Genomic DNA, 116,941 nt, shown 5'->3' with positions numbered 1-116,941 from the left:
TTTCTCCTATTCCTCTAATGTGAAAAAGTCTTGTTCCTAGCTCATTTTCTTCCTTGGACTCAGGTACCCATACATTATTTGCCATAACAAGCAACCCTCTTTTCTCTCACCCAAACCTCCTGCTCAGCTTTACTCTCCATTGTACCATACCTGTCCTATCCTCTGGCCTTGGTGCTTCGCAGCTGGGAAGCTGAGAGGCTTTTCAGACTGGAACATACTGCCCCAATATCCTCAGACTTAGAGCAGGCAGATTGCTACCTGCCGTGTTCTAGAAAGTGCGAGATCTATCTGTGTTCTTATCGTGGATGATATAAGTATGTATTTTTCTCTTTTTATTTGGGCTATACAGATATAACTAGCAGTGTTTCTCTACCTTATACAGGTCTGGCAGAAAATTGAGGATGTAGATTGGAGGCCACAGACCTATTTGGAATTGGAAGGTTTGCCTTGTATATTGATATTTAGTGGGATGGATCCACAAGGGGAGTCTTTGCCACGGTAAGAAGATCCACTGTTTTCTCAGCAGCAGTTTTTTATCCATTGCTTACCAAATGGCTGAATATTAACTGTGTAATTACTTGTGCGAGAAGAAAACAGATTTCAGTGTCAAGGTTTTCCATTTTTTTGGCAGTTTTTATATCATAAATACAAACCACATATTATTGATAATAATCTTCTGTTTATAGCAAGATGTGAGTAGCTTTGAAAATCTTATGAGAGTTGTTTCAGTTTAGAGGAGAGAATAGGTATGTTAAAAACAGAAGTATAGCTGCTGTAGGCACCTTAGGGTAGCTGAGAAATCTGTGTGATGTTGGCATATGTGCTCCAGGATGTGTGGAGATATCAGTGCCTTCTCGAATGGCAGCAGGAAGTTAGACAGGATGCCCGGAACACTGAGTGCTTTTGTATGTTCAACTGAACCCCATTCTGTGTGTTAGGTTTAGAATCCAAATGATTATTCTTTTTCCTATGCTGATGCTAACGTTGAGTGCACTAGATTAAGCTGCATAACTAGATTAAGAAAAAGTGTATGCACCACAGTGGTAAACTTAGGACACAGTATTTTGTGCTTAATATCTCATCTGTAGTTGAAGCAGATAATGAAAAAATTCTCCTTTGGCTGTGTTTGTAAAAGAAATAAGGGGGTAGATTACAGTGAGCTTTCATACTAGCACCTCTTGTTTCTCTCCAGATCACTGAGATACTGTGACCTACGTTTAATAAATTCATCTTCTTTGGTAAGGACAACCTTGGAGCAAGAACTTGGTTTGGCAGCATACTTTGTGAGCTCAGAAATTCACACAGAGAAAGCAGTTGTGAACGATGTGTTAGAAAGTGACCCGGAGAAACTAAGCAGCACTGATAATGAAGATGAAGAAATAGCAACAGAAGGTATTATTATTAGTGATAATAAAAGAAGCTGTAAAATGATTGAGCTGTATTAGAAAAAGCAGAATTGTGTGGGTGAGGGTTTCTGGAATTAGTCTTACTGAGTGAACTCTGCTCCTTAATTTTGTTTCATCTCATTGAATCTGTGTTTTCTAGCATGCCGTGCCCTGGAATGCTGCTACTGAACCTCTTCCAGTTTTACTGCTGCATCTGTTCTCTCTCTCTCTGTTTTCTGGCTCCCTTCTCTTTCCTCCCTGTGTCACTCCTTTACCTGTATGTTCTGGCAGCCACAAAGAGGGGCTCGTGTGGGTACATCTAGTGACATCCACTGTTCAGAGTACCTTCTGCACTTGCCCTCAGCAGCAGGAAAGGGTGTGATTTGCCATCTGAGAAGCAGTGACCCCCTCCTCACCCTCACAGCAGTGGCAACTCTGCCTAAACGGTCCCTGACTGATGCTACCAAACCTGTGCTTACATACTGTCAGTGATGAAGATTCCTTCCAAGGGAACTGTATATAGTACAGCTGAGTAGTTTCTGGCTTGTAAGGAATTAAATAGTATGGATATATATCTGAACATAGTAACTTCTAAGTTCTTGAAAATGTCCATGAATTCAAATTGACAGTGTAGAGTTGGTGAATTTATCATTTCTTAAGAGAGCAATTAAGAACATATAAATGTATAAACAAACAGTAATTTATCCAGGAACAGTTGGGGTTGTTTTTTTTGACTGATAATTGATGGTCATTAGCAGTTGTCATTATGTTCTTTACTTTTCTTCACTGTCTATTGTGCCTGTAACTGTGGAAAACAAAGGATTTTTATCCCTGTAGGTTATGTAAATCTCAAACAACTTACCTTCATTTTCTTTCCTATACTATGAAGGAGAAGAGAGCCGATTACTGTTCACCTGTGAAGTTCTTACTCATTGATAATAAGGATAGCAGAACAAGCCAAACAAAAATATTTTCTTTAATCAAATATGTACTCTTCATAGAGAAATGAAGCACCAGCAGTCATACTCAGACTGTCTACAATAGATGCCTACTTTAGATGTGATGAGTACTTCTTGTGATGAATACTTCTGTCCATTTTGAAGTATGCTATCCAGTTGAAGTATGCTGAGATTTTATGTGATCTGAGTCAAATGGACACTAAAGTTTTTAGGTGTCTAAATTGTAAGGCTGCTCTCCTACTCTGTGAAGTATAGTATAATCATCTAGATCCCAATTCAAAACCTGTGAGATAGATTTACAGTCCAAGTTTTCTTCTGGCAGTGCTTATGTCTGTTTATCACAGTAAAACTGTACAGAAACAAGCATTTTAACATAGAAGTTTGAACTGGGAACCTCAAGTGAATAGCCTTGATGGCCATCTAAATACGGATTTTCATCACCAAAAGCTGAGATATAATCTGGCCATAAAGCTGTATGGGGTAGGAGGCAGTTTCATAACACGCTGACAAAATAGGGCTTGTCTGTTGGTTTCCCTGACACTGGATTAGTGAGGAAAGTAAGACATGGGTAGGAAGAGAAATCATGGTTGACATATCATGGTTGAGACAGGCCTAGAAATTCCCAGCTCCTTGCTGCAGCATTGATTTTTGTGAAGCTGTTGCAGCTCAGCATAGGTAAATGATATCATAGGCTGATCCAATATTGCATGGTAGGAACAGATACTCTCCATACTGAAAACAGTATCAGGATGAGGACAAACCCTACACAAACCCTTTTGTACTCTTCCTTACTTTGACAGCGTACCCGTGACTTCTTACAGGCTTACTTTAATTTTTTTCCCTTACTACCATTCGTGAAACAGGTTCTACTTCAGAAAAGAGAAGTCCTATGAAAAGAGAAAGATCGCGTTCTCACGACTCTGCATCTTCATCTCTCTCTTCAAAAGCTTCCAGTAAGACCATAAGATCATCTCTATTAATTTAAATTTAGGACATAAAAGAGACCTTTTATTCAGTTTATTAGATAAATAAAAGGGATAATTCACTAAGGTTTTGATAAGACCTATTTTAATCAGATCACTTAAGAGAACTAAAAAAAATAAGGACCAGACTTCTAAAATATAAGAAGTAGGATGTTTTCTTTTTTGAAAAATAATCATATAATGGTGTACCTAAATCAGGCACTTCTTTAATATTTGACAGTGAGTTGTAAATCCTCAGTTACTACTCTGATAACTGGATGTGTTCAGTGAAGCTATGACAGTTTATGAAGAGGAAACATACTTCACATTTAAATTTTTTTTTTTTTGACTCTGAGGGACAATAAACATGCTCCTTCTCATTGGTATTTTTACCTCTTTGTTTTTGCTGTAGAATGTTCACTCATTAATTTTGCACTGTTTAAAAGCTCTTTTGGAGATGGATTATTTTTTGCACCATCAATTTCATTATAATCTGCAAACTTTTGTAGAAAGCATGAGGCAATGTTGAGAACTACTACAGTTCTTTTGTCTGATGACCTCATTTCCTTACTTTTGATGGAGATAATATTAATTGAATTATTTGTTAAATAAAAGTGGGCAATATAAATTGTACCATAACTTCCTAGAAGTTGCAATGTTATGCAGCTTTTTAAAACATGTGGGGTTTTGTCAGTGACAGTAAATTCTTTTCGATCTCATTGTAGCTTTCAACATGGTGACATGCATATTTGGCCCTTGATTTCTTTTCTACAGGCACAGTGGTGTTACAAAAGGAACAAAAGCTTGAAAACTTTGTATAAGCTCCATCACTTTAATTTTTAAAATGTTAAAGTTGGGCTACTCATAATTTCCACAGTGTCCATGTAGTCTGCCTGTGGCTCTGTGGCCTCAGATTGTCTGTGATTAAAGAAATCTTCTTTCATTTTTTTTTCCTATGCTCTCGGATGCTGGTATTCTGGGGGATGTCACAGCGATGTTACTTGCAACCATTTATAGTGCTGGTGACACTTTCATATTTATTGCTAATGTCCTTTACTGACTACTTTAGATTAATGTGCAGCTAGAGTGTATCTTTTGCTTGAGATCAAGAGAAACTACAGACTTTTATTAGCTCAAAATGTGGGGCTTTTTGAGAACCAAGACTCTTGTTTTCACCATAAGAGGAAAGGTGGTTTTATCTATGTTCAACTTTAGACCGATATTTCTAATACCTTGTGTAGACTGATCCCACAACCAGTTCTCAATCTGCTCTCAAGACTGTGAAGTATCTGCATGTCCTTAGCATTAAAGATGCACAGAACCACTTTGAACATGTTAAACTTTCAAGTCTTTGTAGTTAAAAACCATGAGGTAAAAATATACCACTTTTAAAAAATCAGCAGTTATCTGTCGGCTGTATCTACATCACATATTCATGACCAGCATTCGTGAGTTCAGTATGTTCTCTCAGCTGACCAATAGCTGTATGAATGCAGTAATGTATTATGTCATACCAGGGACTTGAGAGCTGCCAAGTTTTATTAGATCAGACTAAGTGCTGCAGTGACATAGAGATGAGTGTCAGAGCAGAGCTGACTGTTTTCAGATGTCTGTGTAGACATTTCTGTAGTCTAATGGGGTAATAGCCTGGGAATACTTAATTTCTTCAATTCGTTTAAACAGTGGTTTCCGTAATTTTGTATTTGTCTTGAGTGATGAAACTATCTGGTGAACACCTTAGGGAGGGAATGTATGAGGGAGACAGAGGCCAGGACAATCACTAGCGTCTTTCCTATGCACTTTAAAAGCCACTTTCTGCATTGAGATGAATACTCCAAACTAGTCCCATTATGGCTTCCTGTAAGAGAAAGGTAAAAGCAAGAAGAGGAACAGGATTGCAATGTTTGAGGGATGCTCTTATCTAGATGATTCTTTGTTGTGTTTTGTTTAACTGTGGTGTTGACTAGCAGAGATAACTGCACTGTGTTGAAATATAAATTTTCTTTTAGTCACAGCATTCTGCACTGAGTCATCTCCTCCTCAAGTCCTAAGCAACAGCACTGAAGAAACTACAAATAACTATGAAAGGCAGAAGCAGAAAGTAGACAAGGGGGCACAAACAACAATCAGCAAACACTTGCCACCGGTAACTGAACAACTGGATATGAAACAAAACATAAAAAGTGCCCAAGTCTCCATCACCTCATCATCCTCCTCACCTTTCTCCTCCTCTTCTTCCTCTTCTGCACCTACTCATAACTCCTTCATCCTACAGACCTCTCAATGCTCCATGACCAAAGCATCAAAACAGCCTCCCATAGTTTTCCTGCCCAAACTGGTTTATGACATTATTACATCTACAGACAGCAGTGGCCTTCCCAAATCCTCTTCCCTCTTGCCTTACCATTCTGTTATGTGGGCAAGTTCTTTCCGTCCTCTTATGAGTAAGATGATGACTTGCACAGAGCAGTCTCTGTACTACCGCCAATGGACGGTTCCCAAGCCAATCCATATGGACTACAACAATAGAAATGAGGGCAGAATGGACACCTTTCACCCAAGGAGGCTGCTGCTGAGTGGGCCACCACAGGTGTGTAGAAAGAACAAGGTATTATCATTGATTTATTTTGTTTAATTTTATCATAATCTCAGAAAAAAATTATTATTACTCATACTTGAAGGAGCGGTTTTGGTAGAGAGCAAATTGTTTACATTGTATTTCCTAATCCATTCTAATTAAATAATCTTTCTTTCTTTACTGTTAACCTGAGTTCAAAGGCAGAGAAGCTGTAGCAATGTTAATTTTCAGTCAGTCTCCATTATAATGTTTTAAAAGACAGTTTGCTCAAGAGATAGATTTCATGTTTGTTAAAGTTGAATATGCATTTACATTTTAAATAAAGATTAAAGATCTTCACAAAACCACTTTCTTATGATTGATCTGAAGACAGCTGGGAGTTTGTAATTAAGTTATTTTCTCTGCTTCCTTTGCACAAGAAAGAGAAATAGAAGCTATTGTAAGTAATAAATGCAAGAAGGCCAGTTCAACATTAGCAGAGCCATATTTACAAGATGAGTAGCTGACCCAGGAGTCTTTAAATTACTTTGAAAAGATACATGGAAATGGGTGTAGTTCTAAGAAGTTCATTCTCTTCTAAATTCTCTAAGAATGTTCAGCACTAATCTCTGAGCAAAGTAACTCCTAGTTAAGTGCATATGTTACATGTTAAAGGTAATATTGTGTCTCCCATGTTTTGCTGAAGTATGAAGCATTAAGATAGGAAGAGGCACCTGGTCTCCTGAGAGCAGATTTGTTTCCTCTTAACCTCAGAAGACAAATGGGATGAATGCAAACCAAGACAAAGACTCATGTTTCCAGTTATTGTAACATCAACCCAAGAATTAATCTAAAGATAGTTAGTGATTTAACTTGCCACATGATCCACTCTTATAGGCCCATCCATGGCAAAAGGAAACTGCATATTACTGTTTGTTAAATGATTGTATTCCATTGTATACCTAAATTGATGGTGCAGCAGAGTAGAAAGAGCATAAATGAGCTTTTCATATTGGGAATTTCTCCAGATGTTACTGTAATTCATAAAGGATTCCAGAAAATATTCTGGTGATCAGTCTTTCACTGTCCATTCCTTTGATCTAAATAGTTCATGTTTACCAAAGATTGGGGTATTATGTGATGAATAAACTGAATTTCATACTCAGCTGTAGCATAAAAATGAATACATTCTGGAGAGAGAAGTTCATTTTCATGTCAAAAAACCCCCCACAGGCTGTGACAACTTCTGTTAAAATTTTATATGCATACACATCAAACCGCATAAAGATGTTATTCCCAAAGCCACCCTAAATGTCCAGATTAACCAATAAGTAATTCAGAGGCTTATGAGACCACACTACACACCTGTGAAAAGGTTTTGATGTTTCACACACTGAGTACTTGCAATTTAACTAATTATAATTGAACAAGTGCCTTGTTTATTCACCATCTCCCTTCCAGGGTGTGATATTCACCACTTTTCACTATCAAATCTTTTTTTTTTTTTCTCAAGTATGGAATAGGACTCCTGTTGACCCTCTGTACAGCAGTGAATTTCAGCCTTGATAACAATTCTTTTACTTGAAACTCCATCTCTTTTTCATCTGTCTCCACAATACAGGTTATTTCCTAGTGTTGCATTGGGTCCTACAGTTGGATCAGTTCTTAGAGGATGTTTTTCATATGTTTATTCATTTTATATTCCTTAGTTCTTTCTGAAGAAGATATCTGTTTCACAGAGAACAAATTCATACACATGAAAATAGGAGTATCATGTCTTCTTCCTAAACATAGAAATGTAGGGGTATATATTAACTTAATGGATTTTTCCATTTATTATTCTGTGGAAATTTCTAATTTATTTCCATTTTCATGGAAAAAACCAGAAACTTTGCTACCTTTACTATTTTAAAGTACTAAAACCTCCCATAAACCAACCAAACAGCTGTAAAAGTATGTGGATTTTTTGTTGGTTTAAGGTATACAATACTGTGTTTCTTCTAGGGAATGCTTACAATAAAATATGCAGGAATTAGAATTACCCTTGTCTTTTGGGGAAGAAATAAGTTTTCTTCCTGAAATAGGTTTTACTCATTACTTTTGATAACATTAACATTTTACACGGACTTAACATGTAGTGCATGAAGAAGTGTAGGCAAAAATGAAAACAGTTATTAGACAACACCTGAGTGTTAGTAACATCTCAGCCAAAGTATAAGATTGCCATATTGTCATATCTATGGCTTGACGTCTAGTCCCCAGTGCACCCAAGCAAATGCCTACGTGGATCCTAAATTCACTAAAATATCTTTCTTAGAACATTCATCTTAAATTTCCCCAAACTGCAAATTGAGGTTTTGTACCTTTGTTTTTTAACTGAATGTTACAACTTAGAATTAGCATTTTCCTCAAGCATGGAAGCTGCTGGTGAGCACAGCTCAGTCCTGTGGCACCACATCCAGGGAATGAATAAGTGTGTCTTAAGACACTTCCTGAAGAAGAAAACTGCTGCCCATATTATTTGGTTTTACTCTACTTTTATTAAAATCTTACTAGAGTAGGCATATATACCACTCAGCTTATGTAAGGAAAATATTAGGGGAATATTTATTATCAGCTGTGTTTTGGAAGAATGTAGCACGTGGAAACTAGGAGAAGAGCCATCACCATTTGACCAACTGTCTGTGGATCATCAGCATGTTTTCTGCGAATCACCACTGATTCACAGACCACAGTTTGAAAACCACTGCCATGAACTGTCTCACCTGGAAATTAAAATAGAGAAGCCTTACGGAATTATTTCCCCTTTTTGCTGTATTTCTCCGAATGTGAAGACTGAAATCAGGTGATACTTTATACCAACATGTAAGAATAGTAAAGTACTTCTACTGGTCCTGGTATCAAGTGTATGGAACGAGTTAAAAATAAGAAAACTCATTGCTATTAGACCTGCTACAAGAGCACTTTTGGGTGTCACTTCCATGACCGTGTATGGAGGGATACATATAATTTATCTGACAGACTATTTCTCTCTCAGGTTCTTAGACAGTTTGTTTTCACCTTATCTTTGATATCTATGGCAAGCAGAGTTCAGTGGTCAAAATCCCTGGAGAGCTTTCCCCTCCTCTTTGATACTTTCAGCAAAGGAGGTGGAACAACACAGTTTGCACATGCCATGTCCTTCAGGAGTGGAAGTGGCCTGCACAAGCTCTCCCAGAGATCCATGTCCCACTTTGCTCCTCAGGATAGTGTATTTCCGCAGCAGTCAGTGCTCTGGTAAATCATATGAAAATTAAAAGGTTGAGGTAATTCTTTAATTATCTTGTAATTTGAGGAGGTTTTATTCAACATTTTAAGAGCTTGAATGGATTTTTTAAACGTTCATTGCCTATGTAGAAACTGTAACATTGGGAGAGAAAGTTATTGTCTGTGGGCCTGTAATTAGACCTATTATATACAATGCATTTTCCAAACTAGGCTCCTGCATAGGGAGAACAAAACTGTCCAACAGTAAACATTTAATGTATGCCAAGGAATATACAAATACAGGGATCTGCAACCACTGAATAGTAATATTCATTTTCACTGCAGCTGCCATTTCCAGATATGTGGAAAAGTAACATGTAGAAAAATGAAAGTTTACTTTCGTATTTTCTAATTTATTTATTTACAGATAGGGAAAACAGGTGCCTATCTGCAGTTCCTCAGTATTTTGTCCCGAATGCTGATCAGACTGACAGAAGTGGATGTTTATGATGAAGAAGAAATCAATATTAGTAAGTTCCTGATATAAAAATATTCTGTAGACAATAGAACATTGTTACGCTAAATTGAAAAGTAGTTGTCTGTATATTCTATCCCCTTCAGCTTTGCAGTTACTTTACATTATTGAATTATTGTAAGAAAAATTTTCTGTGATCTTCAACTGACACTTAAGAATATTTTATTATTTTACTAATCATTTAGAGTTTAGTCTTCCTCTCAGTAAGAAAACAACATACTTCTGTTTTGCTTGAGAAATGATCAACAGAATTTATGTATATTAAATGATATCCAGCCACTGAGATAGAATTGAAATGAACTTTTGTGGTAAAGTATATAAAAAGAATCAGTGAAATTCTGGCAGATTTATACCATGAGGAGTAATGCTATAGATTGTAAGTATGTAAGACTACATGAGGGAATAAAGTTTCTGCTCTCTAATAGCTAATTTTAGTCCAAACTTCCTTTATTTGCAGTGTAGTACTCCCCTGTGTTTCCAGATGTATTTCTGTAACTAAGGGCTGGATTACACAGAAAAATACGGGTGATATTTTATGGACTGTGTGTAATTCTGCACTAAATGTTTGCCCACAGTCAGCTGTGTAGAATCTTAAGTAGGCGTTATCAGCCTGTGATCTACCTCCATCAGAAGGTGTTCTGTGATTTTACTGAAGATGTTCAGTGATTTTACTGTGGGAATGTGCCTCAGCTCTTGTCTCTGAGGGCTTCTTGGGGCAGTACCCAGGAGTCTTCCTCCACAGTGAGCTGTGAAAGAGAAAGAGGCAGCTATCCCCCAAGGTTTATGGGAAAACCTGTGGAAAAAGTGGACCACCTGCTAGTGGAGAGGTTTGTGCAAGCAATGCTTTGTATTTTTGGTAGGATTTTAGAGAAAACTTGCAATCAGGACATGAAGATAAATTTTAAAAGGCAGAGTTGCATTGAGGTATGAGGTACATTTTTGCAAAGGTGCTCCTCTTGGTGCATAATAGTATTGCTTCAGCAGAATAATGAAAGAAAAAATGAAGCGGGAATAATAGACAAAGCAAAACCATCTATAGCAATATAAAGAGCTTTAAAATTTTATGAATTCTTACTTTTCAATAATATGATAGACATAAAAGAAGAATCTGATCAATACTACCATCAGCCTGGAGATATGTGGCCAGATTTGGAGACATTTAAGAAGATGCCTTTTGACTACACTATCCATGATCCGAAATACGAAGATGCAAGTCTGATTTGTTCAAAGCTTCAGACTATAAACAACGAAGGTTAGAGTTTTAAAAATCTAGATTGGTATACATATATGTATTTATTTACTTTTAATATGAGAATCCTGTTAAACTTTCAAGCAGAGTTAAAATGTTAGAATTTCACTTGACTAAGTAATAGTGAAAAAAGATTACAAGTTTGCCAGATGAAGTACCAGAGTATAAACCTTATACATGTTTTATGGAATATTATATGGGTAGTCTTTAATTTAAAAAGCTCTAATTCCATGTACATTTGTGTATTTGAATGGTTTTATATAGTAGCCTTGTCCTGCTTTGTAGCAATGAAGTGACTTACATGAGAAAAGTTAGTTATTCACTTAAAAGTGTTTATAGGTTTATTTTTTTAGGTTTTGGTCTAGTTTTGGAAAGCAGGAGATGCATATGTCCAGATATAGAGTATAGAGGTGTGAATTAGTCCTCTGAATTATCCAGCTGGACATACACAAGCCCATAGGACTAGGTAGGATGTATGCTGAGGGAGATGCCAGCATTGTTGTGAGGCTAGTGTCTATTATTTTGAAAAGGTAATGGCAATTGGTGGAGGTTCCTGATAGTTGGAAAAAGGAAAATGCCATGCCCTTCCTCCACAGGACAGGGGGAGGACTGAAGCAATTACAGCCTACTCAGCCTACCCTCAGTCCTCAAAACAATTATAGAACAAAATCTGTAAGCCATGTCCAGACCTATGAAGGAGAGCAAAGTGACTGGGATCAGCTGGAATGGATCATCAGATGCAAATTGTGATTGGTAAACATGACTGTATTTTATGATGAGGTGACTGGCACTATGGACAGCAGTGGCTTTATCTTGACTTCAGCAAGGCTTTTGTCACTGTCTTCTATGATATCCATACAGGCAAAACTGGACAGAGGTGATTTGGATAGATGGATTTTAAAGTGAGTAGGAAATTAGCTGGACCACTGAATTTAAAATGTGAGGAGTGTCACCAGTCTGACTGACAGCTGGATACTCGTGGCAATACTCAGAGACCAATAGGGAGACAAATGCTGTTTAAGATTGTCATTAATAACCTGGTCAGAGGGACAGAATGCAATGTCAGCAAGTTCATGGATGGTACCAAGTTGGGGCAGGAGTCAATTTGCAGGAAGGTAACACTGCTATTCAGAAAGACCTTGGCAGGCTGGAGAAGTGGAACCTTCAGGAGTAAACCTCAGGAACAGGAACCTCATATAGTTCAACAAACATGCCCCTTGCACTTGGGATAGAATAATAATTTTTTTCAGCTGCACAAGCTTAAGGCCAACTCTGTAGAGACCAGCTTTGATAAAGGTGATTTGATGGTCCTGACAGACAACAATTTGAACATGAGTCACCACTTCGTGATTGGGTTAATGGCTTAGTAATAATCTAGTAAGCAGGTCAAGGGGAGTGATTATTCTTCTGTGCATGGCACCTCTAAGACCACATCTGGGTATTCTGTCAAGTTTTTTGCTTGCCTGTGTGAGAAAGACATTGACATACAGAAGTGAGGCTAGTGGATAGCCACCAAGATGTGAAGAAAATTGCAGAAAATTGGGTTGATTTGGTCTGGAGAAGTCTAGCAGGGCCATCTGAATGCTGTCTTCAACTTCCTAATGGGAACTTAAAAACACACACTATTACAGATACACAGCATAAGGAGAAGAGACAACAAATACAAATTGCAACATGAGAAATTACAAGTAGATAGTATGAAAAATATTTCCAGAATAAAAGTGGTCAAGCCATGGAACAGGTTGCCCAGAAAGATTATGGAAATTCCACTCTTAGTGATTTTCAAAACTTGACATGACAAGGAACAGCCTTGAACAACCTGATTTGATGCTGAAAATCTCAGTGAAAGGTGATGTAACAAAGTCCTTTTCAGCAGAAATTACACCTCATCTTCCTTCAGTCTCTCACAAAGGGGATCCTTTTAAAAGATATGGAAGTGAACTAAAGAGCAACATCACTAAATTGCCAAGTTCATGTCACATAATGTACAGTGATTTCTGTCACAGAATGGCAAATGTCATAAGGCTCTTTTTTACTATTTATTACTTTTGTAAGCATTCAACCAGTAATAGCAACAGCAACAATGATAATTTTAATAATCTGGCTTTGCTTACACATCAGCCTTATGTAAAATCTGTACAGAATTATCATAATCATGAATTCACAGATACGTTTGTAGTTCCCTTTGCTGTACATAACAGTTTATAAACATACTATTCTCAGAATGAATTCATAGTTTGTTTTGTACATGTTTAGTATGGCCATTTTTCCTAGAAGCTGACTACAATGACAGAAACAGTTTGTCACATTCTAGCCTTGAATATATGTTAAAGTTGTTTCTTTTTTTTTATTAGACAGATCAATGAGCAGGAGACAGGAGGATATGTACACATGCCGTCAAACAACTAGGATGAGATTGTCCAAGTATGCAGCATACAACACCTACCATCACTGTGAACAGTGTCATCAGTATATGGGTTTCAATCCCAGGTACCAGGTAAAGATTTCCAGAAGTTACTCTGCAGATCAGAAACTGAAGCAGACACAACGCATACACAATTTGTGTACATTCACTGTATTAAAATTCGCTTGGAAATTGTACGTGGGTGTTAAAAACAGCTGATTTACAGAGTTTTTTAGTTCTTGAGGTTTGCCTGCCTTGACCAGACTGCAGGTTTGGGGACATCAGAGGACTGATTCCTGCCTCATTTACACTAGTTTATTCAGTGCTGTAATCTATATATATATATATACTTACCAGTTAAAAGTACTTTCCCAGCAATCTTTTCCCACTGGGACTTGCTTGTATTTTCACCTGGGTAACTGTAACAGGTGCTACTTTCTGATACAGGAGTAGTGCAGCATAGAATAGTCTATAGGTGATATAGAACTTGTTATTACTCAGAGTAACCCTCTAATTTCCTGCCTCTTAGAGTGTGAGGAGGAAGGTGTCAGCAATGCAAATACTGGTTTTTATGTGTCAGTATTTCTGAAAACCAAAGAGTGGCCTGTAAGTATTGGTACCATCTGCAAGACAAAGCTGAAAGAATGGTTTCAAAAGAGGGAACACTTTACTGTGGGGTTTTTTTCAATGTAAGCTCTAGCCTGGGTGATATTGCTTAACACCTATGAATAATGAAGTAAAATCTAACACCATATTGTGATTGTAATCTGTTTAGCAATGTTATAAACGTATATAACTACACTGAGACCTTGTAGTTTGACTCTAACTGGAATTATCCCATTTTTCCCATCTTTAGCTTTATGAGTCTACTCTGCATGCATTTGCATTTTCCTATTCTATGCTGGGAGAAGAGATCCAGCTGCATTTTATCATTCCAAAATCAAAGGAGCATCATTTTGTCTTTAGCCAACCAGGAAGACAACTGGAAAGCATGAGGCTACCACTAGTCACAGATAAGGTAGATGGATAATTATATTTATCATCATATATGGGAGAGAGATACCACCAATTCTTAAATTTGTTGAATTAGTATTCTTTATACTACTACTCCTGCTGTCAAGAGATAGTGAAGATGTCCTTATACTAAGCTTGTACCTTCTCCCAGAAAGGGACACATGAAACAAAACTGTCTAGCCACCATGTTTCTTTATAAATAGCTTATCTGTGACTAAAGGTCTTTCATTATGGGTTTAAGATGTTAAAGTGAGAATGGTTTCAGCAATGAACCTGAGAGACATTATTTTGTTTATTGTACCATTACTAAGAGGAAGCATTTTTTTTCTGTGGAGAAAGGCAGTGGAATATCCTGTCTTATTCTGCATAACTGCTCAGGTACTTTCACATAAAAATAAGGCTTTCAAAGAATCTTTGTCGTGGCTTCAAGACTGTATAAAGAATCACATGTCACACTTGTAAAGAAAACACTTTGTAAGGTCATCCATCGGACAGGCCACACAAACTCTGATGCTGACCTTTACAGGGACTCCTGATATCCATGTCTAAGGTGAAGTTGTGCCATGCTCAGGCCACACTGTTTGGAGTATTGAAGCAATTTGTGGAACAGTAGTGATCAGTAGCACATCTATCCTGGAGAAAATAAGCTACTTCCAATAAACAGTAATAAATCAATACCACCTTCCAGTTCAAGTTTTAAATGGAAGAACCCACACAGCAACACAGCATCAACTGTGCAATGTGAGGATGAAACCTCCTGCTCTTCTTCAGCCAGTAACCTTGTGCTTGGCTACACAGTCAGAACTGTGCACTGGGTCCTCATGGATTCTTTTCCTGCTTCTACCACTGACCTGCTTTGAGGCTTTGCCAAAATAATTTATTCTTCCTTTGCTTCTTTTTCTGTTCACTTGCCCCCAAATAGTGTCTGCAATCTTGCTGCAAGATTGAAAAATGCTGGGGGATATATACCTATATTATTAAATCATTATAAAATGTTTTTCTTGATCTACTTTTCATGAACTCCACTGGCATCAAATCCACCATTTTGTTGTTTGGCAGTTTTAAATCTGGAGTGCTTAATTGTGAGGACTTTAGCGAGTCTCTGTAAAGAGGCACACTTTCATTCTGGGTCTTTAATGACCTTGGTAGGAACCAGGCTAAAAACAGTTTCCCAGACTGGAACAGTCCTGGATATCTGTAGAAACAGGGCTTTTACTGTACTACCAAGCTTGGAAACACCCAGTGAGTTTCAATGCCTTCAAGTTTAGGAGCTGACCAGTCAGAAGAGTTTTGGAATAAGGTGTTTCTTACTGTCTTATGTCATATGGAGCTAAATCCTTTTCCAGATCTAGCCTCCAGGTCCCTGTGCACTTGGCAGGTCAAGGTTAGCAGTCCTGTCCACTCTACCACACTCTCACCAGTTGAATAAGCTAAGTGATTGAGTTTTCTTTTTTCCAAGCTCTTATAAAAGTTGTTTATTTTCCTATCAAGGTAATTTAAAATGCGTGAGTTTGTACAGTGACAGAGAATCTGATTTATTCTCCTGAAGAATCTGTTTCTCTTTCTCTTTTCTCTCTCCAGGTTAATAGAGAAACTCACACTTCTTTTTGCTTACAGAGTGAAGATTACATAAAAAGCCCTACTTTTACTCCCACCACTGGTCGTCATGAACATGGACTTTTCAATTTATATCATGCAATGGATGGAGCCAGTCATTTGCATGTTTTAGTTGTTAAGGAATACGAAATGGCCATATATAAGAAGTATTGGCCCAACCACATCATGCTTGTTCTTCCAAGCATTTTCAACAGTGCAGGAGTAGGTAAGCATAACAAAAAGTTCTAAGAAATGTGGACACGCGACCTGAACCCTTGAGGTGTTGTTAATCAACAGTGAAATGTAGATATACACCTTGTAACGAGCATGTCTGATCTGGAGATCTGGATTCCCTTTGGAGACAGTGGGTCACAGCTGAAGATGCAATTCACTTAATCCAGGTCACCTAAAGCAAGCTTGATGAATTGCACCCTAGAAATCTTACTCTTTTCTGTGGACTTTAAAAGAAGTTGAGGGTGTTAACTCAGATGGAGTAACTGACTGTTTCCTTGAGGAAATAAGTTATGTACTGTTTCCATGGGCAGTGATGCACTGATTAGGTACATCCTTTAGGTAGGTTCTGCTAATATAACATCTGTGAAATATTCAGCCTTTTTCTCGTGCTGCTGGAACAACTTATACACAACAGTAGTGACAAAAATTGAAAGTAGATTATTAGGGAAAATTCTCCGTGTCATTTAGCTGGTCAGTCAGCATCTCTAGCTGTTTGCACTAAGAGATGCTAGTGGACCCAAATATCTGTGAGGTAAAAAGAATTAGTCACTAAACCCTTAAGACACTAGCAAAAAAGTCAGAGTTCATTTTCCATGTGTCTCACTGTGGTCCTGTAAGTCACTTTCTTGGCAAATGACAAAGTAAGTTGATTCTGGGGAGTGTTGGGGTGTTAAAATCTTCAGAGTGGTTTATACCCTTGTCTGCAGAAATGCTCACTTCAAAAGGCTTTCAAATTAAATGCTAACAATTTCTGCCCCTATTTTTAATCTGATGGTTATGTCCTTGGTTTCAGGTGCTGCACACTTCCTGATAAAAGAGTTATCTTATCATAACCTGGAGCTCGAACGAAATAGGCAGGAGGAGCTGGGCATAAAACCCCAGGATATTTGGCCTTTCATTGTCATTTCAGATGACTCCTGTGTTATGTGGAATGCAGTGGAAGTTGATTGTTCAGGAGACAGGAAGAGGTAAATAGAGTAATACATGCTTTTTTAGCTGATCTTTTTTAACATTTCACTGCATGTGATTTTGAAATTATGTTTGATATACTACAACTTTTACCCTGTACAAGTAGAGAATTATATCTGCCTAATAAGAGTAGATATCCTAAATATCTGCCTTTTCATTGTACATAATGTAGTGCTTTTTATTTAGCCTGCTTTTCATTTCTGTCCCTTGAAGATTTACGTGCCCTGCAGCCGTTATTGTTTTGATTGACACTGGTTCAAGCTACAGTTACTTGGAATGCAGATTTCAGACTCTATAAGCAATCCCTGATACACTGGACAAGCACGGACATTCACATGTACATTTTTCACCAGATTTTTCTAAGGAAGCTAGAAGACAATTCTGTGCAAATTGTGTGACTGATTTCCTGTGGCTCTTTCATCATTCCCAGTCTGTGTGGCTCCTTTATGAGTTCCCCAAATCCCCAAACTAGTATTTTTGTTTTCATTACTTGGGAACATTGTTTGTACTAGGTATTTTTATCTGTTCTCAGAATGGTGCTATGCAGGATTTACAGCAAACCTTCAGAGAGAATGAAACTCAGTGAAAACTGAGATTTATGGACTCTAGGAGTGGACTAGAAGGATCTCAATACTTTGTGCTTAAGTTACGTCACAAAGTCAGCAACCCTCCCAGATTCATTAGAATATTATCTAGGTAACTAGATAATTATTACCTAGAATATTATCTAGGTAACTAGGTGAATATTTTGAAAGATCTAGACTAAGTTTCAGATCTGTCGTACCAGTCCCCACCACATAAGCACCAGTTAATTTTAAGTTTTAAATAGAGAGACAAAAAAATGCAGTAAACTAAGACAACACTGGAGTTATCTACTGGATATCATAACAACTTTTGACTGTTAATAATTGCTCTTCAGCTGAATGAGGTTCTGAATGTTCTCTATATATTTTAAAATTAACACATTTTCATAATTATTGTAGCGACTATACGTGGACTGAAAGGAATGTTTCCTTGAAGCAAATTCTACAACATATTGAAGCAACTCCCAATGTTACTCATTATGCCTTAATTGGGATGAGAAAATGGTCCAGTAAAACAAGCAGTGCTGAGATCAAGGAACCGTTCTCCTGCTGCCATGTGCATGATTTCATTATGCTGAATGTGGATCTGACACAGAATGTACAGTATAACCAGAACAGGTAAGTGAATCTGCAGCACCTTTTGAATAGAGATAATGAACCAAGTAAAAGAATTTTTACAAAAGCTCTTGGTTTTTTAGGGAGGTTGTGAATGACATGCAGACAGATTTTGTTGTCTTGCTAGTGATCCTTCCCAGGTTGCCAGAAGTTGAAAAAAAGACAATAATTTCCATAGTTCCAAATAAAACAGTCATATTTGAATTACAGGGTAGATATACTCAGCAGTGTGCCCTGAAGTATTGGTTGACTCCAAGTGATCTTTTGGTGAACACTTTACTTCCTCTCCTGCCCACTTATGTGCACTCCCTTCCAAATAAAACAGGGATGTATGGCTGAATGGTGCATAACCAAGTCTTGTTCTAACATATAGCTGGGCTTTTTACCCTGAGTAGCACAACACTGGAGTGCACCACATATGTGCTCATCAGAAAAATCAGAAGAAAAGCATAAATAAATCTTGTTGACATTGGTGGTTGTTTCTCACATTCAGCTGTCTCAGAAATCTCACTTTTTCATTTATTGTGCCACATAAGACATATCTGATTATAATTTTGTCACACACAGCATCACCACAGTTACCAGAACAGTATTCACTAGGTACATCATCTCACAGAATTTTACTGATCTGTGTGAAATAGACTGTGGTTTTGGCCCCACTTTTGGGGGACAAGAATTTATTACAACAGAATGAAGTATATATCACTAGAATGGAATTCACTTGTCTAAAGATGGTCTTTAGGCAACTCAGAATATGCAGATGATGTCCATATGGGGCTGGCAGGTCTGACATGAAAGCTACATGTGTTTTTCTGTAAGCTAAGTGGGACACCTCAGATAATCTAAAATGGCTCTACACATCTAGACTTAGGTAACTGAACATCAGTCACTGTGCTTCTCAGAAGAACTCTTCTAACTCAGGAAGATACCTTTTGAAGTCCAAGTTTGTTGGGACTGCAGGGAAGCATTCTGCTTTCATTATTCTGTGGATAAACAGATGATCTGTATTTCTATTGTCACCAGCCTGACACTTTAAAACAGCATTTTAAACTTGCTCCTATGTGTCTCCTAGTACAGAACTATGCTCCCAGGCTGCCTAACCATATTGCCTTATGAAGCATTATGAAGGGCTAGGGGAGACAATGACAATAAAGCAAAGTGATATGAGTAGAGGCAGCAATGTTAAAATGTCAGGAATGCCAGATCACACCACCCATTTCCTGCCTGTTTCTTTAAACCACCTGTGGCTCATCCTAATCCTCTGTGTGGGTGCTGTTGAGCCTGAAGTATCGTATGACGTTCCAAGCTTGGGCTGGCAAGGAAAAAGGTATATTTTAAAACACAGAGACACTGACAGTCAGGGATACAAAATAGCCATGTAGGTAGATACTGCTAAGATCAAAGACAATTTTTTAAAACCCTATAATTAAATGCCATGTTTCTCACTGATATCAACTATTGCACTAATTGCTCAGCTCTCTTAAATTAATGCCCTGGATGTCAATCCAATGGTTCTGCACATCATCCTGTTTCCTTTCAAAATGGAGAACCACGTCTGAATTTTCCAAAGACAAGAGTATTTGAATTTAGTAAAAATTTTAGGAGTTTACCTTTTATTCTCTTCCATCATAATCTTTGAATGGGTCAGATTTAGATCATGGATGTTTGGCCTCATTCTGCTTAATTTATTCCTATGTCTCAACAGTTCTCTTGTATTAAGAAAAGACTCCTTGTCTTCAAATAGTTTTCATCTCTAACATAAAATGGCATTATTTCTGTAGAGGCACATTGAAAAAATTACCAGATATTCGTATTCTGATGGCAAAATGAGTAGTCAGATACTTATGTGTGTTTGACAACGCAAATGTAGGGCCTCGTCCATTTCCTTGGAAGTTGAAGAAATTAATTTCCTTGACCTTATTTGGGGTAGTAACCTATGTAGCAATTTTCTATGACTGCATTATTGTAGTAAAAGGCAAAGAAAATATTTTAACTCCTAGGTATTTTCCTGACAATTTACTGCCTTTCCACTTTATGTTTGTGGTTCTTTTCCCTCAATAAGTGCTTCCCTCCCTCATTCTGATCTTCTTGAACTCATTCTAGCCTAGTTTATTTTTACAAAGCTGAAGCCTCTTTCCCTGACTGGTAGGCACTGGTGGAGGGTCAGTATGTTTGACACCTGTCCCTTCCATGGTGCTGATCAGACCTTGAGTGCTTGTATTTGTCAGTGTGTTACAAGAAGCATTCCTCTGACCTGCTATGATTTTATTCTTTCCAGATTTACATGTGATGATGTTGACTTCAACTTGCGTGTCCACAGTGCTGGCCTTCTCATCTGTCGGTTCAATCACTTCAATGTGATGAAAAAGCAAATTGCAGTAGGAGGACAGCGATCCTTCCACATAAAGTCCAAGGTGGGAACTAAGACCTCTGATTCATTGTTGTTAAAATTCTGTTTTCCTTTTTTGTACCTTTTATTCAGGAGACCTGAGGTATTTTGGTGCATTTATTGTTGCCAGTAATGGGGTATGTCTGCCATGTAGGGCTTTTTTTAGTTATTTATTTATGAAATCCCCAATATTCTTGTCAAAAATGCACCTGTCCGTAATAATTTTCCTTTAAAAATTATTAAAAACACCCAAGTGTCTCATTACAGTCCAAGTAACCATTCACTGTGTGTTTTTTATCTACAGCTATTGAATTGCTCATCTTCATGTGACTTCATATGTAGGAGTACTTTGAGTTCAAAGAAGAAACCTCAAAGACTACAAATACAAATACAATTCTATGACTGTCTGAAACTTTTCTGATGGCAGACATTTTTGGCTGAATGATTTTGCTTGTTATATAGATTTTAGATTTTTAGGGTAGAGATATGTTTTATACAAACCAAAATTCAGAAAAGTACAACTTGACTGACCAAGATTGATCTGTACCAGAAATATTTTTTCCTCATAGGTATCTGACACTCCAGTTTCAATCTCCCCTGCTCAGTACATTTGTGCTCCTGACAGCAAGCACACCTTCTTGGCAGCACCTGCTCAGTTGCTCCTTGAAAAGTACCTCCAGTATCACAGCCATCGCTTCTTCCCTCTCTCATTGAAGAATTACAGCCATCCAGTGCTATCTGTGGACTGTTACCTTAACTTAGGACCACAGGTACTGAACAAAATAATCTTCAAGCAGCTCTAGAAATTTATAGGGTATGTTTTGGATGGGTTTGCTGATGCATTCCTTAATAAGAGTTATACAGCCTTTGAAGAATTAGGTATTAGATTCCTATAATGTTAAAATCAAATTCTTAGTCCCATAGAGATATTGTCAGAGGCTTTAATGAAAGTACATAGAGAACAATTCCAGATTTCTCCTAAATAGTAATATGGTCTGTGGATTATATTAGATTTTGAATTATTACAGAGCACGTTTTCCTTAAGAAGTATTTTCTCAATCTGCTATAATTTGTCTCTTTCTACAGCAAATTTTTTCCATAAGAGAGGTTTACAAATACTAGCTAACCCTTAGAAAGCACTTTAAACAATGTTTTAGTTCACTTTTGAGTCATAAGATGAGCAGAGAAGCAAATACCAAAAAACCAGTCAGAATGGCAGAAGCTGACATTAGATCTCAGGAGCTGTTCACTCCCTCTGATGAGTTTGAATATAAAGCCAAGGTCATACTTCAACTCAAATGTAGGTTGAATAGAAGTGTGATACTAAGATGGTGTTGTTCATGAGAGAGAAACTGTTTTTACCTCTTCATCTGACTTGAAAACTAAATGAAGCTCAGTTTTGGTGGGTTTACTAAACTTCTTTACCAAAGTAGCTGTGTAATGAGCTTCCCATATATGCAGCTCCCAGAACATCTTGAACTATATCTTTTCATTTTCTTTCTGGCTAAGCTCTTACAGCCCTATGTTCCCACCATATTTAGGAAAACAAACTATGGAAGGGTGTTGTACTGTTACTGTCTTCCTCCATTGCATACTTTCAGGTCTAACCCATTCGGCACATGAAATGAGTTCAGTCTGGTTCTGGAATTGTTACCTGAGCTGGAATATGATACAATAGGATTGAAGGAATATGGAATAGACATAGTGGGGCAGAGTCTCAGTTGCTGTGGTTCAACCTTCCTCCACTGAATAAGGCTGATTTATGCCAAATGAGGATCTGCCCCATCTATGTAGTACAGTGGCACTTTGGAAGCAAAGTCCTGTGTGGAAGGTTCCTTAATTCAAATTTTTAAATCCTGAAACAGTGCTATAAATATTCCCAGTTCTTAGTGGATGTTGAGAGTAGCCATAAAAACAAACTACACAAGACGAAACCTTGTGCATTCATGTATATGCCCAACTCTACTGACTTGAGTAATCCCATTGGAATGAAAATTGGAATTTATAAAGGTTCTTTTCATGTCTGACTGCACAGTTAGTGTATTTACTCATATAAATAAAATTTGCTGGGCAGGTCACAGCATTATGGTTGTGGGGAGCTAGAGTTACTGCAGCTTTCAAACTATCACATATAAACCTTGTGATAATAATAGTAATAAATAGTAGCAACTAATATATATTTATGAATAGTGCTTTATATATATTTGTAATAAGTAGAGGGATGTTTTGGAAGGAACCATACATCTCACAATATTTGGAGTTGGAAAGCAAGTCTGAATTTGAATCAGCTGAAAATACTGGAAGCTTGATATCAAGTCTTAGCTTTATATAGAAACTTGAAAAATGTTGATTTTTTTTTCCAACCTCTCCCAATCAGATTGCAGTTTGCTATGTGAGTTCTCGGCCTCATTCTCTGAACATCAGTTCCTCTGGTTTGACATTCAGTGGTCTCCTGCTGTACCTCTGTGACTCCTTTGTTGTAGCTAGCTTTTTGAAGAAGTTTCATTTTCTTAAAGGTGAGCTGCAATAACTTTATTGCAAAGAATTAGATGACAGGATCTCTGGGAACCCGGGGAAAGTCCATTTTATATGAAAATATCTATACATATATATGTATATGCATGTATTCATATTTGTGTTTATATGTCCCACCCAACTTTGATGCTGGATCATGCTGGCTCTGCACTGTAATAAGCTGGTATATAACAGTGCTATAAATTCTGCAGATTTCTAAGTGGGGAGGAATATTGGATCCATATCATTGTGTCTAGTGTACATACACAACTCCTTACTTTATGTTTGAAAACTGAGTATTGAAGGTTTTTGCAGGAACCATTTACCTATTATGTTCTTCCAGATTTTATAATTTGTGATAGAAAATGGGTGATGGACAATCCTCTGTCAAAATCTATTTACTATTTTTGGAAATAGATGCTGGCTCATTTAAAATTTATTCCCAATAACCAGTTTCTTCATGTAATTCTAATGATGGTGTATAGCAGTGGAGACAACTAACTTCCACTTGGATTTCAGGCAGTCACATTGCAGACTTCTTTTGTATCATTCTGCTACTATCGTAGGCATTTAGTGCTCTGGGGATTTGTTTCACTCACAGCTATAACTGTCACTGGAAGAAAAACACTGTGGTTAGTGCCTCTTGAAACAGGCAGAGTTGTTATGAACTGCTGTGTTCTCTGTTGCAGGTGACACAGGGGCTATCAGTCAGTCTTATTTTGCATAAACCAGGCAATTTTTATAGCATGTATTTGCTTTGGGATTTCTCCGTCTCCCCTGGCAGTTTACTTGATTTTCGAACCTGCCACATAAGCACTAGAAACCACATGACTGTCAGTCCTGTTTCTTTTTAATTACATTCATAGCTTTTTTTTTTTTTTGTCTTGGGCATTTACACTTATCTCACTGTCTCTCATTCAGATTACCAAATGCTGTTGAGGTAATTATTTCCTCTTACTTGAAAATTTTTCTCAGAATCCAGGAAGCCACACAAGCAAGTTAAAATGGTATCAGCATGTCAGTCAGGGTAGTTGATATTGGTTAAAATTGATATTATTATAAAATAGGATCTTTTTTACTTGGACATTGCCTATGTCCATAGCCATACAGGTTCTTTGTTGCCAGTACATTAGCTTATCAATCTGAAAAACACTAAAAGTTAATGATTAGTTTTAAGGACATATTTAGACCAATTCTGACCAGCAAAGCACAAAGAGCTTAGTCAGTTATCACAGCGATTGACTTGTGTGTTTTGCTGAGGGTTTCACTCAACAAAGGTAATGATCAGGAGGACTAAAACAGGAATGGATGTAGGGCTTTATCTTGTTTGCTGCCAGGACACATCACCACCTCCTTAGACCTAACTGTTCTACCCTTCCTTACCCTAAAGGGTAGGGGAAGTACTATTAGTCCTGTTTACTAGGTGGATACTAGGTACCTCAGGTTACACAAGAAGATCCTGACAAATAGGGAGCTGAACATGGCTCTCCTCAGTCCTACCAGAGCAGCTTAATTTTCTCCCAAGCCTATTTGTAACTCCTGATGTGAAAGTGGTGGAGTTCTACATGCCAAAGGGTGGTGGGAGCTGGGTGATCTGAGAATGAAGGGGATACTCATGTGAGTTTCTTTTTAACTGTTTGCTTAGGTGCCACCCTGTGTGTGATTTGCCAGGACCGCAATTCTCTCCGCCAGACTGTTGTCCGGCTGGAGCTGGAAGATGAATGGCAGTTCCGACTGCGGGATGAATTCCAGACTGCCAATGCAAAAGAGGACAGACCACTCTTCTTCCTGACTGGACGACATATTTAATTGAAAAGAGACACATTTCCTGAATGATACAAGAGACTAACTGCCACCATCTCATGAAATTACTTTTGAGAAGCTCTGCTTTCTGAACAGAAAGAGGGTTGTTTTCCATGGTTTATTAGAATGATATATAATCAGACAATTTAAGCTTATATTTCCAATCTTTAAGTGACTTTTCTAATTTAATTGTCTGATGGAAGTCATTCCCAGTTTCTGAGAGAGACACAGAGATTTACTACTCCACATGGTGGAAATCATTTTGGATCAGAAGTGAGGTCAATGAGTGCACTTCTTCTGTGACAAAAAAGACCAATGCAAGTTCATAAGGAAAAGTTTTAGGAAACTTTTTGTATGTTCCAGAAATAGGAAATGTAAATTTAGGAGCAGATTTTTGTTTACAAATCTTATTTATCTAACAGTTGGCACAGGGCAACAGGAGTTGTTACAGTTTTGTAGTATATTCTACTGATTGATCCAGGTAGGATTTTTATATGAAGATTTGTAAAGTATATTTCTTTAATAGTAGGAACTCAGTTGGAGCTTTATTTTTTGGAATAGTTGCCACACTGGATAGTTTTACCATGCAGGACTCTTGGAATAGAAGCATAATAATATGTCTGGTTTTATTAGCATAAGGAAGAGAGTTAAGAAGGTAGATGTTAAAATGAGATCTGAACATTTAAACCTGAAACTGTTATTAACTTGAGTAACTGAAGACATCAAATGATAAGACTGATCTGCAAGTGATTTATTACATCTAGAACAGTGGTGGTTTGTGACTGAATTGTTGAACTGACTGCAGATTTCAAGCTGGGCCCAGTGCACTCAGGAAAGCAGATGAGACGGTTCTAAAACACTCCCAATACACTTTCTGGGGATATTTTCTTGCCAAGGTGCCTCAAAGGAGTGAGAAAATGGAGATTACATTGCTGAGAAATTCATGTGAAAATCTAAAAAGATGTTCTAGAATGGCACCAGGCATCACAATATTTCATATGCTCTGAATGTGAAATCAGCGATCACCGTCTTTGTCTAGTTTTTGGAAATACTGTCTAAGTTGCAAACTTTCTGTTTGTCTGTATAGAATCAGTGTTAACTTCACTCAGTTGAGGTGTAGGAAGGATGAGCATGGACATTGCTAGTTAATATTTGGGCTGGCCTTTCTTGCTGGATACACCAGTGGGTGGATCATTGATTTTATAATGATGAAATGCTATCAGGTTGCTGAGCCCGTTAAAATACTGTCCTTGAAACACAGACATCAGTATGATTATGCCAAAGAGGTCATTTAGGTTCATTTGCAGAGAAAATGTAAGTTGTGTAAGTTTGAGAGACGTGGATTGCTACCTACAAGGTAACTGCTAGCAATCAGTGTGTTTCTATATATCATTGTCCTTGCTTCAGAGTGAGAATTCACTTTAAGTTTTGGGAAGGTAGGTAAGCATTGTCCTATGTAAATAGTATTACCTGTTAAGTTTTCACCAGTTGATTAGTTAATTTAAACTTTTTTAAAGAAGTGTGGCATTTATGTCTAATCCATCCTTTATAAATAAAGTTCATGCTGCATGGACATCTGTCTCGGTGATTTACAGGACCAACAAGTACACTTTTGTAGTGGGAAAAAACAAAGTAAAAGGATTGGTTAAAAGGAGTTAATATAATTAAGCAATGACCTGAAATGATCAAGAGAAAATACAGTACTGCTTAATGGTCTACAGCATACCACAGCCTCAAATATATAAGAGTTTTTGCAAGAACTCAGATCTAAAGACAGTGGGTTGAAATCTCCTTTCCTGTAACCAAATATTTAAACAACTTATACCAAGTATCTGTTAACTTTTCCTGTGTTTTAGATCTGAGATTTGCTTTGCCAATTTTTAGACATCCATTTTCTCCAAGAACCTAAAAGGCCTAAAGTATATAATAAAAAAATAAATAAATCACATCCTTTCTTAACATTCTCTTTTGCTGCAAAGTCTTCAAAACTTTGACAAAATACAGCTGCTAGTTGGCTAAGGCAATCATGCTCCTGAGTGCTGTTTCACTGATAACCTTTTGCTCCATGAGTTGCCTACATACTGTATCCTGCCTACAGGAAAGGAGTCTCAGGACCTGGTCCCATGAGATCTAATGTCTATGGTGTGACCAAGTGCAATCATTCTCCACCATGGAGTATATACATAGGAAATTGTGTATGGTGAAACGTGCGTGCACAGCCCATTGTCTGGTGAAGCACATCCTGTTACAAGACTAGATATGCATTTAATATGTGACCAAAATGCAGGTGCTTCCCATCATACAGATAGCTGTGCACCCCCACGGTAGAAAAACACAGCATTTGGTTCACAAGATGCCAAAAAAGTAATGGTGGATGAATCAAGGAGAGCCACACTCCAGAGCTCCATCCAAAAGTTTCTTCATCCTTGACCTTGTTTACAAACTAAACCCCCCTAGAATGTAAGCTTTCATGGAGAGGAACAACATAGGGTGAGTGTCTCTGGGACTTTGAGGTGATAGAGTAATAGAGATAAATAATAATGAAATAAAAGCAAATCTGCTTGGATGGGACTGGCATCCTCTGCTACAACTCTTGGTGTTGTAGTTGTTTACCATAGGTGCATGTGTAGGGCTAGGAACCCAAGTCCCAGCTCTGCACTTCTCTTGTCTTGCTTTTTGTGGGATGGAATTACTGTCTTTCAGTCCCAGTCGCCTTTGTGAGAAAAATTGGCTCATGCCCCTTATGAACACAAATCTTAAACTAAAAGGTGTCGTCTGCACACTTTTAAGACTTTTTATAGCCTCTACCTTCTCCTCTAGTGCCTCCCATGCTTGCTGATTTAGTCATCCACTATTATCACCTGCAGATAGTATTATTAGCATGTTCTCTATTGCATGTCAGAGAGTGAAGCAGTTCATGATTCAGCTTCCGCAAAACACAGATTCCAAATATAGAGAAAGTTACTGGGAAGGTGACATTATTTTCCTTGCTACCATCCTCTCTTCTCTATCAAAGCACTCTTCACAAGTACTTAAGCACTAATGTCTGGTGTCTAATCATTACGGATGATTTGAACACTAGCAAGTGCTTCCCGTTGTGGTGGTACAGAATGTACAGATCTCAGCTCCCACTCTGCATCCAGAAGCAGTTGCTAAATATTGCTTGAGAGGGGACTGCTTTTCAAAGACTGTATCTGTGACACTGTGATGAAACGTGTCTCTCACACAAAAAGAAATAGTAATAGACAACCAATCCAAAGAAAGGATCAGATGAGAGCTTTACAGGGTGGAAAACAGTGCTACAAAGTGTTTGCAGGAAATCAAGGACTGTGGGCAGGGACTGTGTGCAGTGTGAGAGAATCTGGATTTCTGTGGCAGTTGAAATTCATGTGGGTGGCGTGAGCACCCAGCTCAACAAGTCCCAGCCATGTGCCACAGGCTGCTCGACTGGTCCCAGCTTGGTGGGGATTGCAAGACATCACTCCTTCCTAAGGTCCATTCCCCAGCCGCTGCCACAGTGCCTGTAGCAGAATTGACTGTGCCAGAGCTGTTTCTCAGGGTGGTAATGCATTGCAACTGTCATAAAGCCCAACCTCTGCTTGCATCCCTCTGCCATGCATCACTTGGCCAGCGAGCACAGCCCACCACAGCCCCATGGCACAGCCTCTCACCACATTCACCCACATACAGCTGCCACGCTGCCTTTCAACTCTCCCACCAGAGTCCTCTGCTGCCACATCATCCCCCAGCTCTCAAGAACCAGTCTTAATATTTCATCAGCTATCACTGAAATATGGTGGATATGCTGGCACAAAATAAAATCCATATTCTTCCAATTTTTCTACTTCCTTAAGGGTAAAACTTTACAATGAACAGTGAAACTAGTCCCACACACCCTGTGCCTGCTGACTGTCTTCTGTCCCTTATACCTGCTCCAGTCTGCACCTGAAGAAATACTCAGTGTTTCTTGTAGTTTTCAAATGCTTTTATAGCATTTTCAGTCCATTTTCAGTTTTGACAGCTCCCCAAATTACCATTGATGATTGTGGAAGTCACAGCTCCGGGAGTTTTGAAGCAATAGTCCAAATGCTGGCATTGCCCGTTGCTGACGTATTTGGCAAGGTGGTGATGGGGTGTTGGATATAACAGCAAGGTTCCTGTGCAGTGAGAAAAAGGTGTTGGGAATCAATTGCCATGATTTTAAGAGAGATTTCATAAAGCTGCTTCATGCATAAATGTGGTTTTGATTAAAATCTTAAAGAAAAATGATAATTTTTTATTTAGATTTATACAGTAATATAAACGGAAGAAAATCTCTCCACACCTCGTACATGACTGATATGTTGATTATGCATTTAAACCCTGAGCATACTAAGAATTATTATTCTGGCAATGTGTGCTGTGGTGCTGTAGAAAATGTTGAGTGGTGCTGTTAACAGCAACTTAACAATTTTCTTTATACTCAGAGACAACAGGATTGATAGGAAAGTGAGTTTTTACTTGTTATTACATATGGGGACCAGTAGCAGTTTGGAGAACAGATACTGCCTCACAGATTAGTGGGGCACGTGTATGGCATGGAGTTGATTCCATATCATAAGATACCGTTGCATGTATGTGTTTTTGCAAACACACAGAACCTTTGTTTTTTGTTGACGGTGTGATTTCTTTCTACTAGAACCTAAATTATTCTTGTAAATAATGTTTATTTATCAGCCATAAATCTGGAAGATCTCTCCCAGACAAGTTGGCACCTGTGCTGGGGCACGCTGGCAGCCCTGTGCCCCTGTTTGATGGTTCATGTTTGATCTGAATAGCAGCATCTTGAACCTTACCTCTGCAGGAGATGCAAACCAGGAAAGTTATGACTATGCAGCTGCGTTAGGTAGATTTTATTTTTGCTTTCTTAATTTAGCCCCATTTCAGATACGTGATGCTATGAATTGCCATGGGTGTTTAGTTCCATACACTTTGTCCATGGCAACTGCAGTAATGTGAAAAAACTGGAGAAAGTAAAACTATTTTAGGAGAGTGACACTGTCCCAGTACAGTAGAGTTGCGATTGTATTTAAAAATATCTTAAATTAATCTTTGCATTGAACAATTATTCTATTAAAAACAAGATAACATAATCTCATCAGTTCACAAAATAAAGTTCATGTGAAGGTTACTATGAGCTAATATTACTATATTTAAATATTCTGGAATGATTACAAGCATTTTTTTTCCTTCTCATGATACAGCACTTGCAAGTGTGGTTTATAAAAAGAAGCTGGCTCCTGTTTACCCTGTGTCATCATGTAGTGAAATCATAAGACGTGGTTTAAAACCGACATCAAAACTTGTGTTTACAGTGCATAATTATCCAGTGAAACTTGTTGCTACAGGATCTCACAGAGGCTATGAGCTGAGCAGGTATCTGAAAACCAATATGAAGCCTATGTGCAGTGCGAGTCTGAGAACATCTGTCAATTTTGTGTCAGCCTGTGTTCCCCATTTGTCTTGTCTGGTTGAAAACCAAACTGGGAAAGTAGCAACAAAGTTGTGAAGTCCTTAGAGTGGGGAAATGAGAAGGGAGGGAAGGAAAAAGCAGATGCTGGGATTGTGAGAACTGGGAAGAAGGCAAAGAAACAATGGCCTAGTTCAGTGGTCATGACAGCAGGAGGTGGGATGGGAAGCACATAGTGGGGGCGGCAACCTTGGGAAAAGTCTGGGAACCATTGTCCTAATATATGAAAATTATAGAGCAAGTTCCTTTTACATCTCGTTATTATTCAGTTTCTGGATATATTCATCAGAAGTGTTTGGTGATGGTCGCCCTTGGACATGGGATACCAAATGCATTGGTCTAGGAGCGGCCATTGGATGCATCTGTGTTACACAGAAGAAATGCTTGCACTTGTTAGTGCTTTCTGGAGAAAGCAGAAAGATCCTGAGGTTGGACAGTCCAGAAAATGACAAAGGCCTCAGAAATACAGTGTGCTGAGAAAGATGCACACCCACTTCTTGAAGAATTTTATAAATAAACAATATGAAGCATATTACAATTATTTAAATGCTATTTCTAATAGATTTTTATACTTACCCATCACAGCTTGAAAGTAAATTTATCAGAAGAAATGGGTGGGACAGTGGAAAATTACTCCAGCAAACAGCAGTTCCTATCTTTTAAATTTAGTGAATAGACCTTTCAGCAGAGGCAGGAATGCCATTGAAATTCATTAGGTGTGGCATTCCCTGTTTATCTGAAATAAGAAGAATTGTGTTGAATTTCCTTCCCTGAAATTGTTCCAGAAAGAAAATGTGATCTGTCAGATAGCTAATAAATGGGTTTCTGTGCTTACAGTCTTAACATTCGGTGTACAACAGAAATGAGTAACTTGAGCATCTTGGTAACTTAAGTGCTGTGCTATTTTCTCTTGGAAGATTTATCCTACAACTTGGCTCTTGGGCCACTTCAGATTCAGAGTTTCTAATGTGAAATGTGAAAGCATCTAAGTAAGCACTCTTTTTTCTGAAAATCTCTTCCATGTGTCTTCCACGTCACTGTTCTGTGATCCTAAGACACTCATCGGGTGGAAAGTCCGTCAGAGACTGGTACCAGTGGGCCAGAGTGGCAGAGTTTCAGGGGCAGGAGCAGGTCAGAGCCAGCAGCATGACAGCGTGACAGTGCCTGAGGGATGCTGAGGGCAGCCCAGCAGACTCCCATAGGCCCAATGAGTAACTGGAGTGAGTTGCGAGAGTGTTGCCTGCACCTAATGCTTGTCCTGTGATACAAACTGATATTTCCTTTGCCATGTCAGACATTCACAGTAGTTTAGCAGCTGTGTTAGTTTTGGTTGATACACAGGAATAAAACTCATGCCCAATACTCCCAAAGCTTGAAGGCAACTCCACACAGCAGTGAACTTCCCTGTCAGCTGATTGTCACAGCTCTTCTTGAGACCCCAGAATAAATTGTTTTAGGAAACTGTTTCAGACTTTAAAAAGCCCTGCATTTTGTATTTCGGGATAAGGAGGATGACAGAAGCAAGTCCAGCTGATGCTGATGTTGCAGTTGAAAATGACCCACTATCAAATCATGGCCTGTGTGACTGTGATACCCTGATCCTCAAGCTGATGATGCCTGGTGGGCTGCCCAGCTGTCAGAGGGGGCTGTCACTTTCTAGTCCTCTCCGTCTTTACATGCTGCCCAGCTTAGTGACACAGCAGCAAGAGACCATGCAGTAGCAACCAGCTGTTTATCTACTCAATGCCATTTTTTCCAAAGTTTTCTTTTTCTATCAGTTGGTTATTTTCCTACTTACTGAATTTACACATAGCTTAAGGTTAATTATGAAGAACAGCTGGGCATATTTGTTCATTTGATAAGCATTATCAGCTCCTAGCTAACACTAGGACTCTCCTGCAGTGGGGTGCTATAAATAGCTCATTTCATTATATAATTCAGTGGAAAGATTTAGAAGCCTTTGACCAAAGTCATACATGTAACAGAAGGTTCAGGGGTTTTGATGGTAGTTTTATTTCACCAGCTACTGCAGCCGGATGCCTTATAAGCAGAGGAATAATAAATAATAAAATTCAAGCCACAGGTTGTGAATTTGAAAGCATATCATAGCTGTGAATTAGTGGTCAGTTTGGGCACAAAACCTCGGGCCTGATGATGGTGACAAAGCTGGTATCCCTGCCAGCTGCCAGACGTGATTTCAAGATGCTGGACTCAGTTGTCCCCTCAAACAGCCAGAAGTCTCACAGGCATCAGGACAAGTTTATCTGAAGTTACATAGCATGTGATCTATGATAATTGGATTCTACATGCTGGTACCAATCTAGACACAAAGAGAAAAACAAAAAGAAAAAATGGCAAAGAAAATGGTCCTCTTTCAAATGTTATTGCACAGAAGAACAGAAAAGCTGTGCTGCTTTCACACACATACAGTTATTATTGTGGAGCTGTTCAACTATGCAGAAAGGCAGAATTGGATTTTTGCATTAAGAACCTGTCTTGAAAACAAAATCAAACTATTAAAATCCATACAAAATATAATTAATGATGGGAATAAAATGTTGTCAGTAAAAATTCCTTATATTCTGTTTCTGGAGTTTATAACTTGGCAAACTGTCTGCCCACAAAATCTCATATGCAAGTAAGGGTACTGACTGTTTGGAGGAGAATTTGTGTTTGTCAGGCTCTAATTTTTCACTGAACCTTTTGACTGAACTAGGACACTTGAGGAGTCAGTTGCAAGGAAAGTGTGCTCTGGTTTACTGAGCTCAGGTTTCTTGCTCTGACTGTGCTTCCAAGAACTTCGGCAGGTAAAATTAGCAAGCAAACACGATCACAGGGAAATTATGTTCTCTACAGCTTTGTTGTCTACAGCTAAAACTTGAAGGCAGCTTTTTGTATGTGGCAGCAACCAAGAGTGGTTTTAGTGGCGTATGCGGAGAACGGGGAAAAATTATCAGCTCAGGATGTCATCTGAGGAGGAAGACCAGCCAGAGACCCCCATTGGCTCCCCTTGGTCTTGGGTAAGAGCTTATGCCCTAAGGCTGCATAAATTATGCTTAAAGCTTTAGAAAAAAAAGTAACAACCTGGGCTGTGTGACCCTCCATAGTAGTGAGTATCAGCAGCTGTTTTACTCTTCTGTTGAAGTTTGTGTTTCATGAGTGGTTAGATTATTTGTTCCTGTTCAGTGTGGACATCTTAAAAAGAATTGAATGGGGAAAAGCTTCTTTTGCTTCTGCTGTATATGTCAGGTGCTACAAGAAAACCTGGCTGATTCTGTACTCCTGGCCATGTAAGCAGCAATGTTGAAAGGTAACTTTAAGGTATAATGGAAGCGAAAGGATGTAAACAGTAGTGTAAATGTTTGCTCTGGAGGTCTACATTAAGAAAAGAGCCCATGAGATTGTATTACAAATATAGAAATGTCTTGCCATTTTTTTTTCAGTAAGACTGAAGCTGCCTTAATGAAATACAATCTACACTGATGGTCCTCTAACAGTGGCTGCATGGTCCTGTGTTTTAAGATCTGGGCTTATGCCTAATGCTGCTAAAGAGGATGTGAGTCAGTACAGTTTTCTGGCAGAAAGATAGAGGATGAATTCACTCTGAAATGACTTTTAGTAGAAATAGGAACAGCTCTACTGCATGGTCTGAAAATCCTCTAAGTTTCAGGAAAAGGTGGGGGGATACAACCAAGGCTTTCAATTACTTAAAAAAAAAAATTAAAGTGATTAAAACCCAGTTATATGCTTTGAAATTAGTATTTATGGTTTCATATATATGGTTTTCTTATCTTTTGATAGACATACACATCTATGATTTTTCTGGGAATGACAATGTTTGAAATGGTTTCTAAATGTTAGGCATGAATGTGTGTGATAGCATGGAACTGATATGTCCTGAGGGTACCCAAGGAATTATCTGAGACAGTTGCTTTTTGAAGGTAGAAAGCATAGAATAAATTGGTTTATCTGCTAATAGAAACATGTATTTAAAGTAGTGTCATCCTTGGAGGAACATGCAGGGATGGTGAAAATAAGCACCAGTTGTTCTCACTATCAGGACAGAGATTTCCTGGTGACCAACAGTATTTGTGTGTTGGTAGATGTCTATTTAGGATGGAAAGGAAGATAATTTATAGGTCTTGATTTCTTAATTAAACATAACTGAAAACTTTCTATTTCCACTGAAAATGCCCTACAGACTTAGCAGAATGGAGACTGGGTGGGGAGAGATGTGTACTGATTGGTTCATGGATGACTGGAGAGCTAAGGAACATCTCGACTACATTAAACATAAACCAAATTGAGTAGAAACAAAGAAGGCAGGGATTTTATGTTTGCCTTAAAACTTCAAATGCAAGTGAATTTCTGGCCATCAGTTTTAGTAAAAATTAATATGTCCCACATAATATTTAACTATTGCATTTGCACGATGTGTACTTTACCTTAAATTTCCTTCTGAAATTTCTTTCATGTAAAGTCTCTAATTGCCAAGGGGAGTCATGGATCCCACTGCTCCTTGGAACAAATGTGTAAGTTTCATTACAAGCTAAATAAACAGTGTTATTCAGCATATAAAGGATATTGGATTTCTGATAGAAATAGATGTGCTAAAGATAATTCAAAGCTGTTGCTATTGGCCTTTAGGAGTTGCTGACTCTGGGCTTCCCCTAAGGACATCAGAAAAGAAGGTCTGTTTGCCTCCATAGATTTACTAAAGCGTTTCTGCATGTCACTCCCTGTAGAGTACAGAGAAAATTGTGGTCCTTGGAGAGGAAGACAGACTATATATATCTGTTAATATTAAAAGCTAATAATAGAGAGCTCTTCGATGAAAAGATGCCTGAGGTATGCAAAGATAAATATATGAGCCCCAGGCTTTGAAATGTAGCAGGTGATTAAAAACTTACATGCTTCCAGAAGCAAAGATTTCTTTTTGTAAGCATCTAGACCTCAAACATCCTCTGATTTACCAGGATATTGTAAGAGGAGCACACAAATATAATTTCATACAGACATTTTCTTTCCTTAAAGATATGAATGAGATTGTACATTTTTGTTCTTTCCAGAGTAGGAATAAATAAAAAGTAACAAATAAATTACACATGGATGGCCATATGCTGGGCACAGAAACCTGATTTCCCATTTATGACTGGGACAGGCACACATGGGCCATGTGGTGGCAACTGAGCTTGTGTCACAGACTGCTGGTGGCAGTCAGATTTGAGGGCTGTGGAGCTTCTCTTTCAACTAAATATTGCCCAAAATGGCCACTGGTGGGTCATGTGTGAGGATGCTTCTTCCCTCTGCTCTCTTCCCTCCTGGGGCAAAGAGCAATCATATTCAGCAGGGTGATCAGATCATCTCAGATGGAGACATGATGCTTGGCCTGACTTGCCCCCTGGCATCCCTGGGCATTGCTGCCCTCCTGCTGTGTCCCCCAGCAGCCACAGCAGCTGAGCCATGGGGGGATTTGCTGAGTTAGACTTTGTGGTGGGCATTGAAAACCACTAACATATTTAGCAAAGAAACACCCCCCACCCTGCCAAAACCCATATTGGAGAAAAGACAATATTGAGAATATTATTAAAACATCCCCAAGCTCTCCACATGGTGGCGTTTCTTTCAATTTGACCTCTTAAAGTTGTTTTTTTTTTTACCTGATAACTAACAAAATACTATGGGTTGTGTAGCTTACATAACAGGTACTGTCAATGCTGTTCATATTTAATTACAGGGACATATTTAATTATCTAGGAGGGACATTAAAAGTACTCACACATCCTCATTATCACAAAATTTTAAAGCAGGACTGAGCCTGTCAAAGCATAGCAGACATCAAGAACAACTGTGCAAATTCCTGAATCAAATACAAACTTCCCATATGGCCCTAGGCAAAATTCAGGTTTCATTTGCTAGTGTTTCCACTTATTGCAGGTAGCTCTGCTCTGAGATTCCAGCTTGACACCTTCATATTCAGAGGAATTTCTACAACTTTCACCTGCACCACAGGGACTGAACATCTGTGAAAATACCCCCTGAGCCGCTTGCACTGGGTACCCAAATTAAACAGGCACACTTGAAAATTGTAACCTTCATTTTCCCCCTACCTGCAACATTTTAATTTAACCTGAATTTTATGTTGCGTTTTGAGGTCTTCTGGGAGAAGCTTTCCAGAAATGCAATGCCTTGCTGCAGTTGCCATCTGCTGCCAGTGCTGGCGCTGCAGTTGATGCTGCCAAGGGAGAGGGAGTGGTTGGCTTGGCAGGGCACTTCTCAGTTTCTGTCAATCTTTGCCCAGTCCCAGACCAAACCACTGGTCATTGATAAAACGCTGTAATTTCTCCAGGGTCACAGGCAGTCTTGGATTTACCAGGTTCCACTGGGGTTAACAATGTAATTAGCATCAATTTCTCTGGAAAGCTAAGAGTGTCTGGGCGTCTTTCACTGTGAGACTTTTACTACATTAAACAGCTTTCCTGTGTAAATCAGAAAGAGTGGGCCAGGGCCAGAGGCTGGTCTCCCCCCACCAACCCTGTTGGAGCTCAGAGCAGAGACCAGAGCCCATTTGCCTGGTGGCTGCAGTCCTGCACTTTACAGCAAGGATGCCCCCAGCAACTCTGAGAGTAGGGCTGTTCCCAGCTGTTCCAGCAGATGGAAATGGTCTGGACTCTGGAACTGCTCTGTCCTGTGGACCTTTGCTAGTGAAGGAACTCTCATACAGGGCCTGATTCCCCCCTCTCTTTCTGACCTGTGGCTGATCTGTACCACGTCAGGCACAGGGATTCAACTACTGCCCTATGCACAGGGTCCTCCGTGTGAGCTCTTCTTTTTTGTTTTGGTAGGTATTTTACAGCCATGTCCTGAGGAGACTTCAGATTTTTCAGAGGCAGGAGCATCTTTCCCCCATAGTGGTCTTACCCTGCCTTGCCTGGCAGGTCAGCAGCTGTAGCCAGGGGAGCAGATGCTGCCTAGTTGCAGCTCCTTGCTCCCATTTTGGAAGGCTGACACTTCAGAGACAGGAGGATATATTTTTGCAAGGTCTCAAAGGTATTCAGTGCAGATCTGCTTTCTTCCAGCATCAAGCACATGTGCTGCCTTCCCACCTAGTAAAGAACAAACAGCAAATTGAACCCAGACCCTTCCCCAGGGTTCACCCCAGGGTTCACAGAGCACCTCTCTGGGGAGCTGGTTGCAGGCTGAGTCCTTTCGCATTTTATTTAGGGCAAATTGCTGGAGGTCAGCAATCCTTCTGTATCTGGAGATCATGTCTCAGAAAGCCTGCTGTATCTTAATATAGATCTGAAAGTTCAGCTTGGTCCATGGGGATAAAAGTCTGTGAGGGCAATAAGTGGTTGGCAAATAGTGTCACGGGTGTCAGCTGCTTCACCTCCCATTTCCTGTTGCCTGCACTGCCTTTGCATGATAATCTTTCTTTGCATGATGAGTAATGCTTTAATAACATTTATCTTAAGCTGCCATAAATGCAAATAAAGTGTTAACCTCTCTGCTTCCTACTCTCCTACTCCTTAACAGTGGTCTGTGACAATTCAATCTCAGAGTAGGAGTCTGAACCACGACAAGGCCAAACCCAAGAACTGGTCAGCCCAGGGGTGAGCTTCAGCAGCTCCAGCCAAGTGGCTCAGCAAAACTTATCCTGAGATCTGAGCTGCAAGTGCAAAACACTCCAAAAAGAGTGGAGAATATAAGAAAAACCCAATACAAACAGGCAGAAAGAACAAACACATCTCTAAGAACCAGGGCTGTCTCAAAATCTGCGATTTTTGAAATCAGTGATACATATTTGTTTCCTGCTGCCTACCTTTAGATATATCCATTTAAAATTTATCAGGCTCTTACTAGTCATGGCAAAGGTTAAAACCCTTTTTCATTTAAAGTCCTCTGTCTCTGGGAGATAAGCATAAGCTTCCTGAAAAGCAGCGTAAGTCTGGCACTTCCACTACAGCTTCCCAAAGAGCTTCTGCTCCAAATAAACGAGCAGATAAGGGCTGGGCTGTCATCAGCTGGGCATTTCCCAGTGCCATCACCCAGGGAGCCAGGAGGCCATGAGTGCCATAATGGGGTGCACACAAAAAGGGACCATCTTGTTGGCACCTCAGAATGTGTCCCCACTGTTTTTAATGGGCACAAGCTGGGGAGATCATTGGAGAAGAGCCTTCATGGCACAACGGTTCAGGAAAGCAGAACTGTCTTCTACTTTGCTCAAAATGATACATAGGGGGTGTAGACTGTGTTAAGGAAACAGGACCAAATGATCTTGTGGAACTCATTGCTTTTACACAGCTAGAAATAATTAAGAAATTGCAAATGGAGCTGCATATGGAGAGGGCTAGAGACAGGCTTGGAAGTGAGCCTGGGAGCAGAAAGCAAAGCTGTACTTGCCTGTGGAGTAAAGGAGCAATGAGAAGAGAAGGATGTGTTTTGCTGCAAAGCCTTGTGTATGGCCATCCTGTCAGGGCATGCTGCCTCACAGCTCAAGCCCCCACGCTCCCGGTTCAAATGCACTGTGTGTTAGAACCGAGGTACGTGGAATCACAGTTCATGAAGTGAGGAGGGAAAGTGACCTCAAGACCATCCTCAGAATTGATTTTCTCTCTTTTGGTACCAGTAGCCTCACTCACAGGAAAATCAGCCACTATTTTTATGAGAATTTACCAGTATAATGTCATAGAAATGGATGTAGAGAGAAAAAGAAGTTCCTGAAACTGCTCCTCCTTTAGCCTGTGGTCTATGTTGTTCTAAATGGAGCTTGTAGCTTCTACTGCGCTTTCACCACCATCCTCAAGTTCTCTACACCTGTGCTGCTGTCTATCAGTGCCGTATTGGGGTGGTTTCCCCGCAAAGCTGACAGCAAAGGAGAGCCTTCACTCAGCTTTGCAAAGCCTCTTTTGTTCTGTCCTATGGGGGCCCGAGAGTCCCCTCATAGGCATGAATTTTGTGGGTTTCACTGTGAGTTTTGTTCGGGTTCAGCTTCCTGAGGCACTGCTGTGGTGCTCAAGGGCAGGAGGCAAAGGCCTTTTTATCCCTCACTCGTACCATTTAGAAGCTACAGCTCTTTAAATCTTCAGCAAGTGGCAAGTGGTGGTTTTTATCTTCACAGTCCCTCAGGAAGTTCATCATCAAAACCACAGACCACAGCATAAAAGGGCAATCATTTACTCAAACACAGCAGGTACAATATTACAGGCACTGTTACCAGGCAGTGGAGACATGCCCATTCACAATACATGCTCCATCCTTCCTTCTAAAAGGCCAAGAAGAAAATACCTGATGGAGGTATTTATGTGTTTTCTGCATTGTCTTGCCCTTTTTTCCTTTTTTCCCTTCTGTCTCCTGAATTTCACAAAAGTCTTGGTCTGATCTTGGAGTAATTCTGTTTTTGTGGCATTAATCCTGAAATGCTCTGCTATAATGGATGAGGAAATTGTCCTTTGCCCAACAGAGATGGGGAACACAAGAGGCCAAGAAATTGCATATCTGCTCCCAAGCAAGGGAGGCCAGGAAGCAGCCCCCTTTCATGAAGGCCTGAAACAACAAGAAAAAAACTTCAGAAAGCGAGACTGAACATTGGCAGCTGGTCTGAAAGAATCTTTTTTATTCAGACACACTCTCCCTCTGAAGTCAATTGAATCAATCATCTCAGGAAGATCTTTCAGAGGAGTAAGATTTTGCAGGATTAGTCTAGAAATTAATCCAGTACATAGTGTGTTGCTACTTTTCTTTGCTCTTTCTTTAGTCCTTCAGTGATAAAAGCCAGAAACTTGGAGCCTTTGAACTAAGTGGAAGATAACTGATCCACAAATCAGGTGAATAGTTTTAGCATATTCTTCTTTTAAATGCAGAGCCAGTAATGTGTCTGCATCACCACACAGACATTCTAACCCGATCTTATAGTTGTTTTTTCAAAATTCATTGATTCGTTAATATAATTGTGTTTCAGGCTAGAAATTTGCTAGAACACTCTGAAGCCCTTCTGGGCTACAAAATATATAAAAATGAAATAAGTATTTTCCAATGAATTTTCATGAACAGGTTGCAATCCCCAGTTGTGCTCCCTCCTGCGTTTGCAGAAGTTGTATAGCTGCCAAAAGGCTCTTAAAGTGAGGGATTTTTTGATCAAAAGTGCCCTCCAGTGGTCCCACACAATATTTATGGCTGGTGCCTGGTATTTATCTTCCTCTTCTTAGAAATGAGGCCATGAGATATTTAAAGCTTGAAGGAAGTACAGCCAATTAAATTGGATGTACCCTTTAAAAAAAGGTTGGATAATCTGAATGTATCCTTACATCCAGATATTTTATACGCTTGCTAACCAGTATGAAAGTTTCTTCTAAATCAATGTTTTACATCTCAGGAGTGTTTTTTCTGTATTATGGAGGAGTATAAGGCTCTGTTCTCTTTGCTCACCCTCTGCACATAGTACAGCTTTGATGCTAACAGCCTTAATGTAATCTGCTACAGGACAGAGGTGACCTTTTAAAAGCAAATAATATATCATCACGCATCTCAAGGGTAATTTTTAGTTACCCAAGCAATTAGGGATTCTGGATAGCTTGGCTAATAAAATCATTGGTTTTTCTTTAAAATCTGGAAATCAGGATGGATTGCCCTATTTTTTTTAAGTATTTTAGGATCCCAGGGACTCATTACTTCTTGAATATTTTAAGGCAGAGAAAGATGAAGTAGGGGTATAAATAGAGGCTTTGAGGGATTTCCATCCCAGTAAATATTTCTGAGAAATCTCTAGAGTTCAAGGATTTCCTTTCATTATAAATTTCTGAGCCCCTCCAATCTGCCAGCTTTTGCTTAGAGATTTTCATGAGTCAAAGACATCTGAGGGCTACCTTTCCTTCAGAGGGACATTTTGGAAACTCAATGGAAATATACTCTTTAATAAATAAATAATTTGCAATAAATATTTTATTTGAAAACTCTTGCAAAACAAGTTTCCTTAATCTGTTTTAGCCTTATATAAAACAAAACAGATTAAACTTGAAGGAGAGTTTTCCCAATAGGTATTTAAATGTCCTTCATCTTTATTTCCTTAGCTAAATTGGATTCACTCTCCCTGTAATTTTGTAAGGTCAGTGGAAATGCAACAGTCATTGCAACTGAGCTAATCTAAAGCAATTACAGACACAACCTTTGGTAAAAAAAGTTTGGGTACTCATAAATCCCTTCTCCTGGAAATTTTATGTTATGTGTGCAATAGAGGCCAAAAGTTGAATGTAAGTCAAAGAAGACTTGACTCTTAGTTTAGATTGAGAAATGATCTGTAGCTGTTGACCTAATCAGTGCAGTGCTGGCCTGAGACAGGATGACAAAGCTATTTTCCCTTGTGGTGTTGGATGAGTTTCAACAACCCTCTGCAACTTTCTCAGTTGCTCAGTTGCAAGGGGATTATGCTAATAACATCTTTTGTAATATCCTGCAAGATTTTTCGAGGCTGTGCTGTAAGTGAGTGGGGTGATGCAGTTAATAAACAGGTTATAAACACAATAATAGTTTTCTTCCCCTTCTATGTGAAAAGTAACATTAAGTGATTGGAGTTTAAATGAAAGAAGGACTTTAGTTCTATTTTTCATCTCATTTCTCCTTTCTGTTTCCCTTCACAAGCTGTATTAGACTTGTAAAGTAGGAGCTCATGAAGATGGGCACAGACTATTTCTGCAGCAACACATTTGGATATAAACCATGCCATAAAGCTAATGTTTTGCTCAAAATTAATATACTTTCTCTCTCTTTTTCCCCCCAGTAGCAGTTTGTGGATAGTCAGGTCCTAATGGTATAACAGAGTACATGTAGTTTCCTTTAACTCTTATTTATTTGACTAGTTCACTAATTTTACACTCTTCCTCCTTTCGTAAGTGCTGCACAAATTTCTGTAGATCAGGAAATAGTACAGAAAAGAAACTCTACCAGGACCTGGGAAACACAAAGAAGACGGATGGTAGAAGAGGAATGTCATTTTATCTTGGCATAAGTCTGTGACACACAAAAAGGTGGCTTATTAATAGGCGTTTGGCAGACATACTACACCATACACCACTTAATGACTGCAAGAAGAAGACCAAAGCAGGTGTCTAATTTCCTGCAGGCAGCCTGTGCCTGATGGGTGGCAGGTTAGTGCAGCAGGAGAGGCAATGGTCACGTTTCCTGACTCAGTTTTCTTGGCAGTTCAGGGCAGCTAGGTAGGAGAGGGAAGTTTCTGCAATGGATGAGGAACTATGAAAATGTACTGGACTAAGAATTAACACAATCCTACTGCAGGATCCAGATATTTTGCTTTTGCATGGGCTGGGTCCTTTTCTTGTAGCCTGTAAAAATAGGAAAGGGCTATTAGCAGAACAGCCTGTGGTGATGGATCCAGGTTTGGAAGAAAGGCTGGGAAGAGAGAGGGGTAATGGTAAGAGTGAAGAAGAGGAGAAGGGTGAGGGATGACAGATCCAGGGGCATGGGGACACCAGCCGGTGAGGAAAAGGTTTCCCTTTCCACAGAGTACCCACATAAGTTGTTTGCAGGAGCTGGGCTGCATCCAGCTCAGCAATGCTTTCCCTTGGCTTTTGACAGGAGCTGGAGGGAGCCTTCACCCTCCACTGAGAAGGCCTGCCAAAGGCCAGAGGCAGCAGCCTTTACCTCTTCCTCACATGGCATCTGAGGAAGAAGCCTCAATCCCAGCCACTCCAGGGATTCCCACAGGTCCCCTGGGGCTCCCACCTACTGCTTTCCTGTGGACTGATTTGATCTCTACCCACATTGCAGGGAGCAAAATAGGATGCTGCAGTTTTTTTTACCTCATTTGTGCTCAGTGGAAAGAGAGGCTTTGTTTGAAGCCACTGAAGGATTCATTTCCACAATCTAAAGGCAACAATCCTGCTGGAGTAACTCAGTCCTTGCAACTGTCTGTACCTCTCCACTGCCTACAGAGGGAACCGTGAGCTCACAGGCTTCCTCTAAGATTCGAGAAGATGCTACTCACTGGGGATCTGCACAACATTTCCACATGGGAGAGGCAGTTCCTCACTTTAACTGGCTTGAATCAGTTCACAGCTATTGAATAGGTGCCTTTTTTGCTTAGTAATGTCAGTATTTTCTGCTTTGTAAAAGCCCTTTTTAAATCCCCAGACAAGCATCCCTGAAATCAGGATATGGGGATTGTTAGAACAGACATATTTCCTGACTACCTGCTGTCCCTGTAGCTGGGCAGCAAGTTCCTTACCTGCCATATCAGTCAAGCAAACTTTTCAGCTCATCCTACGCTGCCTACATTAATGATGACTTGTTACTTATTAAGCTGGTGGTAAGTAGCAGACTTACCCAGACTGCCCAGACTTTTGAACGCTAAGATGTGGAAAAACACTTTCTTAAAGTAAGGAGGATTTCACTAAACAGACACCCTGGCACAACCTTTTTGTTTTGTCTCTGTACAGCATGTGACAAAGTGAGCCACAGTTAAAGGTTCTAAGCACTGCTGAAGGCCAGAAAACAGCAGTATAGAATATGAGTCAGTGCATGTCCTTTTCCTTTAAAAACCCTGGGATAATTTAATATTGGAAAAAAGGAAGCTCTTTTGACTGCTGTACTGATTTGCAGTGTGTATTTGCATTTGTTTTCACTTTTCCACTGACTATGAGAGCTCTGCTGAAGGAAAGCTGACTATTTTCAAGGAGCTGCAATCGCTGATGGAAGTGGTATGCTTTAGAGAAGGTACAAAAGCAGATCTATCCTGTAGGGAAAAAGGGTGAAAAACATAATGTAAAAAGAATAGCAGGCAGTTCTGGAAATGGTCTTTCCAAGACAGGCAAGAGGTACATTTACAGAAAACAGGTTGCATTTGAGTGCTCTATGTCATGCTGTCCAAAGGAAGCTCAAATGGATCATGCTTTAGCAATGCTACACTTCCTGTTGATTAGAAAGGGAATCCAGGCATAACCACCTTTGTTAAGATTATCTCAGGTAAAAGGGGCAGCTCCAGGATCTGATCCCACTTAAGAAATGTGACCTTGAAGTTAAAAGAAACTATTTTCTGTTCCTCAAGTCAGACAAGTACATCTGGGCTGAATACATCTTTGGATTATATGCCATGGGGACTCCAAATCTAGTGCTATCTCACTAGCACTAACAACCCAGCCCAGAGGCAGGACATCTTGCTGTTCAACTGATGCCACATAATGAAGACTGTGACCTGCATGAGACAGGCTCTGAAAATGTAAAGTCCTGTGTTGGCAGCTCAAGCAAAACAAGAACAGCTGGACATATGTGCTTGCCCTCTGCAGGAATCCCTTCACACACGAATAATTACATTATGGGCATTGGATAGTGAAGAGACTACAAGTAGTCTCTACTGCATTTTAGCCTGCTACAGTGAACAGATTATCTCCTGCCACCATCTCTCTTTTTGTTGACTACCTGATCTGTGAAGGTAATTTAAAAATGGATCCTGCCAGTCTGGAGTATGAGGAGGTGTTAATTTCTCACAGAGCATTTAATAATTCTTCATCCATCTGAATGCAGGATTGCCTCTGAAGCCCAAAGCACTCAAGAAAAGATTATTTACAAAATGGAGCTTTGAATGTTCCCTTGATTTAACTTCTGGGGGAAAATACCTCTTTTTTAGGCAACATAAACAGCACTTGGGATCCTCCATTGACAGAGGTGGATCTCTGATGTCCTTGGCCCTGTTGCTGGATTCAGGGTGAGGTTTGTGGTGTAGATCTTGCTACCTGTCTCTCTGTATTGTTCTTAAACTATAAATCCAGAAAACAGAGTCTCAGAGCATTCCTGAGGGCATCTGGTTATGCTCTATTAATCCAGCACTGCTTCACTGCCAGCCTAGGTGCAGTGGCACCTTTAGGAGTGTTAAATAAATACTTGGAGTTGCTCTGTTCTTGAGTCAGCCAGCCCTGTGTGGTGCCATAAATTGGTGATATAAACATTATTCTCTACAGCCAGAGATCTGTAAAGCTTCACCCATAGCATTGTGCTGTCTGGAGAAAAACTATATGACATTTAACAAAGAGATCAATGGCTGCCATGCCACTGAGCCTGGTTTAGGCAAAATACTGAAGGAAAAAGGAGGAGAGGCAGGGAACTTCTAAAAGTTTGACATTGTTATATGGTGAAAGAATTTTAAAGCCAATGCAATTATTTCAGTATTAATTAAAGCCCAGTTAAGCGCAAGAGATTACTGACATTTAAAAAATATTTCGAAAGACTTTTAAAGCTTTCTGTGTGAACAAATACTAAACATGCACCACAGAAATAATACATTCCTGCCCCATTGCGTTCTGAGATACTTTCCAAGAACTTGATTCGAAGACTTCCCCTTGTTCTGCACATGCTGTTTTTCTTCTAGTCAGCAACGTGTCAGCATATGTTGATTGGGTTTTATGACTGCCTTCTTCCTAGAAATAGTCCTGAACAATGTGTAGCGCTAGTGAGAAAAACAAATCACTTCCAATGAAAAGGCACACTGAGCTTTCCCCTCCTCCTTTTTTTCTGCCTTTCTGGACAAAAGCCAGTAGGGAACTGCTTTCAAAGTCTATTTATGAACGTGTGTTTACTTTTGCATACACGTAGCTTTTACTACATGTGAGCCCTGTGTACTGACTCAAGCAGCTCAGAACCTTTGTGAACACTGAGAAATTCAGTTTCATAATGGTAGTCTGAAGTTGGTAATGTTTTCTCTATTTTAAATTGAAAAAACAGAAGCAGAGCGGGGTTAGCTGGGCTGTGCAGCAGAGCACAGACAGCCTGCAATAGTGCCAGCTGCAATGGAAGTTTCCAAACTTCCTGACCTACCTCTCAGATGGGGGATTGTTTTTCCTCTCCTGTTGTTTCAACTGCAGAAATATGATCGTGGGACAAAAGGTGTGTCCTCTCCATATTACAAACATACCCATGTTTCCACAAAATGACCTAAACTTACTCCCTAAAAAGCTGTGGCTAGTAAATCCTTCTAAAAACTATGAAAACTACACACAAGACAATGGTACTTTTTTTTCTGCTGTTAGTAATGCACATGTGAGGCTTTGATTTCTTAAAGGTTTGAAAGAATAGCATAATTATCAGTATTTTTATCCTAGATAGACAGAGAAAAGTGGGAAAAAAGTATATTTTAATTCATTTGCATTTTAATGCAGGCTTGTTATGACGGTTCCAAACCTGTCATGAAGCCATATCTTAAAACCTGTAGTGCCCATTACTGTTGGTGCCGTTGCTGACTCTGGACAGTGACTTATATGTAAGTACTTAGATATCAGTACTGACTCGACAGAACTAACCTCTGTGGCAAAATTTAATCTTCTCTGAATAAATTGCATTCTGATGGAAGGCTTACCACAAATCAATGGCCAGGAGGATGGAAAACATCACTGGCAGCCTAAAATAGCCAAGATACCCATAGGGAAGACCTCTGAGTAAAAGTCTACAAGCAAACAAAGTGAGTAAAGAGAAAGAATAAAAAGCCCAGCTGATTTTTAAAGGTCAGCCCCAGATGAGGCCATTACCTCCCACTTGTCATGATATTTATGCTGCACTATGGAGGCAGCTGCTGTAGGCAAATGGACAAAGGGCTCAATTCACAACATGAAAGGCTCACACAGCTTTTCAGTGTACAGCACCCAGTTTTGCACTGTCATCTTCCTAACCCCATCCTCACTACTGAAACTCATGCCTGAATTTGCACAGAAAACAAATGGAAGCAGGGAAATGCTCCTTTCCAAAAGCCTTTTACAAGGTGTTTGTATGTGACCTGTGGTGAAGTTTACTAGCAAGCCAAAACACAATCTGTGCCCGATATTATTTAAAGATCAGGCACAGCACAGCAGCCACAGCAGTTTTATTCTGTGTACTGCTGGGTGCTGTGGAGCCTGGGGATCCAGTGAGTGGCTCACGTCCAGTTTCTCAAGACTGTAAACAAGCCTGCTGCCAGTTCAGCTCCACTGCTGTACCTGTTTGACCAGAATCCCTCTGAACTAAGCCAAGAGCTTCTTAATAGTTCCTGCCTTTTTTGCCTCCTGAGGGTCCTCTGGGTATATGACTGAGCATGTATCTTGTGTCTCAGACTGAACATCAGTGGGGCACCATCAGCTTTGTGTGCTCTATATCACGAAAACCCCCAATTTACAGATTCTTCATGGCTGCAGATCCTATATTCTGCCAGAGTTCAGTACTCTGAATTCCTCTGTCTTGTACTTAACAACGAGGGTCTGGATGGCCCAAAGCTTCCTTCAAGGCCAACCGAATGCACAAGGGCATGTGCAGTGCAGTCATGCAGCTCCACTACCTGCCAGCTTTCTGCCCTTGGCTGTGAGGAGAAGCAACCATTTAAATCCTTCTCTGGTGAACGGCATGTATGGCCTTCTTCAGTGGTCTGGGGTAAGCTGTGGCCAGTAGCCCCCATTTCCAGGGCTCATGGTGAAGTTGCCCTGGAAAGGAGTGGGCTGGGAGGCCTCTGAGTCTGGAAAGGCTGATGCCATGAGGGAGGATGTGAAGATCGGGTGATGTGTAAACATCACCTCACAAAACACCTTTTGGTAGCCTGAGGTGGTTCCTAAGAGAAACATTCCCAGGTGCAGTGTTAACTGCAGCCGTTAAAACATCCACCAAAAGCAAGCTCAGGTGTGGTGGTGGGGCCACCATCTCTGCCAATGGTGGTGGCAGCCAAACGTGCTCCACCCAGCTGAATGGTCTGTGGGAGATGACAAAACAGCCTTTATCAAACTATGTTGTAAGATCTTAGATAAACAGCTGATAATTCTTTCTGTGAGTGACTAATGTGAGGTTAAGAAATGGGAGGAGCTAAGCAGGAAGAATCCAGTCCTGGCATGAGGCTCTTTCAGGATGTACTTCAAAGACCAGAGTTGGAGTCCCCTGTGTTAACCCAGTGCTGGGATGTACTTACTGAGGTGTGGGACTAAATGAACTGCCATGCAGTGTCTTGCTTCCAGTCCTTATTTTTAACTTTACTAAAACTCACTTTCAAGTATGGTTAGCAAACCACTATGCCTGAGCCCCGCTGCAGATTGCAGCACCTTGACAGTTCCTCTTCTCCCACTGACACTGAGCAAGAAGATTGGAGCTCTGGGACAGAAATGTCATCGACATTCTCACTTTTTTTTTTTTTTTTAATTTAGAGGCTGGATTATTACAAAGGAATCAGCATATGTCTGGATTTTTAAATCACTTAGGAACTTGAGGTACTACAAACTGGGAAATGAACTCATTGAGAGCAGTCCTGCAGAGAAGGTCTTGAGGGTCCTGGTGGATGAAAAGCTGGATGTGAGCCAGCAATGTGCACTCAGTCCAGAGGTGAGAGTACCCTGGACTGCATCAGAAGGAGCCGTGGTGAGACCCCATCTGTAGCACTGACTCCAGCTCTGGGGTTCGCAATACAGGCAAGATGTGGACCTGTTAGAGCAGGTCCAAAGGAGGGACACAAAAGCACTGGAACACTGCTCCTATGAAGACAGGCTGAAGGAGTTGGGGTTGTTCAGCCTGGAGAACAGGAGACATCAGAGTAGCCTTCCAGTACTTGAAGGGGGCTTATATAAAAGAAGGAGAGCGACTTGTCACAAGGGCATGTAGTGATAAGACAAGGGGGAACAGTTTTAAACTAAAAGAGGATTATATTAGATGTTAGGAAGAAATTCTTTACTGTGAGTGGTGAGGCACTGGCACAGGTTGCCCAGAGAAGTTGTGGATGCTCCATCCTTGGAAGTGTATAAGGCCAGGTTGGATGGGAATTCGAGCAACCTGGTCTAGCAGGTGGCATCTGTCCCCATGGTGGTGGGGGGTTGAAACAAGATGATCTTTAAGATCCCTTCCAACCCAAGACATTCCATGATTCTATGATTAAAATGCAGCTATCCATATTTTTAGCAGTGATGGGGCACGGAAAATACTGTGCTTGCACTGTAAGAGCTGCCCTGGCTCCCATGCTGCCTCTAGAGCAATAGAGGCTGTGAGGGCTGGGCAAGTTTGGAGACTCCAAGCCGCTTGTGATCTTTTCACCCTACACCTGTTCCTCTGTCTCCATGTGATGTCTTGGGACCCTGGAGCTACCAGGACCCTTGACTATAGTGGCTCCTTTGACTTGGAAGCAACTACATGGGCCAGGTTTGAGTGAGGTGATAAGGCAGTACTGGTTTTTTGTCATACCTCCTCTGCTTCATACAATAAAACTTGAATATGATTTCTGTGTTGCAAAGTACTTAAACTGTTCTGTGGAGATCTCCATGGGCTGCAGCCCCATTTGGCCTCCTACAGACCAGTGGCTATATTTAGGTAGTCTTCTTGTAGAAGCTAAATGTAGACAGGAATTTTTTGGCTTGATGAGTTAAGACATCAGGCCATTTGACTATGAAATCGTTACTGCAGTTTTTGATAGAACTCTCTGTAGTTATGTTTTTTAATCATTATTTACTGATGTCCCAAGCTTCATCTGACTAATTACAACCTCTCCAGGAAAACTAAAGTTGTCAGTCAAACCTGACTTACTTCAGATACTAGGAAATGGTTTTCTTACTCTAGGTCACTTAGAAAGGTAATTTGGTCATGTGCCTAAATTAGATCATCATCTTATTTTGAAAGAAGGTGTCTGTCTTTCCTCTTTGTTGCTTAAAATTTACTCTGTAGTGGAGGTAGCATCCTCTCACAAAAGGTACCAGCTCTGGGTCACTGCGACAGAACAGATCAACTGCTCTGCAGTAGGCACCCACACTACAGAGAAAATGTAACTCACCTCTGGGCAGCAGGTGTGGCTCTTGTAATTGTTTTGTAAAATCAAATGCTCTTCAAGGGAAGCAATTGGATGTTTCAATCTGATATTAGCAGCAATGAAGCACACATACACTGTGTACTTAACTACATTTAGAGGCATGATTACTGTAGGAACCTGATTTAAATTACCTGAGTAATTCACAAATGAGTAACTTTGTTTACAACATCTGTTGCATCAATGCGACGGGCTAAACACCAGTCAGGTGATACCATGAGATTGAGTCAGAAGTTTGAGACAGAAGAGCTGCTTAGGTCACCCTGTCCACCCCTTGGCTACTCTGCCATGCTTCCTTATACCTCATTTTTGCATTGTTTCCTTAGTCAGATTCAAAACATTTCATATAACAGGGTTTTCACCACCAGTTTCTGAATTTTTTTCCACTGTGAGATTTCATTGTTAGAAAAGAACTCCTGAAAATGCACACTCATTCTGCTGTGTCACTTCACCACAGAATAATAGAATACAAGTCTGAAAGAGACTCAGAGATCATCTAGTCCATTTCTATGCCTACAGGCAAATTCGGCTATAATTAAAACATTTCTGAAAAATGCGTGTTCAGCCTGCTCTGAAAGATCTCAGCTTCTTCCACCAAGCCATATTAGAGCTTGTGTGGTCCTGTTATCATAATGTTTTCATAATGCCTAAATGTTTCCTGTTTTCTTTCATGCTCACTGAGTCTCTATATCTCTCCCAAGGAGACATGGATTACAGTTATTACCTTTTCATTTTTTCCTTGAAATATTTTTATATAACATGTATTTTTCCCTCCAGTGAGAGTATGAAGTTCTCTTGCAGATATCAGGCCTGTTACCTCTGAGTCTTCTGTTTTACTTCACCTTCTATCAGCTATAATAAATATCTTAATTCTTAAATGTTTCCTGTTTAGTTGGGAAAAATACAGCTTGGCTAAATGCTGCCAGACTGGGCAATATAGGGTCACAAAGACTCTTTTTAGAGGTCAAAAGGCAAATTTAGCTTTGCACCAGAAGTTACAGTTTCCTTATTAATATTATTGAATTTACTCTGACAGTTTAGGAGGATAATATTAATTTTAGTCATCAGGAGAACTGAGCAATAAGGCCTGTGGCATCCCCACGCTCCTGGAAGGAAGAAGGTTCAGGTAGCTCCAGAGGCAGTCTGGATCTCTTTGCCACACTGGTGTTAATGAACTAAACAGTGACAGTGCCCATTCTCTGGCTTTGATGCTACTGGTGTAATCTAGACACCTCCATGCTATTAAACTCCATCAGCACCCAAAACCGGTTGACCCCCTTCAGATGCCTATTGGAAATGCTCTGTGCTCATTCCCAAACTGGGAGCTGCCAGCTGGCCGTGGCACCCATGCCAAGTGTTGTTCTTCCAGCAACAGGGCACAGGCCAGAGCGTCCCAGTGACTTGGCCTGTGCCTTGACTCTGATTGTCTTGTACAGGAATAGCACTTGTGTCCTATTTCACTAACTCAAGTGCGAGGTCATCTTTTCCTCACATTAGCTTGTTCTCTGAGGTCAGCAGGGTGCCTACAGAGGCTGGCACAACTGAAGAAAAGATTTAATGCATTGTGTCTACTTTAAAATAATTTTTGCTCCTGTCAGTTTGCATTTCTCAGCCTACTAAGTAGGAAAAGCAGACAGTTGATTTACAACAGTCACTCTGAAAATGGACAAAATATCATTCAATAAATACTAAATTTTTCCATTAATTACAGGACTGAATGAAAGCTCCTTAGGGTTGTTTTTCAAAAGCGGGCAGGAGCAGCAATTAGAAAACTCTAAAGATCAAATACTGAACTGCAACGTTAACTGTACTTTCAAACTGCTGGCAGGGATCCTGGAGAGTCACGTGGTTGTTGCACCAGTACACAAAGAATGTTTTACAGGCCTGTCTCTGATCACTGTTTTTTCAGACGAACTGAATGCACAGGCACTTTCGTACAATTACCAACTCTGTTGCAACACACTGTTGACTTTTCTGCTGATGAAACATACTGTTTTCCTGTGGCGGTTCCTATTATTATGTTTCGGAGATTTATTTTTTTGATCAGAGAACTTTGTTTTTAAGAAAGAAAGAAAAGGAAAGAATGAGTGCACTTAGCTCAGGAGGCCAACTGTATCCTGGACTGCAACCAAAGCAGCATGGACAGCAGGTCGAGGAAGGTGTTTCTGTCCTTCTACTCTGCCCTGGTGAGACCCCACCTGGAGTGTGGCTTCTATCTCTGGGGTCCTCAGCACAGGAAAGGTGTGGAGCTGTGTGAAGGTTTCATTCCACAAAAATCCAATCTCCAAGCTTCCCCCACCTCCCCACAATTTACCTCAACACCAAAGAGAAACCAAGACAACCTGTTACAGCAGGTCCAGAGGAGGGACACAAAAATGATCAGAGGGATGGAATACCTGTCCTATAAAGACAGGGTGAGAGAGTTGGAGTTGTTCAACCTGGAGAAGCTGAGACCCCAGGGGGAGATCTTAGGGCACCTTCCAGTAACTAAATGGGCAACAAGGGACCTGGAGAGGGACTTTTTATAAGGGTATGTAGTGACAGGACAAGGTGGAATGCTTTAAACTGAAAGAGGGTAGATTTATATTAGATATCAGAAAGAAGTTTTTTACTATGATGGTGATGAGGCACTGGCACAGGCTGTCTAGAGAAGTTGTGGATGCCCCATCCCTGGAAGTGGTTCAAGGCCAGGTTGGATGGGGCTTTGAGCAAGCTGGTCTCATAAAGCTTATACTTCCCATAGCAGGGGAATTGGAACTAGATTATCTTTAAGGTCCTTTCCAACCCAACCATTCTATGACAGCTCTGAGACACAAACAGGCACATGCAACATGAAATTGTAATTATATTGAATTCAACATTTGCATACAATATGCATGTGTATTTCAATATTGATATGGTTTGAAGCTGGCTCCCTGCCAAGTCTCCAAACCTTACCACAAGAAGTCCCCCTCCTCCCCCCCAAACCTCAGGGAGAAGAGGGAAAAAACAACCAAGAAAACCGAAACAAGAGAGAGACAGCTAAAGTAATATATATAAATATATTTACACTTATATTACAGTTATATACAATTGAAATATATATACAATTTCACAAGGGAAAGGAAAGGGGGAAGGGAAAAGGAACAAAATCAAAATAATATATATATATATCCCAATCAGTAGCCCGAGACCTAGCAACTAAAAGAAATTAGCAAAAGACTATCTTACTACTCTCCTTGGGACAACAGAAAGTCACTCTGGAACGATGGCCAGCAACCTCTGCCTCCCAAGGTCAACAAGGCCTTACCAGGCCTCGCTCCTCAACACAACAAACTCAACAGCAGGGAACCTGCACCTCCAAGCTGCCAGAAGGAAAGAGAAAGAAGGCCTCTCCTCCTTTCTTCTTATAGCCTGACTTACATAAAAATTGTAGGGAGTACTGGGTAAATCTGGGCCCTTCCTTGGTTACAAACTGGTCACCAAGGAAGGCCTAGACCAAACTACCACAAACGTATAATTTAGCCTGTAAGCGTGTTTCTGTTCATTTAATTATTGACACAATAATGCCAGTATTTTTATTCTACTTCTGAGAGTAGAAAGGATAGATCACTTGTTAAAACAATGGACCACATATAAAGATCTATTTCTAATTCAGATGCTAGAATTCCTTTGTAATGCAGATAAGTAATTTAATCGGGGTGTGTCTCAGTTTCCTTATCTGAAAAATGGAATTTATAACACCTCCTGGTCCATAAGATTGTTGAGAGACTCAGTAAATTCTGTTTGAATAGTGTTGTGCAATCCCTAGTGTAATGTTCAAGTGCAAGATATTATGGTGAACGGAGAAGGGCTGTGTGCCAAACCTCTATGTCTTCTGATGGTGCCACCCCAAACTCATTTATCACATCCCCCCCACAAAATGTCATTTTAATTATACATATACCAGAGTGTGTGAGTGTAACGAACAGTAAAGGAACCCTTAAGAACTGCATCTACTAGAACTGGGTGAATTTATTTCTGTAATGCTTGTTTTTTGGTTTCTGATTGCTCCTTATTTGTAATTGTTTCATTGTCTTAATTCAAACAAAAGAAAGTTCAGAAAAAGAATAATTTCATGCCTTTTCTATTTACTCAGTAAAATTCCATGGAGTATTCTAGGTTTCATATAACTTGGGAATGACAGAGAGCAGAATGGGTTGGGTTTTTTCTGGTGAGCATTTGTGTTTGAAAAATTTTGATATTTGAATATGAGGAAATATGAGTATTTTCAGAACACACCACCAGCAAACCTGGTCACATTTGGAAGTTAATTCTTCAAGACAAGAAAAGGAAATCTTTCAAATTATTTTTCATATCATCATATTTATTGATCCTGTAGAATTAGTTCTTTCAGTATGAAATTTCACTATGAAATAAAAAGTAGTATAAAATGCTGTACAGAATTTCTCTTCAATAACTTTTACTTTTATTTTAAACATGTAGCCCTTCATCTCCAACAACAGTGGAAGCTTACTCTATTTAGTGGATATTAATTTATTTCAGTGTGTCTTGCAACTGTAGCTTCTTTAAAAATGAAATCATCATTCACTCCTACTTCTGTGCATTCAAAAAGAGGTTGTCACAGTAATTGTGTGCCACCTCAGCTGTGGGGCTCTGTCTGTGGAGGTACAGCCACTCTGCTGAGGCTCTTGTGCTGCCTGTCAGCTGGGCATTGCTCATGGAATAAACTCATGGCTCTGCTATGAGGCTCCTGAGCCCCAGGTTGCTTCAAAGGGGGTGAAGTGTGTTCTTCTTGTACTACAGAACTTCTTTTCCTATCTTACTTGATATTAGAGGTTTTCCTGTGCCATGAACAGGTCTAAGAATGCTGCATTATGAAAAGACTTTTTTCCTAGGCAGTGGGGTGGAATTACAGCTCTACCTCTGCCCTTTGTATTGGCCATCCCCATACTGCAAAAGGATAAACAGAGACTGTTGTGGTCCCTGCTTCTTCAGAGCTTGCAGGGATCCTCTCCTTCCAAGCTCCCTCCAGCTGATGACACAGATCTTACCAGCAGAGGACTAAATCCTTCTGCAAAACCCCTAAAAACTGAGGCAGAAAGAGAGAACTGAGAACATTTCTCAGTTCAGATAAAGAGTGAGGATGACACAAGGGCAATGTGGCTTACAAAAGAATCACAGGAGAGGTATTCATTAAGAGCAGCTGCATTTCAAGGACCATGATTGAGGCTTGTATACATTAACTTCTCTGTATAGTTAATTAACTGCATTATATCTCATTATTTTTTGGTTTTTTTTTCAGATTCCGTTGATGAAAGATCCCGGTTGGATTCGAAATGTCTGGACTCGCAATCTAAATGTAGGAATTTAATTGTTCATTTGCTTTTTCAACTCAGTGCCATAAAGCAGGCCTAGCTTGAAGCCCAGTGAGTCTTTGCTAAAGCAGGATCAGGCAGTGGTTAACTCTTCCCACTTTCTGGTACCCAGCTTGTTCAAGTATCACCCTTTGGACACTGTGTTACTATATGTCCCCCGTGGTATTACTATTCTTGTTTGGAAAGTTTTGAGTGGCTCTGGTGGCCCTCACACGTGCTTGGTACCAGCAGGATAAGGATGTAAACAGCACAAAAGTTTGGAAAGTTGGCACCTGACCTGGGCAATAAACACAGAATAAGCAAACCTGTGGCAAAGGTGAGATGCAAAACATGTCCCAAGCCAGGGAAAACATGCCCAGACATCCCTGCTGCTGCTCTCCTGCAAGGCAGAGAGCATATCTATGAGGTGGTGATCTTGGAACACAGCCATGGATTGACAGAAGAACTACTCAGGAGAAGAAATGAGAGAGGGGGAATGGCACTTCCCACTCCAGTGATAGATCCACCACTGCTGAATGATTAGTGGAGGAGGGAAAAGAGGCAGACCTGGGGATCTGCCTGATGATTTTCGAAGTGACTCTGGTTTGTATTTCTCAGTGACCTACTCTTACAGTGATGGTGGAGCAGAGTATTTAGACGCTGACGTGTTTGAAATCATACGCAAGACCATGGCATTTCTACCCAGCATCAAGCAGAGCAATGCAATCATATCCACTGAGCTGAGCTACTGGAGTCACCACACAGCTCTGTGTAGGTTTCACAGGAGATGTATTAGTCTGGGTGGAGTATAATCTTAGCATAGCTATAGTGCTATCTCATGTAAATCCCACTCTGGTGTTTCCAGATAGCCTACACAGTGCAGTGTAGGATATATTCTATGACTTACAGAAGAACCTTCCTGATCCAAGAGCCTGTGGAGAGTAACATGTAGCTCCTCAGTGTGTGGTGGCTGGTTGGTAGAACCTGGTAGCTTCTCGGTTTGGGTGTGGCAGATGTAGGAAGGTATGTCAGCTTCTACAAATTGAAGATCTAACCTTCATGAAGAGTTTGATATTAGCAATGTCACATAAACTGGACAGGTACAAAAGCCAAACAGGCAGTCTGAAATGAGGACGAGGTTGGTTGCTGTTGTCAGGGTTTGGGTTTGGACATCCAATACTGTAGCTGAGCTTTGCAGACAGAAAGGCACCTTGAAATTCAAAATGCCAGTAAAATGAACAGGGAAGGAACTCCAATTAACAAAGGACAGCATAAAATCTGAAAATTAAACATATGTAAGGCAATATTACAGATGTGATCTTTTCGTTCCAAACTTTGGGAACATTCAGATCTGTATTTGGGTGAGATTCTGAACTTTACAAGAACATCTCCCGGCTAACCAAAACATGCCATGTGAACTTGTACTGTAACTTTGAAAGAACTGGGGATAATGCATTCTTCCTGTAAGGCTATACTTTAAGAAGAAGCATGTTATGTTTTATTTGGGAAAAATTTTGTATTCTTCTTTATGTATCAATACTATGTTGTTTGCCCTAAATGTCTCATAATCTAGTACAGAAATACATGAAGAAGAGGAAGAGGAAGAATTTTGTAATGTGGATGTGCCATATTTAAAATGTGCTGCACAGAAAGAAGATCATGGGAAATTTGCAAACTACTACTAATAAAAGAAATCTCATGGGTGTTGCAGACAAAAGATATATTTGCACTAAGTTGGGCCTATGTCTACTCAGAGAAGATAGCAGTATGAAACAGAAAGTGAGAAACCCACATCAGATTTAATCTGCCAGGGGAAGCAGAATTGCACAGAACAAATTACATCTGACCTGGACAAAGCAGATGAGCAATAAGTATGATCCCAACCCCATGCAAGCAACATGAAAAACATGCAGCGTGAATGAGCTGGGATGTCACCTAGGGCTGCAGGGGAGGGACATCTGATATCACCGGGATGACTGCACAGGGAAGCCTTTCTGTTTGTGCACAAATTGCAGTGTGGGGGTGGAAATGGGGAAAACAGTGTCTGAAGAATTCAGATCAGAAGCAGACATGTACCTTGACATGACTCTGAACTATCTGTGGGTATGACTTTGTTTTTTATTCTATGGAATAGAATTATTTTCTGACCAGTCCTTTGTCTCTTCCTGTACTATGGCAGAGCTTGATAAAAACACTGCTTGCCTAGTTTGTTCCTAGTCTTGCTATTAAAAAAAAAAAATAAATCTTCATCTGTTTGAAACAGTGAGCAAGGCCCTTTGCTTATGTAATACAGAGTTCACTGGCTTGAACGGGATTATATTGTTTTGTGTAAACTGAATATCAGGCCTGATACTTTCAGGCTCTAAACTCACTGGGATGGGAATTCTCTTTGTGCCTGACACACTGAACACAATGTCACTGATGTGCAAGTAATAGTAAAACAAGCTTATGTTGCTTTTGTGGGCAGAAGCTGCTAGTTTTGGGAGACTGTGCATAGATTTGTCTGAAGTAGATAAACTGTACAATCAACTGGAATGAGGGTAACAGGAATGGGGCAAAGTCTCTGATGAATTCTCATATTTGCATAACGGAATATGGAAAGCATACAGGCTGCCAGGACAAAAGCTTTCTGTCCCAGGACATGCTGGACCTAATGAAATGGATTTCACTAATTTCACCAAAGTAAATGATTTCCATAGATTTACACAAAATGCTTGTTTTAAGACAAACCTCTGCCTCATTTATGGAACAAGGATGAATAATTTTCACAGTGTGCTAATTCTTGAATGCAGCTATTTTATTGAAATACCAAGAAGTCTTGTATGTATGTGCAAGTGCTTGTAAGCTCTTTTCAAACTGTGAACAGGAATACATGGAGACAGAATTGACCCTCACTGGCATTTATGCAAGGGCAGGATATAGAGAGTTAAATGTAGAGCAGGCGGGGTTGGTAATACAATTAATTTAAAATATCTTAATACTGGACTAACTAAAATTGTTTCAACTTTCTCAGTTCAACACTGAATTACATTTTCTTATAATGGATCATTGCCTCCTGAGAGTCATTCCAATATATCATAATTTTTGACCATTTTAAGACAGGTGTTTCACTTGCAAAAACTTTTGTGCATTTTAGACTTCAAGACTCTTTTATATTGAAATTTTTATTAGAGTAAAATTCTAATTTTTGCACAGCTTTCATCAAAACAGCAAAAATCAGAAAAAAAAAAGAGAAATACCTCCTTTCAAATAACAGACTGTAGTTTCTCCATCATCTGAATACCCTTTGTCACAGCAAACCTAAATTTAGTTTTCCAAATAATTATTTTTAGACTGATGGAGATGAAATTCTGCTTAATTTCAGTTCTGAAACAACATTCCTTCCTATGTTCAGGGATCATAGTGCTATAAAACTTCTGGAGAGACCACACTCACTTTGACACTGACCACGTTTTCAGGGAAGGATTTACTACTGAGTTACCAGCGACGCTTCTCCCACACATAGAAATTTGAATATGAAACTGACATAAAATAAAGTATCATTTTCATTATTTTGCAAAGTCAATCAAATCTATTAACTATATTAGTACTCTAGATGTAGAAATCATAACAAGCCCAATCCTCAGATAACATCACATAGATATGCATGTCCTTAAAGAAGATGTAATGACTGATAGCAGGTACAAAACGGAAATAAATGACAATGTTCCTGCTTTAATACACCTGACCAGGAGAATGAATTGCTTAGATAAGAGAAAGACTGCACTTAACAACCTTATTTACTGATTATTTGCCCAGGCTTGATGCAAATAATTAAAGAGAATTTATTGTCCTGTGACTGCATGTGTAGGATTTAATTGTGTGCCTCAGGATTTTCACACAATCTTGAGTATTAACTGTATATATAACAATATATTTTTAAGAACAAACCAGCCCATAACAATAAGATTAAGTCAGCTTTGACAGCAAGTATGACTGAAAAGATTATTTGCTTGAGCAAAATATACTTTTAAACATTGTCATTGTTCCATATAGCTCAAATTTTGCATGAAAAATATTATGGCAAGCATTCAAAGGATGATTGTACTTCAAATTCAGAACAAGCACAGTCCTTGGCATAAACCACAATCACTGAAATCCCCAATAATGGAATTACAAGGAAAGTGCTTCTAAGACAGATTATCCCAAAACAGTATCTCATCTCTCCCCTGAATCACCCAGTACTGAGTCTAGAGGTTAAAGATCAGAGAGATCTGAAATCCGTGCTGCCAGATTAAGGTGTCCTCACAGCTTGACACACAAGAAGGAATGAGCAGACAGTGTGGAAATGCCTTAGGGCAGGAGCTCATGAACAGATCTGCACCCTTGTGCCTGCCTCACTATTACAGACAGCCCAGTGGGGGGAAAGCAGGGGCCCTTCAAGCAGAGGCACAGGATCTGCACCTGCTGCACAGGGTGAATTGGGAAAATTACCCTTTTAAATGTTACACACAGCCATTTGAAAAAAAAAAATGCTGTAACGTGGTTACATTCTACCACTTCAAATATTCAAGAAAACTGAGTATAAGTGAGGGGGGGAGGAAAGAAAACTAGCAATGGGTCGCATTATCTCACTTTATTTCAGCATCTGTCACAAGACAGGGCTGAAGAGGGGAACTTCCAGGCAGTGCCTGCAGAGACCTTCCCCGTCAGCTCCAGGGTCTGCCTCTCTTCCTGGCAGCCTGCTCACAATCCTCCATCTGCCTCTTTCTTGAGGGGAGATTAAACTCTTTTCATCCAGTTTATATGACAGCCAGAACTAATGACAGTACCTGAGATAGCGTAGAATTATTTAACTTCAAAGCCAAGCCAACCTGCTTCTTGTAACCACAAGCCAGGGACAGAGTGCCCTTTCATTCATCAGGAGCCACACAGCACAACCCCTTCTATACCCTGGTCTGCACAGAAGTGAAGAATTTTTCTGTCACAGCAAGAAGCACCAAATATTGCTACCTTTATTGTAAAACTCATTTTAGATACTCCACTCCCTCAGTGAAGTTATAGAATGAACTTCAAGCTGAGCTATATTAGCACTTAATGCTTAGTCCATCAGAACAAAAAGCTTTACATAAAATATCTATTTATCTTCTCATTATCATGGCTGTAGCTGTTACATCTTTTCCAGCTACAGTTTGCAGAGTAAGGAGGTAACAACATAGTGAACGAATCAAGGTGTGCTGCTCTCCAGTCTCTGACCAATAACTTTCAGAAACGTTTGCAAGGATAATTTCATATTGGTAGGCAGTCCGATGTAGAAATTGCAGACATGAGCCTGAGAGAAAAGCAATAAACCTCTCAACAGAAGCAGATGGTTTCCAAATTTCTTTTTCCTCTTCAGGATTAGGATTGCTGTTGTAGTTTGCAAGAGTTGCAGGAACAGTAAAGAAAAGATTATACCCTGGGAAGCAGACCAGCTTTGTTTGAAGTTCTCAAAGTATGTTTTGTACTGTTTTGTTCTAAACAAATAATACCGATGATTTTGATTTGCTGTGCTTTGAAAACAGCATTCTGGGCAAAATCTTTGCTGGTCATGCATTGATATACTGGACTGATGAAAATCTAGCTTTGGGGCTGGAAAGCATTTCTGTCCACAATAGGATGGAGGGGATTTCCTAGGAGTTGAGTATGATCTCTTATTTCTTGTACACGTGTGCACTTAGACAACAGTATTTTGCTTGAGCAGACTACAGGTCTGTGCTTGAACAAGCATATGTAGGAATTGTGGTCTTTGGCTGAAGAAAGAACATGTTGATGATTTCACTGTTATATCCTTAATCTCATACACCATGATTGCTTTGCTTTATCAGGTCTCAAGTTTTTCTAAGTTTTTTAAGATTATATTTAGAGAGATTATCCATGGCTATTTACAGATTTGGAGCTAAATTACTTTCTGATGAGATTGGACTGGTACAAGTGTACGTCCAGAAAGGTTGATAAATTTAACCTCTCTTGTGCCTAATTTAAATATTCCTACACTCTTTTGCTTTGATGATGTTTGGGTCATAGAAGTCAATAGAAGCCTCTGTTTCTCAGGAGCCAAGTATTTTGTAGCAGAGAAATGAGTTTTGACTGGGGAAAGAGCTACTAGGATATAAAGGAAGCATTGAGGTTTTCATGGTTTTGCATGGCTGGATGTGAATCTAGAGGAAAAAGAAAGGCTCTTTTGAGAACTTTCATCATCATGACTTGTTATATTCCAAGAAGGAAAAAAAATACCAAAACTTGTCTGGTGGTTCATTTGCTACAGATCCTTTTTTTGGGCTGTATTTTCAGTGAGGGGGAGGAAAGGGTGTATCTGTCATAAAACCAAGTCCAAAAAACTTGTTTCAAAATCAAGTTCAGTTATGCAATGCACGCCCTGATGGCATGAGAGCTGTTATCATTACAGATGAGCATTTTGGCACATAACCAGTGCCTTCTGCCCTGCCTCTAATTCCACCTGCAACAGTTCCTGGAAAATTACAATCCCACATTTGACCATTTGACATAATAAGCCTCTCAGTTTTGCTTTTCACCAGTCACTCCCCTGCCTCATTATTGGTTTACACTTTATACTACTTCTGGTGACATCACAGTTGTCCTGAGGATGATGTCATCATCTCATCTCTTAACACAGAGGTCAAAGAAGAAAGATATTCAAGCACATGATACTGAAACAGTTGGAACAGTCGATCCCAGGAATAGAGACAAAGTAAAACCAGCAGGACAGTCAAAACTGGCAGCAAGTTAAATTCAAGGAGGGGCCAAATGTTTTAGAAATATCTGCAACTAAATAACACCTAACTATACTTTTTAAAAAATTTCTCAAATCAATCAACTGCTAAGAGGTAGATAAAATGTCAGTATTTAATGAAGTACTAGATAATTGGATTTGAAAGGAAAAGAAAAATGAAGGGGGAAAAAAAGTGAACCAGATAGAGAATTCAATAAATTACCACAGGTAACTGTAGGTACCGTATAAAAATATCTACTTATGTTAGGAGAACAATCCCTTGGTTAGGATTGTGGGACATTTAATTAGATAATTACATAGTCAGTCAAACTGCTTTTTTATGTTTACACTGGAATAAAACTAGATCAACTATTAATTTACAATGCCTGAGCTACTCTGAGTTTATTGTTAATACAAAGAATGTCAGCACCAGACCCCAGAGCTATGTTTGCTTATGAGTTCATTATAAATTAAAAGCTAAAAGTTCAAGTTTTTATTTACTGAATAATTTTTACCAGCACAGTGGGCATGCATTAACAATTGCAGTCATTCATGACCCAGGTACTGTGTGCCTGAACATCAACTCTGATTTTATTGGGGGAAAAGCCAGACATTACTGCTAATGCACAATGGTTTGAGTGGTTATTTTTTTCTCTGGCAACATACTTGGTAGAAAAATCTAGTGTCCCAAGTAAGAATGGAAGGCCTTTTTTCCCTTGCATGAACTTATGCAGTGTTCTCTAGGAATCTGTTCTTGAGTATTATTAAAATCTTCTGTGCTTGTAGATTTTTTTATAAATTGAGGTTTATTAATTTACAGAAGACTACACAGCTCAACTTTCTTCTTACTTCTATTTTCATAGTAACTATGTGCCCACATCATAGGCTAGAACTCCGCTGTGCCAGAACTGTACAAACACAGAGTAATACATAACCTATAAGCTCTTTGGGACAGGAATCAAGAATTAGGTAATAATGAATGCATATAAGTTGACCCCCAAAGGAATGGAAAGAAAAACTTACATGAGCATGTCCTTCAAAATTTTGTGAACAGTTTTAGATCAAACCCTGAGATACAAATATGTTTTGACTAACACAATACCTCCAGAAAGAAACCTGTCAAGGGGGAAGCATTACAGGAAGAAAACAGTAATAGTTCAGAACTTTATCATTCCCGAGTGTGTTTTGGAAATGATACCACCAGGGACTTTCCTCTTGCAAGGGCAGAGCATGCCTCCTGACCATACTCCCTCTGCCAACTAGTCTCTGGGTAACTCCAGAATACTTTTTAGGAACCACCCCTGACAATACTGTCCTCCAAACTCTGTATTGGGCTGAGTCAAAATCACAGCCATGACCATGCTAAGGCTTGGACAATATCAAAGATTATGTATTAGTGCTTGGTAGTCCAGATAGATGTAACTGTGGAGAACAGTTATGAGCTAAAGTGCAGCACAAGTAAAGACTTCAGAATCATTTGGCAGAGATTGTTCCAGAGAAGTAATCTGAGGAACACTGCTCTGCACACTGGTCATACCATCAATAAGAACAGAGTAAAAAGCACAGAAGGATGAAGATAGTCTCCTGTTGTTAACTGAAGCTCAGTGTTGCTCTGCAAGCATTTGGCACTTCCCACAGCTTCTTGTGTGTATCATGGCTGTATTTCCATAATCTTGCACGTGTAACCATAAAAAATGTAGAGTATTATTCTGTGGGTTATTTTACATCAAGCAGCATATGGTTGGACATGATAAGTAGCTATAAATACAATATAGAACTTCCATAACTGAGGTTGTAGCTTCTGGATTTCTGAAAGAAGCAAGAAGGGTGGGTGTTATTGAGACTGTGGAAAGACAGTGGTTTTGATTCAGTGTGTTATGATGACATTTTGATTTTAGTACAGTAGTGAAAGACCATATTAGACCAATATATTAGAGCAGTCCTCCCACCTAACATGGATGATGATGGCTGGAGGTTACCATCCTCTCACAGGGAATACAATATGGGATCATAGTCCACACAAAAGTGGTGGGCACTGGTCAGGATCCACAGCCAACACAGACAGAGCTCCTTGTATTAATATCAGGGATGGGATTATTTACCAGCATTCCTCATTGTCTACTGACTGCCCACTGACAAGGGATTAGATATGATATGCCTGGGTAATGAAACTGCAGGTATTTCTGGGCTCTGTTGTGTATTATTTTCTCTTTGAGATTAAGCATAGACCCTTGTGTCCGGGCAGAAACCATCTTCACTGACTTTTGTGTTCCAAAACTGAAGTAAACTCATTAGAGTAGCTGTGTAAGTTGGAATGGAGGAGAACAAGAGGCAGGGATTGGAGTCTGTGAGTGTGCACCAGGCCCCATCACCCAGCAACTCCATCGTGGCTGTGAACTGTACAAAGACTGGCCAACATAGACACAGAGCTAATAGAGCTACAGCAGGAAGATGTGTCACAGAAAATAAGTCTGAAGGATTATGACTGGGTGATGTACACTGGGATTGTTTTACAGTGTAACTGGAAAGTTAACAGAAAATGGAAGGCTTAAGCGTTAATTACTTGACAGGGAACTCTTCCCAGGCTTCAGCTGCATGCACATTTTGGGACTAGAATATGCAGATCCATGAAATCCCATTCTCAAAAACTTGTTTTCAGGTCTAAAATTAGCCGGGTGCTTCAACTAATGAATTTTGTTCCCTCTCTCTCTCTATATATATATGTATTTTTTTCTTTGTTCTCTTTTTTGTGTGTTACTCAGTTTACTTCTCATTTGTTTTGCACATAGCACCACCCTCTCCTGCCTTCTGTAAACAGACTTCAAAGAGCCTGGAAGATTCCTTCATCGGGTCATTTTTAACACGGACACCCACTTCCCTATTTAGATGTGTAAGGCTGCTCTCAGTGTAGAAGGAGGTTACGATACGGTTTAAATGGAAGGGAACCACTATCTGGTGGCAAAACTTTATTTAATCGCATTTATTTACAGCGATAAAGCGCATGAGGCTTACAGACGCGCCCCCGATGGCTGGGCTTTGGCAGCTCAAACTCGCCCCGGCGGCTGTCACGGGTCAGGCTGGGCTGACCGATTCCCTCTTCCGCTGTCCGCTTCTCCCATCACAAACCCGGGGCTCACATCACCCCACCCCACCGCACCGCCCCCGCGATGGCGCGCCCGCCGCCCCGCCCCGCGGCTGCTGCGGGCAGCTCCGGCAGCTCCGGCCCCCCGCGCTCCGCCCGCCGCGGCCCCCGCGGCCCCTCCTCCGGGGCGGCACCGCCGGGCCCGGCGCGTCCCCGGCCGCGGTGGCCTCAGAGGCGGCGGTGAGCGGAGCGTGCGGGAGGCCGGCCGGGGCACAGGTGGGTGCCGGGGCTCGGGCAGGAGCCCTTCCTTCCTCCGGCTGCCCCCGCGGCGGGGAAAGCGAGGCCGGGATGCCCCGCCGGGCGTTGTTGCGGCTGGAGGAAGCGGGTCGGTCGGCCTGGGCATCCTGCCGGCCCTGGCGGGGCTTCGGGCGGCTACCCGCGCCCCCTGCCCTCTCCCCTGCCCTTCCCCTTGCCCGCAGTCCCTGCCTTCCCTGGCCGGACAGCCCGGCTCTGGCAGTGACAGCGAGCGCCGGGGTTTGTTGAGCGCATCGTGGCTGGACAGTGCTTTGTGCACAGGGCGAGAGGGAAGATCCGATGCTTCCCAGGTTTACCCTCGGGAAAGGCGTCCAGCGCGGGGGTGTTGGTTTGGGGTGTGAGCTGGTGGAGGTCAGTGCCCCTCTGTGTACTGCTGCTGCTGCTGCTTTCCCTTTCACATTCGGGATTATATTTTTTGCCTCCCTTTGGCTGGCAGCTGCTGATGCAAATCTCTGCATTAGTGCCACTGCTTCACTAATACTTTCCCTGAGCTGGAATAATGAAAGCGGTAATAGGACAGAGGGATTTAATGACGTAGCAGAGCCTGCCTGGCAGCGGTGCAATAGCTACATATGAATATGAACTTTCAGATATTTTGTATTTCTTTTATATGGGCCCCTTTTCCCTCTTCCTCCCCCCCTGCCCCAATACTTGTTAATTTTTCTATTGATTAGGGTATCTCCCCTACCTTCAAGAAGCAAAACTAAAAGGAAATGTATCTTGTGAAGGGAGGGGAAGGAGACAAAACCCTTCAATATTTTTGTTATCCCTCTAATTTGGTGCATAGTCTGGGGGGTGTTAGGGAGTTGTTTATTTTCTGGATAGCTTTATCTGTATCTCTGCTGTCCTAGGAAACAGATACTGGCAAATGCTTAGTGTACATACATAACATTGTGCTGTCATCATTGTATTGTTAGAAGTTGGATGAATGAATTTCTATTACAGTAAAATGAGCCTACTTCCGTGAAGAGAGATGGAGAAAAAGTGGGGAGACAGTGAAGGAGATAAGAGGGGAAACAACATAATTGTTATAATTTTAAGCATAAAGCCATGAAAATAGCTAAATTAACTTTTAATGGTTTTAGATACTTTCTGCTTTTCTGATAGCCTGCTTTTCCGATAGCCCCAAGTTTGGGTAGCCCCTGATAATATTTGTTTACCTTATGTTGTAGGGCCTGTTTGTAAGGAGTTGGGCAAGTTTTAGTCTTAGGCCCTTTTCCATACTTGAAGATGTGGAGGTGCACATTTGTTTATCTGTGAACATATATACAGTTGAAATACAGTAAGAGTTTACTTTAAACTCTAAAAATGTGGAAAATATAAAATTAGAGCCTAACAAACAAATTTGTTTTCCAATCCTGCTGAAAGAAAGGATGCCAAGTCACATGAGATGTCAGTATAGAGTAGAGCTACTGCTGTTTTTCCATTATGATTTGTGTTCCCTCTCTGACATCAGAACAGTAGCACAGGGCAGCACTGTACATGACCTACCATATATCCTCCAGCTATTTCAAAAGTTCTCGTTTTCAGGCATCAGTTTGTACTTTTCAATTGTTTGTAAAGTTTGCACCTCTTTATGCAGGGTCAGTCCAAAGGGGTCTCAGCCCTTCTATACGTTCCTTCAAAGTGTCTCCATGAGGAGGGAAGCACTGTACAGGTGGGGAGCTGAGGCACACAGAGATGAAGGGAAATGTGGAAAGTCTGCTAGGAAACCTCAGGGAAAGGAGGAGGCAAGTCTTGAGGTATAATTTCAGGACTGCCTGAAAAGTCAATAGAGATGTCCTTTTTACTGCGCAACACTGACTCTTAGTTTCTCTCTTTAGTTGGTAGTAGCAATTGTATGGGTATGTGGTGAGTCAGATCACCCTGTTGATCCAGCTAGAAGTTATTTTAAAATAATAAAAAATGAAATTTAAAATTTAAAATATAAAATTTAAATACTTATTTTGAAACTGGTTTTAGTGATGTTAGTTTTCAGTGCTGAGACAAGGGCAAGATTTAGGGGAGTGGGGAATGTACATTTGGGAGGTTGGTGTGGGGACTGTGGTTGTACACTTCAACTGGCCCTGAAATAATTCTCCTGGACTCTTGGTTACCAGTCTGATACCCTGACTGTGGGGCTATTGGCCAGTCCTCCATTTGTTTGAAAATGAGGATTCATTACAGACAAGTTTTGAGTCTTTGGTTTGAATTTTTGATTTCACCTGCTCTCAAGAAAATAATTGGCCTTTTACAGAAACTTTGTGAAGTATTGCACGAAGTAAAGTCTCAACTATTTGAATATCAGAACCAAATGAATAGTCATCTCAAAGTCAAAATCCTCGTCTTCGAGTGAATGTGAGTGGTGGTATTTTGGAGGGACCAGCAGCTTGGAAGATAAGTTTGACATTTGATCCATTTGACTCTCTGGCTGCTGTGAGAAGTCACAGTTTTTGGCACTGGCCTTGGCTAACTTGTAGTGGAAGTCAAATAGTTCCTAACAGCTTAATCTCAGTCCTAATATATTTCTGGAGATTTGGCTGGCAGAGAAAACACAATGCTCTTACTTTGTTGTAGAGCCACCCACATGCCGAATTTTGCTTTCTGATGTGGGATGTACAAGTGAATTGCACCTGTCTCCTGATTGACCAGACTTATTGTCATATCACCTGCAGGAATGTGGTCTGTCCCATGCAGCTGTGACTGTGGGGAAGTCTGGAACAAATGTGCTTATAATCAGACTTGGACAGAGTTTGCACTCCTATTTACAGAACAAGCAGTGTCACGCTGCTCAGCAGAGTGCTCTGGAGTTCTCCCTCAGCTACTTGTCCAAATCAGGGTCATGGCTACTTATGACTCCCTTTCAGGTCATGTGTCCAGGTTTCCTTTCCCAGGAAAAAGGAATATGCAAGGAGAGTGCTTGTCTATGTCTCACTTGATTGAGCTTGCCATACTGCAGTTGATATACAACCACAATGAGATACCTGCTTAAAATCAATGGGAGTTACACACCCTCTGAGATATAAGCCTTAATAACTTGCTAAAAACTACGCAGAAATCTTGTAGGAAAGTAGAGCCCTAAACTGAGGGCTCCCAAAGTCCTGTGCCATGTCTGCATGGCTCCTCTAGAGAAAGTAAATTCAGGTTCTGACTTTGCTCTGAGAAGTGCACAACTTTGGTGTGGAATTTACTCAAAAAAAGTACGATCAGAATTCATGGCAGTGACCTTGGGTTTGATTGATGTGGGAGTTTAGACAAAAGCTTTCAGAAGTTCTTAATGATTTTCAGTTTCCAACCTGAAATTATTATTTAAAATATAAAGAGATTTTAATGTGACAATCACACAGCTTTAGTGACTGTACAATGTGTACTTACTAATAAACAAAAGTACCTCTTTTAAAAATAATAGAATGATAGTTATTATGAGCTTTTGTCTTTAAGAAGTCACTGTTACTATACTTGTGGTACAGACTTGAAGGGCTAAGCTTAATTTTAAAAAAATCATCTAGGAAATCTTCATCTAAAATATTTCCTTCTCTCCCCTACATGTTTGTCATAAATCTTTTTTAGAACATAACCTCTGAAACTGTTTTCAATATGGTAAAGACTTAAGTCAATAGTAAAATTCCATTAATTGCAGTAGAGGGAGTTGATGTTCAGTACTAAATTGCTTCAGAGTCAAGAAAATAAATGTTTGATATGCAGTAAAAGAGTGGCAATAAGCACTGACTTCGAATAATGTCATTCACTTTTTTTTCCTTTTTTTTTCTGGTAAATGTGGAATAATTCTCTTGAAAGGACCACAGTCTGATTCCCAAATGTAGTCTGGTCTCTCTCAAGCTTTACATCTTTAAAACAGAAGCCAAGTGCAGATCAGGTTTATAAAATTGTCATAGTTTCAGTGTTAGCAGCAGAGTTGCAATAATGTATTTTAAGTGAACACTGGCTCATCAATTTTTGTCTCCCTTTCATAATCTCACAAGTTGTATGGAAGTTCTTAGGAGAAAGGTTGATTTGTTTTGTGCTTATGTCCACCACTTCAGTGGTGGACCAAGGTCTCATCATCACATCAGGTATTAAAAGTGTAACTGTCTATATGTGTTGTTTTTCCTTGTGCTAAGCGTTTGGTTTGTGTTATGTTTACCATTGCTGCAAATTTTTCTCTTCTGGCCTACAAAGCCAATGCGAAGTCATAACTGTAGAACCTGAGTAAAGGGACAGAAAGGGACCTAAATGTTACATCCCTCCTACTGAATGAAATGATACCAAAGTCCATTTTGGGTGGCCAGACCAGCTAGCACCATCTGCTTACATCTGTTCTGTAAAGCTCTCTTAACCTCTAGAAGAAGGTGACTACTTATAAACTGGCCATGGGAGTAGTCCACAGTCCACCATCTCTCATTAGCTGTGCCTGGGAATTGTTGGGAGAGTGTTTATTGGCCTGTGCCTAAAAGATACCAGAAGCAGATTTTGAAATTTAAATAGATTCAATTGAGATGTCCAGATTGTAATGGTCAGCTCTGTGATGGGATATGGTTTGGTTTACTGTTTTGGTCACAGGAACAGCAACATCTTTCCCAACGATTACAGTTGCCTGTTCTTAAACCAGTCCTAGTAGATATTTGTCCTTCTCAAAATTTTCTGCGTTGGAAATTCCATATCTTCCAGAGGAAGCGTGCTCCAGTTTTTAGTTAGCCTTGCAGCATGCTACCTAAATCAAGTGTCTGACATTAGAACATGTTGAATAGCACTTGTATCCCTTAGTAATTTGGATGTGTGTGGATATCTAATCTCTTATTCATTATGTTGTGGCACCTGAGGAGACAGTGGGTATTGCAAAGGGAAAAAGGGCCTTTAGTTCCTATGACTTTAGGTATTTTACTTTTTGAAAAGAAAAAAAAAATGAAAAGGTATGGGCAAGAGTTGAGCTGTAAAAAAAACCCCAAACAATCAAAATTGGGCCACAAAGAGCACAATTACTGACTTTTCCAGTGGAATTAGGACAGTCTAGTATACCTGTATGAAAGAAGTGAATTATTGAGATGGCAATGCATTTGATCTTACTGTGGCATGTAGTAGAGCAGGACTTTAAAGAATTAACTTTGCTAGGTCAATCTTTTCTAAGTGAATAAATCAATTAAGTAATAAGGGACATACTTGGCTATTTATTTTTGACTTATTTTTCCACACGATGATAAATTCTGAAAAATGACTATGCTGTCTTTAGCAATCAAAAGAGTTCGAAATTTTCTAAGCTTCCTGGTAGATGATGCTAGTTAAATTTACATTAAAAATTGTACTTTTAATTTTATAATAGATGCATTATTTAGAGCTGTGAAATGTCTTCTGGCAAAGAATAAAACTCAAGCCATTTGAAAATCCTGACAGAAACAGTACAGACTGTTCTCTCTTGCTGCAAAGCTTGGATCAAAAGAATTCTGAATTTTCCCAGCATGAAAAAAAATATTCTATGCTATGTCCACTAGCATGGTATGAGAACAAGAGTTTTACTAAGTTGAGTATAATTAGACAGGCACAGGGGCTTTAGCCCATGACGTAAATTCATGTTTATTGCTGAAGTTGCTGCTGCCTGGTCAGTAAGTGAAAGACTTCTTGGAGTGGCCAGAGTGAAGTGTTGCTCCAAAACCACATGCAGTCTCTCTGGGGTTTGAGGAATGTTGGTTTCCTGGAGTGCTGACATAGTATGGACTGACTTTAGGTTTGGAGTATAAACTTACAAACCTCAGACTCCAAACAATCTCAGCTTTGATTGGCATGTATAAAAGTTAGAATAAGGGGCCTACATCCATCAGAGTCTAATTTCTGAACTCTCCCCCATTTTAACTACAGCATCTTTTATTCCTTACATTTGAAATATAAACCATTTTTGTCAGGAAATGGGGTTTATGTGATTAGTCTCCTAGTCTGTCTCTTAGTTCTACAATGATTTTGTTGCATGTCAGGTTCAGCCCAGCTTCAAAGGAGTGTCCATCACCAGCAGTTTGAATGTGGCACTTTCTTTATAAGGGATAGGAGATTTCCACTGTATGGAAGCAAGCTGTACTGTGCCAGTTGGCCAGGTCAGAGCTTGAGGATGGTGCCTAACTTTTTTAATTTGTGAGTATAAAAATAATCTCTGTGTCCTAAGATAGGGCAGGCAGTGCAGCTAAGATTTGTTTTGAACAAGAATATTTGCAAAATTCTCTGTTTATGATTTTAGGAGCCCTGCTGGTGTAACTTGTTAAGGGGATGCATCAGTCCTCATATTTGGATTGTCTGACCATAACTCTCCAAATAGTGGGGTGTATATACTGTCCCAGCAGCTCCTTCCCTGCCAAGGAAGTTGTGGCTGTTTTGCACCTAGAAATTTTGTTACTTCAGCAAACTAATCATTAATTGGGGTGAACTATACAGTGTAATTTTGAGCCTAATTGTAGCCATTGTTAAATTTAGTCTCAGCTCAATGAGAAATGTGTTTCTTATTGCACTTTAGGCTGGAAAAATCCTCAGTAGAAACTGAAGTATTTTTCCACAGCACAGGGGTAATTTTAAAAGTTTCCTTACATCTGTCACCCTGGAGGCTCACTTCTGAACAGAAGTGTGTGCCTGTGTGATGCCGTCTTGTTAAAAAGTTTAGATGTTGACCACCAAGATAATTAGGAGACTAAGAACTTTTGACTTAAAAGAAGAGGTGGAGAAAGCTAGGATGTGCATTAGCAGAATAGAAGCAGCAAGCTAAGTGCTAAATACTAAACACTAAAGAAATTCAGGAGCAGGAGAAATAAAGCCAATAACTTTAGCCATCAACACGTCTGATTTTTAATAAAACTGCTTATACTAAAAGGGTGTTTGAAACAAGAACAGTGAAGTTGCATTAGGAAGGAGTCCAATGTTCAAGCACTCTGGATTGAAGGTTGCTTGTCCAACCTTAATGCATATCTATTGTCTGTATGCATTATAATAATCTTCAAATGGGAGAAATCCCTGTAAAGTGGGAGAATAGTCTTTGACTTCAGTGCAGTGGAAAATTGGATCTACTTAAACCATTCACTTGTCCTGCCCTTAAAAACCTGTGGAAATAATGAGAAAAGTATATTTGGTGTTGATGGCACAATAAATGATAGGAGATGTTATTCTGGAAGTAGTGCTTCTCTCTTCAGAGATAATTGGAGATATTTAAGAGCTTTAGAGTCGAAAGTCTGACAGTGGTTTCGTAGGCAACTGATTTTAATGAACTTTTGAAGTTGTTACAATTTGCTGACTTACGAGATCTCATTTGCTTTTTTCTTTTAAAAGCTCTTTACAAACATGCATCAGCTGTAAATAAATCAGGTGGGAAATCCTGATTCTGTGTAAAATTGTTAATTTGTGAAAGAGGAGAATACCCTACTGCTAGATTCTCCGTCTCTCAAATATCTCTAAAATACAAATCAGGGATCAGAATCTAATTTGTTCTGTCTTTTGCCTTTCAGGTCCAAACCATGAATTACGTTGGACAGTTAGCAGGGCAAGTATTTGTAACTGTGAAGGAGCTCTATAAGGGACTGAACCCAGCCACATTGTCGGGATGTATAGATATAATTGTTGTACGTCAGCCAGATGGAAATCTTCAGTGTTCCCCTTTCCACGTTCGCTTTGGGAAAATGGGAGTTCTGCGTTCTAGGGAGAAAGTGGTAAGAAAATTGAGAATTTTTGTATATTTTGTTCATGAGTTAGCTCTAATAGCATGAAGGTTACTGAATGTGCTGTGGTCTGCTAATCAAGGTTTTCTTTAGGCACGCCTGAATTAAGGTAGAGTTCAATTAAAATGGTTGTTACTAATTCTTGCATTTCAGAGCACAATTTATGAGATATTGGCTATAACAAAAAACAAAAAAAGCCATGAAATCTGTAATGTTTATTTTCAAAAAGCAAAATTTTGAATGTGCTAATTTGAGCCTATACTAGATTCTATTAGTGACTGTGTATTAAAACCTATTTCTTTGACATGTTCAATGATAATTACAAAAAAGGAGGTATTAGTAAAGTAATATTTTCAGATAATAGAATGTTGAGGTTAATTGAAGCTAGAAAAAGCAGTGAGGACCTTGAAATAAATGTAACCAGGCTGAATGACATGGCAATATTATATCAGCTATGAAGTTACCATTGAGTAATGCGTGGCAGATTATTTTAGGAGGTAATTTGTAACTACATGCAGTCTAGGTTCTAATGTAGCCATAATTGTTCAGCAGAAAGATTCTAAAGTCAACCTGGATATTGTTCAATTCTTACATGGATCAGAAAGAAATTCCAATATTTAGGATGGGTAAAAGTTGAAAATGTAACTGTGCAATACTGTGTCCTGAAATACAACATAAATGTAGACTTGTCCAAATTTCGAAAAAATTTACGATGGAGTTGGTGGCAAGAACGTTTATAGGCAAAGAGAGAGATCCTCCTGAGAAGAAATGGAGATAATTAAGGCTGTACAGTGATGTGATAAATGTGTGGAAGAAATAGACACATGAATTGAACGTAAAATGATTTTTCTTATTTTTGCTTCTCATAGTGTGCAGAGAAGTCTGTTTAATGAATTTGAAAGACAGCTTATTAAAAATTTGCATTTGGAAGTACTTCTTGCACAATTCAAAATTAGGCGATGAATTAAAAGACCAAACAGATTTGTGTGGCAAGTGAAGCATTCAGAATTATATTTAAAAATATTCAGAACTTTATATAATGTCTGTAAACCTTTCTGAATAAAGGAACAAAACAGCAATGAGCTGAACAAGTTAGGAAAACATTTCTGTAATTGATTGCCTTGTGAAGGGGTAAGAAAAGAAACAGAGAGGTTTACTGTTTTATGTTTATTGTAAGGTTTCCTACACTTCCCTGAGAAGAGTTTGCTCAGTGACAGCAGAAGGACAGCTGAACAGGAACTGTGTACCTAAAATAACTTTCTTTTCATATGAGAATTTACTTATTTTCTTCCAGGTTGACATAGAAATTAATGGAGAGGCTGTAGATTTGCACATGAAACTAGGAGACAATGGGGAGGCCTTTTTTGTGCAGGAGACAGATAATGATCAGGTAAGAGTCAAAAGTACTTCTAATTCATTAAAAATTCAATGCCTGCTCTTCAGAGTCAGTTTTGATTTTAGGAATTTTGTTGAAAAAAATATACTTTTACCCATTTCATAATTTTGAAGGTTTCTGGACAATTTTCAGCTATGGAGATTAAATGCTATGCTCTTACTTTGGGATTTCTTTGAGTTGCTGAGATTTGAAAAAAATCTCAAGTTAACATGTAACTGAAAAATAAGCCATGCATACCAGTGTGTGAACAGAAATGGCATGTACAGAGTTCACATGCTCCAAAGTTGTGCGCAACAGAGATTAATGTCCAAGGATCTGCTTTTTGTGGAAATCTTTAATTTGAACACATGCACTCAGACTGCCAGTAAAAGTGCACATGCTCTGTAAACATCTGTTCACAGATTAATTCTGGTACTCACTGTAAACATGATCTCACAACTATTATTCATGTGGAATTATATTTAAGTGAGAATGTCTGCTTTTAAGCTGTGGTTAAATACTAATGTATATAAGTTATGGCCACATTAATTTTGAGTAGTCCACACCTAATGTAACATAAGAAAATTTTGCAGGCATTTCTCCTCAGATATCCCCAAAAATTTTTGTCCATGTCCAGAGCAGGATGAGTTTTCAAATTCTTATATTGAGTATGATATTACTAGTTTCAGGTGAGAGCTGTGTGCATGTGCAGTATTCATTTCTATATCTTTATTTTAAAACTTTTATGTGACAACAGCTATTTGGTGACTGAAAATTGCTGGAAATACTTCCATGAGTATTTAGAGATGTGTGTATATATATGATTGAATAGCAGGATGTTTTTGTGACCTAGTTATAAACCACTGACCTGTCTGACTACTATGTGTCATCTGAGTTGTGAGGGGGAATTGGATTTTACAAAATGCTCAGGTTATAAACTAAGATTTTGTTTCTGCTCTGTGTCTAGCATGAGGTGGATAGAGACTCATGCCACAACCTGGCCAATGTTAGATGCTCAGAAGATGCTCTTTATTAAGAGTATTGTTCCTGGCTTGCCTAAGGAGATGCAGCTGTGGAACAATTTCCATATGCCATAGAAGCATGCTGAGCTGAGGAATAAATGACTTATATTTTGGTAGCTGTGCGTAGGTTTTAGAGCCAGTTCTATGACTGGTGGAAGAACTAATATGTTTCATGGTTTGAATTTTTTCTTTTCCAGGAGGTAATTCCTTATCATCTCTCCACATCTCCCATTCTGTCTGAGGGAACTGCTTTAATGGAATCTCAGCTGAAGAGGAATTCCATAGACAGGATAAGAAACCTGGACACCAGTGCATCCTCACAATTACCAACCCAAGCCCATGGATCCCAGCCTTCTACTGAAACACCTCCAGTCTCTAGCTCTGTGAAAAAAAGGAGGAAGAAGAGGAGGAAGTCTACCCATAAAATAGACAGCTTAAAAAGAGAAGACACACATGGAGACACATCAGAAGATGAAGACATGTTTCCTATAGAGATTAGCTCAGAGGAAGAAAAAGAACCATTGGACAGTTCAAGGTATTGCATTGGAATTAAGATATGTAATGGAAGCCTGGGTTAATGTTCCATGCCATGACTTCCAACAGTAATTTCTAAGTTAGAACACATGGGTGATGAACATGTTACTTTAAGAAAAAAGCTTTAGGCTAGAGAGCTATTGGGAATGTAGTTACAAAAGTAATGAAAATGCCATTGAAAACATAAGAAGAATCCTCTGTGGTGTTGTGAACTAGAAGGTTTGAAACATAACATTTCTCTATCTCCTTTTAGTTCTTCTCTGCAGTAGGGTTTTTTTATTATCCGATGTATATGACAATTCAGTATTCAGATATGCTTTTTAAATGTCACATCTTTCCCCATACTTAGGATCCCTGTTCCAGATGTGTTTGTTGATGATGTTTCTGACATAAAGGCTCCTGCAATTTCTGTGCTTTCTCAGTCTGCACCTTACCCTCGTTCAGATGGAGAATGGTCACCTCTTCAAAGGTACCTTTTCTGATACTAGAATCCTAGGTAGTACCTTCATCTTCTTTTTTCCATTAATGTCTTCTATGCCAGTGTAAGTGAAGTCATACTAAAAATTTTGATATCAAACATGGTCACTGACCACTGTTAGATGCATTCTGTAATTGTGTTCAGATAGTGTACCAAAACTTCAGGTAAGCTTTGTCCTTGATTCAGGAAATGTATGCATACAAATGCAGGTCTACAAATTCTGAACAATATTTTTATCTGTTAATGTCACTGTTTGTTTATAAATACTGTTGAGAGGATGAATGTTTTGTGAAATGTGAATATTTGCCTGATACACACACCTTGTAAAGACTTTAGTGGATGCAGGTCTATAAGTCTTTAGTACTCTGAGTGTAATAGAGATTGGAATTGATGTATAAAAGTAAGATTTTTTTTTAACGAATAAGAATATGAGCTTTTCATGTCCCTTTTAGTATAGACATGGAATATTTATTGTGAAGAGGACACATACAGTAATTTGCTTACTTTTTCCTGTATGTGTATTTGTGTGCATGTGTATACCTTTCATGTCAAATCAGAGCATCTCGAATCTCCTTTCTTGTCTGTGGAACCCTGGCAAAAAGGGGCAATTTTTGCTTAATGTGCATTGCATTATAATTCCAATTATATTGTGTGTGTGCCCCCATGCACGTGTGCTCCACATCCTCCATACAGACTGCTGGAGTACAGCAATATTCACAAAACCTTATGCTAAGAAGTCTAATCTCAATATCCTGCCTCTGTAGTTGAGGGGCAGAGGAAGGGACTGTGAGGAGATTGTTTCAGAGCAAGGGCTCAATTTAAATGTTTTGAATTGCACTGTGGAAGAAACTTTCTCCTCTGCCTGTAAAGCTTAATGTGATTAACCTCACCAGTCTGATGGTAGCATATGTCAGTGCTCTGTCCTTTCGATGGCTTTTGGAACTGTGTGCTCTGTTTGTTTCTTGATTGCAGTATTCTGGATTTTGAAAACTCTAGATGTAAATTCAGCATTCATGTAGCTAATGCATAAAGAGTTTATATTAATCAGCACTGTTTTTCTTTCTTCCAACATGCTTTGCTGCCCAGTAAGCCTATAGATTGTGCAGGGCAAACCTCTCTCCTCGCTGTTCCAGCAGATGGAGGCCTATCTAACTCTTGTCCTCAACAATCTTCCCACTTTTCTCTTCCAGACAGGTAGAACGGTTGTCCTCTTTTCTGGACTGCTTTTTACTCCTTTTAACACATTAATACACTTTTAACACATTAATACACTTTTAACACATTAATACACTTTTAACACATTAATACACTTTTAACACATTAATACACTTTTAACACATTAATACACTTTTAACACATTAATACTCAGTGAACTTCGTTGAATTTATAACCGTACTTACTGCTAACCCAGATGCTTTGAAAGTGACATTGAAAACCACTTCCTCTCCTTGCTTCTTTGTGGGCTTTGACTGGGGGTAAGTTACCTTGTTGAATCATCCATTCAGTGAGGATGGCTGATATAACCTGGGTTAAAACTTAAGTTGATTAAGATGATAAAAACACTAAAAAGGAAAAACATAACTAGTGAAAACTTATATTCCTCTGAAGATTGACATTTCCATGTTGCTTTTTACAGTCAGCGTATATTTTAATGACATTTTTATCCCATGGTTTTCCTGAGTTGTTTGCTTGTGCATAGGTTGCAAAAGTAAAAGCAAAACAAAAGCCTCAGAGATTAAGTGATCAATAAGAAATGAAATACTTGTAATGGGAGGAACCCAGTTCCAAAAGAAAACTCCTCTTCCTTTGTTCCCTGGTTTGGGAGAGGGAAAGAGTTTCTGTGTGTTGAATTGGACTGGGGGAGAACGTTGCAGAATAAAGATGACACAATAGGTAAGGCATCCTGTCAGAGGTTTAGGAGATTAAGACTTAAACCTTCTCTGTAGGTAGGATTCCTCTGAGGGTGAACTCTTTTCTACAAAGGTAAAATTGGATACAGACACTTTTTGTGTTATCTTAAATTTGAGAAGTCTCGAGATTCTGCAGTCAGGCCCTTTCTCTCCATTAAGTCAGGAGAGAGAGGTCACAGCAACTCAGTTAAAAAATTTAAAGTAGATGTCTGAATATGACCTCTACAAATCTCCATTAATGCTGGGAAAGCTTTGAATAATAGATCAGGCTAAATTACTCATTCATTATCTCAACACAGTTGCCGTACTAGGTGCCTAAGGCTGTATCAGAACTGATAATCTTGAGGTTTTCTCAGCTTCTAGGTCTGCCCCCGACTGTGTTGCAGCACCAAGTCAAAGTGAGATCCTGGGATATTCAAAGCTCTTTGCCTTAGTGTTTTCTATTGCAAGGAAGGGCAGTTGCACAGGTTGGAATGGAAGAGTAGTGTGCTCTGGGTTGCTTCATGGACTTTCCTCTGGAGTTCACCTGCCTTAGAGTCTAGATAGCTAAAGTGCTGTAGTAACTTGTCTGAACGAGGCCTTCTCTGTATCTGCAACTGTTGAAATAAATGCCTGGTGGGTCTTTCAGCAATTTTTTCCTTCCATGTGAAATAAGAAACTCTATTATGTTGACCTAAGAGGAGGTTTGGAGGCTCTCAGTTATTGCTGTGAGCATGCTGTGTACATGGCATAGGCCTCTTTCCTTCTGACTATGTTTTCACAGGTTATTTGTCATCAGTCAAGATGGGACTTTTTCTCAGGTTACACTTCTGCTTTCTCAGAGATCTTTTTCTTCCAGTGGAAAACACTGCAGAGGTCATCATGGTTTGCTATTGCAGAACTGCCAACTACAGGCCAAGTTCCTTGTTCTTTGACATTGAATTAGATTAAGTGCAATCATAGCTTGTTAAGGAATACATAGGACTGTGACACAAGCATTCATCGTTTATGGGATGTGAATCAGAGATGCTGATCTAAATGGCTGAAGTCTCCCTTCCTGCTTGTGCAGTGTTGCCAGGATGGGTGGCTCTAGTTTGATCTGAAATATCTCAGCAATCTTTGCAAAGCTAGGGAATTTCAGCTGGGCTGGATCAGTCCCTAACTTAAGGGCAGAGGAACTGCAAGAGATAGTTCCGCCCAGGACAAACCCAGATGTGTGCATGGATCATCAAACAGCCTTTTCCAGCAAGAGCCTTCACAGAGCAGAACTCTGCCTGCTTTAACATACACACATGTGCAAGTGCCATAGTTCTGGTACTTGCATGTCTATGTCTGGGAATGTAAATCATGGTGCTCTGTAACAGCCTGGGCTCTTCCCTACTCAGCTGTGTGTACAAGGGAACTGTACTTTCCATGAAAATTATGGAAAAGACCAGGTTTCTCTCCACCCCAAATCAGTATTCTCAATGCAAAATGCAGAGGTTCTAGCTGAAATGGAAACAATACCTCTGTTCTCTCAGGTTGGCTAACTGAACCTGCCTAAACACACTTCAAAAACCAGACTGGAGATTTTTCTAAGGTATTCTGAAGGTTGAAATGGCTGTAGTGCACAGATTAGGTAAGTCATGAAGTGACAAGACTTCTTTAAAAAGGTGTTTTTGGCTTAAAGCAGCAGTAGGAGCATTATTGCCTGCTGAGATTTTCTGAAGTGCCCAGGGTCCTGATTTCCAAAGTTTCAATGCACCCTAAGCATGGAAAATACTGCAAATCCTACAAAACTTTCAGTGGGAGATGTAGAAGTTTTTGAAAAACCCACTAGGAGTTTCTTGAATTCCTAGAGCTTGAAAATACTTAAAATTACATTGTATTTATTCCTTCATCTGTCAAATTGTAGGTTATACCCTAAGGACTGATAAAAACTTGAAATTCTTAGGACCTAAAAAGATCTGCCACAGTGGTATGGCTTATAAGTTCTATAATTTAATTAGGTAACATAAATATCTGTAGCTAAAAAGTCATAGCATTTGTCCACATTCAAAATGTATCTTATTGCAATATAGGTGAAAACAGTGAATAAAGTAGATAATTAGATTGATGTTATTTCAGATGTGAGTGTGAGTAATCATTTTGCTGTGACCAATGAACTCCCTACCAGATAGCTCTACATAACTACCTTTCATTGAAAGAGGGAGACCTTAGAGTAGTAACTAAAAGGGAGAGGGACTTTTCACAAGGGCATGTAGGGACAGGACAAGGGGCAATGGATTTGAACTGAAAGGGGGTAGGTTTAGGTTGGACTTTTGGTAAGAAATTATTCAGTCTGGGGTTGTTGAGGCACTGGAACAGGATGCCATGAAAATTTCTGGACTTCTCATTCCTGGAGGTATTCAAAGCCAGGCTGGATGGGGCTCTGAGAAACCCGGTCTCCTGGCATGTGCCCCGCGGGGTGGTTGGACTAGATGATCTCTAAGGTCCCTTCCAACCTAAACCATTCTATGATTCTGTGATTCTACCTTCATTAATTTAGGAACTTCATGAGATAGGAAGCCTTTTGTGTTTGAGAGTGAAAGTAACTCAGTCTGGACCTTTGACTTTGGAATGTTGTGGATTCTTTTGTAGCTTGTAGTTTTTAAATTGGGATTGGATGAGTATACCAACACAAGTTATGGCCCAGACAAAAAATAATGGGCTTTGTTCAGGGGGTTCTGAGTGAAATTCTGTGACTTATGTTATGCAGAAAGACAGAGTAGATAATCAGAATTTTTTCTGTTGCCCTTAAAATCAGTGAATCATTGTTTGTTAATGACTGACTTGACATCATGTTATTGTCTTCACCACATTAAAAATATGCTACAAGCTGATAATTTACTAATTAATTATTAAATAGTTTATATTACGTAGTTCTCAAAACAAATAGTTAACTATATTTGAACTGAAGGGATCAAATTCTCTGTGTAGTTCTCCTGCTGTTCTCCATATAAACATGAACAAGTTAGTATAAAGGAGTCAACTGGATTACTTAGACTAATTTATTACTTAGTCAGGATGAGGTGTCTTGTTGATGCACTTCACATCCACTATAACAATACTAACAACTATTCATCTACTGCTGCTGGTACCATCCACATTGTTTTTTCCATACAGAAAACCAAAAATCCTCCAGAAATGTTCATGTCCAGTGTTCTTGTTCCATCTCTTTCAGCTTCTCAAATCCTACTTCCTTAACAGCACTTACTATAAAATGGATGAGACCTCTGAATGCCAGTATCAGAGGATCCTGAACTGTTTAACCATTTTGCCATCCTTTTATACTTTCAGTTGGCTCATGATTATTTCAGTCTTCAGTGCTTTGTGTTGGTGGATATCAGTTTTGAAAGTGCTTAGTGCGTTTTGGTTACTTTTGATTTTGTAACATTTTTTGTTTTTCTTTAGCCAGTCAGATTCACGCCCTCCTACTCCTCAAAGTGACTCGGAATTAGTTAGTAAACCTATGGACAGAAGTGGACTGAAGGATAATCCCCACATGCACTGGGCATGGGGAGAGCTACCCCAGGCTGCAAAGGTATACAACGTAACTTGTTTAATTCCTGCTAGCATCTATTGTGCTTTAATGGGGCACATCTACTTATTCTACTGCAAACTGCTGAAGAGGGAATGGATCCTTGTTTTACATAAAATTACAGGTTTTTATGTAAGAGAATTGCATCTTACTCCTTAGGAAGTATTGGATCTTACGCCATGGATGTTCTCAATACTGATAATATACAGTACAAAATTAAGAAGTACCTAAGACTTAGTCTTGTAAAAGTTACAAGCGTAAAAACCAGATAAAATCAAACCCAATGTCCTTTGGTAAATCATTGAAATTCATAAATGGCCTTAAGATGGAAATTAGGGTGTTTGCTTGGTGTTTGCAGTATGCATCACAAAAATTAAAATGTGTTCCTTGAGTACATAAGCATCCAGAAACACCTGTATTTCTGCATGCCCAGACGTGCTGTTCTCTTGGCTGAGAGGACTGGCTTGGTGCCATTTGGCCCAGTTAGGTGGTGGGATCTGCAGTGTCCCAGCAGCACTGTCTCCTGTGCTGCACAGTGACTGTGGCAGCTGCGTACGCTGCAGTTCCCTCAGGTACTGTCAGCTCCTTGGGATGGCTGTGGAGTCAGAGCATCGCTATGGGAAAGGGAAAATGGGAGTTATTACGCCTGCCCTAGGGTGTGAGAAATAAAGGTCAGGTTTCAGTGGAATACTGGAATTGTGGGGGCCAGGATGGTGCAGGGTTCGGCCCTTCCTGCTGAAGGCTGGCTTCTCTGCAGACAGGAATGCAGGAGAGATGGGGTCACACACACAGTATAAAGAAAAAAGAAAATCCTGCTTTGCAGGCCAGGGCAGTGGGCATCTTGCTCAGAAAGAAGGCTTCTGTGTTCTGGCGATGGCACCAGAGTTGTGGCACTATTATAATTTATCTTTAATTCACTGTTTGTAACTAGTGACAAAAGCAGAGATGGGAATCCTGAATTCTTAGTTTCTTCAGAAGAGTTCTGGTCTCTTCTTTAACAGGCCAAGGATGAGCTGTACCATCAGCTCTGTGTTATTTTCCTCCTCATGTGTATTAGAAGAAAATTGGGAACCATTTTCTGCTCATAGAGAACTGATTTAAGTGCACAGGTCCATGCAGGAGTTTCAAGTTGGCATTTGCAGTCTAGAATTCAGGGTTTCCCAGCAGATTTAGGCATATCTTTTTTATCCCAGTCACACAGCCTGGTGTGTGTTGCAAATCTGATTTCTGGAGGCTTTTGCCTCTGAAGTCCCTGTCTGTGTCCTTAGACAAGCTATTCTGAGTTGATCTGGCCATACCTGAACTGGGAATTATACTCTGGATGCTGTTGATCTTCATGTAAGAGTTGTTTGTTTGCTATGACGTGAAGGTTATAGCATCTATACAGCTGCTACTGTAGTTCAGCTCCCCTCTGTAAGAACACTTCCTATCCCACACTCAGAGAAGATCTGAAATTTTTCCTATAAAGTGATTTAAAATCTAAATCTGGGGTATAGATGAATGACAGTGTCCTGGTGCCTGAGAGCATCCTGATTGTGCAAGGACTTCAGTCTGCACTTCTTTCTCCTGTTTGTCAGGGTTACCTCCTGAAGGAAAGTCAGGATTTTCACAGGAAGGGAGGAAGGCAGGGTGGGAGGTGGGATGTGCAGGTGAGTGGAAAATGAAGACTGTAGAGCAGATTGCAGAACAAATCTTTCCTGTCCCCAAGATGCAGATGAATTTTGTGCAAGCAAAAACACAGCAGAAAGGTCATTTGTGCACTGTAGTCTCCATCTCAGTTAGTGATGGCTTTCTGCTGTAGTTGGTTATCTCGAGAATCTCATCTCACTGGAGTGAACCGAACAGGTTAAACTCTGGCTGTTGCATTTTTTAAGAGCTTTTCTTTATAATTATCTGTTTAATTTTCCTCACAGGCCAGTTCTTTGCTCAAAGCAAAGGAACCCAGCATAGTGGACGTAAATCCTTCTGAAAGCACTCACTTTCGGGTCATCCAGAGCTCTCCCATAGAGGAGCTTAATACAGTGTCTCCTTCACCTGCCCTTGGACAAGCAGATGCAGCAACTGCTGATGAAAGTGAGCCCTTACCAGTTGAGACAAATAAGCCAGAGACAGAGTCTCCAGGAGCAGCTGTACCACCGTTGCCTGCCAATGAAGAAATAAAACAAGCTGCAGCTTGCTCAACCCAACCGACTGGCAAGACAGATTCCCCTTCAAGGAAGAAAGGTAAAGCTGTTGATTCTGCATTTTTACATGTGTGATTTTGTCTTCAAATTTCATGGTGGTAAAGCACCTCATTGCCATATAAATTTATCTGTGCCCTGGAGACACTTTCAGGTCTGGAAAGGAGTAAGGTTTGGAAGGAACCTTCAAAACCTGAGTTGTGCAGCAGGCTGTTCACAGGAGATATTTATTAGAAGATTCTCCTTGGTCTGGAGTTCTTGGCAGCTCTGTGCATGTGAGCAAGACTGTGAGCAAAACTTGCTTCAATTTCATTCATGTTTGATAGATTTAGGGGTTTCACTCTGTAGATAAGCACTGTGTAGATCTGCTGGTTCACCTGAGTTATATGTTGCTGATAACTGTGGAAACTCTGCTCTAGTAAAACACTGTAGTATGTCTTTTGCACAAACAGCAGTTTTGCCTTAAAATGAGGTGCTTTTGTTTCACATAAGCCTTTTCAGTTCTGTGTGGTAAATATCGTGTCCTGTATATGTGAAATGTAACTCCATCTACTTTTCTACTTCCTAATTTCTGGGCTCTATATTAATGATATTTTATAACAAGTGTTACAATCTTCACATGAAATTTATTTGCTTACAAATTATCTGTTTTAGAGCACTCATTCTATAATTATATAAGCTTTATATAAGTCTAGTTTGTGCAGCTGCTTTTCAATCAGTAAACATTCAAACTTCTTAGCTTCTTCCCCATGCATTCCACTGTCTCTGAAAACAAAAAAAACTGATGTGTTAGTCTGCTTGCTATTAAGTATTTGCATAACTTTTTTCTAATTACTTTTCTGATGTTTGGTGTTGAAAATTGGGATAGTGAGAGGTTGTGCATTTGAGAATCAATTCCAAATTAGTTTTTGGCCTCACAGTGGTTACTTGTCTAGATGTACTAGCAACAACAGGACAGTGATGGCTCTGTGTGTTGATCCTTGTGAGACTTAAGAGCGTTGTCTTGTCCCCTACAATGGTGCATGTGCACAGACAGCACATCAGTTGTATGTGCTCAACAGTGAGTTGTCTCCTAACAAGCCAGTTATAGTGTGTTAGAGACTATAGTCTAGTCTGTTACTTCCCTTTTGCAAGGAGGGATTGAAGATTAGGAGATTAAATGCTCTGACTGCCATACTGTGACAGTAGGCCTATGCAAATACTTAGAAGGTTTTCCTCTTGCTGTTTTCCTGCAGTGACCACTGACTTCTGATTCCTAGTGATCTTGTCTGGCATAGGGAGTCTTCAGCATGTCTCAAAACTAGTCCTCTGCTGTCCCATTTTGTATATTCATAGTTTGAACAACCTGTTTTGAAATTTTTGGCAGTACCATTCTGTACAAATACAGTTTACAAACTGTTATAACTTGTCTGATTTCTCAATCTTAAAATGAATAGTTAAGCAGTAATAACAGCTCTGGATTGTTACTCAGAAAATCTTAATAGGCTGATTTGTGCTGTTCTTTACAGACAAACGAAGCCGGCATCTTGGTGCTGATGGTGTCTATTTAGATGACCTCACTGACATGGATCCAGAAGTTGCTGCACTTTATTTCCCCAAGAAGTATAAGTTCTTTTCTTATATTTTTACTTTTTAAAGAGCTCTTGACACCTTCCATATTTAGATCAAACTCATTGCCAACCAGATAAGACCTCTTTTTCAGAGTCCAAGCAGAGATGAAGGCAGAAGGAAAATAAAACCCTGTAGAGAGGAATATTAGAGCTTTTGGAAGGTGCTGCATTTGGGCCTGAGAAGTGTGCTTGCAGCTTGTTTTCTGTTTTGGTCAATTAAGCATCATATATTGATTGTAGATCATTATGTAATATACACTGATATTTATGAGTGTTACTCACATGTCTTTGGAGAGCAGTTGGCTTTGGGATATATTTATCCCCGTGTCCTGGCTTATTACCATGAAGAACATATCTTACTGTTAACAGTATTAGCAGAAAATTTTTACTCTAGTGTTGCTCTACTGTGGGTGATCACCTATAAATATGAATGTGAGAAAATAATTTCTGGAAGATGCATGACAGAGTTATATGTGAAAATATTGCACCCTGAGCATACGATTTCCAGCTCATTCTGATCTTTATTAGATCCTCCTGTAACATTTATAGCTTCTCTTTCCACATCATACTCTAGTCATTTGACTAAAGTCATTGAGCAATAACTAAAGTAGCCTGTGTATTTTATTTTCCTTATTTGCTTGCTTAAAGTCAGCTGTTGTAATGTTAGCATTTCAATAAAACTGAAAAAGATTAGTAATATGGAGAAAATGTCAGATTGAAAATTTCTTAAATGCATTCTTATAAATCTGGAGTGAAAAGCAGTTTGATGAGCTTGAATTTTGTAATAATTATCTCATCTATACAAAAATTTTAAGTGAGCATAATGATTTATTGTTTCTTAAAATTTTAATCCTAGTAGTTTATATGTTGAGTGTTTTATTTATAGATACATGACACATAAATACACAAACATACACATTTTTGTTTGGGTTTAGCTATCGGTTTATATAATTAAACATATTAGTTTATTATTTAATTTACATTATTCTTGTTCCCATGTGCTGTAAAATTTGAATGAATTTTTTTACTTTCTTTTTTTTTCTTTTTTTTAGTCTTAGTATGCACCAAATGTTGTACAGTGCTTGTCAAAGGGAGTGAATTTGAGAAGAAATACATGAAGACTGAATTCCTGATTTTTCTTTTCCAGTGGGGATAATGTCCAAAGCAAGAGCACGACTGACACGGGGCCGCGGTCAGCCAGCCACTCTCCACAGTCTGTTGGGAGCTCAGGTGTTGACAGTGGAGCCGAAAGCACCTCGGATGGAATTCGGGATTTGCCCTCCATTGCCATTTCTCTCTGTGGAGGCCTTACTGACAACAAAGAGATAACCAAAGGTACAGAATGATTTTCTGAATTGCAGGCATTTGCTGGCAGCCAGGTTTGAGCATCGCAGCCTGAGGCTGCAGAGCCCTCCTGTGGCTGTGCTCAAAAATGTGTTGAGAAGATAAATACTGGCCATGTAATAATCAGTCTTCTAGAACTTTTTATGCTTAGAATAGTAGACTTATATAGAACTTACTATTTTTAACATGTTTTAGTAATTCACTACATACAAAAATGTTTGAAAGTATTTTATTGGTATTTTTATTTCCTGATAGTGCTATGTTTTGTATCAAAATAGTGTTAGTGGTGCTTTTGCCACTTGGTATAGTATATAGCTAGGAAATTCACAGCTGTCGTCAGGAATGAAAAGGTGGTCTGTAAATGGGGACACGAGGATAGAGAGTTGGAATGCTTAACATGAATTCCTGTCCCAACTCCAATTTCTTGTGTAACTTTTAAGTACATCACCTACAATACTCTATTCTTTAAACTTCCAGTGGCATAAGGAGAAGATGTGTTAAGACTTACACTTCCTGCAGTATTGTGGCATCATAAAATCATATGAGCCTAATGCTACACTGATTGCTGCTCAGAAACTTTGTATTAAAACATTTCAAATATACTGTGATTTATTGGAGTCATATTGTTATCTGAATCACTTGTAAATTTTATAACTTTTCTAAAAGGAGGTTTTCCTCCCTCATAATTACATCCCTGAGCTTTCACTTAGATTGTATGTTGAACAGGAAGGACACCCAGAAGCAAAAAAAGAAACCCTCAGCATCTTCTGAGAGTGAGAGTCTCTGAACCACTTGCTTCCATATTACAGTTAAATTTCAGCACCCTCATAATGAGTGTAAAACCTATGTACCTGAGAGATGCCAAGAGGTTTAGGTTGGCCCATCTCAGGCATCTATAAATGCATGCTTTACAAATGTAACTTTTTCCCCCACAGAGGAATTCTTAGAACATGCAGTCACATATCAGCAGTTTGTGGACAATCCTGCTATCATCGATGACCCTAACCTTGTGGTTAAGATTGGAAATAAGTAAGTATGTTTCAGAAAAAAAAAAATTACTGTTGTAACAAAGACACTTCTGTGGCACTTCAGTGCATTAGATCAGTTTAGCCATAGCTGAAAAACAGGTTTTGAATGTCTGTAGCTTGGATTCATCCAGAAAGATTCAATTCCATGGTGAATTCAGCCCCTTCTAGTTACCTTTCCTCCATTAAATTGAAAGTAAAGAGCGGTTTCAAATGACCTATTAGAGCTAACTGACACAATTTGAATTTCAAGAAGCTGCTATTAAAGGCTGATAGTATTCACACTCAATTGACAGAGTAAAAATTAAATATGATATGAAATTGCTAAGGCTTACCCTGAGCCAGTTTGAATAATTAATATTTGCAGGGATGTGTCAGTCTGCTTGCAGTCACTCAGTACCCAGCAATTTTTTGTATGTACTGAATATTGCTAATATACCTGTCTGGAGGCATTGCTTTTCAAGACTTGTCAAACTTCAGCCACTGAGTATGAGACTTACATTTCTGCAAGGCTAAGATTATTTCATGTTTATATTGCCAGCAGCAGGGCAGCACTGTCGTCTGTGCCATATGCAGATGCAGCTATTTGAAGGATTCTTTAACTTAAAACCTTACACCTGGCAAACAGTGTTAGAGGATAGAGGAGACATCATGGCATTGTGCTGCACTTAGAGGTTTGGCTACCCTTAGTCACAGACATTGCCTATGCAAATCTCATGTGCCAGGTGATAGTTTGTATTGTGTATGTTATGGCCTCTTACCTGACCCTCTCTGTGCTCTGAGGTGAGTCATTTCCTGCTTCCCTGACAGAGTCATTTGGATTTGATGATAGTATTTACCTGCTTACTGAATGTGTTGGGAATAAAAGAGTGCTTAGTGAGGATCTTACTGTCATATTCTCTGAATGCTGTGTGAGCTTCAGCTTCCCTAGACAATGGGTTCTGTAATTGTCCTACTGTCTGTAACAAGAGTTGATCCCTGTTCAACATGTAATAGCAGAAGCTTGACATTCTACAGACTACAGCCCTTGACTTTTATGTAGTTCCTTGATGAAAAAATGGAAAAACTTGTAAAAATTGTGGCTCATGCTGTGATGAGGTATAGTAAGGACATTAGCTGGATGGATGGTTGCCAGAGAGTTGTGGTCAATGGCTCTATGTCCAGGTGGAGGGTGATAATGAACAGTGTTCCTCAGGGCTCTGTCTTGGGACTGGTGCTCTTCAGTATCTTTATCAATGACGTAGACTGTGAGATGGAGCACACCTTCAGCAAGTTTGCAGATGACACAAAACTGAGTAGTGCAGTTGAATCAACAGAAGGAAGGGATGCCAGCCAGAGGGACGTGGACAAACTTGAGAAATGGGCCCATGAGAACCTCATGAAGGTCAACAAGTTCGAATGCAAGCTGCTGTGGCTGGGTCAGGGCAATCCCAGGCATGAGGACAGATTGGGAGATGAAGTCATTGAGAGCAGCCCTGCGGGGAAGGACTTGGGGGTTCTGGTGAATGAAAAGTGGGACATGAGCCAAAAGTCTGTGTTTACAGTCCAGAAGGCCAACCACATCCTGCACTGCATCCAGAGCAGTGTAGCCAGCAGGTCAGGGGAGGTGATTCTGCCCCTCTACTCTGCTCTGGTGAGACCCCACCTGCAGTGCTGTGTCCAGGTCTGTTGTCCCCAGCACAGGAAGGACATGGACCTGTTTGAGCAAGTCTGAAGGAAGGACACAAAGGTGTGATCAGAGGGCTGGAGCACCTCTCCTATGAAGACAGGATGACAGGGGTGGGGCTGCTCAGCCTGGAGAAGAGAAGGCTCTGGGGAGACTTCATTGCAGCTTTTTTCTGCTTCAAGGGAGCTTAGGAAAAAGGAGAGCAACTTTTTACATGGGCTGATAGCGATAGGGTAAGGAGGAAGAGTTTTAAACTAAAAGAGGAAAGATTTAGATTAGATGTTAGGAGGAATCCTTTACTATGAATTGCTGGAACGGGTTGCCCAGAGAAGTGGTGGATGCACCATCCCTGGAAGTGTTCAAGACAAGGTTGGATGGGGCCCTGAGTAACTGGTCTAGTGACAGGTGTCACTTCCCTTAGCAGGTGAGTTGGAATTAGATGATCTTTAAGGACCCTTCCAACCCAAACCATTCTGTGATTCTGTGATGACTTGAGGAATGTGTGACAAATACCCTTTCTAAAGGGTCTAGCTTCTCTTACATACCCTGAAAAGTATATGCCATAAATACCTGTGGAATAAGATGGGTCTGTTATTACTAGTGCAGGCCAGAGTTTGACCTGTGTTTCATGGCTTTTATCTGCCAGGTGATAAATACGAAGTAGATTGTCAATTGGGATTACAAAAGGCAGTAATTATCTCTCTTGTGTGCCCAGGTACTATAACTGGACAACAGCCGGTCCCCTTCTGCTGGCAATGCAGGCATTCCAGAAACCTTTGCCAAAGGTGAGATTGAACATGAAGATTGGTAAGAAGAGGAGTTGTGAAATTATGCCATTGATTAAGGGAGGGAAGAGGGTTGTTGTACAAGAGAACACAGTACTATCTATCCACACGTAACTGTTTGTCTGGCCTATGCTAAGGGCTAAATAAGCCGGACTAAGTTTGGTTTGTGCATGTTTGCCTGCCAGGCGATTACAACTATTTTGAAGAAGGTAAACTTCCTTTTTTACTTTGTTAATATGGATTGTAAACATAAATTATGTTGGCCCATGTTAGTGTTTGAGAAAAATCATCTATGAGTGTGAAATTCACTGTGTTCATATTTTTTTTTTAGTGGTTAATGTGTATTCTGAAGGCTGATAACTTTTTAGGCAGTGCAGTTTTAGTTTAGTGGAGAAACCGGTATTTATAGTTGGAGCAATCCGTATGATTGGGAAGATTTACTTGGTTGAACTGGACCTCTGAAACTAAAATTACTCATTTATGCTACCAGTCATCCTACTGGTTTTCTTCATGACTTGTTATTTAGAGTTTTGATTTGCGATAGTTATGAAACTAAGGAATCAAAATACTAAGATACTTTAATAAAACAGACACTGTGAAGTGATTGAAAACTGAAGTTTTTGCAAAAAGAAATCACTCATGTTCTGCAAAATTGACTTAAATGCATGTCTAATTTTAAGCATGTGAATTTTCTCACTAAAAGTCAATAGGACATCTGCTTGAAGTTATCAATATGTTTGAGAACCTCTTTAAATTGTAGCTGTTGTTCTCAGTGGTGGCATTCCATTCTCAGTAGCTCCATCTACTCCCTGGTTTTGTTATTTTGTTTAAAAAGCTGTCATTTGCTCAACTTTATTCCTCTGTAATTTCTTTTTTGACCTCATATACTTTAAATAATACAGTGGAGAGAACCTAGGGAAAAACTGAGAAAAGGGGTCCACACATTAGCTGAGTGAAACCTCCTCCCTTTACTGCTAAGATTTCTTTGAATTTTTTTTCAATTTTTAAAAAATCACTAATGAACATCACAGCTTTCTTTTGGTGACTTTGCTTACAGTGGAAGCTAGCATCTCAGAAAGGGAGTGGCTAAGCTGTTCCAGGGCATACCAAACCCTGTGACCACCTTTACTATAATATTTTCCCTTTTCATCTTTTGCTTCTCTCTGAATGAAAGAATTCAGCTCTCCTTGTTGCAATGCATAAGGCTCTAGTCATTATGGATATTGAAAGAAACTTTTCTACTTATGTCTAGTATATAGAACCAATGAAAAGTAGCCAGGGTTTGTAAAAAAACCCAATTCTAACATTGTCATAAAAGCTAGTAATGTCTTTCCTTTTTTCCTAAACTGGTGATTAATGATGAACTTTGCAGTTATTTTTAAATGAGAATAGCCATCTTGCATGTCAGTTTTTTACTATTTTGCATGACAACTCCTTCAGAAAGTGATTTTTTTTTTAACATATAATTTGTACTAAATAACTTAAAAACAGTAGGTTCTCCATTCTAGACATTATACTAATATCTCTTTATGCTTTTTTTCTTCTTTGATTTGGTTTCTTTTTCATTTTCCTTTTAAATATACCATAAGTATTCATGCTTAAGTTACTTCAGAGCAGCTCTGGATACCATTAGATTTTGCTTTAGTAGAATGTATGGTCCACAGACAGTATGTTTACTTTTATTCTATTTATTATCAGTTAAAATTGTGTGTTTGGCACTTTTTCATTTACATATATCAGGTTGTCCTTTGTTTTGGGCCTTTTTTATGTTACCATCCATTTATCACAGGCAACTGTGGAATCTATAATGAGGGACAAGATGCCCAAAAAAGGTGGAAGGTGGTGGTTTTCATGGCGTGGGAGGAACAGCACTATTAAAGAGGTAAGTTTAAGAAGCAAGCAAGAGTTTCTTTTTGGTTGCAATGGGAAGGCTGGGTATCTCCTAATTCATCCCTCAGAACTTTACTTCAGAGAGCAACTCAGTAGTCCATTTGACTAAGGATATAGACATTAAGAGATATTTAAACATGGTTTGGAGTCTGATTTCTTTTGACTTCAGAAAGCTTTGGATCAGACCCTACCTGAAACATTTGACTGAAGAGTTTTGGTTCTGCCTTTATTTTTATAAATAAATCTGAGGCAGTATTATCTAATCTAATAAATCTCTTTTTGGGAACCTAGAATCAAATAGTTGTGCCACTAATTTAATGTTTTAACGCAGATGACCTACCTTTCTGCAGCTTTCTTTTGATAGCTGAGGAGCAGACATATTTATGAGTAGTGTGAGCTGTAAAATTCAGCAAAACCTAAGATGGAAAACTGACTATATATATTAGTTTGAAAGTCTTCTGGAGTTTCTTTTCAAAGCATTAAAAGTTTGTGGTAACAGTCTTAAAGCCATGGATGAACATTAAAGAATAGTGAAAAAACCAAAGCTTTATATGAAATATTGATCTCCTGTCTAGACATATTTAATCTTTAAAATTTTCTAATAAAACCTCTTCATATTAATTTATTCTACTGAAGCATTAGTACTTGAGGGGAGAAAATGACTTCTAATAAGATTTTATGGTTATGCCTCAGTCAGGAACTTCTTTAGCCTTGAAATAACCATTGTACTGATCTGTGGGTATGGGCTTCAGAGCATGAGATTTTAGTTTTGTAGTTGTTTGAAGTTTTTAGAATTTACCTCTGGAAGTATTTGGTTATCTCTCGAGTTGTAGAACTATTCACTATTTAAAAATCTTGTGGAATGACAATCAGTAGTGTTCAGGATCTACTCAAGAGCAGTTTGGAGAGTTTTACTGGATTAAAAATTTTAATGATTCTATGAAAGGGAATTGCATTTTTTTCCATCTCCAGAGTCATACTTTGCTTTTTCAGGTGCAATCTAGCTATTTGAGGTGTATGAACTGAGTAGTTATGGAGTTGATCCCAGAACTTCAACAGTATTAGATGTAAAATCTGATATTTCTCTACTTCTTCCATGCAAAACTAAATCTCAATTACTCTCTGGGTTTTATATTTTCATTTTTTAGGTCTTTGAACAGCCTACATTCTTTAAGGAAACCATGTGATTTTACTTTGCCTACAAGCAAAGGAAACAAACATGCTGTTGATTTTTTCCAAGTTCATACAAGACAGAGTTTGATTTTCAAGCGTTTTTCTAGAGACATTTGCTTTCTGTTCAACAGGAGATGCCTAGCTACTCATACTTGTGTTTTTACAGGAAACAAAGCCAGAGCAAGGTATGAGTGAGAGTGGACTTACAGAAGACTCTTCACAGATGAGCAGGGCAAACAGGTATCCTCAAAATTATCTGTTCCTCAAATAAGCAAGAATTACCTTTTAAAAGTGAAAACACCTCATATATTTTGATCAAAGAAATAGTGTCTCAGTGACATAAGTTTAGTTTGTTACTAATTGCACAACATAAGTGCAGATAGGAGGTCTCTGCCCATGGCAGGGCTGCAGACTTTGCGGGTGCACCCTGGCATTTCTGTGATTTGGCTGGCAGCTCTGTGGCACACATTCCCATTTCAAGGGAACATCACGGGTGAACCCATGTTTTTGTCAGATCCCAGTTGCTAAAATTTTCAATTTACTTGGCTTTATGGCCTGACCACTTAAATTGTTCCTGCATATTTTGGGAAGTTCAGGGGCCTAAGACTTTCCAGAGTGTTTTTCACAGGTAATAGCCATGTTTTCTGTTACTTCTTTCAAGGATTGCAGGAGTCTCTTCCTTCTTGTGCTCCAAACGAATCACAGTGTATAGCCAGAATCTCACCTTTAGGAAGGTTTCATAAGATGAGCTTTAACTTGCTTTGGAAGGATGAGTTACCCAGGAACAGCTCTTCTACTTTGTCCCTTTTCTGTGCTTACAGATCTTAGTGTAAAGACAGCTCATCTATGTGCTGTCCAAACTTACAGTTGAAAAGTGCCAGATTCAGATATTCTCATTATGTTAAGTTTGGGAATCACCTTTCTGAAACAAAAAGTCATTAGCTGTTGTTCTTTCTGGTGGTCAACAGCTGCAATCCAGGTGAATGGGCTGGAAGGAAGATTCCTCATTCTGTAGGAGACTGGCTGTTGTCTCTGTTTCCTCTCTGAGATTGAGAGCCGTGGAATAAATCAGGAAGGTTGATTTTACTTTTAAGGATGACGCATGACATTTAGATCTGTTTCTTACATGGTTGTTTGAAGATAAGCTTTAAAGTGGGATTAAGACTTCAAGCAGACTAGATTCTGAAATTGGTGTTCTTTGTTTAAATTTTAACTGGCCTTGGATGTCTGTAATTAAAAATTTACTGTTTGCCATCACAATGTGACAAGTGGGATGTTGAGAAAAGCTTTTGAGATGAGATGTCACAAAGGATAAAATAGGCTTTTAAACGTTGCTAGTCACAACATACAGTACCTTGATACTGGGTCAAGACTTCCTAACATCAAACAATGTCCAGGTGTGATTGCATAAGAGGCCAAATGCTGATTGTTATAAAGATAAGATTTGTAGGATCCGAAAGAGTATTTTACCTTCTGCCTACAGTCATAGATTTTTTTTTTTTACTGTAGGAAAACTTTTTCTCTGAAGAAAAATACCCTTAACAAATCTCTCAAAAATGGTTGTACCAGAAAAAAAAGACCCAACCTATACCAATGCATATTTAAACAGAATAGTCTGAGGGAGCTCAGGTTTTATGACTTTTCATCATTGTATCCTGAATGGGATAATCCTGAGAATTCTGGAAAAGAATAATCCAATGAGCTGAACTTGGTCAGTGAAAGAGAAAGATGAGTTACTTTCTATAATAAAATTTCCACCACCTGCATTTCTTTTTTATTAATTTTTAAATTCTTAGGGGAAGGAGAGAAGGGGAAAGAGAAAGCCAGAATAACAAATGCATCTCTCTTCTCCTGAGAACAGAGGATATTTTGTAGTTATAGTATCTGGTGGGTATTTTTTTTTTTTACCACTATGAGATTTTTGAGTCAATGCAGTACATTAATTTATATTTGTTAAATTTAAGTAGTGAAAACAAGTGAATGACTAGAGAAATCCAACTATGAATAATGGGGAACATGCATGAATGAAAATTCAGTGCTTCATTGATATATTCAAAGGCATATTGTGAATGACCTCCTGTGAGACAGTACTTGGAAGCAGAGAATCAAGGACTTACTTGGTGACTCACTGTTAATGCATTTTTAATGGATACTGAGATGCATTTACTGACATGATAACATCATTTTCTGTGTGTCCAATGTTCCAGAATAAAAGATGAATCTTCTTCAAGCGATGAAGACCCTAGAGCTGCCAAACAAAACCTTGGGTCATTACAAACCAACTCCAATCATCTCTCATTATTGTCTGGAGTCAGTTACAAAAAATCACTTCGACTCACTTCTGACCAGCTCGTGAGTTAATTTTACATCCTTGTCCTAAATGTCATATCTAGTGCAATATGAACCACATCGTTATTCAGGCTTGCAAAGCTTAATTACCTCTCACGTCTTCCATTTAATTCTCTCTCTTGTTACATTTTAAAAAAAATCAACTTTTCCTTTCTCTTTTATATGCTAAGCATGAATGTTGTTCCTTGCAGCAAGTGCTGGCATTCAGAGGTGGGATCCCATTTAGAAAAATGTCAAATTCCAAAGTATGTATTTTTCACCTGTGTAAAAGTGTACTGGAGCCACATCATTTTTTGTAGTACATATAATGTGTATATATACACATTATATATAATACATATACTATATATACAAAGGCCTCTCTTTTTTCTTTTTTTTCCTTTTCTCCTTTTCTGCTTTCCTTTCCTCTCATTCATAGGCAGACAGTCACATTTTGCATAAATATACTTTTCTGTTAATAACTTCTAAAAGAGCTGCTTGTGAATTTACCATGAGGCCAGACTATTAACTGCTTTGAAGCCATTTCTTTTCCTCTGTGACAGAGGTGTTTTGACTAATAGTGACAAAACTGTTTCAGTTTTGCGTTCTGTACATTTCAATTTGATCTGGAAAAATGGGCTACTTCAGGCAAATACTTTTTGTCATCTTATCTACAGGCAATCAATTTTCTGAAGGAAACCTACACAAGGTGTACAACGTTAAACAGCCCATTGCTCACTACCTGGATAATTTGTAAGAAATACAGAATTTTTCCCAAGAGATAGATGGCATGTGTTGGTAATTTTCTGTAGCAAACAGAAAGCAAAGGTGGCATAAATATATTGGTACATTTCGGTTTCAGAAACCTTGCAGAAATTAACTGAAGCTAAAACTGCTCTTAAATTGTTTTCTTGATGAAACAAGAAAACAGTTACCCATCAGTTATTCTTCATTCCCACCTCCTTTTCACTTTTTTACTAATTGTAAAACAACCATGAAAGATAACTAAGAATAAGATACACTTAGAGTATTAAATTCCTACAGGTTTGGGGAAAATGAACAGGTAGGTCCACAAATAAAGTCAAATCAATAGTCTCTTGTCCAGCATGTCACTGAGTAACACGGGAAACAGTGAAGGGTAATAGGTCATGTGGTGTGAGAGGTAGGTTATTGTATGAAAGAGATGAAATACCACAGAACACAAATCCCCATATAAACACTCTTAATTAGAGTTTATGGAACTTCATATTACTCACATGCCTCTGCATGTGTATCTATATCTCAGAATAGAAAACCCCCAGAGATGGTCCCTATTCCACCATTTGTTGCTGTTTATGTGAACATCTGGGGATTTTATTTTTTTTAAATATACCTTAATTGTGAAACAGATTTTTTTTTTATTTACTTTGTTCTGTTCTATATATCAATGCCTAATATACGGAGGACAAACCTCTGCTGTCCTTATTTAAGACCACAGCTCTGCTGAAAGCAGTAAGATTCAGTGTGACCGAGGCAATGATCATCTGTGGCTTTGTGTTTGCACTGTGCCCATTTCACATGCTCAGTTTGTTGATCATCTTGCTGATAATGTCTTGCAGAAAAGCTTAAAGCTCAAGAATGGCCCCAACGATGTGACCTTTAGTGTTACAACACAGTATCAAGGCACTTGCCGCTGCGAAGGCACCATTTACCTATGGAATTGGGATGACAAAGTTGTTATTTCTGACATTGATGGAACCATCACACGGTAAGTTCATGAACAGGGAGAGACTTTACCTGCAAGGACAAGTTGCTCTTTAGACTAAAGGCAAAAATAATTAACAGGGAATTCCGAATCAGAGAATCATTACATTCCAGCGTTTTCTGAGGGTATTTATTTTTTAAAAAAAATTTGGCTATCAAACAGTGCAAGAATCCTTAGCTGAATTCTTAATTTAATAAAGATACATGCCATATGTTCCCATTATTTGTCACCTATTGGTGTTTCATGATAGTATTTACAGTAGTATTGGAGGACTTTCTGCAAAATCCTAACTTTTTTGCTGCATGACACTTACGAAGCGCACTTGCTGCATTAAAAAGAAGAAACATGAGAATTTTGTTTTAAAAGAAATTACTAGGGCATTCCAGTGAGAGGCATTACTATTATTTAGAAGACAAGACTCCAAAATCAATGTCAGAATTAGAATCTGATGGAAAGTTTCAGATTAGTACCTTGGATAAAACCCCAGAATTTTGAAGTGACCAAAATGATTCACTGACTTGCTGATTTTTATTTAGTTAGTTATTTAACATTGGGGAAAACAATTGTGTGTGGAACAGAGGAAACACAAAAACATTGTCTTTTTAAGTGAAATGCTTAGATTTTGTTTTTAAATCAATTTATTTAAAAATGAAACTTAGCTTTATGTAATGAGAAAAAAGAATGAGGAAAAATAATTTCCAAGAGTAATCTGGGAGGAACTAAAATACTTGATTTAAACTGAAACTCTCTTCCTTCTTGTGATTTATCCATTGTATTGCAGACTTCTTTTTCGGTGTAAACTTTTGGTTTTTAAGCTTCAGTAAAGTTAATGGGGTCTATTCTTCACTCTGTTGTTGAGCTGCCCAGAGTTACTTAATCACTTCACCTTACAATACCAGTGCAAATCCACCCTAAACCGCTGCCCAATGTTTTTCCCTCTACGATGCAAGATATTCAGGGTGTGGACTTCTTGCTGTGTATCTGTACAATGCTTAGTCAAGCAATGTGTCTGTTTGCACCATTTGTTATTATACTGTAAATAATTTTCTCATATAAAGCAGGAAATATATTGAAACCAGAATAAATATTTCAAAATACTTCATATGTGACCAACTCCTGGCTTTATGTGGAGAAGTTTGAAGTGAACTAGAATGTGACTTATCTCATGCTCTCAATTTCCCATAAACTTCCCTTATGAATATATTTGGTTTATTTAGAAACTATTTAATGTAAACCTGAAAAGGTATGCTTAGTACTGGTGGCCTCCTGCGTGTCTGATTGATGGCCTATGTGCTGTAATTTCCATGTTACCTTATGGGTTACAAGCTTATCTATCTTGGGGCACAAGAGTAATTAAAACAGTGTGGCCAAGGATGAGCACATCAATCTGTCTCAAAAGAAAGGGGAATAAAATAATCCTCCTCTGATTATGATCAGTACCTTACAGAAAACATTATTTTCATTTGCTGCTAACCAAGAAAGCTAGGGGGGTTTGTGTTATCAACTGTTATTATAAGTGTTGGGTTTTTTCAGTTCAGTTATATTGTTTTTTCTCTATTCAGGTCAGATACTTTAGGCCATATTTTACCAACTCTTGGCAAAGACTGGACACACCAAGGGATTGCAAAGTTGTACCATAAAGTGAGCCAGTGAGTATTCAGTAAATCTGTTCATGCATCTGTGGCTTGTTTGTGTTTATTTATTTGCACATAAAAATTAAAATTTCTCTTAAGTTTCTCTTAACCTATAAGGGTAAAAATTTCATCAGTATCTCATCACTTCATTGATGCTTACACAGTGCAAACATCTGCTGCATGGTGTCCAGAGCAAAACCTGCTTTGTGATACCAAAAGCAAAAGCCCCCTATCTATGAGTAGTGATTGCTCTTCCAACCATCCCAAACAGATACCTACAGTTAGTTCCAAAGACTGTAGTAATTTGAATGAGTTATGCAGTTGCAGCATGTAATTTTTTAATACTGATGATTATACAATTAATTTTGTTATTCCTCTATACAAGTGTTGCTATTCCATTGTTAAATTGAAATGTTAGGAAGGATCAGTCTTAAAATATTTTTGTGCCATTGGTTAATTTTGAGAGTAGGTGATAAGTAAACATTGCTTAAAGTACAGTTTAAAGTTATTGAAAGTCAGTAAGGCATATACTGTGAACAACCTAAGGAAAAGGCTTTAACCTGGCAACACCAGTTACTGTATTATAATCCAGTAATTGACCTGCACTGATGCCTGTTGGTCCACAGTGATAAATAGTTTCCATGCCACTGGAGGAGGTAAAGGATTGGATTCATCATGTTTAGGTGTGGCTTTTGCATTCTCCGTAATCCATGGAAAAAGGTGGGCATCTTCAAAAAGTAGCTCAGTACACCTGAGATCTAACCGTGTTTAGAAAAAAATAATTTTTCCCGTTAGTTATTGAAGAAATATTGGGCAACAGTATATCAGCTGTGCTCTAGGTCAGTTAATGTCATTAACAAGGAGACTGTCTGGGTATTACTAGAGCAATATATTCCAAAAAATTGGGGATGTTTCCTCTGATGAATATGAACAGGAGAAAAACAATCAGACAGTACCAGCTCACATGGGGTGATGTGTGGGAATGCTTCTAGGTGAGCAAGGCTGGTGCAAAAGTACAGGTGTACTGTTGGTTCCCTTGATACATTTTACAATGTAGTCAAGCCATTGTGTACACTGGAAAGACAAAGACAGAGTATGGTGAATTTTGTAATTATCCACTGAGAGAAAAAAGGAAATGAGGAAAAATTAATTAATGTCTGAATGGGATCAGATAAAGTATCTGATTTTAATTTTTACAAGGAGAATTACTGATTGCTGTTTTCTTTTATTGTATTAAAGTCAGCTTTTCTTAGATATTCAGATTACCATAAATGTACCTCTGGTACACATCACAACTGTCCTCTTAGTTAATCTGATTTGTTCTGTGTGCTAGGGTTATGCTAAGGTTCGTTTATTGCTTTTTGTTTTACATGGATGATGAATTATAAATTATGGATGATGAAGTCTAATTATGCCAGAGACACTTGTCTGTGTGTAAACATACGTGTACACAGAAAAGACAAGACAGCCTGGGAATTCACATGCTGAGTTCTGTGTATAAGCTCTGCATTACATTTGGTGAAAATGTTAATTAATTTTTTTAATTGCAGTTGTTATTTCTGTGCCTCCCAGCACTGTCAGTTGTTAGGGCTTTGGTGATCATAAACATAGGGGAAAAAATAGATTTGAGTCATGTTGGTTTTCAAATTACTGAGTTAATTATGTAGTGGCTGGATATTACAGCTGAACACCATATAAATGTTCAGTAGTTAGATCTAATGACCATGCGTGCACTGAATACAATATTTCTGTATTTTATGAACAGTAATTTCTTTATAGGAATTGGAAAGTAAACTGCTATTAAGTTGAACTAGTATCAGATAGGACTCTGTTCTACCATGAACAGAACCAAAGACAACCTATGACTTCTACCAAAACTTATTTCAGTGTCAAGTTAAGGATTACTTCTCATACTACATTTTGAAGTTCAAATATGTTTCAACTTGAAGTAATATGTTACTGCTGCACATAAACTAGTCTGTTTTTGTAGAGGCCCAAGAGGCAGGAATGCAATACTGTTATTAAAGCAAAGGCCTATACACCATTATCTGTTTTATGCCAAGTGTTTTCATCTTCACAGATGTCATTTCAGTTAATTCTAGGGACAATGGTTCTACCATGCAGGGGTAGATAGGAAACCACAAGGATTCGTAAGTCATGAGAAGAGCAGAGATAAATGACCCCTCTTTAGGTGCAATCACAAAATGCAGTGGAACTAGATAGGTTTTAATTATTCAGGTTTCTGGCATAAATGTTTTTATTCCTTTTAAATCAAGTTACGTTAAATATAAGTCTGTTTAATAGTCATGACTTGGTTAATGTAAAAGTAAGCCCCAAAATTAATGCTTAAATACCTGCTTTATTTTTACAGTAGTTTCTTCTTTTGTATCTGCTCACAGAAATGGATATAAGTTTTTGTACTGCTCGGCACGTGCTATTGGAATGGCAGGCATGACCAGAGGATACTTGCACTGGGTCAATGAACGAGGAACTGTGCTGCCTCAGGGACCAGTGTTGCTGAGTCCAAGCAGCCTGTTCTCAGCTCTTCACAGGTAATGCAATTTTGCTTTTATGCAGAAAGCAACTGCAAGGTTGGTGGAGGCTGAATTCTCAGCTTTTTTAAATCTGAGTGCTTGAAATGATTTATGATTTTTTTTCTTACATATTGGTGCAAAATTTCACTAAGAAGAAATTTTGTTAGAGAAAGACCAAAGTTCAATAGATAGTTAATAGATGGTTTTCTTAGTTTATGTCTTAGATGTATATTGAGGCAAGTCTGTGTTCTCTGTTTGCCAATAGCTACTACTTGATGACTTCATGTGTTTAATATTCATTCATTCATGGCTAGGCTTCGCGAACGAAGATTTGGGGGAGGGCTCTACCCACATTTGCTGCAAGTGCTCTGGTGGCTAAAGAGGCCAATGCAAGATAGACAAGTCCAGTTGCAAAAGGCACAGCAGAAAAACTCCTTGGATGGTATCGGCAAGACACGATTCTTTCTGCGTTGCCTTTTCTCCTTGAGAGTGATCCTGTGTACGTTCTCAAAGGAAACAGCTGCGTTATAGATGGTGTGTCTCCAGACCTCCTGATTGGAGGCCAGAGTAGACCAGTGATGATGATCAATATGGCCAAGGCTGAGATGTTGTTTCAGAGAGTCCTTGTATCTTCTCTTTGGGGCTCCTCTCTTGCAGCAGCCAGTGGCAAGTTCACCATAAAGCACAATCTTAGGGAGGTGGTGGTCCTTCATCCTTGAGACATACCCTGCCCAACACAGTTGTGTTCTCAGCAACATGACCTCAATACTCGTAGACGTGACAGTTCGTGGGCAATTAGGGCAGAGTGATGCTCAGGACATCCACTATCTGCAGTATCAAGTATGGTTCTGATGTTCCAGCATGCGAGTGTCAATTTGGGTACACCTTTGAAGGCAGGTGTATGCCTTTGTCTCTTAATCTTTGTTTGACCACAATTAGAAGATGCCCGTTGGCTGTGGTTAACCAACCGGGTGAAGGTGGAGATGAGCTTTGGTTAGGCCACCTTTTCTGGGCCCCTCTCCGTGTGGAGCAAGCAGTGCTGTCCTTGAAAAAGGCTGCTTGGTCATTCAGGATGCTGCCGAAAGAGACTGTCATCTCTGGGGTCAGTCTAAGGCGACCAATGTCCTGAACCACCTGTATGCAGACTGGAAGTCTGCGGCTTCCAGTGCACCTTTCACCTGCCATTTCGACCCTCACCTGTTGCTACAGGGCTTTACAAATGTGGATATAACCTTCAGGCCTGTGCAATGGATTTTTTAGGTGAGATGCAGCATGCGCAGAACTGGACCCACCCTTTCATCCTAAGGTTCATCTGCCAGGGCCGAGCGAGCTTGGACGGTGGCAGCGAGGTCCTCAGGACGTAGGTTTGATTAGAGTGACCTTCTCTTAAATGGATGGCCTTACAGGGCTAAGCGAGCTCCATCTGCCCGGGTTTGGAATCAGAGTTGTCCTTCTCCTGGGATGACTGCCAGGAGGCTAGGCTGCCCATGAAGATATTTTAACTGACCCTTCCGTTTTGACCTTTCTGGCATGGGAGACCCTGCTGAAGGCATGTACCTTCACCAGCATAGCTCACAACCTCATAGGGGGTGTTTAATATGGTGTGTATTTAGCTATAGAAGAAATGTGGACGTTTTAATAGCAATCCTTCTTGTCTTGATCTGTAAGGTGTTCCAGTTGACATAAATATATTTTTGTGTGAGATGATTTCTTAGTGGGTTTTGAAGAAATTTGTGTGAAAATGAAATGAACTTTTTATGTGCCTGACTGCACTGTGGAATTCTGTGTGAACAGTGTTAGCTTTTCTAGGTGTTGAATTGCAATAAGTGAATAAGAATAGCACAGATTATGAATATCATACCTTCTTCCTAATTCAGTGAAGCATGTCAAGTGATTACTGAAAATATTTTAAGCTAAGTTAAAAGCTGCTGTGACAGGATATATTTCATTAGAATTTTTAATGGAAGGTTGTTCAGATGTTCTCCTGATTGAGTGACATGCTACAGGCAATCTTACCAGTCACGTTCTAAATATAAGAAACTGTGGAGGTATTATTGTGCACTTCTCAGACTGATTAAACAATAAATGCAGTGAAAAGGTAGTTACTGTTATCTTATGCTCCTCATATCTAGAAATACATTTAAAGTGATACTATTTTTGGTATCTTGTTTAGACTAAAGAATGCCCGTCTTTCAGTGTACACTGTTGTAACTGCTGTGGTGTGTGGGCAATAAATTACTGCAATGTTATCCATAGATTTAATTATTCTAGGTTTGAGATCAGGTGTATGCAAGGAAAGATAATTTTATTTGTCTATTGCACATTCTCAAAATTTGATTTATACACGGATCTCCTGTTCCAAAGTGCTGTTTTACTCCTATGAACTTCACATCTTCCTTGACATATGTGTTGGTGCTAGGATCTGGGATTCTGAGCTTCTTAAGCACTTTTGTGTCATGCTGGCATCTTCCTATGTTATGGGAACTCCAGACTCTGCCACCTGCTGAGTCTTCTTGCCAAGAGAAGCTGTTGTGAAAGGGCTTTTGCCCAGGGATGAGATAACTACTGTGTTCATTAATGAATTTTATATTCTGTAAGGAGAACTTAAGAGAAATAGAAGATTTCTTTATTCCTTAACTTTTGTTAATTAGCCCTGATGGAGGATCCTGACTGTAGAAGTATCTTAACAGGCTGAGTTGCTTCTAGCACATATGGTGATCAGAGTCCTTTTAAAAATAAAATTTTAAGAAAGGCGCTATACACAGTGAGGGCTAATGTAATCTCTGAATCATTCTGCAGTTCACAGGAGGCAGTTTATTTGATGACAGTTTATGCCTCAGAGGGCTTGATTTAGCTACTCCTTGTAATCCACCATCCTTGCTCAGTAACCATCTTTGCAATGTAGGTTTCAATAGAAGTTCCCTTGGATTTATTTACTGTACCCATTATGTAAGCTTTGGAATGCTTGGGTTTTGTCTTCATGAGCACTCTGACTTCAAAAAGAAGTAAGAGAAGAGTGGGTGCTCTGTATCAGTATCCAACTAGGCAAAAATGTTGAATAAAGAAAATAAAATGTTTTGTTCTGTATTTCATGTGTACTTATTCAGCTTCCCTTTTTTATAATTTCAGGGAGGTCATAGAAAAGAAGCCAGAAAAATTTAAAGTTCAGTGTTTGACAGACATCAAAAATTTGTTTTATCCTAACACAGAACCCTTTTATGCTGCTTTTGGAAACAGACCTGCTGTAAGTAATAGCTGAATTTATTTCTATTGCAGAGAATAGAAAGGTTGCTGTTATTTCATGGTTCTGTTGCATTAGAGCCTAGAAGCTGTAAATGAGAGTTAAGAATATTTTATTAGGCCTTGTACTAAGGAAAATATAAAGGTTCTTCAAAAATACCACAATGTAGGATGCATGGAAGAACAGCAAAATAACTATGTTAGATCTGCATAAATTGGCAGTTAATCTTGTGGTGAAACACTGATCTCCTTTAAATCCACACAAATACAGTGTCAGTGAGATACCTGTGGACACATAGAAAATATTTCAGATTAATATTGGTGGGACTTACACTTCAGACTCTGAGTACACTCAAAAGACCTTGGATGTCTCATTGAAGTCAAAAGTTTCTACTTTGTATGGAAAGTGATAAGTTTGACATGGAGAGGAGAAGATAGATCTCTGTCACTTATTCGGAGACTGTATCTTTGGGCCATAGATGGCTCTCACTCCTGTCCTAGGCCAAAGAATAATTTTATGCATCTAGAAAAGGAAACAGTCTCAGGAGCCAGGGCAGAGGTGGGGACCATGGCATGTCTTTATCCCTTCTTTAAAAGCATTATGTCAGAGGTGACAGGAGGTCCTCACTGTCCAATTGCTATATTAAATTGTTGTATCCTACACAGCTTAACTTCTGTTATCAAGATACCTTTAAACATATGATTCTGAAATAACTTTTTAAAAACTTTTATGATTTTGTATTATGGATGAATCTATTTCCAGTTCCATTTTTTGAACCTCAGGGAAATAAAATAGAATAATTATTTTCATTCATATTTGAATAAAATTTCAAGTAAAACACTAAGTTAATTTTTCTGAGGTAATTGCTGATAATTCACTTCTCTGATTGCTACCAGTGTACAGGCTTCAGGTGTGTGATGTGCCACTGGCTTTGTGAAAATCAGGATCATAACTTTCTCAATTTTCTACTCTGCTTGTTTCGGTTTTGCTTTTTTTTTTTGTTTTATTTTTCCAAGAACAAACTCCAGAAAATTTTTGTACTCGCGGGTCTTACAGGTGTAGACAGTGCATGGACTGCCAGATTGCTGAATTCTTGAAGTGACTGCTGTTCACTTTTGTTCAGTTAATTTTTTCGGAACACTCTTTACGATGTAGATATAAAAATAATCTCTGTATCTTCATTAACATTCCAGTTTTTTTCACCACCTTGGCTTTTAAAACCATGATTTATATTAGCAAAATGGAAGATTATTTTTACTCTGATCTTCTGGGAGATATTTTCATCTTTGGTTTTGTCAAACTTTTCTTCAGAACAGATCAAAACCTATTTATTGCTTTCCTTAGCAATCTGGACTTCTTAGAAGACATTCTTAATTCTTACTTCTAATTGTACTTCCCATAGTTGCATCTCCATTACCTGCTGGGGTTCACTGCTGCTATTTTGGCATATATTTCTCGCTTTCCCTTCTTTTGCTCTTGCTCTGACATGGAGCATGGCACAAATCTGAACTCAGGAGCTAAGAGATGTTTCCAGGGATTTTAACGTAGACAAATTTGCTATGACTTCCTTTCGTGACCTTGTCCTTAAAAAACAATTCTTCTTTTATGTGTCAGTTACGTTTTAACCTCTGTACACTAGATACACAGTACAATGCACTCAGGAAATTAAATACTCTCTGAGAAAAAAAAAAGGTGCTTTTACACCAAATATCACTAGTTTTTAATTGAATGTTATTGTTATGTCAAAGGAAAGTTATTGAAAAAAATTACCATGATTTTGATTAATAGTTTAAACAGATCAATAGATTAAACTGAAGTGGCAAACTCTTTACCTAGCAGCAAATCGTGAGTTAGATTTACCTCATTTGTAACATAATGGAGAATATCAAGTACACAAGAACTAAGTAAATTTAGTACCAATACTTTGTGAATATGTTCTTTTGTGTAATATATTCCAGCAAGAATAAACATTATAGTGCAAAGATAGAATCATGATTTCTCTTTTTTTCTTTTCTTTTTAGGATGTTTATTCATACAAACAGGTGGGGGTTTCTTTAAACAGGATATTTACAGTTAACCCCAAAGGAGAACTTATACAGGAGCATGCAAAGACAAACATCTCATCGTAAGTAATCTCTTATCCCTAACATCTTATGGACTAAATTAATTTACTGTGCTAAATTGAGACTCAAGTTGCCCAAAGATCCATTCAATTTTAGTAATGAAAGATTCCTTAGAATACTTCAAAGAAAACATAAAAAATTTGGAATAAAATACAGACTTTCCACTTTCCTTCAGTTAAGCTGACAAAAGGATTTTTTTTCTGTATTTAATATAATATATCCCATCTACTTTAATCATGTAAAAGAATTTTAAGTGTATGATTTAGTCTGCATAAAAATGAGACTCACTAGTTTACTGAAGCCATCTGTCTTTTCATGGCCTTTTCAAATTTCCTTTTTCTGGAGCTCCTATCTAGAAGAGCCAGAAAACAAAATCTGAAGAGAGGGCTGAGTGCTTCCAGCAAGATGCTCAGGCACTGGTAGCACCTACCACTGGAAATGACGTTTAGTAATGTCAAGAGTGTCCTTAACTGAAGGGGAGCCATATATATAGGTATAAAATAGGAATAATCAGTTGAGCAGGGAGCTGCTTGAGCAAAGCTAGACAGAAATGGAGATGCAGAATGTGGTGCTTGAGTATTTGATCAGATAATCTGGGTGTAAGATGGCATCTGTTTCTTACTAGGTAAGTATAATTTGTTAGAATTAATGGATTAGAATGAATTTCTTATCTGAGCTGTGAATCCTTTCTGGAAACTGTTCACCAAAATTGAGTTTAGTTTCATTCCTTTGAGGAGGGTGACTTGTCCACCTTGTCTGTTGGTAGTAGTCATGCCTCACTGGTTGTGGACTTAAAAAAGTTCAAAATAAGATGATCTGAAATGGGTCTTTTTATTTGTTTGTTTTCCAGCTATGTCAGACTCTTTGAAGTGGTAGATCACATTTTCCCTTTGCTAAAAAGAAGCCATTCTTCAGACTTTCCTTGTTCTGACACCTACAGTCAGTTCACCTACTGGAGAGAACCTCTGCCACCGTTTGAGACTCAGGATGTACATCCAGCCTCGTCTTAACTGCATCTCCAAACCCTTGGCCTCTGCTCAAAGAATGAGTTGGCTTGTATTGATGGGACAGCAGGTGGCTTTTGCTGTTGACAGTTCACCTGGAATCTGTGATGTTGTGAGCATTGTATTCTTTTGCTGTGAGCACACTTAGAAATGCTTTTTCATATTTAGTCACGTTTCCAGACAAGAGGAGTCTTGCTGGGAATAGGAGTTGCATTTCTAGGTCTTCACCTGGCTCCTCAAATTGTGCCATGCACTTTCATTGTGTGAGGTCAAATAAAAGTGAACTAATGTTGGAGTTGCAGTTAAATGTGCCATAAGGTTGTAAGGTGGTTCCATGTCTGTTCTGCATCACTGAAGCCATCTTTCATCTCGTCAGAACCGCTTGCCAGTAAGGGAGCTGAAGGTGCTCGCCGTTCCTGACATCGTCTGGTGACACGGACGGGGGTTGCAATCCATACATCAAAATTTTTCTCTCTGAAGGAGCAAATGATTCTTCCCATTTCCCCTTGATTGACCAACAAACTGTTTGTTTAAGAGTTAATTACTGGTCTAGATCCTCACTGATATACATCAGTATAGCTGTCAAAGCCAGTTGAGCCATGTTGATTTATTCCAGCCTGTTTTGACATGGGATATTTCTGAGGAAATAAATTATGTGTAGTCTAAATAGAAGATAAATGAAATAGGATGGCCAGATTCTGCCAGTCTTTTTCAATTTGAGAAGTATCATGCTTCAAGAGTAGCTATTTGGATCAAGGTAAGTGGGCAAGTGGAAGATACAGGCTATACTGTGCGTGGTGCTCACATTACTGAAGTGGGTGATTTTCAGTAAAGGCATTTTACCCACACAATGTGCTGAGGTTCAAGATTGTTACTGAGCCAAGAACACTGAGGATTTTGTCAAAATGGAATAGTTTTATTTGAAACATTACTTTGACTAAAATGTGACTTTTGATGCCGGTGAATGATGCATCTCAGGTTTTTACTGTATGGGTTTTTTTGCTTTGTCTTGTAGTGTAAAAAATGGATACTTTTAGTGTAATTTACTCTCCTTTAAGGTAATGAACTCTCCTCTTTCATATTTTTTTTCCTTATTTATCCAGACACAAACTGTAGTTATTTTTTTTTGCTACCTGCTTTTGACAGCCTTAAGACTTAAATATGCATGCTAAAAGCAATACTGCAGATCAGTTGATGATGTTTTCCAAAAGGTCTGCCTTTACACAATGTGGTAGTTCAAATGTGGACTTCAAGTGCTCACATGCCAAATGATTCTCAAATGTGCTTGTAGTTAGGAAAGTAACTTTTTTTTTGCTTCTAAAATATAGTGAAAAGTCTAATTGTTCTGAAACACTGAAAATGGCAGCATGGGATTCTATGTATATTGTATTTCAGTATGGCTAAACCCGTGGTTCACAAGCTGTGGTCTCTGCCAGCTTGTGATCTCTGAGACTGTGGTACGTTTTACAGCTGCTTTGTAGTTTTTTCAGTTAAGAGTTTAATAACAGGAAGGCAGAGTGGCCCAGGAGAAATTTTAAGATATGATTATGGTTGTTATCACCCAGAAGTTTTGGAATGGCTGCTCTGTATCACATTTCTTCTGTTACAACAGATTCTGGTTTTGCATGTCAAGAGTGATGGCAGTGTAGATGGGATGGTAACTGTACGAGGGCTTTTCTAACTTTTAGTACTGCAGACTTTATCTGGTATGTCAGTGGGCCAATTTATGATTTTTCTCTGTGCCTTCAATAGTAATAAATATAAGTGCAATCCTTTACACAGCTGCAGTGTGCAGTGGTGAGCACTCCCTAGGTCTTCCTTTCACATGAATGCTTCTGCTTCAGGCAAGATGCATGTCCACTTTGGAGATACCAGGATTAGACACAATGAGGAACAAATGCAGATTGATTGTTCTCTCTTGGAAGTTTGAAGAAAATGCAAATATCTTTTTACTTAAAGATGGAAGAAATGTGGGGTGGATTTTCTGAAAGACAGGCGATGGGGATTGCAGGTTGCCAAACTGAGATAGTTACGTCTCTAAATATAGCCCCATGTTCCTTTAAGTGTCTAATAATATTTATAATTAATGATTGAATAAATCGATGAATGTCCTAACTGCATCCTATTTAAATTCAGTTTTGGTAAATGCCTATTTCAAACCATTTGTTATGTACAATAAACCTAACTAACCCTTCTCTTCAATTAGAGGCTGCCAGTTTTGTCGTATTTATCCTTAACAATAGTAAAGATCAATTTTCCTAAGATATTACACACAGCAACTCCCAAAAGAAAATATGCTCCCTGAAAATTCTCCACAATTAAATGATGTGATATGTTTATTTATAAATTAATAAATAGGTAATCCAAGGTTGTTTGTCGCCATTTGTATTTCAAACCAAATGATAGTGTGAATAAGGGTCTGTTTTAGTTCTGTCAGACTGTAGCTGTGGTGAAGTGCTGGTGCAGGTAACCCTGAGATGCTACAGAATCTGTCCCAGAGCTTTTCAAGACTTGGTTAAACAGGGTTATAGCTGACTTGATCTAGTGCTGGCAATCATCTGCTTCAAGGATGAAGTTGGACTGCATGACCTCCAGGGGTCTCTTCTGACCAACATTTCTGCTTTTCTGTGACATTAAAGCCTTACCACTGACATGCTGTGTACCCCTGTGTATCCGAAAGTTGAAATATAGCTGAACAGTGTCAGAAATGTGTATTTGTAAAATGTTTATCAAATTTGCTCACAAAGAGACACTTATGAAAATCAAGGGTTTGACCTGCTAGAAACATCACCATACTTTTCCAGAAAGTATAAGACGTTTTGATTTGGTAGCTGATTAATTTTAGCATAATATTTAAACTGCTTTGTTAATTCCTATAGAAGAAAAAGGGATCGTTTAACGAATTCCTACTCTTTCTGTGAAAGAAAAAATACCAACCTTGTTTGCAGTGTAATGCTGGGTTTTGTTACAGAAAGAATATGCCAACATAAGTATGCAGACACATTAAATCACACTACATTCAATTCATGCAATACGCAGAAACTAGTATATGCAGCAGTGAGGAGTGACTAATGTTTATTTTCTTCAAGCTGATGGCCACACCACTCCAGCTGGGTCATGAGAGGAAAAGAATACCATTAGTTACGTTGAAGATAAAATGTTACTGCTGTAATTTGGGGAGGGAGGAGAAAGAGGGTATTGGGTATTTTTATTTATAGATATGGATTATTATTATTTCAAAGCCTATTTATATACAGTATTTACTCTGTATATGTATGTGCTACTGCAATGATGAAAATAATTTTAACACTTCATTTTGATCTGAATGCAACAAGGGTAGAAATATATATTGTAATAAAGGCAAATATAAATTTTTTCCTGACTTTTCTATTTTTCTGTATCCTTTGACAATGGCAGAGTGCTTTTGAAGAACTACTGAAACCTGTAAAGTGTGGCTTTTGTAGCTCCAGTCTCTGTTACCTGTTTCTTATTGGAGATATCCAGTGTAACTTGCACTATTTTTGCAGTTTGGCTACAATGTTTTACCCTGAACCTTTTCAAATGCAAAGAGTTTGCTGATAGATGGGACCAGGGTCTGGTCTAGCTGTTTTGAGATATGAGAGCAGCACTTTGAAACCAAAAGAAACCAGACAGGAACTAGAGCAAATTGGAGCTGCTGGGAATCCAACCCACCCCAGAATTTTTTTGAATCTTTGTTTCGTGTAATTCCTAGTGTGACCTAAGCAAAAACTAGCCGTCTGTTTTGAATGGAGATGTTGTCACTCATGGCAGTGAGACCAGATAGTCTATTTTTTTGTGTCTTTTTTTCTTTCTCCTCTTCTTTGACATTGGCCATTCTGCTGTGGAGAAACCAATACCCTTTTTTTTATCTGCTGTCCCTGAGAACACAGAGCTGCCTTTTTCTCCCACTGCCAGGTTTGCTGAGCAAACTGACTGCAGTGTAGTGATGCTGCCAGGCTTGTGTGTGCTGGTATGAAAACAAAGATGTTAGGGGTTGATAAGGCTCTGCGACATCTCAAGTTCTCTGTTAAAAATACAAAAGCAGCCGTATTTGGGCAGCCTGCAGTCACTGCTTCTTCAGTCTTCTTTCTCTATTTTCCATGTGTCTCTTGCTTGTATAAACATTTACCCTGGAGCTCTGGAGACAGACTTTGAAATGAAGGTGCCCTTTTAATCTGAAGTCAGAGAAATGGTGCTTTTGCATCAGCAAACCAAACTTTATAAGGACATACTCATTGCTCCTGGAATATCCCATTAACACTAGAGGTACAACAGTCTGAGGGAGGAAGCTCCTGAGGAGGGAAGAGTATGGAGTTAGAGTTTTTTTGACGCCTTGAGTAATGTAGGGAATATTTCCAGAATACTACGTGTTTGTCCTTATAAATAAATATGCATTGCATATGCTATCAAGTACCTCAGGATAGTTCATTGCAAGAGGCAGGCAGAAGATGGCTTGTGCTGAGATAGTGCCTAAAATTATTATTATAACTTTCAGCTCTTCCATGAAGGCATAAAAAGGGAAGTCTGAAGGTTGTTCTTAGTATGTTTTAATTTGTTTTGGTTTGTGGGTTTTTTTTCTTTTCATAGAAGTCCAGCAAAGAATGGTGGTGAATGGAATATACTCACAGTGCCACAACCTTAGATAGTCCCGACTCTTTTTCCTGCAGTAAAATACAGCCCCTCATTCTCTTCTGCAGCATGTTGGAGATATGCAATGAAAGGGTTGGTTGTACATCAGAGGCAAGAGACTGGCTCTAAGGAGCACCCAGCAGTGGTGCTGAGGAATAACAGCTGCTGGATGCTTTGGGAAGAGATCTTCATTAAGACCTTTCCAGTCACTGGGATGTGAGGGAGAAAAGTAAAGGTAAAATGAGAAATTAGTTTTCTTCTAGGAGGAACTTGAAAAAGGGAACAAAACCAGAACAAATGGCAAAAAAGCACCTTCTTGTTCCTACCCTTGTGCTGACCCTGGGTGGTACTGGGTCAGGTGCTGAGTTCCGCCTTTTGCCCCTTAAGCAGCACTGCCTGAAATCCCACGTGTCTGCGCTGCACAGAAAAGGTGAGAAAGCCATTTTGGCTTCGTTTCCCAAACAGAAGGGAATAACACTGAACAAAAGGAAATCTATACTCAAGTGTCCAAGGGACACTGCTAAGAGCAAAACAAAGTTGCAATTACAGCTAAATTTTAAGCTTATGTAAGGACTAGGGCTTCTTTATTATTTCATGAACTTGGGAAACAAAGTTTTCACCTGCGGTATGTACACCGCTGTGGTACCATGCGTGCATCCTTTTAATATGGCTTGCTTCAGTGAATAAATACAGACATCATCATTTTTCACCCTATTTAAGCAAGTGTTTAACTCATCCCTCCCTGAGCTGAAACTTAGGCATGTTCTTAAGCACTTTGCTGGATTAAGCTAAGTAATTCCAAGAAAACTGTGTGCTGGGGAGATGCAGTTTCTGAGCTGAAGAATTGATCTGGCTTTACTAATGGTTACCCTTGGACTGGTTTTTAGCCTCCAGCACTGTCAGGTGTTCTGCCTATTGCCAGCAATCTATTTATTGATACAGGAAATCCATTTTGCCTTGCCTTGCTTTTAATGAGTTTTGCAAGCAAGTGGCCCCTTCCTGTGACTCATTCTGTGTTTTCTGAGAGGGAGATTGTGGTTTTAAGTTTCACGTTGGAAAGTAACCGCTGTGTCTGCTTTCCTTGTCTGCTGGAATCTCAACAAGAGGAATACATTTTGGAACAAAGAGATGTAAATGGAGTAGAACAGTTCATGTTTCTTTGCAAAATTGTATAAACATCCTTCTTTTAGGGACAGTTAAAAACACTAGTGCAAAGTGAAAAGAAGTCATGTTTTAAAATAGCGGCTTTATCTTAGAACATTGCTGTTAACACGGGCAGAAAAAGACATTTTTCCTGGTATCTCTATATGTGTTGGCTCTTTAATTTTTGGATATTTGTTGGCTATAAATCAAACACTGGAGGCCTTTCTCTGATTTTACTGACACAGGAGCAGCTCCATTAGCATCTGAATGGCTGCTCAGATATGGACAGTTACAATTGCCATCTGAAGTGTGAATAGCAAGAGCTACAGATTTCCATCGAATACATGATCCCTCTCATCCCTTTAGAATACTGGAGCCAAAGAGGTAGGAGATGTGGGTGTATTTGTTTCTGAGTTTTGCCAAAAATATGGTGGCGGAAGGGCAGAATCCTCAGCAGGCTCGGACCGTTAGCACTGAAAACTTAGATTTACGTTAAAAACAGCCATAAATACATCAAAACCAATGACCAGGACAGTTTCCATTCCCCATTGCTAGATATAACTATTTATATTTTGGGCTCAGTGGCTATGTCTGTGCAGACAAATCACTGCCCAATAAAGGGCAGAGGTTGTTTTTAGGCACCCTCACCAACGGGCTCGCTTGGCGAGTGTCCAACTGCTTGGCTACCACATAGGGGAATTGCTGGCCTCTGCTGACCCTCAGGCCGTGCCCAGCCCTTGCTTGGATGAACACTGGTTACCCTGGCTCAGGTCATGCTGGGGACCTTGTTGTCAGCATACTGTGTGCCAGAGCTGGGGCTTGTGCCCTGACACTTTGCTTACGTGTCTGCGCTGTACCTGGGAAGAGCCAGATCTGGGGTTTGGGTCTGAACTGTAGATCCTTTCCTTATGTGTGGGTAATGAGATATTGGGGCCTCTCCTTCTGGAGGTTTTGGTATGCGCTGGGCTCTTCCTATGCCTTAAGAAGGTGCTTCAGTTCATCTGTAGTTCAGTTGAATCTCAAGAGGAGGCACTCTGGTCCTGAACTGCTTTCACCTCTGTCTGCTGCAAGCCTGTGCAATATTAACCTATGTTAGGGAAGCTGCAGTTCTGCGAAAGGCCAGAAAAATCTAAAAGCTCTGCTAGCACAGGCTTCTTAGAGTTGAAGTGTGAATGGAGATATACCTGAGAGCAAATCATACCTGAGAGCAAATAAGCACTTTGGAAAAGCAGAAATTCAACAGATCATACTTCAAATGTGACCTTCCTGTTACCCTTCTCCACTGTCAAGTTCAAGTTGGCAGAGACAACAATTGAAAGGAAAAATTGTGAGGCTCAGAAACTGAAGGAGTTTTATTAGAAATGTACTGAGAAGAAACAAAGAGGAAGAGCCAATATTATCATACTCCTTTCCCATAGGGATCCGGATATATAAAAATACAGTGCTCTGTATTGGGGACTTTGTTTCTTGCTGATGTATTGTGTGAATGACAACAACGTGAAAAATGTCTTTATTTCTCAAAGTATGATGGAGTGGGGTGGGTTTTGGGGGGATTGTTTGTTTAGTGTCAGTAACAGATTGTATGGAATTACAGTGACTTAGGGAGCAGTTCAGCTGTTCACACCTGCATTGCTTTCTAATGCAGCCTCTGCACAACTTGAGAGCCTGCACAGGTATTGCACCTCTCTGCAAAGCTCATTTCCTCTAGCTCTGGATTGCTCTTCTGCACATCATTGGCATGGAAACACTTCCATTTCTTTCAACCTAGTACATTCTTGTAAACCAAAGCTATGTATTCTTGGGTAGCTGATCTGATCTGCCAGTTTTGTTACTGCCTAAAGGAAAAAGTCACTCTCTCTTTTTCCTTCTTTATTCCTCCTGATTTTCTACTCCACTGTACTTCTGGGATAGTTTTGTTCTGTGTTAGTGAACTAAATGGGCTCAGAGGGAAGCAGGACCTTATGCTTCTGTCTATGTCCCGTGAAACTGGAACCTCAATTTTACTGTGTCCATACCAATTCTATACCTGACCTCTTTATTCTTATAGTAATCATCGTATAATTGTGGGCAGACCTTATAAAGTGACATGCCTGGCGTCTATCACTGAACTTGAGAGCATGGACATAACCACATTCAGATGAGTCCATGAATGGTACCACATCATGTAAAGAAACTGCAGGATCAAAACCATCTGCTCAAAACAGAGGGACTGATAAGGAAGAAAAACCTGGTCCCAAGTAAGGAACTGGATCCAGTCCATGCCCTGACACAGAAATCTTGTGTTGATTGAGGTGAATCCTTCACTGTGCTTCGAGCAGAAGACAGGGATGAAGGCAGTTCCTCTGTTCCAGGCATGACCTGCAAACAAGGCACTCATCATGGCTCAGCTTCACAAACGAAGATTTGGGAAAGGCTCTATCCACATTTGTTACAAGCACGCTGGTGGCCAATAAGGCCAATATGAGATAGACACGTCCAATTGCAAAAGGCACAGCAGAAGGATTCCTTGGGTGGTATATTCTGCAAGGCACGATTCCTTCTAC

At 39.3% G+C, this 116,941-nt stretch overlaps 2 protein-coding genes across 7 annotated transcripts in view; both read left to right on the top strand.

The window, feature by feature from the left end:
- GREB1 (growth regulating estrogen receptor binding 1) overlaps positions 1-26,588 on the top strand; it is a 91,595-nt gene extending 65,007 nt beyond the window's left edge. The window contains exons 20-34 of one of the 2 annotated variants that reach the window (XM_029965831.1): positions 383-498; positions 1,193-1,392; positions 3,208-3,297; positions 5,316-5,914; positions 9,537-9,639; positions 10,738-10,896; positions 13,248-13,390; positions 14,154-14,315; positions 15,929-16,133; positions 16,935-17,109; positions 18,094-18,312; positions 20,588-20,723; positions 21,268-21,468; positions 23,076-23,214; positions 24,858-26,588. In XM_029965831.1, the coding sequence (XP_029821691.1) occupies positions 383-498; positions 1,193-1,392; positions 3,208-3,297; positions 5,316-5,914; positions 9,537-9,639; positions 10,738-10,896; positions 13,248-13,390; positions 14,154-14,315; positions 15,929-16,133; positions 16,935-17,109; positions 18,094-18,312; positions 20,588-20,723; positions 21,268-21,468; positions 23,076-23,214; positions 24,858-25,021 (2,811 nt within the window). In that variant the 3' untranslated portion in view covers positions 25,022-26,588. Of the gene's footprint in view, positions 1-382; positions 499-1,192; positions 1,393-3,207; positions 3,298-5,315; positions 5,915-9,536; positions 9,640-10,737; positions 10,897-13,247; positions 13,391-14,153; positions 14,316-15,928; positions 16,134-16,934; positions 17,110-18,093; positions 18,313-20,587; positions 20,724-21,267; positions 21,469-23,075; positions 23,215-24,857 lie in introns of those variants that run through there. The other variant, XM_018088829.2, reaches the window with a different exon arrangement.
- Positions 26,589-33,283: 6,695 nt separating this feature from the next.
- On the top strand, positions 33,284-111,981 carry LPIN1 (lipin 1). 5 transcript variants are annotated; one of them, XM_018088825.2, is made up of 22 exons: positions 33,284-33,331; positions 55,607-55,663; positions 73,258-73,458; positions 74,762-74,857; positions 76,062-76,399; positions 76,748-76,867; positions 77,963-78,070; positions 82,198-82,327; positions 84,238-84,547; positions 86,013-86,106; positions 87,262-87,449; positions 88,394-88,487; positions 90,865-90,934; positions 92,724-92,816; positions 94,164-94,237; positions 96,205-96,349; positions 97,924-98,072; positions 99,632-99,718; positions 102,103-102,255; positions 105,367-105,481; positions 107,500-107,603; positions 108,452-111,981. In XM_018088825.2, the coding sequence occupies exons 2-22, from the start codon at positions 55,616-55,618 to the stop codon at positions 108,609-108,611; spliced, it is 2,877 nt and encodes a 958-aa protein (XP_017944314.2). In that variant the 5' UTR covers positions 33,284-33,331; positions 55,607-55,615; the 3' UTR covers positions 108,612-111,981. The 5 variants fall into 5 exon arrangements, with proteins under 5 accessions (XP_017944314.2, XP_017944313.2, XP_017944317.2 ...); XM_018088824.2 differs by lacking the exon at positions 33,284-33,331 and adding an exon at positions 33,369-33,544; XM_018088826.2 differs by lacking the exon at positions 33,284-33,331 and adding an exon at positions 33,602-33,633.
- Positions 111,982-116,941: the final 4,960 nt, after the last annotated feature.

The sequence above is a fragment of the Manacus vitellinus genome, unplaced genomic scaffold (assembly GCF_001715985.3).
Source record: "Manacus vitellinus isolate BGI_N305 unplaced genomic scaffold, ASM171598v3 scaffold_11_pilon, whole genome shotgun sequence".
NCBI lineage: Eukaryota > Metazoa > Chordata > Aves > Passeriformes > Pipridae > Manacus > Manacus vitellinus.
Note: the sequence above shows the minus strand (reverse complement) of the source record. Positions and strands in the feature narration are given on the sequence as shown.

Coding starts and splice junctions, on each gene's coding strand:
- LPIN1 (XM_018088824.2), top strand. CDS start 33,455: ATGCGGAGAACGGGGAAAAATTATCAGCTCAGGATGTCATCTGAGGAG. Junction 102,256..105,366: donor CTGTTCTCAGCTCTTCACAG/GTAATGCAATTT, acceptor TTATAATTTCAG/GGAGGTCATAGAAAAGAAGC. Junction 107,604..108,451: donor GCAAAGACAAACATCTCATC/GTAAGTAATCTC, acceptor TTTGTTTTCCAG/CTATGTCAGACTCTTTGAAG.